Here is a 127,448-nt window from a genome sequence, read left to right as displayed (position 1 = left end):
TTCCCTTAAGTACAAAGAAAGCATATCACCCAATTCAAGGCAATGCCTAGAACCATTGGAAAAGCAAGTGAGGGGCAAACAAACATCAAATGCTGGTCAGACGCTAATACTACGTATACCGTAGCAGACCATAGAATCCAGAAGTTCGAACTTTATCAGTAACAAGTGCACAGCACAGCCATGTTTAACTGATTATAAGATATGAGTTTTCCGTTTCCATACTCAACTGCAAATCTTTTAGTTGCAGAAGTTGGAGATGAAAGGAAGCAGTAGGTACACCGATCCATCCACACAGTAACACCATGGACAAATAAAGGGAGGTGGTACCATTAGAGTAGGGACAAATTAATAGGTGGTTTAGCAAGAGGAGGACAAGCAGATGACGGGTCTTGCTTTGTCTGTCATCAAGCTACAGGAAGAATAAGTAGAACAAAGGTCACACATCATAAACAAGTAGATAAATATATATATATATATATATATATATATATATATATATATATATATAAATATGCATGCATCTAATTTCTAATCTAAGTCAATCTCGAGAAGCAACTAGTGATTAGCTCAAACCAGTGTCCGGTCGATTACAAAGCTGTTCTTGTCATACGCTGCTTGACAATCCTCTCACATATCTTGATGCTCTTCTCCTTGCTGCTGTTGCTTCCTGATGGAGTGCTTATTGTTGTGCATCCACACCTTGAGGACCTGCCTGCTGACCCCGACCTCGGCGCAGAACTCCTCCACCAATGCCTCATCCTGCTTCTGGATCCTCCATCCCACCCGCTCCGCAAAATCCAACATCCTCTCCTTCTGCTCCGCCGAGAACTTGGTCCTGAACCTCTTCCTGGACACCATATATGGCCGCTGCGGTGGCCCGGCCCCCGCATTCAGCTCCTCGCTCGAGGACTCCGTGGTCGTGCCCCCGCTGGCAGCGTTGCTGCTGCGAAAGAAGAATTGCTTCTGGTGGTGATGATAAGAAGCAGGAGGAGGAGGATGATGGGGATGGAGTGGTGGAAGCAAGAGGGGGACTCTGGTGTCGTGGACGCGATAAAGAGAGTTAGAGGTGGAACGGGAGGGAGAGGAATCGCCATCGATGCGGTGGAAGCTGCGGTGGCAGCCGCAAGCGGCGCATTTGAAGGCCTCGTCGCTGCTGCTAGGCATGAATTCACAGCAACCGTCGAGGACATGACCACCGAGGCTGGCGGCATGGTTCCGGAGGCACTCCCGGTACCGAATTGTGGTGTCAGCCTCGCTGGTGGGGGGATCAGCCCCACCACCCGTTCCTGAGGAGATCCCGACCGTGGTACGGGTGGTGGAGGAAGAAGGGTTGGGACCATTTCTTGCCCCTCCTCCTCCTCCTCCTCCTCCTCTCGGAGAAAGGAGGGAGGAGGAGGGGGAGAGCATCGGCCTGCCGAAGGCCGATTCTCTGATAGGAGGAGGAGGAGGAGGAGGAGGAGGAGGAGGAGGAGGAGGGTTGTCGCAATCCTCCTCCTCCTCCACATCCTGCCTTCTGAAATCCATGGAACCTGACTCTTTTTATCTTTTTTTGATCCTCCTGCCCTTCACTTTCTACGCGACCATCATCAAATCCAAACCCTAAACACCCATAAAATATAAAAAAAGGACAAGTAAGGCCGGAAACACCAGAGAACAGAACCTGAGCGAGTAATTCACCGACCACATGTATCTGATTTCCGAACCATTAGAGCCAAGGGTAGAGATCATTAGAGTTGGAAGTTGGACATAGCCTTAATATATAGAGCTAAGGGAGATCTGATTCCAAGAGGCCAACATGGCTTCGAAGTATGCTGAATGGAGTGAGAGAGAGAGAGAGGTGGGGAATGGCAAGACAGTGAGAGGGAGTTAATACGCAAGTTCAACACCACAAGGGCAAGAGGTAAGAGGTTTTCCTAGCGAATGGTGATCCAAAGAAGGAGAATAATGGGAGGAGGAGAAGGGAGGAGATTTCTTTTCTTTTCTTTTCTTTTTTTTGTTTTGTTGGGAGGTTCTTCTACCCCAAACCAACCGACAAGGTCATGTTTCACCCCTCCACTGCCGTGCAAGCAGGCCCACTATTACTCATCGTTGCTGCTTATTTCTCAGTTTTACTTGTTTTATTATATTATTATGTGTGGGGCTTCTCTACCCTCTCCTCGCCATTGCATCAAATTCCAAATCCTCTCCAATTAAAGGTGCTCCCATTTGTGCTCCTCCGTCGGCACAAGGCAAGGCCAGGAAAGAGTTCATTGGTTTGCGAGGGGCTGGTGTTGAAATGATGGGGCCTCCATACCACATGCACCACTCTTGTTGGTACGTCAGGCTCTCCCACTTAGAAACGAGGGTCCACCATGTTAGCGCACTCCTCGTCCCTTTCTTTGGCTTTGTTGGCTAGTTCTTCATTTTTTCTCTTTTTATCCTGTCATTCTTATTATTGAAGAAAGGTAGTATGGAAGACCAACTTGTATTATAATTTGACAAAATTTTCGTATTGAGAGATGTATTATACAACATTTGGACACAAAATCTCTTGTTGCTATGCCGAGAGACTCGCTTGTTTACAATTTCTTCTGAGTTAATTCTTCAATTTTAATAATTCTATTGTAGTAAAAAAATTTATAAACAAATCTTATAAATTTTAAGTTTGTTGGTAAAGTTTTCTTTTGGAATAATAAATTGTGCACCGATATCAATTGTGGAGAAAAATATATATTACTGATTATGGTCCTCTAGTCTAAATGCTGGATTCTAATATTGACTTTTTGGTACAATATTTAATATTAACATTAATAGTAGAAATCAACAACTATTTCATTATTTTTCTTTTCTTCATTCAACTTGTAAATAAATTCATTACCAACTTTTACCTCGCTTGTTACCAATTCCCGCTCTTTCCCTTCCATTTTCTCTTTTCTAAGCTCTCCTAGACCAAAAAATGATACATTCTTGTGGTTGGCTTTGCTCAATTGACCACTAATTTGCAATTGGATTTCCACCAACATCGAGTAAGTTACTATCAACTACTAATTGAATATAATATATATATATATATATATATATATATATATATATATATATATATATATATATATATATATATATATATGAATGTATGTGCATAGGCAAACCATGTCATTTAGAATAAAATGATTCAAACAAAAGATGCAGTGGTTTTGCTGTTTGCAATACGGAAATCACTGTTGAATTTGACCATTTCTTCATTAACTTACCGAAGCTCGCCTGGCCCAACGAGCGTGCCAGCGATCACCTGGAAGACAAAAATTTCGTTCACCCGTTTCTCCCCCATTTCAATGACCACCAAACCTTGCACCCTCTGAGGACCACATGGATGTGGGACCCCAAGGCAATGAAAGGTTGTAACGGTGGATGCCGGTGTGTGTATGAGTTTTTTTAACCATAGCAACTGTCATTTTATTGGAGCAAAGTAAGCGGTTTCCGAGTGCTACAATTCGCCTGCAATGATATCAGATGACATTAATTAATGGCAGTACCTTAATTGACGAATAATGACACTAAACTGACCATAAGATGCATCAATTATTAGATAATAAAGTTTAGTCTTGGACTTTTAACGGCAGGGCGCTACACGACATTTACTGACACGTGACGCATCATTTACCGTGCATTGATTCCGTCCCTCAAAGTACGTGCCATGAGACGTCGCTACTCGCAGCACTTCCTCTCTTGCTTCTTTTGGGGGACTCAAGATTTTAATCTGCAATTGCTCCAACGCAATTAAGAGCATTGTAAATTTAGGTCACGTCCATTATGTTTATTTACTTTTTCAGATTATTTGTAAAAGGCTACAAATACCTTGTTATCGTTATAACAGCCTTGTAGCTACTCATCAAATCCACAATATTTATAACAAATATTTTATTATATCTTTTCTCAAAAATATTATTCTTGCATACATTGTATATATAGAAACAAAAAAAAAAAGCAAAGTTTTTGTATGCTATGGAAAGCGGTTTCTTTGAATAACACTTATTTTGCTATTAGCACAGTAGCTAATAAAAGTTATCGCTCAATTGGTATTGTTTCAATAATTCCATTGAATTGAACCAATGTAATTACACAAATCATGATACACTATCAAAATGGATTATTGGGTATCGCTGATCTTAGTTCAAAAATTAGGTATCTTGGAAGGGTAAGATGATTTAAAGACGAGTGGTGGATGTTGATTGATAGAGCCATGTAGGTGGAAGGTCTGTGACGGGAACATGAATTGGCTGCTAGAATGTAGGATAATGCATAAGAATAGACGGTATGACCTCTCGAAAAATTGAGTTCAAGCAAGTAGCTATAATTAATGTAGTTTTCTCACTCAAATTATGTTAAGATAAATCTCGACGCCTCTACTCATTTTAGTATAGTGGGAGTAAGGATTTATAATTAGAGTTCTGTATGAAAGGTCTTATTGATAGTCGCCGCTATAGTCCTCCTAATTTAACTATGATTAGCGATATCTCAGACTGAGTAGAATACCGTGATAATAAGGTGTCCAAGTAGGAGTTTATTTAAGTATTCAACAGTCAAGGTTGATCAGCAATTTAAGCTTTTGGTCCTATTAGTCTAGGATTTAATGGCCGAGAGAGATCTTCGAAAGGCATGTTTGAGAGTCAGAAAAGTTTTGGTGAGACATGTTTGTGGTAGGGAGAGATACTTTTTGGTTAAAAGAAGACATCTTTAAAACTAGGAGCCAAACTTATTTTATTTTGAATAAATTTATTTTTAAATTTTATTTTTTTTTGTTCACTATTGCCATTAATTTAATTGGTGTTTATTCTAGATTCTGAACCGGCACGTTTAATCTGCATTAACGAGCATACCATGTACAGGTCATTAACCTCCTCCATCAACCAAAAGAATGTAGCATAATTTGGATAAATGGATAGCAAGGACCAGCATTCCTGCTCTTCATGCATTAGAGCTGTTGTTGCTAATTTGCTGGACTTTTCTGTCAGCCATGTCTACTATGATGCTAAGCAAGTACTGGACTGCTTGGTGAATTTGGTCTCACATCTCTTGCCCTCAGAGAAAGGGATGAACAGTTGACATGGTGCATCATGTCATCATGTTCCTAAAAAAGGTTCGGGCTCCACGCGACTAATTCATGCATGCATACATGTACTTCGCACCATCGGCTCGTTCTTTTTATTCAAACGGATATCAAGTTCTAGGATCAACATTATGAGGATTGATCGCCTCTAAAAGTGACAAGGCATCGTGCCAAATCACTTCAGTCACCTGATATAAGAACTTAACAATTTTTTAAGGTGGTTGGAATTTCATATGCCTTGGGACAGGACCTTGAATCTAATGGCTAAGGTTGAAACCGAAAGCCAACCCGCATACACCCCATACCCTTTGAATCAATAGCTGCTATTTGTATTGGCAAGATTATCCAAATCGCGATTGGAATCTCTTTTGGATCCATCAAAATCTCCTTGTGATCCATCTACATCTCATCCCCACCCTTTTTTTTTTTTTTGTGGGGTAAAAACAGCAATTTATGGAGCTCTAACGTGAGTACATCCTGCCAAATCACGAGAAAGTAAAGAACATTGAGAGAAAGGAGCGTCTACTACTGAAGTCCAAGGGACCTTTCCGGCATGCCAGGCAACAAAGGAGGCGACCCAGTCTGCAGGTCGGTTCGCCTCCCTAAACACATGTGCTGCCTGAAAATCGTCCATCTCTTGAGCCAGTCTGCGGGTCTCACGGATGAGGGGATGACTATCGCCATACCTATCCGCTCCCCGGATCCTGTCGATCACTATTGATGAATCCCCCTCTAGATGCACCCGCTCAGCACCAAGTACCTGCTTCGCATAAGATAAGCTCTCCTACGCTGCCCGGAGCTCTGCCCCAACAATGGTAAATCCTGGTGTACGGCGACCGCCAGCTGCTACCAGTGTGCCAAAGAAATCTCTGATCACAAACCCGACACCTCCAGACACACCGTCCACCAATATGCTGCCGTCAAAGTTCACTTTGAGATGACCAAGGAGTGAGGGCACCAAGAAACTAGGGCAAACCTGGGCGCTACAACATCGAAAAGAGCACCCCAGATGTCCCTGGCCATTCTGAAAGAGAACAATGCGGCAACACCGGTGACCTCCCCCACATGTAGCATAGCTCTATTCACCACCATCCTCGGAGTCGACCACCTGCCCTCATCCCCACCCTTTGCGACCTCATTAAATCCTACAATATGTGAATCGAAATTAGAGTTATTGAGGCATTTGAGAACCTAAAGTATCATATTAAAAAAAAGTATTCTGAATGGCCTTTCAGGCTAAGCATGTGTACCGAAAGGTCAACGAAGCAGCGGACTGGATGGTGGCGTATGTGGCGAGCCACTCAGAAAACACTCTGTGGGCAAAGGAGAAGGATTTGCTTAGGGCACTGTGTGACTTATTGCTTGCTGACTCTATTAGGTGTATCTGTATTCATAATATATGAAATACTCGTTTTAGTAAAAGAAGAAGAAGAAGAAGTAGAAGAGTATCATGTTAAAATAGTGAAAATTAATATATGCATTGGACTGACCTAGTAAACTAGGAGGAGGAAGTTCTCCCACTCCTCACATTGGCCGTATGCTCAACGAAGAATGCCCCACGATTAGCTTTGGCCCATGCAAGGAGGGCCTTACATGCATGCACCAAAGGTAGCTCAAGTACCACGGTCCATTCTGTTTGTATGGGCTTGCATCTAATGCTTGTCTTCCGAGTCAGGGTATCCTAGGCTACTTCTCTCTTAAAGATTGGGGGATTAAATTACGGAGATGTGACGCGTCAAAGCGTAATTTGCTAGGCTAGCATAATTTGCCGCTTGTGACTGCAGTTGTTTCAAATTTGAACTACCAACTTTGGCCAAGGGTACAATTTTACCAAAAAATCTACGCCCGGTATACATGCCACCGTACTACGTACCTAAACAAATCTCACACCAAGCAGGTTCACCAAATTTTCCAACTCATGTACCTTCATTATTGTTTTATTTCTTATATATACATTGCAGATTTGCAGTTGATTTTTAAAGCCCCATAATAAAGTCTTCTTGTCAATTTGTCTTGTAATTTGATAGAACTAACAGATTTATAAGTGAATCGGATTGCTATTGGACACGGACACTGTGGATAGAAGTACAGAATTTCTTGAGGAAACCACTTCAGTCCATATTTTAGGTCTCCGGATCAAGCCTAATTATTTGTATTGAAACTATGAGAAGAAAAAGGCAGGGCCGGAATTATTGAAAAGCAAAGCTGAGGCCCAAGCTGATGGCAAGGACGAGGATGCTGGTTCTGATGCTGCAAGTTACATTTGGTTGCAATTTTGTGGCAAAAGCAATAGAGATCTCATTTGCCCACTGGCCTCGCTCTATTGGATTCCTGAAAATATATTGAAGCATTGGACGAGGATGAAGGTTTTCAAATAGGAATGAAGCAGTTAAGTATCGTTTTAACCAACGTGCTGAGTGCTTTGTATCTTCCTGGAAATTGGATGTTGCATATATAGATGATATGAGAGGTGAAAACAGGGCTAAGTTAGTAAAATTCAGGTCCAACAAGGCCTGAGGGAAATCCGAGTCCCGAACCTCGTTCGGATTGAGTAAAGGATGTCTGTTATATAAACGATGACTTGGATTAGGAGAGAGAAAAAAAAAAGACATGTTATTTATATATTGAGAACTTACTATTTCATATTCTTTGCATTGCTCTATGTTGAATATGTTGTAATTCTGACCCCAAAGTAATAATATCCTCTGCAACTAATGTAATAACCCAGACTTTTTCTTTTTCGGCTCGTGGGCCGGCCAGAAGTGGCCAGGCCCAGCCCGACCTGCGCATGGGCATGTGAGGGGACTCGGGGAGGAAGACTATGGCTGGGAGTCTTCCTCCCCCTCCCCCCGATTCCAATTAAAATCGCCTAGAAAATAGGGAGTTTCAAGGTGATCCAAAGACCGGATCTCACCTATTTAAGACCCCTCATCCTCCTCCTTTAAGATCCATAAAAGATTAGACAAGAAATCACTCAAAATAGTTCTCCTCTCTAAGTTACATACATACACCATTGGATTTACATCGCGATACATCGCGAGATTTATATTGATAAATTTGGTTTGGTATCGTGCGGCAAAACCTATTTTTAATATGTGTTAGCTCCAAACTTGCAAGTAAAAAAAAATAAAAATAAAATATAATTACGACTGCCACCTTCTTGGTAACCATAATCATACCAATTATTTATTTGAAGGAACCCTACATCCAGACTACCAAGGAACTCAAATCTCAGCTCCTAAATGTTGCAATGCCCAAAAAATTATTAGAATTTCATACCCAACTACAAACCTGTCTTTCGTTCAACAGTACATATAATCTCTCAGTTGACCGAAAAATCGAACAAAGGAGAGATGAAGCCAACTTCACTTTCAGTCAATGGAGGAGGATTGCCTCTGAGAAACAGAATTGGGAGACTAAGAAACCGAGATTGTAAGGTTGTGGGCTTGGTGTAACCAGGCTGAAGTGTCCATATGCTGGGCTTTGTACTGGGCCACAGCCTCTGGAGCCTGAGTTCAGTCCTCTTCCTAATGGAGGCCAAGGACGAGGAGGAAGAGGAGGAGGAAAAAAAGGAACAGAAAAATGACTTTCATAAGGTGGGATGACAAAGCTGCTGCACGTGAGACAGGGCACAAATTCATTCAACAAGACAAATTCATTCAAGATTCATGGAAGTAAATTTTTTTTTTTTTGGTACAACAGTGGCTCACACTCGACGGGTATGAATACGGCCAACAAAATCAGAAAATAGAAGACTACATAAGGACACAGGCACTGACCTGTGGCTCGCCCAACTAAAATCTCTAGAGTGGTGGGCTGCATAGGAGGCAACTCAGTCTGCAGCACCGTTTTAAGGGTGATGTGTTGCATATTATATGTGTTGCTACGCTGCATTATGCAAACTGAGCCTCATATATTTAGAAATTTTAAACAAAGATTTAGTTAAATATTATCGACAAAGTTTCATTTAAAGTAATATATTTTGAAGCATGGATCCCAGCAACTGCTAAAAGATTACACACATGAAATGAGGCACCCGGAGAGATTCAATTAATACTAAATTAGATTTTATGAGACAGTCGAGCATTTAACACACACACACAATTTATCATCACCTTGTTAGGCAAGCAAAACTTAGCATGTTTCACATCGAACAGTTTGTTTAGAAGTTGTTCCTCTTCCTTTGGCCTTCTCTGGTCAAAATAATTTATTAATTTTCAAAACATAATGGTTTGCTGATATCCATCCATCTTTATCAAACCAATCTTATTAGAAGAATTGAGACGCAAGCGAGCAGGACACAAATGGTGCTAATCATAGACATCTTAACTTGCTTGCCGCGTCAGCATCACAAACCGATTCATATCCTCTTTGCAACTAGCATTGCCCATCAATTAGCTGCCTAGGCATCTGAACTCTCATCATTTTCTTCTTCCTTTTCAAAAGAAAAAAAAAATGTAACTGTTCACTTTGGGGTAGTGGTTTTTGAAACATCTTATGCCTATAATGAGTGCCTTGATGATGGTATGATGCCCTATGCAAACATCCAAATAGTATCATCTTTAACTTTTCTGTTTCATTTAATAGAAAGGGGAGTGACTTGGTGCAAAGTCGCAAGGAAATTCAAGTCTGACTAGTTTTGCAGGCAAAAACTTCCTACATGTGTTGCCAACCATACATCTCCTTATCAGCACGCAAGCTAGGCACTCTTCGGTGGAAGCAATTTAGCTAATTCGTTTGATTAGCAAGAATAATATAGATTCTCCCTAGTTGTGGATGCCATCTAACCTGCTTTAGAATGCATATAAGGTCATATTCTGAGATGCAAGGTTACCTTTGAAAAGTATTTGGCATGCATCTCGAGGCACTGCATCAAAGGGTGGCATGCAACTAGCTAATGAGAATTGACTATTCTGATTGCAACCAGAATACAGTTTAGGACCTACTCTAGAACAAGGAAAATTGTTGTTCATAAAATGTAAATGATAAGCTTTAAACCTGCAAACATCCTTGTAGATCAAGGCCCTTAGCGACCATTTATTAGATCTTGGTTATCAAATTATCTGCTCTTTGTTGCCAATGAGAAAGTAGCAATATTAATCCTGTGAGAACTCATGCATGCGTGTGTTTAGTCTCACATCGGTTATTCACTAAATTTGTTACAAATCTACTGTTGGCAGCTCTAGCATTGGAGGGAGGATATGCATTTGAGTTTGCCTTGCTTTAGCAATAAAATTCAGGGCGGCTTAGACGTGGTTTGGTTCTCTTGAGAGCATGAAGCAATATGATTCGTTTCAATACGTGCAAATTAATGTGGTTCTGCATGGTGCAAAGCATTTTGAGAAAGGTTCAGCATTGTATCAAGGCTTGAAATGGTCAGGGTTGCAGCTTATCACTCCTTCAAGTCATGCTGATAGTATTATGCGTGCAGCTAATGTGCTCTTGGAGCAGGTTCGTTGTTCCAAAATTCTTTGTTAAATGCTAATGATAAATTAATGGGGAACTTTATTGAATTCTTTTGTGAAAAAAAAAGGTTTGACAAAATGTTAGTGGCCTGCGAACGTTGCCTGAGTTTCACGTCAGCATTCAACCAAATAGTTTGGCAAACAATGATTTCAGCAGAGGCTCAGAGGATTGACAAGGATGTTAGCAACTTGAGATGTGGGGTCTTATAACTAGGTTCATCCATCAAGAAAAAAGGTTCCATTCCAACTATCAAATCCAAATGCATTTAGCCAGCTAAATTTCTCGAAATGATAAGATGCATCATGCAAAAGGTGAGGCGGACGAAGAATCGAAGAGAGACAGGAAACTCCATATCTAGATTCCGTTGGATTTGGAGGCTAACATTTTGCACTCTTGCATCCGTATCTTGACATTATCTTAACGCCATCCTGTTAAAATATTGCAAGCGTGAGAAGCAACTACCTAGCTTCTTCTGGATTCCAACATCAAACCCAGATCTCGCCGTTTGTACTCTTGCTACAGATGGATTAGGATTAAACGACAAATTTGGCTCGATGACTTACTTGGTGAATAGAAAAAAACAAAGAACGAGGTGGAACATAATAATAAAATTCTGATTATAATAACCAGATAGCTATTTTAGTTCTTTTAAAGTTCTAGTGATGCTCGTGATCATGTTGTTTCTTAACTAAGAGGAAGTTTTTGAACTGCACGTCAAGGGTTGCACCCAGCTTGTCTTGATCAGTTCATGTCGTGCAAGCCACAATGAAAGCTTACCCTTCGCTGAGGGGAAGTGAAAGCATAGACAAATATTTGCAGCAGTGAAACCTATATCTATGTTTTGGACGCAGGGCAATATAACTGTGATGCCTCGTTATTCTAGAGATTTGCTCAAAAAAAATTGCTCGAAGATATGGTAATGTCCCCCATGGTATATTTTTCACTTAATGTAGTTGTCGATGAATTAATACTTTACGCATATATTGGTGTCATATTTTTCTTTTTCAATGTTCGTGTCTACCCACTTGGATATTTTTAAACCAAGTGTACATTTTTTTGCCATAAACAGGCATATATATATATATATATATATATATATATATATATATATATATATATATATATATATATATATATATATATATATATATATATATATATATATATATATATATATATATATATATATTTATATTTATATTTATGTATGTATGTCTGTAAATCTTACCGCAAGTAATACTACATTTGTTGCGTCTTACATCCCCCTTTTGAGAAGAAATCTATTACTTCTAGATATAAGCACATGCAATATGCATGTGAGAGGATGTACGAATTACTGCAATTACAGCTGTCCATGATATGTTTCTCTTAAATAGCAAAATAATAGAAAGATGATCCTTCTCCAGAAGAATCACCAGACACCATATGGACAATTTTAGCCTTTACGAGTATCCAAGGGATCACCAAATTTGATGTGAATTATTTTGGCCACTACAATTATCCAAGAGGATCACCAAACTTGATGTGAAATACTTTGCCCATTACGAATATTCAGAAGGATCACCAGACTCGATATAGACTACTTTGGCCACTACAGATATCCAGAAGGATCACCAAACTCAATGTAAACCATTTTGGCTACTATGAGTATTCAGAAGGATCACTAGACTTGATATGAAACACTTTGGCCACTACAAGCAAGGCTGGACAGGATTTAGGAGCGAGATCTACCATATCGGGAAGTCGAGTTGCAGACCAAATTTTTGGAGGCCATAACTTAGTCATACAATACTCGATTGAGATTACCTTTTTTTTAAAAAAAATAGGTATCTTTTCGAGATCTATAGTTGGTTGAATTGGGATAAAATTCCACCGTTTATACTCCAAACTTTGATCAGGCGTAGCTCTCTATCCGATAAGAATCTGACATAGCGACAAAAGAAAGAGTTGATGTAAAAGTTGAGATCTACCTCCTCAAGATTTTTAGCTTTTTCTAGTCTACTAGTAATGTCTATTTTAGAAAAAAGAGTCCTACTAAATTTAGGAAAAGAAATTTAACCCAAATTGTAATAGGACAGACCACACATTATAAATAAGGCTATGTACCTTTTTTTTTAAAGAATTAATAAAAAAAAGGGACTTAAGCCCTACTTTTAATATTTTTCCATCTTCTTCTAGTTTTCTTTCGAGAGATTCGAGTTGAGCGGGCTGAAGAAAATCTTCCTCTCCTCGATTAGATCAAAGAAACATAGTTATACTCCAAGGAATAATTAGGACATAATTGTCAATCGCTGTATGTTACAGTACCTAATTCTTAAAGTCAAATTAGCAAAAGTATATGGGGGGGAAGAAAAACTTTATGACAATGAGGGTTGACAAAGAGAGGGGTCCTTGGTTAATGATCTCACCAAGATGAGAGATGGAGGGAATTTGGATTCCACATGCAATTTTGTGGTCCCATTTCATGTTTATGACGTGCAGTTATCATCAGAAAGCAGCAAAATTTGAAATGCCGAAAGTACATTAACTTGCTCCCTGGCCTTGATGCGGCTGTCATCTTAAACCCATTAGTCCATCAGTACAAAAGTTATCATTGACCTGGCCTTTAATCAAGATAATTTCCTATAGCATTATTCTTTGTTAGGTTCATTAATTATTGAGTGGACAAAGGGAAATGTGGAGTAGGATACATTCAAGTACAATGGTTGGGTACTACCCAAGGAGGTAAAGTAACATGCATAAAGGAATTAAGTGAGCCCCATAGATTAAATGGTATTATTTTTTTCTCAAATGTCTGTGGACTTTTTTTTTTTTTTTTGGGGATTTCGGTAACTCACGTCAACCTGATGTGAGTTCTACCATTAGAGTCAAAAGAAATAAGAGTACATAAGAGTGGGGGATCAGAGTCAGTCCTTGTTCATAAAACCTCTTACGAGTGGTGAGCAGCAAAAGAGACGACCGAGTCTGCTGCCGAGTTCGCCTTCCGATACACATGGGCCACCTGAAACGATTTACAGCCAGCCACTAAGCTCTGGATATCCTTGAGTAGGGGGTGACCATTGTCATGTTGTCTGGCATCGCGAATCCATTCAGTCACCGTAATCGATCAGTCCTCCTCCAGGATGATATAGTCTGACCCTAGGATTCTTCTTGCATAGGTGACTCCCTCCCACGTTGCTCTGATCTCTGCTCCAATAGCGGTCATGTCTTTGGTGCGCCTATCGCCTGCCACTCCCTTCCACACTGTTCTGAGCTCTGCTCCAATAGCGGTCATATCTCCAGTGCACCTACTGCCTGCCACAATCAACGATAATGGCTTGTGAAGATATATTGATGACTATTATTTCTAGATTGTTGAAAAGGTTCATTATTATTTTAGATCAACAAGGTCACGTTCTCTCTCAATTGAGAGTAGCCTTATTCATGGCTTATCTACTGTAGGTAATAAGTGCCTTTTCCAAACTTGGTTCGTTATAAGTAAAATATTTATCCTCAAATGGCAGCTCAAATGCAGCAACTTGAGCTATGCCAAAAACTATAATTAGCTTGATCTATAGCAATTAAGGGCAGTCGATGAATTTGTCAAAGTTTAACTAGAGGTTTTGGGTTCCCTTCTTGGATGATGCATCTCCAAAAATTTAAATCTGAATAATTATAGTGCAGTCTTTATAAATAATTTTCTTTTAGATGCAGTCTATAACTCCATCTCCAATGCAAGCAACTTCAATCACTCAGAATTAATTAAAACCTTCGACTCCAATAAGCTACCCTTTGTATCTTTTTACTTATGGGAGAGGTTACAAAATTGTTCATCATTTTTGTTGTCTAAACAAGCCATATCTTTCTCATGATTTTATTATACGAAACTAACAAGCATTAACCATTTCCAATCCTTGTCGAGGAATCATTCGAGTTCGGCATTTGTTTCTAGGAGAGCCTTCTTTCCCATTCCTTCACTTGCGTTCTAGTTTGAGTGAAAGCTTGGCAGGAGGATTTAGAAGTAACCCCAACTCTTTGTTTTTTTTTGTTTTTTTTGTTTTTGGTAGAAGAAGTTTTTTTGTGTTTTTGAGTCCTGTGATAGCTGATGGAGAAGAAACCAACACGACTAAAACTCTCACCCGTGACCGTTGCATGTGGCGAGAAGATCGGTTATAATCAGGGCATTGTTGGACCACCAAAGGGCCCCAAAGACTGACTCACTCGTCTTTGTTTGCCTTACAAACTTGAGAAATATATAACCTATGCTAATAAAACTTCATGGAACGCAAGAAAACCCCTAATTACGAGGAAAATATTTGACAACTTCCAAAAAAAATAGTACAATAGTATAAACAAGGAATTTTTAGGACTACTATGATTAAAGAATGGTAAGTAGATCCAATACTAGTCTTTGTTTCTTTTTGATGAAAGTGTAATTATCGTTTCTTGTGATTTCTTTTACAAGCAAGAAATAATTCTGAGAAGATACTATTGCCAACAAGTGAGTCTTATAAAATGAGATATTTAATTAGCTTACTATAAAATACTCGCACTCGTAGGTGGGACAACTAAAACAATTGTCACCAGTTGCAACAAAAGAAACGAAAGGTTTACATCCCAAGTACTTGAAAAATGGGATCACAGAAGCAAGAGGTAGGAGGGGAGCAAAAGGAAAAGTACAAAGAATTCCTTGCAATTGTTGAACTTCTGGAGTGGTTATGAGGGAGGGAGGGTGTGCAGGCTGTGGCTATTTAAACCCAGCCTCCCCTCCTTCCCTGGCAACTCCATACAATAACACAAGATACGAGTACATAAAGATGAGTGGCTTCACTTCAAAAGGCCTCATGGTCCTCTTCTTCCTTGTGTTCCTAGTTATGTGTCCCACCTTTGATATCTGTGATGCAGGAAGAGGATGGGATTGGAGGGCAGGCGATAAAGGGCAGTCCGGCGGAGGGTTGAGCCCCACAAGCCCAAGCCAATCAAGAGAACCAAAATCGAGGCTAATTCTGAGTTCAACACCTAAACCAAAACCACAACCAAGCCCGAGCCCGGGTCCACCAGCCCTGCATGGGACGACATTTGACGTGCTAGATTTTGGAGCTAAGGGTGATGGCATCACCGATGACACTAAGGTTGTCGCAAAATCATTATTTCTATTTCCACCTTTCGTTGTTTTAAGATAATTGATAGAGGATATGTAAATATAATTGAGAAGTAGTCATAAAATAATTTTTTTAAAATTAGAATTATTAAATCGATCTCCTTCTATCAGGATCTTGGTAGCTTAGCAATATGATTTTGTTTGATGCAGGCTTTTCAGGCTGCATGGGCAGCTGCTTGTAAGGTGGAGGCATCAAAGATTATTGTTCCTTCTAAATATGAGTTTCTTGTGGGGCCAATCTCGTTCGATGGCCCTAATTGTGGAGACAATATTGTGTTTGAGGTGAATATTATTTTGTTTAAAAAGTATTGTACATGGAATTTTACCTTTCAAATAAAAAAAAACTTAAGGAATCTCGTCATAAAAAGATTATCTTGAGATTAAAGGCCCTAGGATCCAATCAGCTAACATATTGGATTTTTTTTAGGATAAAAACATATGGAAAATATTTTAATTTTATCATGGAAGCGTCTCTACATTAGCAAGCCCTTGGGTCCAATTAGCTTTCTACCAAATGGGAGAATACTTTGGTATATAAGATCTCTTTAAGGAAGCCTAGCTACCTTGTTATATATTGATCAGAACGTCGTTTGAAGTTTCATGCATTTATTGATTCGAAGTCAATTCATAGATAAAATATTGGGAGAGAGAGAGGTGGGGTAGGAAGTGCCCTATTGCTTGGTCAATGCCGCCGTTGTAAGGTAAGCAATTGTAGAGGAGTATACGAATCCATATAATTTAATATATATTTAAGTTTTCTTAACTTGGTTTAACCAACTTAATGGTTGCCCTAGTGACCTACGGCCAGGTTGATAATTAGTTTAAATTTGATAACTTTATTAGGAGATAATTAGTATAGCAATTAACTACAAGTTATTTTTCTGCTAACACTTTTTATGTCACTCCATGATGGTAATCAGACTTATGAGGTGACTTCTTTAAACAAGAAAAATTACAAGAGATCAATTGCATACCTGTTCTTTGATGATTTTTTTTTTCTATAGCTCCATGGTGGTAAGTTAAAAAAATGCTTATAGGTTCCCCAATATTTCTTAATTTACTTCAAGATGGATCTTTATCGAGAAAAGTTATTTATTCATCCCTTTCAATTCTTCGTTTATCAAATCTAATAAGATAAGGAACAATTGAGAGGAATGCAAAAATAGATTTATATTAGTATCAATTTAATACAAGAATTGAAAGAGATGCATAAATAAATTTACTTGACATGGTGGAACAATAGAAAAAAAAAATCATGAAAATAGACATATTAATAATTGATCTATCCCAATTTTTTGTTTTAAGAAACTCATCATTAATTTGACAAAACTAGACAAAAATTATCAACGAAAAAGATTTGTCTTGTATTGTTGCTCCAATTGCCATACTTTTTGAAGGCGGAATGCAGACCGCCTCAACCAAGAAGTTGAATCATTGCTACATGTCAATTGAAAACAAAACCACCAATGATCGTGCTTTCGATAGATCCCGTCTCTTGGAGAGAAAGGATTTCAAATTAGATCACTAACTTCCTCTTGTGTTATAAGAAATAAAAAATGGGGGAAGAAGAAATCTTTTAAATAAAACTAAAAAAGTTAATTATAGCACAAGAAAAATATACTTTAGATTAATGAATTTTTAGTTTTTATAACTACTAAATCATGTAGATCTACATTCTATTATTTAGTCGTAGAACAAACAAAATTAAGAATCATCTATTTTCTAAAAGAAATTATGTAAGAAATATCATGACTAAAGAAAGGTATGTATAATTTACTGATACTTTTAGTTATTTTAAATAGTAAAGTTTCAAAATACAATGATAAAACGAACTGTATTTCCTTTTCTTCCATTTCCTAATAGAAGAAAAAAGGATTGTTTTTTAACTAATTAAAGAAATACCATAACTCCCTCTAAATAACTGCTTTATTAATAATAATAACTATTATATATTATTTAAGTCAATAAACTTATATGCTTCAACTGTGTTCGAGTCCTTCTGAGCTAAAACCATGGTCTGTGGCTCAAACCCTTTATGGAACCGAGACTCATCCAATCTCTTGCAGTTGGATGGCGAAATCATTGCTCCAACAGACCCCAAGCCGTGGGGCTCAGGCCTCTTGCAGTGGCTCGAGTTCAAAAAGCTGAGAGGACTCACAATCCGAGGGAAAGGCATCATTGAAGGCCACGGCAACGCCTGGTGGAGTAACAAATCTCAGTTCGACGATGACGCAGTTAAGCATCTCTCCCACCCCCTGTTTCTAAATTCCACGTAGTTTAGAACTGCATGATTTAATCTTTAATCACAACGTCTCTCCGTTATGAATACAGCAACCGAGCAACGAGCTCAGTGGAAAGATGCCGAATGTCAGACCCACGGTAATAATCTGCTGAAGCTCGTTTCCAAAGCATCAGAACTCGTTTAAACACAGCTAAAAATTGTTCTTGCGACTCATGACAGGCTTTGAGGTTCTATGGAAGCAACAATGTAACAGTCACGGGCATCACAATTCAGAACAGTCCACAGTTCCACCTCAAGTTTGATAGCTGTGAAGCAGTCGAGGTTTCTGATATCGTCGTCTCTTCCCCAGGTGACAGCCCCAACACCGATGGCATACATCTCCAAAACTCTGTGGATGTTTCCATTCATGATGTCGACCTGGGCTGCGGTAATCCTCATTCCTTCATTACATTAGTTGAATCTTTATGCTTCCAATTAGTTGAATCTAATTTTGTTCAACCTTCGTAAGTACGTACTTAGTAGAATAAACATTTGCAATGCATCTGGCGGTGAATTGGTGATGCCAAGTGGAAAGACTACTCGAGTCACATGAAGCTATTCCATTAGCATCAGAATTTGCAAAAAAGTCTGAAAAGCATTCCATTGGCATCCTTCCAAATTTTATCTCATGAACTATATTTCTTTTATCCACTGAATTCAGTAGCTTCTTTATGCTCCGAGTTTGCTCAATTTCATCTCTCTAAGGCCATTGCGTTAGCTGGATACCGGAACACTGGGTTGCCTAACATAAATCTTAAATACCTAAGAATAAGAAAAGATATTTTCAAGAACCACAAAAATGAGTACTTCTAGTTTTCCTAATAGTATACTGTAACAGACAAACAGACATGCGAAAGGTATGGCAAAAAGTAAGAAAAATATGCAATACCAATTTGTTTAATCTTCTTCTTGGATAAAACAAGCTTCTTGGGAACACCTTATGAATTCTCAAATGCCATAAATTTTGCAGGTGATGACTGCATCTCCATCCAAACAGGATGCACCAATGTCTTCCTGCACAACATAAATTGCGGTCCAGGCCATGGAATCAGCATTGGAGGGCTTGGTAAGGATGACACTGAAGCTACTGTCTCCAACATCACAGTCCAGGATGCCAATATAAAGAACACAATGACCGGTGTTAGAATCAAAACCTGGCAGGTAAAGAAATTCTCTGATATGTCCAAAATTTCTCTGAATATTCTTGAATTCTATAGAAAAAAAAACAAAGTTATCTCCTTAATTTTGTGCCAGTTTAATTGAGTAATATATGAATTTCTGGCAACTTCAATAATAACTCATGATTTTCTACAAAAAAAAAAAAAAGAAAATAAAAAGGAATCATGAATTCATATGATATCCATACTTTCTAATCCATTTCTGCATTTACTAACCACTACATCTTTCTTTGCCATTCTAATACATTGCTGCAGGGTGGTTCAGGCTATGCTAAGAACATAAGATTTGAAAACGTGATAGTCTCCGGGGTACAGACACCCATAATCATCGATCAATTCTACTGCGATCGCAGCCGATGCAAGAATCAATCATCAGCAGTGGCATTGTCAGAGATCACGTATGAGGGCATCAAAGGGACTTACACATACCAACCAGTGCACCTCGCATGCAGCGATAGCGTACCATGTTCAAACATTCACTTAAATGATATAGAACTCAAACTGCTAAACGAAGATGAGCACGCTTATGAACCCTTCTGCTGGCAAGCCTACGGGGAGCTGCAAGGCCCGACCGAACCTCCGATCAACTGCTTGCAGAGTGAAAAGACAAAGATCAACCAGATGCATTCTGATCAGGGTTCAAACTGATAGGACCTCATTCCCAGCTATATATGTATAGATGTGTGGTCCTTGTGATTCTTCCGGCCCCCTTCGCAACATTGCTTAATTTCAAGAGACATATGCAAGTCATACTGGATTACCAGGGTTAATAGTGTATGCAATGAGCTCCCCTCTTTAGGGACTACAGTGATCCTTCAGGTTGTAATGGTTCATCCTCATTGCAGTGATTTATGGAAGAATATAGTTTAGTATGTTGGATGCATGCGGCGTCTATGTGGTGTTGTAGGCATCTCTATATACGTATCGATTCAAAGACAATCGAACACATGATCATTTTATGGTTCGGTTGATTCACTATCTATAGCGCACCAAATTGGATTAGTGTTATTGTGTTCGGTACGCTAACATAAACAACAAAGTCTTTTTTTTTTTTTTTTGTGCACAAAAGGAGGGGTGAGGGGAATTAACCCCACCTGCGTAACCGCCTCCCCCCCCCCAACTAAAAAATATTCGATGCAGGTAGAAAGTTTCTCATGCCCTCCCCACCAGCACGGGCGAACCCGCATGTGAGTGCTACCACCTCGGTGGTCAAAGTCTCTTTTCAAGAATCCACACAACTAATATAGCACTGTCATTTATTATTTTGGACTTTCAACTGTACCTTGCCAAATGCCTCCTATTAATTTGACAACAACTATAGTTATACTTTTATTACAAGAGAAATTATAGGGTGTCTATTACCGATGCACATCAGCATTGTTGACACCTTTGATCACCTAGGCTAAGAGGTTTGTTATATTAGCACAAACAAAAAAGAGAAGAGGCGAATAGGACGGCTGATTGGGTTGCTTCCTTTGCTGCCCATCACTCCGGAAAGATCTCATGGATATGGTTTGAAATTATACTTTCATTTTTTTTGCTACCTATTGTATCTTGACTTAGTTAGTTACACTCACATCAGATTAACATGAGCGACTATTTTAGCAAACACACACACAGAAGTGGAGGTACCAAGGTAGTTACACTAGTGAACTTAAATGAAATATTTATCTTGATAGGAAGTTATATATATGAATATGCTAACGTTATATTTTCAACTGGTGCCGGCATTCGGGTGCAGGGACTAGTTGAAATTAAGTAATGATCTATACTTATGTGCAATATTCCTTTTGATAGGGCCTTATGTGCAAATTACTCATGTTAAAGCATCAAACTAGTCTCGGCACCATGCGTGCCGAGATTGGTGGCACTTTTACAGTGGGCCCTTAACAATTTAGTACTATTGAAAGGTTTTCATGTGCAATGCACGTGATGATTTTGCAGCCCTCCATATGTAAACTTATGTGAAATATTCCTATTCGATAGGAACTTACGTGAAAATTATTCATTCTAAGTTTCAACTAGCACAGGCCCAACGTAAGCACTTTTACATCATACCCCTTTACCAAGATAAATATTACTTCGAACATTACATGTGCAATGCACGTGATGATTATTTCTCAACGGCACGCGAAGGTGGGCTTTTCCTCGAAGTATTTAAAGAGATGGTCTTCTCTCTCTTCTTCCCCTTCGCTCTTCTCCCTTCTTCTCTCTCCGTGACTCGACCGTTCCTAAATCCTAATGCGATCGCGATGACTGGAAACGAGTTCCGATTCTTCCTATCTTGCGATATAAATCTTCCAGTTACCTTCCGGATCGAGAGATTGGAAGGGAACCTGCCGCAATCTCCAGCTTCATCCGGTAATTTGGCAACGGTTCCTCTCTCCTCTTTCCATATATAGGGTTTCCACCTTCTTTTTATCCTCCTCCTCCTCCTCCTCCTCCTCTCACCTGAAATTATGGTTATTGAAATATCTTTCTCACACTGTTTCTTGTTTTCAGCGATTAGGGTTTATTGAAATATCTTGTTCACAGTGTTTCTTGTTTTCAGCGATTAGGGTTTGGTCGTTGCTGTACCCGGGTTTTAGGTTTTGATTCTAATTCACTCGTTATAGTGATCCTCCTTGGGCGCTTTAGGCGTTTTTTGGTCTGATTAGGATGAAAGGGATTTTGTTTCACTGCCTAGTTGAAATCTTTTGTTTGATTCGCTGGAGTTCACGTGATGGGTGCTTCTTTGACGCATTGATTTGGTATTAACTCGTTATTGAAGTGTTTAATCTTCTTAGGATGAGCGGGACTTGGTTTATTGTCAAGTTGGAATCTTGAATTTCCATTATTAGCGCTATTTGTGCCTCTTTGATGTGTTTTAATTCTTACTCACTCGTTACAGTTATGCCTAGTTCAATATTTTTGAGATCTTTGATATTTCTAGTATGGATGCAATCTTGTTTGATTGCGAAATTGTAATCTTTTGTTTGATTTGCTGTTCGCTTGCATTGTAATCTTTAATCGTTTGTTATAGCGATGGATAAGAGAACCCTACTCACGTCTTTAGTCTTGTGAGGATGACGGGGATTTCATTCCACCATCAAGTCAAAATCTTCCGTTTGATTTATAACAGTAATGATGACGGGTGACTCTTTCATGCTCTTGGAGAATTTCAAGTTGAGATGAATTCCCTATTGATGAAGTATTTTGTTGGTCGACATTCTTTGACTTGAATTATTGGATAGTTTAGGAAAATAATTATATCTGGGAGCTGCAGTAGCAGTAGAGTCCATGCAAATTGCAACAGTTCTACACAGATTATATATATCATTAGGGTAACAGAATCTAATTTTCAGTTTTATTGAATCTATTCTTGAGTGTATAAGTTTTCTTGCTTTGTGATGGTCCACAGAACTTGGCATGGCCACTGGGAACAGAAATGCAGAGCTATATGTTGAATGCACCCTATACATTGATGGGGCCCTTTTTGGGTTGTCCACGAAAACAAGGTTTGCTTATTCCTGATAACATACAAGCAAGGCTTCCTTGGATATATTATTTGGTCTTTACAATCACTGGGACTTGATATAGGACTTAGCTATTTTCTGACCTTTTTGAGATCTTATAGATTCACGTGATCTAACACTTCTTGGTTGTACTCTTGCCAGGCTGGAATCTTCGGGATACCCATATTGCTGGAATGAGCTTATAACATTGAGTTCCAAGTATCGAGACTTAACTTCTCAGGCACAACTGGCATTCACTGTAAGTTATCGGGATCCTCTGTGGATGCTTCTACTGGTACTTTAGAATTGGGTAGCTTTGATATTTTAATGCTGCAGTTCGGTGTTTAGTTGTGAGAAACCTAGAATTCTTCTGAAGGATCCATATATCTATAACTGGAAGTTGGTACATCTGTAGAAAATTTTATCATATAAAACTTCTGCCCGTAAATTTTAATGCTGAAGACTGATAAGCAGTTCTCATTAGTCTGGTCCAGCAACCATTGTTGTTCTTTCTTTTTTCATCATGTGCTACATTCGCTAAAATATGTGATGTGAAAGCACGTTATCAATCCTTTGCATTTATGATATATATTCTATTGGAGACCTTGTCTGAATTAGAAAGAAAAAAAAATCACTGTTGGAAGAACGGCTGCAATAGCTATACCCTTTTTATACTTGATTAAAGCATTTCCTGTTGTGTTTACTAGAAGAAATTATCATGCAAAACCTTCTCATAAAGCTTAATGCTGTATGCTGAGAAAGCATTTTCTATTTCAGGTTATTCAATGATTAAAAGTTGATATTATTCCATTTGCTTACCTGCTTTATTGTTCAAGTTTGTCTTTGGAAAGTTAATAATCAGATCTGTGCATTTATAGTAAAGATTAATTGAAGCTTTGTGTGGAAAAACAATTATTGTCTGTGGGAAGTGGGAACAACATTTGCAATAAGAATTACCTCTTAAGCATTGTTTATTGTTTTTCAGCATAGCAGATTTAAACCATATGATGTATTTGAAACTCTTAAAATTTATGTCGTGTTGATGGCTTGATGCCATCAAGGTTCTTCATTCTCATGCTGAGGAGTGGGGCGTGTTGGGTTTGAAATATCATTTAATACTAAGGTTGAGGGGGTGGCAGCATGTAAGATACATCAAAGCATGCTTGGTTAGCATGATATTTATATGTACAAACTTCATGATCTTGTGATTGAAAATCCTTATCAACAGCTCAATGACGCTTGCTGCTAAGACATCTCTGCAATCCATTGCATTGTTCTGCATCAACCTTGACTGTAAAAATCATTACTGTTTTGTCTCTTATAAATTGCACAGACATTTGTTCAATGTAAAGAAAATAAAAGATCCTGCCTATAGACTATGAATGCATTGTTTTACTTAAACAGTCCACTTTTATGATTGGCTACCTTGTCTGAAATGTAGCTTTATTTTAAGCCTACATTTAATATTTCTCTTTGGGCATTGTAGGTGTGGGATGTCTCATGTGGTAATGGTGTTGGTTTAGTTGGTGGAGCAACTGTTTTTCTTTTTAATAGCAAAAAGCAACTAAAAGCAGGAAGGCAAAAGCTTCGACTTTGGCCTGGGAAAGAAGCAGATGGAACGATCCCAACCACTACACCTGGAAAGGTTTATGAGAGACCCTTATATGAATCCTTTGATTCATTTAGTCATGGCAGTGATGACTAATTTCTAATTGCGACCATATCTTTCCTTATGGGCCTATTTATTTTGCACAATTGCTTGCAGAATTGAATTTTTTTTTAAATGTGTTAATCGACAGGTTCCTAAGCATGAACGAGGGGAAATAGAGCGTGTAGAGAGGCTTGTAAACAAATACGAGAGGGGGCAGATACAGCGTATTGATTGGTTGGACTCTCTCACATTTAAATCTGTGGAGAAAATTAAGGAAAAAGAAAGCAGTAGAAGTGACAGTTCTTGCCTCAGCCTGGTTGTTGACTTTTGCAGTTTTGAGCACAGAGTTGTTTTCCAGGTTAAATTACCTCTATCAAGAACTCTGTTTGAGTTGTATTTGCTATATAGATTTTCGTAAAAAAATAATTCAGTTCTTATATTTTAATAGATTAGTTTTTGCTCTGCATTAAAGGTGTAATCTGGACTATTGTTTGCTTCCAAGTCTGAGAAATTGCTCTTGGTTTGGTTGGACCAAAATAAGTTACATTTTCAGCAGTTTCAGTTGTTTTGATCTAGTTTTCGATAATTTCAGTTGAAGAAAAGCTATCAAGAAATTCTAAATTGTCACGTAAAATCAAGAAAAATAAAAACAATGAAGAAAAATAAAATCAGTCAAAAAGAATTGATATCAATTCAAAGTACGTTATATTGGTTAGAATATCTAAATCTATTGTATTAATAACTTTGCTTGGAAAATCACACATGTAATGTTCAGAAACCTATATTTAAAAGTTTACTAAATATTTAGCATGAAGAACCTCTATATACATTGAATTTGGCTTCATAATTTAGTTTCAAATGAACTGACAATGTTGGATTGAGATTGGGCCTTGGTATGCCAAGACTAGTTTAAGCATTACATAAAGAAAATTTGATATCATCAAACATAAAGTCTTTCCTTATTAGTGATTGATGCCAATTCTATATGTTTCCAGAGCAACATTGTATAACTTCTGAATGAGAATATGTCACATTCAGTTTAATGTATGTTGATGGTTGGTAAGGAGATAAGCAAGAAATGGAAAATGTAGAAAGATGGGTAGATCTTTCCTCTTGATTTGTACCCATGAGTTCCAAGGAAGTTGCCATGCTTGCTGCATTGAATATTGTTTAAAAAAAATTTGAAAATCGATCAGTTCATTCCTAAATTGGTTTTTTGTTGCAGTGCGTACTTGCTTCCTGAATGAAGTTGATATATTTGATGATATTCTGCAAATTTACATGTTTTTTAATTTTAATTGCAACTTAATTTTTTCAATATTTTCATTGGATAATTGGTGTTTAAATTAGTGACTATGCGGTGAGAAAGACTTGCCTACTTTAAACAACTCTGCTATGACTACTCTCAGTTATATGTGTCATTTTTGGCTTCATAAGATTGTGGAAAGCTGCACCATCTGAACTAGCAGCACCAACTGCTTTTGAAATGACTTTGCCGTTCATTATTTATTGACATCTAATGACTAGGGAATGTTTAGAATCATTCATTCTTCTCTATTATGGTGAAGCCTTTGATTTATTTCATGCTGACTCCATCTATGAGCAAGAGATTACCATTGCCTAGTTCAAGCTGCTAGGTTGATATATGCAGAAAACTTCAGTCTTACTGCTAACATTTGGATGTAATTTAATTTTTCTGTTTGGTATGTAGGAGTCTGGAGCAAATTTTTATGCACCATCTCCTGTATCATCAACAAATGAGCTTGTTACCATATGGGATCCAGAAGTCGGAAGAAAAAATCCTTCAGAACACAAACAACTGAAGCTTGCAAGGAGCTTGACTCGTGGGATAATTGATAGGGATCTAAAACCAAGTTCTAATGAAAGGAAGTGAGTTCAAAGTGCAATCCTTCCTTCTGTTGTATCTTGCAGTGTCCATGTATCTATAGCTAAGTATTATGTAACTACTAATTAAGATGTCTTTTCTTTTCTTTTTGTTTATCTTCTGAGGGTCACCGGTGCTATTCATACTGGTATAATACCATATTGTACTGACTCAATTGTACATCTATTGGCACCAGCACAACAAAAATGGGATGCATACCATGTATCAATATGGTACTTTAATCGGGGCATAATAGTACTGTTAGATACAGTGCAACTGGTATGCATTGATAAAATCCTTGCTTCCTGTTGTTTCTAACATAAAGTTAAAGATGCAGCAAACCTGAATCCTAAAATTTAATACAGCTATTTCTTGGATGCTATAAGGGTATTTATGTTGATCAAGTTTAAAAATCCATGCCTTGGAGGGCGAAACTGTAGATTATTTCTAACAATATGATTTACCAGTAAATTAGGCTTGCAGTTTCTGAGGGGCATCTTAATTATCCCGTAGTGGTTGGGCCTTTGTTAATTTTTCCACTTTAGTTTTAAGGCAAAACTGTCTGGAGAACCATGAGTAGTGCAAACAAACAGGAGAAACTTTGAAAGTAAATAAATAATTAAGTAAATGCTTTATGGTATACGGAAGTGAGCAATTTACAAAAAAAATGTTCTTGGTTAGGGAGTATATGCAAGTTTGTGTGTGATGGCTTAATCCTTCCCCCCATTTGTATTCACCTTCTTGTTGGCAGGATTATGACTCACACTTTTTTTTTGTAAATAACTAATAGGAAAGTTATTTAAAAGTAAATAAATACTAAATATCTAAAAGTTTAGATTGTCATGATGTATGGAAGATAGCAATTTCCAAAAGTGTTTCTAGGCTAGGGATGATATGATATAATATGTATGACGATGGTTTATTGACATAAACACGAACACGTGCACATGCATTCATGTTAGTATCTCCCTTGTCTTGATGACATTAACCTTCTTCTTGATTTGATTATTGTATACCTCATGCTTTTTTTATGTTACTTGAGGAGGGCTGTTAAAATCCTTTTTAGGATTCTTTTTTTTTTTTTTTTTTTTTTTGAGAGAGGCTTAAAAGTTTGTTCGAGATGGCAAATATGTATGGTCAATGATGGGGCAAAGTGAGTTCTATGAGTTGTCATGGGAATAAATTTCATAATATTGTTGCTGCTAATACAGATAGTTTGAGATGGTGAATAGGAATGATGTTTCGGATGCCACAATCCTTTTCCTGTTGTTTTGAAGTTTAGGGAAAAAGTTGATTGCATGATATGTGCATGAACATGCATGGGTGCTTGCACAATGAGTCCTTTGGTGGAGTTATCAGTTTTGGACTGTAGTTACCTTTTAGATCTTTGCATATTCCAAGCCCTATCACTCTGAAAAGCCACTAACTTGTGGGCACCAATCTGGATGCTCATCGGTGGCTATTAAGCTATCTCCACGACAACAATTTGACAAAATTGTTTGTGCATGCTTGTTCATGCAAATTTGCATTGTGCACATCATAAATCATAGTCCACATTGTCAATTGCATTGCTATATCTTGAAACTTAGACGCTTTCTGACTGTTCTACAGAACAAAACGTTTATCCTGTTATTTAAACACCATTCATCTTGTGACCACTTGGTTCATGGATAAGAAGTTCCAAAATAATTTGATTTACTAGGCATTCTAGTTTCTACATGACTTGCATAGCAGTGAATGATTTGTCATTGATGCAAATGACCCATGCGTTTTCTTGCATTTTCCACGATGACATTACCTCAGTAAGTCAATAACTCTGCCAGAGGAAATAAGAACATTGCATCCATCCCTACGCATTTTGTATGTATGTATGTATGCATAGCCTTGTTTATATGTTTAGCTAATTTATTTTTCTCTGATTAGAAAGCTATGTAATTGTTTATTTTTAAATCTTATAATTTCAGGTCAATACAGAGAATCCTTAAGTACCCTCCAACGCGCACTCTGAGTGGTGAGGAGAGGCAATTGTTATGGAAATTCCGTTTCTCTTTGATGTCAGAGAAGAGGGCCCTGACTAAGTTTCTCCGTTGTGTTGAGTGGACTGATGTTCAGGTTAGTATCATTATATTCTACTCATAACTTGTATTGAGAAGTCTTCATTGCTTCCTTTCTTTCTTCTTCTTCTCTTTTACATCACTACTGTAGTTCCTTTTCTTTACTGTCTTGCCATTGTCTGGTTCCACTACTTGATTTTGTTATGTTTTGTCCACCACGAGGGAGGTTAGTTGATTGGGAACATTAATCGCAAATGGCACTTGCAAGAAGCCTTTGCATGTATATACACATGATCCTTTTATGTTATTCTAGTATGTTATCTTGACATTATCATCCTGTAGTCAGTCATTTAGGTTAACTGAAGATATACAGTTAGATCTCATTTTCTTCTAAGTTTTGGGAGATGGTTAGTTTGTATCTCTGTCGGTAATATTACTCTGGCATTTATCAAAACAAAAGGGAACAATTGGATAATACAATGTTAAATAAAGAGCGGGGACTGATTGTCTTGCCACTTGTGATAATTTCCTGTATCCGATTTTCTCATTCTAGTTAAAATTCTACTATGTTAAAGTTTTCCTTAAGCACTGTATATTATCAAAAGCTTTATCCTTTGGACATCCTAAAATCTCTCTCGCTCTCTCTCTTGCATGTGCGATCTCAAAAGCTTCATCCTTTGGACATCCTGTAATATATTTTAAATGCATGCTCTAATAATGATGTAAAGTAATAGTATATTATTTTGTATTATGTTTATAATTTCAAAGTAGCTTAATCTGCACAAACACTCCCAGTTGCAGTTTATTGAATGGGCCCTCAAATTTGTCTTAGTTTGATTCCTTGCTTATTTAATGTGCTTTTGAGTTAACGTCTACAACTTCTGTAAAGCCTTATAATTGGACACATCCATTTCTTCTTATTGACAAGTCTTCCCGACACTTTTTTTGGTCATTGTTTGGAATTTATGAGGCTTCCCACGTTCTGTGGGTAACAATCCTGTTTGGTATTTTAGGATAAGATTTGATAGTAATTTCTAAAGGCTGGTTTTCACATGCTTGCAGACTCAAACACCATGACTTGCTTTATATTTGTAATATATTTATTCTTGCAATATTTCTTTGCTAGTTTGATTCATGTTAAAATTTTGTATAGGAAGCAAAACAAGCGATTGATTTGATGGGGCGGTGGGAAACCATTGATGTAGCTGATGCATTGGAACTTTTGTCCCCAGTTTTCGAGAGCGAAGAAGTGAGTATAAGAACTTTTACATACTGTACGTGCTTATATGTTTTTTACATGGATGGCATATGCTACTATCAGAATGACATCATATAAACTGTAAGGAAACCTGGAGTGTTGTGGTGCCAATGGTAAAGATGATATTTAAACTTTGCTAACTTAATGTCTTCTGGGTTGTGTCAGTTTTATCAGACATGGACAGGTCTTGCTGATTCAATCAGTAAACTGACCACTTGTTGGGCTGGTTGGCAAATTGGACCACACGGGCTTAAAACCTTCTTTAAGCCAATCAAATTGGCCTATTTTTCTCTGAATTGGCATCCCAGGCAGGTTTTAGTGAACCATCATAGCAGATTCTGTAACAGAGTTGATTCTTCTTGTCTACGGTTAAAGGATAAATACTACAAATTATGACCATAAGTTTAGAATTTAATATGACCTGATCTTCTAATGATTAACTATTTTTTATGTTGAAAGTGGTTTGATCAACAGTCAAGTTTCTTTGGACTTCTTGTTGGAAGACCGGGACGTATGTTGGTTTGACCTGCTAAGTTTTAATATGGGCTTGTTCATCTTATTCATCCACCAAGTGTTTTTCTTTCCTTAAAAAAAAACCTTTGCTCAACATGGCTATGTGAAGACTTGTCTGTCATCTCTTTGGGTAAACGAGTCTGGAGATTTTTCCATGATTAGAATTATGTCGTAGATTGACCGATCGAAAAAAACCAATTCTTCTTGTTTGGAAATACCGTAATGAAAGGGTGATAAAGACATATTGACACCCTGGCAGTGCCTATTCTTGAAAGACAAGTGCAAGATAAAGTTTGGTATGATACCTTTGCAATTCATCCTGAATTGTCATGTTTCATTTGCTTATACAAAATTTGTTTTAAAAATTTATCATTCAATAATTGTCTCCTGTTGCAATTTACTCCAAACAGGTTCGTGCATATGCTGTAAGTGTTCTCGAAAGGGCTGGTGATGAAGAACTTCAGTGTTATTTACTTCAGCTGGTACAAGCTCTTCGGTTTGAGAGATCGGATAAATCTCGCTTGTCACTTTTTCTTGTTCAACGATGTATGTTGTCCTTCCTATTGAAAATAATTAAATAAATCCCACTTGATGCTAAGACTAATTTCCTGTCTGTAATTTGATATGAGCATATTTTCCTTACCGTCATTAATGCTGCGATCTTAGTATTGCTATTGAATTTTCAACCAAGATAAGTTGCTTTTCAGAGATTAGTTCCTGCAAAATGAACGGAACATTAATGGGTTTTGGTTGGACATAATCGGGTTTGGGTCATAAATGGGCCGACACAGCTAATCATTAAGTGGGTTGAGCTTTGGTTCAAAGGCTTGAGACACTTTAACCAAGTTGACCCATTTAATAATTGGGTTGGTTGACAAAATTACAACCCGAGCCTGAAAATGACCTATTGTTAATCCATTTAACTTTGTTTGCATTTGGTATGGCACGCCCGGTATACACTGGTACTGACTGTTACAGCGTACCATGCTCCACATTGCCTTGCATCTTAACCATCAAAAAACAGTTTCTTCTCACTAAATTTTCTGTTGATGGCAAACTTTAAAATTACTTTTTAACTCTGTTCCTTGTGGTTTCATTACTGCTGAACTCAGCATCCATACTTTTTTGCAATTGTAGTGTGTTCTGGGCTTTTTGTCTTGACTGACCTTACCTTAGTATACTTGCTAGAAGTTGCACAGTTTTTTACATGAAACGTGCAGAAGTTGCACAGTTTTTTGTATGAAACGTGCATTCTCCCTTTTATTTGTACTCGTCCCAAGTATTGAACTTGGGTAATCTTGGAGGCTTGTGTATCTGTATGAGGTCTAATCTTGTACTTCATAAGGTAGTTTTCTTATTTTGCCATTGGGCCTTCTACGTGTATTGGAAGGTCCCATATATTGCCCAGGGTTGCCTTTGGTATGAGGTTGGCACCTCACATCAACATGGCAGTTGCAAATATTCTTAAATTTTGATGGGTTATTCTTCAATCCAACAAAGACTGCTCCATATTGATTGGATAAGGTGTTGTTTAAATTATTTTTTGAATCACTGTATGTACATTTTGCATTCGGGCTGCTTTTTATGTTTTGTCACTGGTGAGACTTCTGACTTTCTTTTGTTTCTAGTGGTTGCACTTACGTTCATTATAGTGTGTCATCCATTTTTTGTAAGAAATGGTACCTCCTCATTTTAGGAGGGGGGGGGGGACCTTATTACCAATATGGGTTTCAATTTCCCCCTCAGAAGCTGAGTTGTTGATTTTGCTCAAATATCATCAATCTCCAATTTTCTTCTTTCATGCACTTTTTTTGTTGGCTAAAAACATTTTTGCGCTTCTACAATTTTGTTCTTCTGTCTTTGACATTTTGATATACAGATTTTGTTTTTTATTATGAATAACACTAAGGCTAAAAGGAGCTTGATGTTCATGAGTAAGTTAAGCTTCCTTCATTTTTCTCGTGAATGCAAAACTATGGATAAAGAAACTTGCATTAATTTATTTTGATCTATCATTTTTCAAATTTTGCAGCATTATCAAATATTGAGATAGCTAGCTTCCTTCGCTGGTATGTAGCTGTGGAGCTTCATGATCCTACATATGCAAAGCGTTTTTACTGCACCTATGACATGCTAGAAGATAGTATGGTAAAAGTATGTCAGTTTTTACTTACGATGTCAACTTTAAATTAAGTGCTTTTATCACTTTGTTGAACTAGATTTGATGTAACTTTGATATATATATGGGGATTGTTGTGTTCTTAACCTATATTGACTCTTTATGCTTTCTTGCATAAATTATTCAGTGTTCTGGTTAATGGTGATGCTGCAATTGCTTTGTAAAAATAACTTGAATTTCTCACACTTGCTGTCTTGAAAATTATGTAATTGCACTTTGTTCCATCAGCCACAGCATTTTGGTTGTTCTCTGAATTATGAGAATATTTATGCAGCCTTGGACTTATGATGCATTTGCAGCATATGGACTATTACCTTCCTATCATTGTAGATAAGGAAGTTCATGCATGTCCTTTTGAAAATTATCATGCATTAGGTTGATGCTACGGAGATCCCAGTCGTTAAGTGGAAGATGTAGTTTTTGATCCTTATCGGCCTCATTTTGCTAGAATTTATTTTGATTTTTGATCCTTATAGGCCTCATTTTGCTAGAATTTCTTCTGACTATTACACCTGAGATGGTGGTCATAGAGCCCAATGAAATGCTTTTGGACCTTATCTCTAAAATCAGCTGGTGGTATGTGCGAATAGACTAGAAAACTCATAGGGTTATCCATTTAGAATAAATGCAAATGCAATATTCCTTATCTCTAAATTCAGCCGGGAGTTTCTGTGGGAAGGTTAGCAAAAGGCATAGGGGAAAATCTATGCAGCAAATGCAAACACTCTATTGCTCCGAGTACTCCAAGAAATATGCTCAAAGCATGAAGCTTATTGCAACTGTGGAAGTTAGGAACTGATGGATGGGGAGCTTGATCATGCATGGTGATGGTGGTTTGATTTTGCCATCATTTCATCAGGGTTTTTTTCATAGATGTCCTACATACTTGATGGTATCTTGATTTTCCGAACATATGACATTCTGGTTACCTGATTCCATTTATGTATTCATAGATTACATCACTGTTACCTATAAACGAGCCTTGGCTTGTCTGTAGTACTTGGTGCTTGGTAGTATAAACCACTAGGAGTTAGAATATATGGAACTTTGTGCAGCTATGGATTGATTGCATCACAAGTGCATGAGTTGGAATATCATGCTGGTATGTCTACATGTCTACGATCTCTACCACAATCACTGTTTTAGAAATCGGCCGTAGCCACTGGTATAGCGGTTTTGGACCTAAACTACTATGCAATGTGTTGTAGTGGCCTCTCGTAGTGTTTGGGCCTATAGAACCACTACATTGTTATTTTTTATTTCAGCGGGTACTGTGTGCCAGAACAGGTTTATATGGGCATACATTAACTATTGGCGTTATGAGAAAGTTTACCAATAAAAGGGATTTGGTGTGACTAGGAAAGGCTTGGTTTGCTACTTTTTTGATCTTGCAAAGTATGATGAGCAAGATGAAGAAGCTAGTGATGGGGAGAATTGTAAATGGTAGAACAAAAATTAAGAAGGAAGATCCAAGACGTAGCTTTGAGCTCCAAATTTTGGAATAATATGGCATTTGCTTTGAAGTTCCAGGAGCCCTTGGCATGTGCTTAAGGCGTGGCCATGGGTTATGTATGGGGCGATTCGATGAATGCTAAAAAGGAGATGGCCTATATATGGGGTGATTCGTTGAATGCTAAGAAGATAGCCTTACATTTGAATGAAGATGAAAAGAAGTACCTTCCAATTTGAGAAATTATTGATTCAAGATGGGATGTAAAACTTAAAGGCCCATTGCATAGGGTAGACTAGTTCTTTAACCCTTACTTCTTCTATGCCAATAAATATAAAATTGAAAACGATGGGCAATTATGGATTACCTGGTTGATTGCATTTTGAAATTCCATCATAATGATCAAATTTTGCATGATGAATTTCAAGGGAGATTCCCTTATATACAAGTGCTACTAGATCATTTGGAAGGGAGATGAGCACTAGACAAGGTCTTGGCCTCAGCTTACTAATGTGTTTATTGTTAGTGATATATCTTTGGGTTCATGTGATATGAATAGCCTATTGAGAATAATGGATGTTTTAATCACCGAATGAAATATATGAATGTATAACTTGCGTAAATAACTTATGATGTTAGATGGTGATGTTTTATATGTCCTTGCTTTTTTTCTCCATTTTTTGCATGAAGTTGATGCAAAGTATTACTTTTTGATATTTAGTAAGAAAAGATATTGATATATATTTTAATGGCCCACTTTGGGTTCGTTGTGCCTGCTATCCGCTGTCTGCCATGAAACTCCCGGGCTGCTACATGCCCGCTGTTCACTTTTTTAATATGGTGATCACATTAAGCAAATATCAAATTATTGGCACGTGTGGCCTACCTTTCGGTATTCAAAATGGAGACACTGTGGTAAGAGTAACAAATGTATTGCAACTTTTGAGGTGAAATTTGATGGTTGGGAATAGGATATTCTTTTAACAATTTGTTAGCTGTCATGTTTACACGCTCTCTGAGTTGTTCTTTTGGTTTACTGTGTGGGAAAATAGTCTTGATGGTTTTACTTGCCTAAAAGAGGTTAATTTTTATAGCAGTTTAGCTGTCTAAATCTTTGTATTTGTACTTTCTTTTAGATCAATTGATCAGAACTATTTCCTCTCAAGAGTAATGCAGTTTAATAGACCACAAAAGTTTTTCTAAAAACAAGTCTGCTTCTTTGTACTTTCAATTCTTGAATCTGAATGTTTTTACAATTTTTCTTTTGAATAGATGGAGGCTGGTGAGGATGGAGATGAAGATGGGTTTAAGTTGTGGCACAGTTTAGTGCGTCAGACAGAACTGACAGCCCAATTGTGTTCTATTATGAGAGATGTAAGAAATGTGCGTGGTGGAACACAGAAGAAAATTGAAAAATTAAGGCAGCTTCTTTCTGGACTTCTTAGTGAGCTTACCTATTTTGAAGAGGTATTTGTTTTGTCTCGTATCCATCATCGCATTGTTTCCAAGTTGATGGCTATGTGGCTGGCCATTTCAATATGATTCTGTATCTCCTCTTCAGTTGTTTATGTTTTTTCCCCATTTTTTTAACCTGAATCTTCTCTGTTTATTGCTAATCTTTCTCAGCCAATTCGATTACCTCTAGCACCTGGTGTACTCATAACCGGGATTGTGCCATCAGAGTCATCAATCTTCAAAAGTGCATTACATCCTCTTCGTCTAACATTTCGAACAGCAAATGGTGGGACTTGTAAATTGATTTTTAAGAAGGGAGATGACCTCCGACAGGATCAGTTGGTAAGTGCTGAAGTATTACTGTTATGAAATGGTTAAACTGAAGTTGTTGCTCTTCGGATTTACATACATTTTGATTGTTCTAACTATCATGCTGCTCTTTTTTGGTCTATATATTGATGAGGTCTGAGGTTGGCAGATGTACTCATGTTATTCCGTACCGGCCCGAACCGAACGGAATGGAGGATACCGTACTGTACCGGTTCGGTACCGGTATCGGTACGAGTAGCGTACCTACACTTGGTATGCCAAAAAAAAATCCGTATGGTACCCTTCCGATATTGTGCTAGTATGGCACCGGTACAAGGTCCGGTGCTAAGACGGCGAATCTTGGATGTACTCCTGTAGGATGGTAGGGTTTATTTTTGTAGAACTTATACATGATATTTTAATATTTTTTTATTGTTTTAATGATATCTGGCAGTAGAGTTTCCACTCTATGCTCTAGGAATTTTTTATGCTCAAGCTGATCTGCCTGGATCTTTATTGCCAATAGCAATATTTTGATGGGCATACTAAATTGCTACGATAATGAACACCTTGCATTGTTGCATGCGCTTTGTAAGCATCATACATTCTAAATGACATGTATTCGTAAGCTGTGGTTGCAACAATGCTGCTCCTTTATTTATTTTCCTTGTGCATTAGTTAAATAATTAACACATCCATATTCATGTCATGTTGCTTCTGCTGTGGGAGAAATTATATTTATTATGCAACTCTGATTAAGCTCTGTTTCTCTAGGTGATTCAAATGGTTACTCTAATGGATCGGTTGCTTAAGCTGGAGAATCTTGACTTACATTTAACTCCATATAGAGTGCTTGCTACTGGGCAAGATGAAGGGATGGTGGAGTTCATTCCATCCAGCTCTCTAGCACAGGTACTGTGAAATCCTTGCAGGATGATAGCTGATTGCCATGGCAAATTGTCATCTATATTGTCTTGGAAAATTCCATGACTAAGAGTTGTAGATTGTGAATAACAATTATTGGAGTCTATGCTCTTTGAGTTTATGCATGGCAACTTGTCGATTGTATGGACAGAAAATTTTGTGACTTTAACAGCTGTACCTTCTGCATAATTCTTATTATGGTGCAGCACTCAGTCTAGGGCTATACTAGCTAGCAGATTTCTAGGGTAATTTTTCGTATAGATTTATGCTTAACCTTATTATTTGCCTCTTTACCAACAAAACAATTTTTTCAACCTTCAATAAGAAGATCGCTGTCCTGCATCTATGATGTTACTCCTGGCATTGACTGGTAAATTATTGTTTCAGATCCTATCAGAGCACCGTAGCATTGTGAACTATCTGCAGAAGTTCCATCCTGATGAAGATGGACCATTTGGTATTACTGCTCAATGTCTTGAAACATTTATAAAGAGCTGTGCTGGCTACTCTGTTATCACATACATATTGGGAATAGGAGACAGGTAGGTCTTCTATTTTTTCTTTGCAGTGTTCTATGTTCTAGTTAACATTCATTTTCCATTAATCGTATTGTGAGTAATTTGCCACTTATACTGAAGGACTTGCATCTTCATATGTTATTCATGATAATAAATAAAGAACATGATAGAATGTGCCACTATAGGCACTACAGTAAAACTAATTTTATTTTATTGCATTTTATGAATTTTGAATGCAAAAGATGCCTACTTATAGTAACATAGGCATTGACATCAACTACCTTGGAGTTGTCTTTGTGAATCCTTCTTTGCTAAGGACTCCTTTAAGGGGTTGCATTTGCTGTCAATTGCATATTTTCCAAATTCTTCCTCAACTACCATTTATGTTTTATTTGGCGTTCGCTATATCTTCTCGGCCTTTTTACAAAAAATACAAAACTCTCCTTATGGGACCCCTCTTAGATTTTGTGCACATTCCACACCAATCCTAGTTGGTTCATCACCACTTTATGATCAATTAGTTTGATTCTTAAGCTTTTTCTTTAGCATAAACAATCTCAATTTTACCATGTGTTTACTTTGACATTTTCATCTTTGCCATGCTCATCTTGCATGACCTTTACCTATGACAAGTTCAAAGAAACAGGCTTAGTAGTCTCCCCTGGGTGTAGGTGATTTTATATGCATTTTTTTTTTGCCATCACAACTGCTTGTAACTCTTTGCGAAATTGAACACATGGCCTTGCTGCACTATCATATGCTTCTCCATCTTAATTTTTAAAAAAAAGACTAGATTCTTCTAATCCGTGCAAATTTTCATTGTTTGACTAAGCAAGAGGGGAAATTTTATTGTCATAGTTAAATATTTTTTTGGAATCAATATACCATCTTGTCATGGCTCCATACTTGATAGTTTGGCTTTTCTTACGTATACCTGCAATCATTTGACATCTTCGTTTACTTCAAAGATCTCTTAAAGCTTGTTAATCATGTTAACCCAGTTTCTCATGATTAATGACCTTCTGGTTGACATCTTATTTCTAACTATATCCTTTTTTAGCTTGGAACCTTCGAATAAATTTATTATCCTGATGCTGCACTCTGCATCTTTCTTTGTAGATACATTACTGTAAGCAAGGCAATATTTATTGAATTTCTGGAAGATATTGAAGTAAACTATTAATCTTGGTTTACAGGCATCTGGATAACCTTCTTCTTAGAGATGATGGGCGCCTCTTCCATGTTGATTTTGGATTCATCTTGGGTCGTGATCCCAAGCCATTTCCTCCTCCTATGAAACTATGCAAAGAAATGGTTGAGGCCATGGGTGGAGCAGAAAGGTACATCATTTACTAGGTGACTTTGATGATAATTATGCATTCATATCTTCCACAATCAAGATATGCTTCTTTCAGCTGTTCCCATCCTTGTTGTCTATAGGGCAGGCTTCACCGATATCATTTGCAAGTTGGATCCATCGTGTTAATATTATAAACACTTTGACTAACACCTAAGAGTTCTGTACTATATTTAGAGATTGATCTATATATCTAGGCAACCAGTACATTTTGGCATGCCAGGAGGGCCTAACAAGACTAGTTGTAAATAAATAACTATTCTGACTAATAGGGATGATGCTATCTAGGAAATTGGCATCCACACTTTCCTTTAGTTGAATATATTATGGTGAACGATTGTTGATTGGAGGAAACATAAGAACTGCCAGACCATCAGAAATAATAGCTGGAAAGGTGGATCAAAGAGATCTTCATTGGGAGAGCGATATCTTGTTTGGAGATTCTGATGATATGGAGAGTGTAAAGGCATGAGCTCCATGATATTGGAATATAACAAGTAACAAAGAGATTCTCAAAAGATGGAGATCCACAGCTATATTGATCAAGAAGACATGAGCAGAAGACAATTAATATAATTTGCAATATTGTGGTTGAGAACAGCAGGTTTAACTTCAGAATGCTGTTGAACTAGATTTAGTTTACCTCTTTGTATATGGTGGTAAGGGAGTGGTGTAGCTATTTCTGAAACCTACAATTTCTTTTTCTTACAAATTGGCAAATTATTTTAAAAATGTTTGTGAAATTTCAGTAACAACGCTTGCGTTTATTTGCACCTTAAGTGTGTTTCTGAGTATTTTTTGCAAGATTCTTGTAACCTTTGGCAATATTTTTGGGGTTATCTATCATATAGTGTGTTATAATCATTTTGTGTATTATTATGATTTTGATTGCTAGTGTGCGTTGAAGGGCCTAGCATGCTTGCTGAAGTACATATGACCATATGATATGACTTCTACAATTTATGATATAAGTTGACTGCATCATAGCTCAGTCTGGTGTTTCCACTGCAGTCAATATTATACCCGGTTCAAATCTTATTGTTGTGAAGCATACAACATTTTGCGGAAGTCCAGCAATCTTATACTGAACCTCTTTCATTTAATGGCCGGTTCTAATATTCCTGACATCGCTTCTGACCCTGAGAAAGGCATTCTCAAGGTATTTCTTCTGTCTATGTTTCCACTTAAGATAGTAGAACAGTTAATGCTAGGGATGTATCAGGTGACAATGGAACTTGTTTGTGACTAGCTTCAAGAGAAATTCCGGTTGGATTTGGACGACGAAGATTCCATACATTTCTTCCAAGATCTCATCAATGACAGTGTTAGTGCATTGTTTCCCCAAATGGTTGAGACCATTCATCGATGGGCTCAGTACTGGCGTTGACTTCAGTTTTTTCTTTGGGTGGAGTACCAACTTTTACAGATATCCTGAAGCAAAGTAAGTTCACTTGTTTATCCAGTTCCCTTCCCCCCCCCCCCCCCCTCTTTTATGTACTGATGGAGGAACATATCAACCAGTTCATTCTACTTTAATCTGAGTATGTAATATGTCTGCTTGTTCTCCCAAACAAGTCTTTAATGTGTCATATTTTTGCCATATTTTTCTTTTAACCTGGATCGTGCTAGGTCATTTAGTAGTATGCTAATTTCTTTGTTATGTTGGATACATTTCTATTACTGTTTCCCAGGCAAAGCTTTCTCTTAACTTTGGCTTTTCCATTGCTTTATCAGATCTGGAGTCTCCTGGAGCTTTTCCGGCAACTTTTGCTCGGTTATGTATATATTGTACATGCTTCCTAGAATTGGTAGGTAGGAAGGGTCCATTGTATTAATATTATATCAATTCTTTTGTGTAGTATCTTAGTGCATTAATCTGGTTTACACATCCCATTTTATGCTAGTCCATGGCTTTTTGTGCCTTAAAAATGTTTGATTTTGTTTAGGAGCTCTGCCATTTATCTTTTCAACACATTGTTATGTTGGGGGTTTATGAAAGCCATGGGTTCTTGTTGTTCTCAAGGGTCTATTTGACCCATGTGAACTTGTGAACTGGGGGGCAACAATTTTCATGGAGATGGGGGAGCTTCCCCTATCTTCCTCATATTCTGTTAAACAGAAAATGTCCCTCTAAATCTCACTTTCTTTTTCACTTATATCCATATACAATGTACCAAGGTTTACTGGACTAGTACCTAGGCTTGTACTGTGCGCTAGCCGGAGCATACCTAATAAACAGAGAGGGGGAGGGAGAAAGGAGGGGGAGGCAAGGAGCTTCAAAAGCTCCGGATTCGGCGATGGAAATCAAGAAAGGGAGAGATTCATCAGGATCGTTGTTGTACATTGTTGTTGTCGACAGGATCAAAAGTTTTGATTTTAAATAGAGTCGTTTATTACCCATTTTGACTGGTTGAGCTGTGCCCGTAATCCCCATTTTGTTTTATTGCACGCAAACACCATGATATCGCGGTTGTAGCCTTCAATGCCAGCACGGAAAAGTAGCTGGGGCCTTTATTGCACTAAAACACTGCTTCAGCTAGGAGCACAAAGTTTCCGAATGAAACATGTTCTTTTGAACCCACGTATGGTGCGGCGAAGAAATGATGCAGTGCATTCTTTTCCACAAATATCAGGTCATGTATTTTACTATTGTATATTAATAGAGAAAACCTGCCCAAGAAGATTCCAGCTGCTGAGGAATATCATGGCTATGCACCATCTTTGAGTTGGTCTCCAAAAACCCAATCGAGTTTTACTTGGATGCTTTGCTCCAACCAGGAGGGGGAAAAAAATCTTTAATAAAATTCTGCCATGAACTACATGAATCAGCGAAGACTATGAGCAGGTAGTGATCGGGCATCCCGTAACAGCCTAAGAACACCTAACGCTTTGCTTAATAGATCGATTATCCTGCACTAACAACCCATAATTCAGATAAGTAACTCGGTAAGTATTCCATAAAAAAAATACATTGAATTAGCTAAATAGGTGTACGCTACCTCCAAAGATATGAAATTTATATCCACCACAAAATCAAGTATGGTTGATATTTAAATGCTGCTCGTACTAAGAGGAATAAACAGAGACTGAATGACGGCATATAGCGAATATTAGTTCAAAAGATTCTCATTCTGCTGAGAAGCAAAAAAAAAAAAACAGCAAAACTAAATTCTTAGAAAGCAATTAAATCTGGCTCAATTTGCTTCTGTCACAACAATCTGATGCTTTCATTGTAATGCTTCAGTGACCAACAATGCTTTCACTTAAATCCGCAGACATAGTATTGGGTATAATATCGGTACCTTATCAATTTGATATATTACAGTATACTTTTATGCCGAAATAGTTCTCTAATCATTTTTTTTCAATTTTTATCTCGGGACGCCTCAGTACAAGACAACACAAAATTTATATCGACTTGAAGATATATTTCGTACCTATTTTTTCTCGATATAATAATTTTCACTACTAGATAATACCTAGTCCTTAAAATCTAGAGGGCTAACATACGGCAAAGTCAATTCCCTGGTGCTGGAAATTAATGTCACTACTAGTTATACTCACATTAATACAAAATGACATGACAATGAGACACATAATGCATCATTAATCAACAAATTGAAAGATTAGGTGGAACACTAGAAATCCAAAACACTGACATCTTCTTCAGCACCTTCGTTCTCTTCATCTCCACAATCTTCCTCAGATTGGCACTCGGATTTAAAGAGGCAAGGTGCAGCATCCCTTTCTGCCTTTGGCTTTATATCATTCATCTCTACAATCTTAATAATCTTTCCCCGGATGCAGGCTTCAACCACCCCTTCTGAGCCCGCATCAAATGGGTGCAACCCAAGAAGAGTAGCACATTCACTTTGGAAGTCCAAATCGTTGGATGACATGATCAGTTTGGCGATTGTTCTTGAAAGCTCAGGAGCGTGTTTCCGAATCTGAGAATGCAAAAGTGATGAAACAGCCACTAACCAGTGATCACATATTCAGCAGATTAGACCAAATATATATATATATATATAAAGTAAATAAATAAGTAAGAGATAATGTTAATGAGAAGATGGATTTTATAATGGGTTATGAGGTGAAAGATTAAGTAACAATGCATGCATGTCTATATTTTTGCCCTGTAGCAAGTATTCTGAAGTATTTTGAAGTGTTTGCTGTTCCTTTTGCTCATTGCTGAATGCTCCCCCATCCCCACAAAAAAAATCATCCCCCGACTTCCACAGGCATTCCTTTACGACAATACGACCTTAACTATATGACAAATTACTTAGTTATTTGGCAAGTTCTTCCATGATATCAGAACTTGTACACCTCTGTAAATAATAAGATAGACATTTAATTTACATCATCAGTAACTTATACACCTTTGTAACTTTTGCTCATACATAATTCTTTTAAATAAACTGACTGCACTCTTTGAATAATTGCAGGCATGTATAATTTCATTTTCTTTTCTTTTTTTGGTTTAAGTTGTAAACTAACGATATGCCTGCTTATATGCATTTGCAAAGGTATGAATTTTTTACCTTTTATAACCAGTATCAACTTCTCAATCCAATTGTCAGTAAATTTGGAAACAGATAGTTAATTTTCAGTAGTTCCCTTTTCATTATGCCTAAGTTATGCTATTGTATGGTATCTTCACTTAGAAAAAGGAAAAAGAAAAAAGAAAAAAGAGGTTGCACATCTGATAATACTATCTATGATCCCTGACAGAATTAAAAATGGAGATGAAGGGAGGGCTTAATATAACCTTGAGAGCATGGGTACTTAGAAAAAGACCACTATACTTGGCCTTTAAGTCATCCAGTGCGATCTTTACAGCTTTCTTGACAAGGTTTCTGTCAGCTGCAATCCTTTGTCGTGAAGGTACTAGGGTGACAGTAGTCAAGATGTTAAGGATAAATTTGCTGACATGAAGAAGCTAACATGTTAAGTCGAACTCACACAGTTCGGAGATATTTATGACATATGATGCAAATTCTTTATGTTGTTGGATATATTTTGTGGTAAACGTGGAGCGCAATATCCATGCGAGCAAACAGATTGTCCTCCCATTCAAGCACTGCAATGTCATCTCCATCTACAAAATTGCCCCTTAACCTTAAACCGTAATTCTGCCAATCAATACTTGTCAAGGCATGGAGAGCTGGCTGTGAAATTGAGCAAGGCATGAAGTCTTGGAAATACATGACCTAAAAGAACATTTGTTGTTAGACCAAGTACATGAAATGAACTTTTCTCTGCAGTATAACAGTACTAGTGAATTGAAATATAAGCATAAGTTGCACAAACAATAAGATTATACTTTGTCAATAGTGAATATCCCCTTTTGGAAAAACCAACCAACATAAGTACATAACCATGATCGAATACCTAATTCAAGTAGCTTAAAATTAAATAAGGTCAAGATTCAATTCCTATTATAAGTAGAAAAGACAATTTGGCACATGCTCCAATATCAAGAACCAATGCCATTCTACTCTTCCTGATCAGCAACTCCAATTTACCAAGTATAATTTCTTTTGCATAATAACTGAAATTTTCAGAATTATTAAACTAGTAACCCTTAGTCAGCACAATTTTTAAGATTATATGTGAAATTATTTCTTAAAATTATTGACGTGAAGTTCTCTTTTTATTAAAACTAGAGTTTGACACATGCAATGCATGTGCAGTGGAGACAATGACCCTCCCGAGTAGAGCCTCATGCATGGCTCTCGAGTTTCCTTTTAAAGATATATGGATATTCCTACAATCAAGTGCTGAAAAGATGCAAATAGATCATAAATTATTTTAGATGTTTCTATTTTATGATTTTAACCATTACATTTTTCTCATACTAGTTATAATGCATGTGCTTAAACACGTCACAAGTAAAGAAAAAACTTTAAACAATTTTAATTGTTTTAAGAGTATTTGGAATGTAGGAAGTATTTTAAAATTACAAAAAATGGTTAGGATACTATTATCAGTGAGGAAGCAGGACACACAGATTCTAGAGTTGCTTGGTCATTGATCTTTAATTATTTACGGAAATCTATCTATAAAGTTTAATTGATTTCTACTGCATCCTAGATCCTGCAGTCATTGATAGCCAACTGATTAATATAAGAAATCTAGTGTGTTATCCAATGGATTGATGAGCTTAGAAGAGGCTCAAGTAATGGCCATCTTAAGAAGCCAAGAATCAGGGGACACCCATTCGATTGACCTCTCTGTCAGTCCTTACTCGTCTAACTCTCCGACATTATCTCATGATGGTCATGGGAGCTCCCATCCTTCGTGTGCTCCCATCAAAGGATTGAACTCATGCACATTTATTTAGCTAATACAATAGTTCCCTTTCCATATGAATTCTAAAACTTGCTGCCCTCTCATTGACCTGATCTTACCCATTGAATGTTTTAACTGATAAAATTAATAAAATATTATAGGGGTATTTTTGGAGAAAAGATATATTTTTATTATTCTAGAGGCATTCTGAGAGAGGTATTTTGAGAATGGGGAAGTTTTCAGATGGATTATTGGTTTGCTTATAGTAATTAGGATTGTTACATCAAAATTATTGAAGCTTGGGAAATATTGAAGCTTGGGAGGTTTTGATAATACGACATGCTTCATGAAAGGCTGATAACTCAATGTACTTGCTAATATCCTCGAGTAACTCAATGCTCAATAAGACAGCCAATCAACAATTATCATATGATGCTTTCCTTTTCTCACTTCTCAGGTAGGGCCGGTATCTTGCGGCCAGCCACTTTTACTTATCCGTGAATCTGGTTTAGGTGCTCTATCCCTTGACTAATATGCATATAACAAAATGTTGTGAACTAATTGAAAAAGGAGGAAAAATATACCTGCTTTATGTTGAACTTCTGCTAAACTTCCTTCATTACTGTTCGACTGCCTAATTAATCTTGATTAACAATCATGAAACCAAGCCCACAGCCTTCATGCATTTTTTTCTACCACATACACAATCCTTGTCCTTGTAAATGACCCAGCTAGTCTTCACTAACTCATATTTGAACTTTCTATGGGGTGAACAAATTTTGTTAAGTTAGGTATCGGTCCCATAGTGTCCACTATAAAGAGGAACTATCACGTAATAAAAAAGTAGTATGCTCACTGTTGCACAAAAAAACTAACAGTGTCAATCAAGTTCCGTTGTACCGGTACCGGTCGGCGTACCGGTGGCGGCCCGGATCGGTACAAATCGGTACCGGTTTCGTACTGGTTCTCCAACAATAAACTACCGGTACCGGATTCCACGCTGATCCGGTACCGGTCCCAGGCCGGACCGGTACGTACCGGCCGGTACGGACCGGTACGGCAGACCATGGTGTCAATATTACGGAGCATCAATGTGAAGGAAAAGAAGGAACATAATTCACACATACAGAATGGTGAATGATGTATAATACAAAAGTACATGAATTAGTTCATACAACAACTATCTCCTTGAACAAACCAATCAGAGTAGTCGCCTGAAAGACAGCCTCTGAAATGACTAACACGAAATTCAACTTGTTATGAGATACTAGAAAGGCATCAACTTTGAGCTCTATCTGCATATATGACATAAAAAAAGTTTAAAAGCAACTAAAGGATCTCTCCTATGAAGAAAACCTGCGACGTCAAACAGTTCATGCTCCAACAACAGGGTTGTGAAGAAACAGGTGCTATTACAATCGCTGCTTCCACCGTCTGCCCGGCACCTCTGATATTGTCAGTGTTGCTTGCAAGTCCACTTCCAATATATAAATGATCTCTGCAAAGAGAAAGGAGGACACCATATTTATCAACTACAGATAATGCAGAATACAGTTAGTGGATAATGTGAAATGATTTTTCTTTCCAGTTGGCAATCTGCATATATTATGGGATGCCATCATATAGTTGATGATCAGTATTTAACACGGGATAAAGTGTCACCAATATAAGGATTCACGATCAGAGCATCTTGCCTTTGCTGTCGCCATACAAAGAGAAACATAAAACCTAGTTGACTTTAAACTTCTTCCAGATAAAAAATTCTTACTTAGGCTTTATTAATAAAAGACTGAACATGACCCTTCTTTCCTGTTGAGAGGGAGAGAGACAAAACAGGTAAAACTGCTTTGATGAAAGATGCTTAATGATTCAATCCAACTATGGATACTCTTCCAGATGAGCCAATATTGCATCTAAAAGTTTCCAAAAGTTAAACTAAAAGGTAGATGATGTCCATTATGGGCTCTGAGAATATGAAAAATTATAGAATCGGCATTAGAAAATTGATTTAATATGAAAAAAGGAGCGGGTAATGTAAGAATGCAAAGCACCTACATTCAGACCAAAATGGAGCCATATGAAGCTCAAATCACAAAATGATCAACCAGCCATCCAGTATATACAACCGCAACACAATTTTGCAAAATTACCTATTCGTGAAGCAAGATTGACACTTCTTATGTACAACATTTCCATGCTTGAGAGCATGATCTTCAAGGCCAGAAACTAGGCACTTGATAGTTGGCATCGTCAAAGTTAGGTCAAAATCATCAATTGCTTGAAGAATACGATCACATCTTGATCCAAGGTTGTCTACATGCTCAACTAGGAGATCAATTGCTATATTCTGAGATAGCATAAGGAAATTATGTGAATCAACAGATTCAGTTTCCAATAATTGGCATAAATATACAGAAGAAAAAGAAAGTTGGGCAGAAGTTAGAATATTCCATAAAATTTAGCGGCAATCTACTAGAAACACTAACAGACAAAGGCGGAATACAACCTCAACAAACCAAAACAATGATGAGATTAATGAATTAGACAGTCTCCAGATCCTTTGACATGGTCATTAAGGCTCTACAAAGCACTGCATGCAGAGCATCCTTAGTTTCAATGATATCTTGCAAATCTCAACCAGTTAAGAAATTGGTTACTTGTTATGGGGGATGCTCTGTGCTATACATCATGAAACCTCAGGGGTTCAAGGCCTTGTGTCATAGACAAGCTTATCTGCAACCTTGGGGTGATAGGCAGTGAACCAAGCCTATCTATGTCATCAAAATAAAATAAAATAAAATAAAATAAAATAAAACATGTATAAAATCCAGAAGCCATATTTGAGAATGCTTCGCTAAAAAGAAAAAGGAAATTGCTAAGAAAAACCCATCTGTTTTCGAGAACAAATCTAATACAGTATCAAAGTCTCTTTATTTATGTATGCATGCGCAAAGTGTTCCCTCCAAAAAAATAGGTCAAGAAATCCCAGTATAGAAAGAGATATCAAGAATTTCCATTAGAATGGAAACACGCTAAGTGCTACAATATAAATATCAAAAGAGAGGGGAGAAAATAAACTCCCAAAATTTTACAAGCCGAAAACAAAAAAAGGGGAAAGAAAAGGAAACAGGATATTATTAGACGAGCAAGCATCCAGAAATGATCTCTAATTCTCTATGAACCTCCATATAGAACGGATATTCAGAAAAAACTGTTTAATTATCCAACTTTCAGTGTCTCACAAAGATGTTAGATTTGAAGTTGAAAGTATGGTTCTAAAAAAATATTATTGAACCTTTCTGTGTTTCGTAGATCCTTTTATGAGAAATTTTTAACCTATGATCCTACATGTACATAAATATTTTTAAAAAAATAAATTGAAGCAAAACACTTACGGGGAGAATGCCACATGAAATAACATGTTGCAACCACTTAGCAAGTCAGATTTACCCCGAAGTCTTTCCATAGAGTCAATACCAGATTCACCCAGCACTATAAATATCAGTATCAGAGACTGTATGGTTTATGCCATGCACATTAAAACAGGGAACAATTTCATTATCCATACCTTTGTATCTAATATTTGTCTACCTTTATTTTGAAAAAAAAGAAAAAAATTCCATGAAACAATTTCCTTTTCAATTAATTTGCATGTAATAAACTCAAGAACTAAGAAGCATGACAGAAATGGACATACCAGATAAAAATAAATGCATCTCATCTCTAGCACCAATTTCAAGCAAAAGCCTTATAAAATGTTTAGCACCAATTTCAAGCAAAAGCCTTATAGAATGTATAGCACCAATTTCCAGCAAAAGCCTTATAGAATGTACAATGTTTTCCAAGCTATGATTCTAATATCATGCAGTTTCTGTCCTGAAGGACATAAATCACAAATTAGAACAGGAAGTAGTATGTGCAGCCCAATATGCTAAGATTCACTAATCTTCTATACCATAGAATTAGAATAACCAAGTACAAGAAGTTACACTTTTTATCCATTATAAAGTTTATTGTTTTACCTTAAAATCACAAACCAATAATGTATAATATGCAGCAAAGTTAATTTACCGAAAATGGATTTATGTTCCATTTACCTATTTTGAGCAAAAACTCCACTGAATGAGATCAATTTTAACAAGGATAATGTATATCTACCAGAAAATTTGATATAAGTTACACAGCATCATTTTTTCATGACATAACATGTGGTTTGATAAAATAATGAAGCCAGAACAAGCAATATTGAATGCTATATTGGTTCGTATGGCTTACATAGTCAACTCCAGTTGATATCAGTACTCATTAGTTGATAGGCATCACAACTGCCCAAATCTTAGTACTGCTTCATCTAGTTTTTTATGAGATCACATCAAGTGCAACACTTAAGAAAGAAATAAACAGGCATAATCATATATTACAAAACTGGACTGAAAAAATTAAATTATCAAAAGGGACCACTGGAAATTGTTGATTCCAAGCGTGCAGTTTGTATCTATCCCTTGAGCTCAGCAATCATGTAATGTTATCATGAAAAAAGAACATAATATGAAAATCCAAGGAGGCCTTCATTGAAATACAACTGGAAATCACAGCAATTAACACCTAGAAAACCATAAATGGTTCTTTTATAACAAGAACAACATAACAAGTAAGGCAAATGAAACTTACAGGACTTTTCAATACAAGTATCTGCAAAAAGATAAAGGAAACAAGAATGTAAATGAGGGAACAGAAATGAAAAATATGGAGTGAATTTTAAATGCTTGAAATATTGAGTTTGCATCAAGTGTGCTCACAATTTGTCTTGCCTAAGTTGGAACATCACAGATTGCCAGCACTAAGATATCAAAGTCAAGAAGGCCCATCATATCTTTTTACAGATAACCACTAAAACAGGATAATCCCTAATTCCAATGCACGTGGACCTGATCTTTGCAACTCTCCTGAAGAGAACCATTAATATCTAATGAATCTCCCTTTTGGAGAATAATAGCAAGGACCTTTCCCAAAATAACATTGGCTCAACCTTATTTCTCATGTTAATTATACAGGAATATAATTTGTGTGTGAATATGAGTAGTTTTGAAAGTTATGAGTTCCTTTTAAGTTTTAACCTCTCTTGAAGAAGCATCTTACAGTCCTGATGCTTTCTCTTTTAAAATATAGCGCAAAGACCTTTCCCATGAGAAAATTAGCTTTGCCTTATTTTCCCTCTAACTTCACTGAGTTGTATCAAAGATTCAAAACTACTATATAAGTTATGAGACAGACCTTTTGAATGAAGTGAACCATCCATGCTATGAAGTCAATAACATTCTCTTCCTCCAAGGTGGAAAGACATATTTCAGTCCCACTAAAAATGGAATGATAATATAAAAAATTTAACTAAATCTCCTGAAGTGTCAATATCAATCTACTAAAAGTTAAAATAAAAATAGACAAAGAGAATGCAGTAGCTTGCTTGCCTGAATGGCCCCACAGTTTTATGTCTGGAAGGTAAGTTTTTCAACCTTGTTCTGGAAGAAATTGCCTCTCTAAGATTCAAACGGTAATGACGGATATCTTTATCATGGATGCCTGGGGCAAATTTGGAATAAACTATTTGCATGGATTTTTTGTGTATGTTTGCAATATATTCTTGTCAAAAGAATAGATGGCATAATGGAGCATGTTTTGCACATTAGTTGATATGTATATTGAGGAAAGTAATAAATGTCAGCAACAATGCAACATGCAACATCTATTACCATACATAACTATGAGATGGCAATAACAGCAAAGTCAATAGCATATACCTAAAAGATATGTGAGTACCATCCTAACAATTAGAGAATCATCTCATTAATGTCATGGACAACTGACAGAAGTGTAGCATTGGATCAATCTACTGCACAAGTACTTAAGGCTAATAATCATCAAAAACTCCAAAAGTTTCTACATTATGATATGAATTACAATTCAAGAGTATCTAAGTATGAGCTTTAAACAAGCAACGTTTATGCAGAAAGACCCAATTGCACTTGCCAGGATGAATGGCAAAATGCCTAACAATATAATATCTGATCAGGAAACAACAGTAAACTATGAGCGGAAAGAAAAGATGTGGCACTTGAATATGACTGAAGACAAAGCATGCACCACAAAGGTGGATGGGATATCATAAAGATGTGAAAATACTTGAGTCTATGACTTCTTTTCTATCGGCTCAGGTGGTAGGCCCGCTTGGCACTAGCATGCAGCAATTAAAACCTTATTCATCATATATGTCAAGAATTTAAGTCCCAGTACTGGGGCATGCTGGCCACTGGCAGCACAGCATGTGTGTGCTGCACCATGACTAAATAAAAAGAGGGTTAAAGAAGGACTTAATATTCTTTTTAACCAATATATTTTAAAAATAAATAGGAGTTGTGCCAACCTATGTTAGATATCTGTACTGATCTCGCACGGTAAGTGACACATGACCCAGGTTAGCACTTAGCACTTGAAGCTCTAATATGCACAGTGGAACCTAAACCACACCATGTGGCCCAATCATACGTGCAGCTATCATTTCAATAAATTCCAATTTAACAGAAACCTTATTAGACAGAAAAGATATGAAAGGATAAAATGGTTATGTTCATTGAAAATCTAAGGAGCAAAAATACAAGGTTTATTGGACATGTCTGTATATAGAAGAATTATTTTTATTACAATGGTTACAATTGTGATAAGAAAATGAAAGACTTAACATAAACAAGTTATTTCAGACTAAAATATTTGTATTGGAAGAGTTCTGGCAAAGAAACCTGGTGAAGAAACAAACTCACCGGTAGTTGTAATGGAAAGCACCCCATCTGCAGTATTAAAACAGCGAACAGGTGCATAAATGGATAGCGATAATAGCAGTATAGAAAGCAAGGATAACAAGAATAGGGGAGAGTAAAATGATGAGCACATTTCTGAATTTTGTTGTCTTGTTCTTGTTGCTACAAATATGAGTCAATCTGTTTCTATTATAAGGGTTTTTGGGTATAACTACAAATCTGCCCTTGCATGTACATATTGTTATACAACTGTTTTAACAGTAAGAAGTGAATTGTTTGGAAACCTAGTTTGCAACTTGTCAATTGGAATAGTATTTGACATCTAACAATACTTGAATATAGAGAATATAATTCAAACCCACATAAATACAAAAAAAAAAACTGAATTTTATTCTAACACACTGCAATCTGTTGATGTAATACAGTGAATTAGTTTTTCGTGATCGATAAGATACAGCCGTAACTCAGGAATTTCCATCTCTAAAAAGGACTGGCACACCAACCTTGAGACCGAGCCAGTTTTCAGGAAAAGAAATAAGTTGATAGCAGGAGGAAAAAGGATCTCTTCAGTGATGGAGTCAATCAGCCACAAAAAGAAAAAAGAGAAGTAGGAACTTTCTATGCTGTGCCCAAAAATAAGCATCACAACTTAGTTTTACAAGGTAAGGCCCATAGAATTCCAAAACCCTCAAAAGTTTGTGGATGCAATCTGCAGCCTCCGACATACAACGCTTCTCCTTTTTATCACACCGGAGTATAGATCAGCCATGTTTTGTTTGCAGCATATCATTTTTTTTTTCCATTTGCATTTTAATTGCAATTTGTATGTTTTGTGTTTGTTTTACTATAACTTAGGCTCATATGCTCATAAGTCAAAATTCAACCTTGCTCTCTCCTTCTCAATAACACCTATCCACCAGTGAATTATTTAACCCATGCTTCCAATGATGCCATGAACAAAGCATATTCTCACATGAGAAGCTAACTTAATGAAGAGATTTTATAGCATGTCTGCATGGTAAACAAAGGTCAACTTTTCAAGCAAAACATTTTCCAAAATAAGTATGTCAAGGCTCCTAGATTTAGCTAGGAGTGCTTCAATACTTATGCATCAGATTGAGGCCTTTCCAAAAAAGTTAACACCTCTTTTCCAGGTTCAATGGCATCATCATCATTCCCACAAGTCTAGCAAAATTTACAATATTTATTTGTTTCCTTCTACATCCCCAATTCATAAAAATAACATTAAACATTACCCCATTTGTCGGTAGAAAGGGAAAGCGATGGGAGGTCCAAGTCCTGGAACTCTACCAAGCTGCTCCCAACCCCAGTGTCTGAAACTGTCCAAATATAACGATACTTCAGTTACTTCACTGGAAGTTTGGACCACCATATTACTAAAATTTGACCAAATAATGCTAGCTTTAAATCAACCACCATGCCATGCTACCAAAATTAACCTGTACAGGGGTTTACCATGATTGTGTTTCCATCAGATTCCCGAAAAAGAATCTGGATTTCTTTTTTTTCTAAATCTACAGTTTATGCAAGCAAATCTCAAATGAAAAAGGGTAAAATAGTTAAGTCTTACTGATTTCATATATCAATTAGATTGGTGAAGTAAAATTTTTAATTAAACAAGAAAGAACGGATGTGAAGCCAACAACTCGTTCAAACCTAATTTAGTTCGAACATTTTCATCAGCTACTGAAAATAAGTCATAGTTGAACCTTATTTTATTAATATACTCTTTATTATAGTAGATTTATCATAAAAGTTAGAGAATATTAAGCAAGATTCAGCTTACATGGCAAACAACGTGCGAAAAAATACAAAATAAAAATCTGTTAAAGCTCCTTGGTGTTAACGATCTCAATAAAGGATCGATAGGAAGCTTAATAAGCCATTGAAAAAAAAAAAAAACCTAATTAAAAATAATAACACAATAACACAGAATCTTTCTTTATTTTTTTTCTTCTATCCATCTTACTTGAGATTTGAACGGAGGGAGGGTTGGAATTGTGAAAGCATTTGAGAGATACCGACAATCTGCAAAGGCTCCCGGAGAGGCGGCATCTCTGAATCGCCAAAGCGATCAGCTGAGAGAAGAAAAGGTGGAAATCCTTAAAAAAAATTCAAGAAAAAAAGTGAAATCACTGGTGGATGGGGTCGCAAGAAGACGAAATATAGAAAGGGAATGTAATATCATTTTACGATTTGGCATAGTTTTCGAGCAGAAGGAGAAGACATCGAGATTTGCTGTGCTTCGTCCGATTCGAATACGAGCGGAAGGAGAGGAGACCGCCATGGAGAGCTCTATTTATACTACAACTTCTGCACGTGTCAATTTTGCCTGATGCGATTAGTTCAAACTCCTTCTGACATCGTGCATTAGTGGTTACAAGTTTTAGGGTGAATAATTTTTTTTTATATATATATAAAGAAGATATCAATTGAAGAAATGAATATACATAAAGGCACCACAATAAAAAAAAGGAAATGTATCTACTGAACAGGATCACTGATTGGGTCGTCTCTTATGCAGCACACCACTTCGGTGAGGTTTTCTAGACACACGAGAGGTTCCTTCTCCACAATTATGCTAGATTATAGATTCTGCTAGTTGTACTTATAGCAGATTAGGATGAGAAGCCATTGTACCAAAAAAAATAAAGTAAAAAGGTAATATAATAATCATAGAAGTGCGGTTTATCTTATACACAATGGCATTTTGTAGCATGTACGATCCCTATAATGTATCTATTCTAAGAGATGGGCTTGTGCACATAGCATCAAGCCCCTAGTTTTGAAATGAATTTCGAGTTACATACCTCTTTTGACGAAGTAAAGCAGTGATACTATTTAATACAATACATAATAATCAGAGATCAACTAAGACTACAAAGTAAACAAAATGTCAAACACATTATTGTCAGCCATTGGAGATATGGGATTTAATTTGAATATTTAGTAGGGACTAAGATTAACCAAACTACCTCTTTCAAGGCAATGAAGGCAGTCACAATTGTCCTCAACCAAGCTAAACAGATCTCTCTCCTAAACACTATTATTCTAAGAAAATTCAATGGTCAATTAATGAACATTTGTGGCACAAATGATCGAAAGCTTGAGTTTGCATTATGATATGAGCATTGCATTATCACCAGATCCTCAACTCATTTTGACCATCTAGGTGGTTCAATCAACTCCAAGTTGAGTACATCTAACTCTATATAAATCTCAATTATTAGTCAAGAAAAAAAGGACAGCTCTAAAATTGAAGCTGCCACAAAAATGAGACAATTGCAACATAGGCATCAATCTCCAAAAAGGACCAAAAGCATCACAAATGTCCATGAAATTCCACACTTCAACTACCACTTTACAAGTGTTTGTAGAGATGATCATTAGAAAAGGAAAAAAAGCGAGCAATGATCATCACCGCATAATTGCCATTTCTAGAACTCATGTTCCAAGATGAGAAAGCACACCATTAGTAATCCTAGTCGCACTTGTCACAGTGCAAACCAAGAGGGGAAGGAAGCTGGATTTTAGCTTGAATGAGTGGATTTAGCAAGGATAAATCCACTCATTCTAGATATGGTGACAAGTGTTTGTAGAGATGATGAAAATGATGAAGGTCAAGTTAAAGTGGACATAGTGTAGTGGCAATTGGAAGCCAACTTTGATTTGAAGAGAGCGACAGTGGGTGCCAGTGATGCAAGGAAGAGGAGAAATAGAAGATTAAAGAGAAAGGGTGGAGGAGAAGGGGGAGGAATAGATGCTAATTATATATCAATTAGCGGTCTTTGTATTAAAATTTTATATAAGATTGCCAGCTATGTTGACTTCATTCTATTTGGAGATAAAAATCATAAATTATCTGCAATTCTCTTATATACCTTAAATCAATTGTAGATCCCTATGTTTGAATATTCGTATGAAGTCGGCATATCTCACTAACTTCATTGAATAGCGTGAGGCAAAAATTATCAAGACGCCCTCTCTTGCACAAATTATATGTTCCTAAAATAGAAGGTTTACACAGGGTGTGCAAAAATTATAGACTTCATTCCATGGTTAATGGCAATGCAAAAAATATGTATAGATTTTATCCTAAATTAATTAAAAGTCTCCAACTTAGTAGGTGAAAAATATTGAGGTAAAAATTATTTATAGGTCTCTTCTTGGAACCCAAATTAACTTGGGTTCTCCAAGTTTATGATTTATATAAATTTGATGCATCATCCCAACTTCATTTGAAGTACCTGATTAAATATGTAATTACTCGTGAGTATTCTATTAGAAACTCATGCAAAGTTGGTAGTTATAGCCATCATTTTAAAGTTTCCTGTAGGTTCCTGATCTTTAAGTTAGTTATTAATGTTAATGTTTAAGTTGTATCCAATGTCAACAAGAATTGTTGTAGCATTTTATATGAAAATTCATATCATGATAAAAGTTATTTATAAATCTCTAAGGCTAAGCTTATTATGAAATTGGCAAGGATTCATCTTATAAAGCTTCGAAAAAAATTACGAGCCAAAAAAACCTCCTCTGTGATTTTACATGATTATAATGTGTACTAGCTTGTCAAGCTACAAAAAACATTAGAATGTGGTATTCAACGACTTGGATTTAGATCCCGTTTACACTTGGGGGGTGGCTAAGTCTAAAGGGACCCCTTCCATTTTCTTGGAAGAAAAAAAAGAATCCAAGCTTGAAAATAGAAAAACTTAAGTCTCATACTTTTTTATTAACAGGATCATAAGCATTTGTGGCTCCTTTTGCTATGATACTTAACAAGATAAAATTACAAACTAATCATTTTTATTTTTTAAGATAAATTACCATTGATTAAAAGTGCTTGCTCAACACCTCCTCCACTAGAGAGAGAGAGAGAGAGAGAACAAAACTAAATATTTTTCCTCTCACATCTCTCAATCAAGTATATATATCATGGAGACAATAAAAATAGAAAGAGAAAAAGAAAATAGAAAAGGGCAAGTAGTCTCTTGTACACTGAATAGAAAAATATGGTGTAGAAAACCTCGGTCCAACTTTAGCACATTTGGGGGACTAGTGGTGCTATCAAATTTTTTTCTTTATTTTCGTCCTAAGCATCATGTAGAAATTGAAATAAGAAAAATGTTTGATTGGATAAGAACTAAAAAAAATGGATAATGGGAGGATGGATTTGCAAGGGAAGGAAAAGGGGAAGTAGCAAGGAAAAATTAGGTAAAGAGTGATGAAAAAAGTGAAAAAGGTGAGTATCTCGGGATAGATTTTGATGTTGTGCCAATATTTTTACCAAACATATATTTATTTCTTACTTTTATTAAGCCTATAAATCTTCACCCATATTTCAACAACTTGTTCTGTTTACACGATTAGCATGTGGCGGAGTAATAACTAAAATCCTAGTCCAACAAAATTTTATTTTATTTGCATTCATTTTTATTCAATACTTATTTAAACATTTAATATAGATAGAGAGATATTTGCCAATATATTACCATGACATATCATAGAAACACCACACATGCTCTTTATATCAAAATAATGAGATATGAAATTAAAATATATCACTCATTGTCTCATAATTTAGTTATTTATCCAAATAATTTGAAGGAAAATAATTGTGGTCTTCACATCAATCAATCATTTTATTTCTCCATATTTTTATAGTAAAAATGGCAAAAATTGTGCTGCAAAATTTTCAGTTTCAATGCCATTATTTTCTTAAACTTATATCTATTAAAAAAACCTCCAATTTGAAGATCAAATTATCTATTTTATTATTTTGCTGCATTCGATAGTCTGTAAAAAGTCACAAATTTATGAGGGGTAACATGACAAAGATAGGAGGCATAGACTTGAAGAATTATAGTAAACATAGAAAAAAATAATTTCATAATTTGAAAGCTTTTACTAATCGCATCGCGTAATTAAACACCCAATAAATCAGTACCATAATTTCACACGGAATACACAAAATCATCGTCAAAATGCAACCTGTGGGTCCCTGCAAGAAGATACGCCAAATAAAATAGGCTGCCAACGCACGGGCTTCTTTTTCTTTGCAGTAACCATACGGACGGTGGATCTGGTCCAAGGACCGTCGAACTGGTATTGATAGATATAATGGTTGACCACCAGATTGATTTGATATCGATTGATTTAAATAAGTGCCGAATCGGTATCATTGGTTTGATCTCCAAAAAGTCAATAAAATTTGGTCCAGCTGATATGGAGGTTGGTACCGGCCCGGTTCAAACCGGTTCAAATTAGTCCAAATCAGTACCATTTTTTTAATACTCGGCCGGACTAATCGGAGACCAACCGTACGGACCGGCCGGTACGGACGAGTTCTTTTTTTTTAATCTGGTCCTAAGTGACCGTACTTTCTTCTTCAACCACTTCGAGCAGGTCAACCACGTATCATTAAACGGATGGCTGCACACTGACTTACGCTGTTCCGCAGCGTGACAGAGTCCCGTTTCTCAACAATTATTTAAAGCTTCGCAGCGGTCCCATGCCGCTCCCAATCCCTCGCATTCTCCCCTCTCCTGATTTTTTTTTAATCTTTACCTTCTGGAACTCTAAAATTCTCGAAGTAAAAGGGTTTTATCTCCCAATCCCCCGTCTATACGTTGCGAAATTTCTGCTCTTTTGAGCTCTAATTCCGATCCAAGAACTGCGCACGTGGTAATTTTCCGTTCTTTTCTTGTTTCTTTCGATCACGAGCTATGTATTTATTGGGTTGTCGCCATATTCGTGCTTTCGGTCGTCTATCGGATTGAAGAATGGGTTTGATTCTTGTTCTTGATTTTTTTCTAAATATTTAAGTTTTTTGTTTATCTACTATTTGCTATTCCGGTTCCTTTGGAAGATTTAATCTTGATTAGGTGGACCCGACTTTTCACTATCTTTTTTTAAAATTGTTTTGGTGTTTTGTTTACAGTGGGTACAGAAGAAGCACGTGTTCTTGGTGCGGATCATATTATACGGAGTTATCTTCCTATATCTGTACCTTTATCAAGCAATCTTAGGATGGAATTGGTTGGATAATGGCTTTTAGGGCAAATTGAGTTTTTCTATATGATTTGTTTTCAGAAAATATAATTTAGCGTATGGCTAAACTTAGGTGGGATTAATGCATGATCATGCTTCAAGAAGTGCAAACCAAACATAAAGCGTGTGCATCTTTGTTGGACCAATCTACTTTGTGTTGTATGTTTCAAGGTTTTAATTTGTCATAAAAGACGGCTGCTGAGTCAGTTGGAGTTAGACAGGAGGTGGATTAATGGCTGGGAGCAGCATCAGCAACAACAAAAATGACAATAAAGGAGAAAACTCAGAGGAGTATAACAAGGAGAAGGAAGAGATGAAGGAGATCTCACTGGCATCATTGAATCCGATGCATCAATCAAGCTTGTGGCCGCAGCTCGATCTCACGAGGGCAGCGATAAAAGGCAACTGGGAGGAGCGGAACCCGACGATCCTGTTGCCCAACCAGTCTGATGACATCTCCCACTTAGCCGTCGATATAGGAGGTTTGCTCTTCCATTTACTCTTTACTGGTTCTGTTGCTCTAATTTTGCTAAGGAACATTACTTTTTTATCAGGATAATGTGCTCCAGGTATATTAAATTGGGTTAAAACCATTATTTTCTTTTCTTTTTCTTTAATTTTTCCTTCCCCCTTGCCTTACCTGTAGAAGAGATGGATGCTTTTGATGTATTTTTATTATATCCATGAGCACTATTACATAGATTACCTGGAATTTAGGTGGTGGATAGTGTTTCTTTAAGTGATTGGTTTCATAAAATTATTTATATTCCAATTAATCACCTTTCAGATGTGTGATATGTCTATGTCTCATGATTAATTTATGGTGCTAGGTTCTCTAATTAAGTTGGTCTACTTCTCACGACATGAGGAACATTCACCTGATGATAAGAGGAAAATATCAATAAAAAAGAGGTTTGGAATCTCTAATGGAAGCAGGAGGAGCTATCCAATTCTTGGCGGAAGGCTCCATTTTGTAAATTTTGAGACTGGGAAGTTGGACGAGTGTCTGGATTTCATTTCATCCAAGCAACTTCATCTTGGAGGTATGCACGATTACTTTTGATTTAACATAGCAGGAAAGGCCTAGAGGCTAGAGTTTTACCGAACACCAATAGGTTGCTAAAGTACTGTCAACAACATCAGAATTGAAATTAAAATGCTCTTCTTCTTTTTTTTGTCCCAAGCAACTATTCGGCACCTCGCTGATATAGGATCACCAGGATAAAGGACATCACGATTCATAACCCATTTGGCAAGCTAATCTAGTGCCATGCCATTTAATCTGAAGTGATGCTTAGAATAAGACACAAAATTCGGTAGTTTTGAAACTCTTTTAGTTTCATTTTGCCAAGAGGATTTGTTTTATTCTTCAAGCTATCAAGAGAGACCAACTGAGAACTGACAAAAAAACTATCTAATTCCATAAGGAAAAAAAGCAAAACACTATCTTTCAGTAGATGCTATGAACTGGTTTTTGGACTGTTTTACAGTATGCGACATTATCAAATTTCTGTATGGTCATCCATTCATCCGATGACTCATTGATACCTTGTTCACTTTTATATGAGCATTAGATCAGGAGAGGGTTTGCATAGGTGTTACTCCACCACTTTTTTGACAACACTTGCTGTGTTTCTAAATAATATGATTTGCATTTTCTGCTTCACTAACTTCTCATTTATGTTTCAATCTCACAAGACTTTCATGATTTTTATAAATTTGTTAATTTTTGTGCACTCCTTTTTTATTGATTAGACTTATTTTACATGACAGGACTTGATTCACCATCATGGCATTCTGGGACTAGACCTCATGATAACCCAATAATAATTAAGGTAACTAACAGAAGAAAGGACATCTAATGTGCATTGCCTGAATTTCTTATAATTAATTGAGCTTCCATTTTATTTTTATATCTTTACATGCATTCATACGTATATATACGTATATGTATGTCTTCATGTACATATCCACATATGGATGTAAGTTTGTGTATATATGCATGTACATAAGTACATACATATGCTCAAGCAGACAAATATACATGTGTATGCTTGAGTTGTTCATCTTTGGTTGGAGTTTGCTGAAAAGTTGCAACATAAATACATGTACATATGTTTGTACATATGCATGTATGTATCTACATATGCTTATGCATATATACATAAACACATGCAAGCATATACGTATATCAGATCAGCATATGTATTTTCATCTTTAATTGAAGTTCCCTAGGACCATGTAAACAAAGTTACTGCTGTCAGAAATTCATGTATTATAATGTTAAGTGATGATAAGTGCATGTTTAAAATTGATAGAGGAACTAATGGATTGATAGTCAGAAGTTGTTTCAACTCTCTGTTCATTTCTCTCATAATGATATGTTGACAAAATTAAAGACTATTGAGTGTTTGGTGGATGGTTTTCTTTTACGCAAACAGCAAATTACATTGTAAGGGAAGATGTGTATAGTAAGAAAAAAAAATTAGAATCGTAAGCAAGATATCCTTAGCTGTTTTTGTCAGCATCTTCTGCAAGTTGGTGAACCGAAAATATAGTCATACCCAAAGTCCGCTGTACCGACCATACCGACGTACCGGTGGGCACCGATACCGGTACCATACCGAACCGAACCGATACTGTACCGGTTCGGGCCAAAAGCCAAAAAAAATTTGAGGTCGGTACGGGTTCGAATAGTCGGAATTGAAAAATATAGCTGTACCGTACCGGTTTCGTCCGATACCGATACGTACCGGCCCGGATCGGTACGGCAGACCATGGTCATACCCTTGGTCCAACAGTGAAGTTATGTTTTATGTAAACAAGTTATTTTGCTTTGAGAATCTTCAGAACTCCTCTGGAGTAAGAACAGAGACACGATATGTAGTTTTAAGAGCAGAGCGATTTTCTTCTAGAATCAATGCAAAGAGAAGATTTATCACTTCCGAAATTGAGATTTATAATTTAGGAAGAAGGAACAAATTTATCATTTATTGTTTACTAAAGGTCTAAGTCATGATCCGGTCAGTCACTATTTGATGAGATAACATATTACCTTCCATGTAATTATGCTCTAACATGAAACCCATAAACAGGTGGAAGGTGCTCCAAGATGCACAAGAACTGATTTATCCATTCAAAATGCGTATCCTGGCAGATGCATAAAAATGTGTAATATTCCATGCACATCTGATGCAACATGTAGAAGAAAAAAAAGATACTCATTGTATTCCTTTTGCATATCACTTCCCGTCAAGTTTGAAATTACAATCAGAAACACTTAATTTGTTTTTTTTTGGGAAAAAAGTTTAAATGATCGACAATTTAATATTACTAGCTATAATGCACATGCAAATGCAAGTAGCTACCATAAGATTTTAGATATAGGAAAAAATTTTAAAAAAATAATATGTATTAGGTACTAATATACGTTGCTTATGAAATTGTTTAAAATTTATTTGCTTTAGTACTCCTCGATGTAGATAAAATTAAGTTTTGCTATGACCAACAAATAATTTAGAAGATATGCAACTCTTATTATATATAAAATCATGAAAATGCTAATTTAAGGAGAGCTTTTCCCCAAAATGACTCCTTCTAAGAGTCCATCAATGCCAGAATCCTTTTCTTGGAGAAGTCTAGGTGTGATTGAATTAAGGAAGAAATCTGGTAGGGTTACTACGAGAATTTAAAATTTAGGAAATTAAGGTGCTTTTATATAGTGTTAGGATGTTAAACTTCTATGGGTATTTAGATTCTCTGGCTTTTGACTTCAGTGATTAATACACAAGCTAATTTCTGAGTTTGAATTATTATTTTTTTGTCATTCTGTATGCGATGTCAGTGTAACAGTTTTTTTTGTACTTTAGTGCATATCTGATGCTCATTGATGCATGAACTGCCATTACTGGCTTGCAACTCATAATGGATGCACTGCTTATTTCAATGTATATTTGAATTATATTGGTCTTAGTAAGGGAGGCTTATTTACTAATTAGATTCCATGAGAAGGCAACAGGTGGTGGGGCATACAAATTTGCAGATGTCTTTAAAGAGAGACTTGGAGTTAGCCTTGATAAGGAAGATGAAATGGCTTGTCTTGTAGCTGGTGCTAATTTTTTGCTTAAGGTATGTTTTTGTTAAATTCTTCCCTTATCAGTTTATATCAAGGTCTCGTCATTCTTAGAAAATTTGAAAAAATGATGATATAATAGTGGGAGATTTAGGTGCTTGACTCTTCTATTTTACCAATGGTAATACTTGTACTTTTTATACTTGATCGTTCTTATGTGATTCTTAGGGTAGACAAAAGCTTGAATAATTCTCTTTTCACTGTCTCAGAATATTTAAGCCAGTGAATTGCATTTTTAAAATTGTAGTATACCATTTGTTCAATAATACCAATCCAGTGGCATGCCATATGTATATTTATCTTGGTGCTGGTGTGTTTTCATATTATACATCTTGACTGCTTATTATTGTTGGATACCATAAACATGTCTATGACATGACAATAGATGGATTCAAAAATACATAATGCTAATATAAGCCTCTTCAAGATGGTTGTAGTGAAACCTGCAATTCTTTGGAATTACGGTTGAAAGAAATTATTTATGGATGATATATTTGTGCCTGAAGCACACTGTATTTGTTTTTAAGGAGTTGAACTGAACTTTGAGAACGCACTAAAGTGAATGCAATAATTCATCATATGTGTAACTTTGCAGTATATCCACTTATGGTTGATTATACCTGTTCAATAAATTTTGCCACTAATGTTATTGTGATAAAATATATATACATTGTACGTGTTGTGCATTTATGATATCTACTCATGTTAGTTTTCCGTTTTTGGTATAGGCCTAAGTTGCTTGGTGGATAGTGAAAATTTGAAGTAATATAAGTTTTTAAGGTCCTTTCACTAATTAATGGCTTGGAGGGTAGAGAACTGAGAGAGTTTTTGACTAGTTATGAGTATGACATATAACACCATATTTCACGTGTTTTATGCACTTGTGGACACTATTTGTTATATCAACCTATACCGTTTGGTACTAGACGTTACCAGTAAAGTACTTGTATGATACTGAGGTTCAACCAATGTAGGGATTGAACCTGCATATACTGAGTGGAACTGATTGTTACTGTACTGGGCATACCATGCCATTACTAGTAAGGTATGCAATACCGGATCAACGAACCTTGCTTATGGAAGGATGGGACTGGACACTGTATTCAGCATAATTTACTGTATTTAAGAAGGTTATCAATACTAGTGAAATGCTCAAGTTGGCAAGTGGAGAATGGAGGCAAAGCATACTAGTCTTTCATGGATCATCATGCAACCAGGCATTTTAAAATGCTTACTCCTTTTCACCATGAGGGACTTTCTGTCAAAGATGCAAAACAGGTTGTAAAACTCCATAGAGATATTGAAGAATGTGGAGGAGAGTTGTGTAATGGATAAGGTAAAAAGCAATGATCAGTTAACGCCACATGCATAGACAAGAGACCACCCACAAATGACAATCCATACTACCTCCTGGGATCTTCAGTTTGCTCACTATTGGAACATGTCTGGAGCACAATCCAAATATAAAAAGTATGAAACTATGAATGTAGTCAGGAATAGTCGAACTGATAATGTTAAAAGTTTATCTTGACTGCAAAACTAGTTCCCTAAAGAGCGAAACCTTGAAATGTAGAAACAATTGAAAGGTGTTCCAAGAACCTTTTTCCCTCCAAGTTACATTGAAAGTGTTGCCATAAATGGGTAGGTAGAATATTGGGTGACAAGGGCATGTTTTTGAGCTTGTAATTGCTCCATGTGAACTAATTGTCAGTAATTATTTTAAGGAAATGCTAGAGGTATGCAAATGATCTTTGGGTTAGTACTTGGGACAACTAGGTGATGAACACTATGAGGATGTCTAAAAATTTTAGGTGACATACAAAAAGCCTTAGAGATGTCAAAATATAAAATAAGCATCCAACTATGCATAGTCTTCATGTTACTTAATGGATTATAGAGACCTCTAATGTTGTTAATTTTGTCTATATGATTATTTGTCACTTTCTATAAGTGCTCATGGTTTTCTTCATAATTTCTTTTATTTTTTGAAGCACTTCCCCCAACCCCTAGGGCAAAAAAAAAGAAAAAAGAAAAAAGAAAATCATAATCCTAGGGAATTCTGGCATGTTATAATTTGGAGGTACACTTTAACACTAATTGTGCTATGTTAGATAGGCAATCCGCCATGAAGCTTTTACACACATGGAGGGCGAGAAGGAGTTTGTGCAGATTGATCATAACGATTTGTTTCCCTATCTTCTTGTTAATATTGGCTCTGGAGTTAGTATGATTAAGGTATTGCTTGTGCCTCGCCCTTTTATTTCTTCCTCTTAATGTGGAAGTTGTTTCTTTTCTTTCTACTCTCATTTTTTGCTTCATTTAGGTGGAGGGGGATGGAAAATTTCAACGGGTTAGTGGGACTAATGTTGGTGGTGGTACTTATTGGGGATTAGGGAGGTTGTTGACAAAGTGCAAGAGGTACTTTTTTTTTCTTCTTTACATATTTCGTCTTTTTATGATGTGTGGACCTTTTATCCTTTGCTCACATTTATCCTATGCTCTAGTTTTGTTGAGTTGTTAGAGTTGAGCCAGCAAGGTGACAATAGCAATGTTGACATGCTTGTTGGAGATATATATGGTGGTATGGACTATTCCAAGGTATTTTATGCACTTTGTCATCTTATCCTTTTTTATGCTTAATTGCATTATCAAATGATTAATTTATTACCAAATTCTATTTTGTTTGTTGTTTTGATATTATTGTTAAACATGATGGTGATTATTATTTATAAATTTAATTATTATGGTTTATTATTTATAATATGAGGGCAAGACTTGGCTCGATAGTAAGATTGTTCGATTGTGACCTAAAGGTTCGAAAAATAGAATTTGCCTCTCCACGATAAGGTAAGGTTACATACATATGACCCTCCCCAAGCTCTGCAATGATGGAACCCTTGTGCACTAGGCCACTCGTTTATTTTATTATTTGTAATCTAATATATAAAATATTTAGGTATTCTTCGATTTTTCAAAATGTTGCTTATGGTGAGGGCGGGCCTTAGCACAACAGTAAGGTTAATCCATTATGTCCTGGATGTCATGGATTTGAAACATTGAAACGGCCTATCTACATGCGGAGGTAAGGCTGCATACATCTGACCCTCCCTTACAAAAGCCTCGTGCACTAGGCTGCCCTTTTTTTCGACATATGATGCATTTTTAATTATCTTTAAAAAGAGGCCATTTATCTAGATATTAGACTGAACAACTGGCATTGTAATCTTACTCGTCCATTTTTCTTTCTACTGCTCTGTTTTTTAGGCCCATAAGCAAATTGGGTTCTGATCAGATCAGGGGAGGTTTAAGCTTTATTTGTTAACTGAAAAAACCTAGACTTGATCTTATCTCAATAGTCCAAAGATAGTTGAGACCTTGACCCGAGCTTTAACCTATTCAAAATTGGATATCTGATCTATTATTTGAGTCCAGTTTTCTTGCTAGGTTAGGATTACAATCAGGGTTTTGTGATATGAGGAGGATGGAGAGTGGAACAACCTAGAAGCAACAATTGAGGGGTGGGAGTGGGGTGGTGGGGTTTAGATCTTGGAGCTTCTTATTGTTCGGTTCTCGATGCATATAGTTGCCTTATTACACATGATGGCTCTTTGTTTTCTCTTGTCAAAGTAATGTTTCCTAAATTTGCTTCAAAAGGTTACATATCACCCAAGTAATGCTCCTAAGCTCCATGAATACCTTTTCTTCTTCTTCTTTTTCTTTTGAGAGAGAGAGACAGCGAGGGAGACCCACCCGCAACATATCTACGTGGGCCCAAATGTTTGGGGATGAACCACCGATTACTTGAACTTAGAACCTCTGGTTGTTAAGCATCAGGGTATGACCATTAGGATATGTCCTAATTCACTTTTTCTGAACCTAGAACCTCGTTGTGAAGCAGAGGGGTGTGACCGTCTGGATATGTCCCAATTCAATTTTTCTTTACACTTCCTCCCCTCCCCTCAAAAGAGCTTACTAGTGATCAATATATTTTTGAAGTTGATTGTGGGCATTTATTGGTGCATTGTATTGCAAGGACTATCTTGCCTTTTATTCTCTTCATCATTAGACTCCTAATTTTGCTGTGCTGGTGCTTTTTTGTCCCTTCATCTGTATGGGATTTACAAGAGCACATGCTAAGATATTCTCATGTAATTCCAGGCTTGGACTTAATTCCATGATCATCTACGTATCCTTTTTGACAAATCATACAAGTTTTAAAACACTTTCTAAACAATTGACCAGCCACTGATTCTTCTCTCTTTTTTCACTTTTTACTTGTTTACCCAAAAGCATGAACATCTTATCTACTCCCAAGGTGATTTGTTTATTGTTGATTTAACTTCCATGGTTATATGGATCCCGCAAGTAAGTTCGTTAGCTAGGCTTATGCATCACAGTTTGTGGTGTATAACTTTTACTGTCTTTTTGCTATGCATTCATTGGGGCAGGAGATAGTCAGATTGTTAAGACAAACTACATGCAGTTGTAAAATGTTGGTAGCACAATTTCAAGTTCATCTATTCCAGGTGTTACTTTGTCTATGCTTCTGGGAGGCTGTGCTCTATTGTCAGCATGTATTTGGTTTATGTTGTGCTTCGTGCATAGTGAATTTTATGCGTTGCTTTGTTCTTCAAACTTTCTCCTACTGCAGATATATGAAACTTGCTATCTGTGAGATGCTTCTTATTTTAGGTTATAGATTTATACTTTGGATCATTTTCAAGCTCATTGCATATTATTGCACAAACAGAGGCCTCTTTTAAATTCGAATAAGTTAGTCTCTCTAATTGTTGTAAATGGTGGCAGATTGGTCTCTCAGCATCAACTATTGCCTCTAGTTTTGGAAGGACAATTGCAGAAACCAAGGAGCTATTGGACTACAGACCAGAAGATATCTCTCTCTCCCTCCTGCGAATGATTTCGTATAATATTGGGCAGGTAAAGTGCCTTGAGTTTTTGTATTATCACAGTGAACAATGTTGTGAGTTGTGACGGAACTATATATGCTATATATGAGCATAAACTTTTCCCACGCTGGATTAGAATATGCTCGAATCAAATGCATTTTTCTATTAAAGTATGTCAGCTTTATTTTGATTGCTGTCTGGACCAAGCATCAGATTTATGTCCAGTTTTGTGCATGATGTAAGAAAACTAGCTTTTACATGCTACATTAGGTCTTTTTTTTTTCTTTCCATTATAAGCCAATTATTTCACTAGTGCTAGGGGTTCTCTTGATATTTTGGGACATTAATCCATCTTATTTATGAGACTCTAAAGTGCACCAGTTGCTTCCAAATGAAGGAAAATATGCATTTTTATACTGAAATGAACCACCCCTTTTGAAGAAGAACCCTCCCAAAAAATAAAAGAAAAAAACTCTTGGAAAAGAGAAATTTCTTTAATATTTTATAATTTATTGTCTTCACAAGGTTTTTACTAAACCTGCTTGTCTTATTTCATTTTCAGTTCAAACGCATGGACTTCCAGCAGATTAGTTTCTGCTGGTCATTTTTGAGAGTTTCATCAGTTTTTGGAGCATCAGCCAAAACCATATATTTTCTCTGGAATTGCTGAAACTGCCTGAAAATACCGAAACCACGAGTTTTTGGATCCAGTTAGCTTGATTGATTACAGCTGAATCTTCAAATATTGTCTTAGACTAAAAATATAGCATTTGAGGGAAACAGTAGTATCTGATCATAACTGAAATTACATCAATCAGTTGCCTGTATAGCAAGAAAGGTACTAGGAGAGATTTTTTCTAGAAACAGATTAGTGCTGCACTTCCTTTCCTGCACAACAATTGATTAATTGGCTTTTTAAATGCATGCATTTTTTATGTGAAAGTTCAAGGTGAAAATATGAACAAAAAATTGACTCATTATATGTAAATAGCTCACATTAATCTTAATCTGGCACATTTATGTGATTTTACATGGGGGTGTAACCTGCTACAGTAGGGGTGGCAATCAGGTTGGGTTGGACCAGATATGGGTTGGATCGGATATAGGATAGGTCAAAGTCTATCAGTCTGAATCTGATCTGTTTATTAAATAGGTAAAAAATCTAGACCCAAACCTGACCATTTTATTAAACAACCTGACCTGACCTACAATGGGTTGAATCAAGTTAAACAGGTTAAGCATTGCCACTACTTCTACTTCTATGGATTTGTAATTGTGGTTTTGGTGCAGAGTGCAGACAACATATTTTGGTGGTCTTAAATTAATTATATTTGTCCTCCCCCCACCCTCCCTCCCTGAGATCTGTAATGCAAATATACTTGTTTATATTGCATAACCTTGCATAGTTCCTGTATGACAGATCTCCTACTTGAATGCGCTTCGCTATGGGCTCAAAAGAATTTTTTTTGGAGGATTTTTCATCTGCGGTCATGCTTATACGATGGACACTATTTCTTTTGCAGTGCATTTCTGGTAATTACTAGAGGGACAGTGCTGCTTGTGCTTCTTATGACTTGCTTTTCTTTGAATTTTGCAGCACGGGATGAGTGTTATCACTGTTGTTTTAGTATATTATTGTGTTTTGCCAACTTATCCTTTTGTTTGAATGATTTCAGTTTCACAATCCATTCTAAAAATTAATTAAAATCATAAAGATATAATTTGATTTTTTTCACTTCAACTGTTTCTTCTCATATTCTTCTGCTGAACATTGACCTTGTCCTAGGTCCAAGGGTCAGGCGCAAGCCATGTTTTTGCGCCATGAAGGCTTTTTAGGAGCTCTTGGTGCATTCATGAGCTATGAAAAGCACGGTCTTGATGTCTTGAGGGCACATCAACTGGTCGAACGGTTCCCTATGGGATTTCCATATGTTGGGGGAAAGATTCACGGTCCTCCTCTGGGTGATCTGAGGGAGAAGGCAAGAATATATTACTTTTCATGGAGTCAGATATCTACATATGCTCCTGCATTTTAAGTTTATTTAGTATAAAGCTTCAAGTTGTCTACTTATATATGCATTAGGATCATTTCTGCACTTGATCTGTATTCATAGTTTTTACTAAGTCTTAGATAAAAGTGGACCTCATATAGTTGTTATTTCTGCGTCAATCATAAGGGGCAAATCTTAATCCTTCCCTTTGCTGTCGGCTATACCTCTGATTATCAGCATTTGTAAAAGTCATGAATATATCATAATATGTCTGGTCTGAGTCGGTTATGTAGATTTTCGGCCAGAAAACTTTAAAGAAAAAAGTTTTTCATTTGTTTTTCAGAAAGTTGCTTTTCATGTACCTATTACAGCTGTAGCAGTGGGTGTGCGCAGCTATATCCAAGTTCACTCAAATTTCTAGACGATACATAGAGTTGTCATTGTTTGGACTTTGGACATATGTTTACTGCCGGGGGTGTGCTTATGAAAACTCTTCTATGGCTTTTCTTGTGATTTTTGACCAGTAGTAGGGGTATGATCATTGCATTCTCTTGGCAGATATCTTGGATGGAGAAGTTTGTGCAGAAGGGTACTGAGATTACAGCTCCTGTCCCAATGGCTCCACCAGGAACTACTGGTATGGGTGGTTTTGAGCGACCTTCTTCCAGGGGCATTGCCTTGAGATCGGATGCAAGTGCTGCATTAAATATTGGTGTTCTTTATGTTGTACCCACATTGGAGGAGTTTCCTTTATTGGCAGATCCTAAGACGTAAGCAGCCACTTGACTTGTGGTTCTACTTCCTAATGTTCTATAATTATCAGTGAGCATTTGATGCAAGAAATGTTGTTTATGTATGAAGTTGATATGTGTTATGTAATATTCTAAGAGGAAGCTTTCTTCCTGAAGTCATCACCACAGACAACTTCAACACCTCCTTTGACCCTGTCATCAAAAATCCACTGTGCTCATCTTTTATGTCAAATCATAATATCAAGGTTGGCAATCTCGGTATCAGACCCCATATTGGTACCATCATGGTATATTGTCTATATGCTCGGTATGGGGTCGGTTCGTTGTACTGATACTCAATATGCCCCTCATACCACAAACTGGTATGATGGACCATGCATAATATACTCTTATGCTATCCATTCCCTCCATTCATGGATTTACAGGTGATGGTAGTTGTTTTGCTTTATCTTCTAATTACAAGGGCTAGATTTTGAGTTAGCAACCTGTTGTTAATTGTTAAGCAACTTAAATTATAATGATGATCTTCATTTGCAGGTATGAACCAAACACTATTGATCTATCGGATCATAGTGAGCTTGAGTAAGTTATTTTGAAATCATGCTGTTTACTTTTAGTAAATGATGGTCAAAGTGGAACTTTTGTTGATGTTATCCATACTAACAAGCTATAGCATGCTGTAGGTATTGGTTTATGGTGCTTTCAGAGCATTTGCCTGACCTAGTGGATAAGGTATGTGCTAGAAAACCATACCTTTTGATTATTCTTGAGAGTTGAGATAATTGTCGATAATGAAATTTACATGTTTAAATGTAGTTCTCATTTTACGATGTCACTGTGAAAATTCTTGTATAAGATATATTCTTTTCACCAGCATCCTGCATATGTCAAGCTCATCATCTTCACATTGATCTGCTTAGCACTATTTTCTTTCTGGCATTTTCCAGCTGTTATTAGCATGGAGGAATTTGGTATTCCTACCATGTACCAGAAGGCTATATGTCCTTTATCTCTAGTGTTTCTTTATCTGAAGACTGAAATATATATATATATATATATATATATATATATATATATATATATATATATATATATTTGCTGCTCACCACACAAATGTTCTTCTTGGAGTAACGTCTTTTTCTTGATTTTCTACACCTTTCTTATTTCCTCCTTTAATCTTTCTCACATGATTATGCTACATGTAGTTAAATGACGCAATTGTGTATTCTTTTTAGTATTGCTACTAGTGAGAACTGTGCTATTAAAATTCTATTAGTATTTTTGCAAAATCTGTTTCTTATTATATTCTATTTTTATTTCGTACATGGGAATGAGGTCCATCAGCATTTTGAACTTAATCTTTATCTTTAGAGGGAAAGAAATGCCTAAAAAACAAGTGATATGCAATTGATAGAGAGATCAGATTTTGGACCATATTCCAATCTGCACTCTAAAAGGAACCTGAGAATTCACTAGATAGGATTGATTGGTCAGTTGGAGCAGCAAATCAATAAAATATCAGATTGTCTGTATGTTTGACTCATTACACATGTCAGAAGTTATTTAGTTGTTGAGTTGTGAATTTTTTTTTCTTGCATCATTGGGAGGCTGCACCAGCTCAATTGTGAAATATGCTTTACATTTAATTCTTTGACATTTTCAGTTTGTAATGTAGAGGAAGTAATATATAGAGTAAATACCAATGAACAAAGAAAGTGAATAAATATTAGGTGGACAGCAATTGGTGAAAACTGGGCATAGATGATCCTAAGACTACTCTGTTGAGAGATAGTCGGGAGCAAAATGGAAAATTTGCATAGTTTTGCTTGACACATTAGTTTCATTATTATTGATAGTACCTTTGGTATGGTTCACAGCATATTACTTATGGTTATTCAGTTGGTTTGAATAAAAAGCACCTGCAGATGACAAGAAAACAAATTTTGTACATCCCCTTTCTGTTTTCAAGCTAAAAATTGAAGTGCAATTAGATTACTGAATCGTCACTAGAAGGTGGATTGTGGACATCACAAGAAACTATATCCAAGTCAATATTTACATATTTTTGTTTGATGCATATAACTTTGTTGAGTAACATTTGGCTCCTATATAATTTGTGAATCTTCAAAGCATATATCTGTTTAGGATTCTAATACTTCAAATATTTTCTCAAGTTTTCATTAGAACTGTAATGCCAGTGGAGTTTTCCACTTTTCTTCCCAATAAAGATGCAGGTCATTCTTCATCTAACATTATTTAAATAATAAATTTGTTTACTAATTTACTGTTTGTCCACTGTCTTGCAGGCAGTAGCAGGTGAAGGAGGAACGGATGATGCTAAAAGAAGGGGTGATGCATTTGCACGTGCCTTCTCAGCTCACTTGGCAAGGTAAATCATGTTTATTACAATTTAATATCAACACAACTTTAATTTCAAATGCTGACCCCTCCAGTCCTTGCTGGTCAACAGCATGTATCTTGTCGAGGTAGTAATGGGCTAATCGTACCTGCATGAGTTTGCATGACACCTTTAATTTATTTTTTAAAATATTTCTTTCATGAAATAGGCATATTATGCCCACCATATAATTCACAGTCCAATGCATTATTAAACTCTTCTGTTGATAATAGTCCCTTAAATATAAAATGCTCACCAAATTAAATATTTCAGGAAGCTATCCTGTTATGAGTTTAATAGATAACTGAATTAAGCCATAGTTTTGTATCTGGAACTGCTATGGATTTACCTAGTAAGGTAAAGTTGGATAGCTCACTCAGAAAAGTCTTGAGTACACTAAATCAAGTTGCTATGTGTGTATTTTTATTGTCTTTGGCTTTTATACTTGTATAATTAACATTTAATATTGCAAAAGATTTCCGTATACTGATTTGATTTTTCTGGAGGAGAGAATGTTATGAAATGAATCCTTCTTTATAATTGTAAGTTTAATATGAAAGCAACCAGAAAACATTATTCTTCTCAATACTATCCACTAATTTTCACCAGATATGTTATCTACACCTTGTTATAGGTTGATGGAAGAGCCTGCTGCTTATGGGAAGTTAGGCTTGGCTAATCTTTTGGAGCTAAGGGAAGAATGCTTGCGAGAGTTTCAGTTTGTTGATGCCTATATTACTATAAAAAAAAGGTTAGTTAGGTGACACGATAAAGAAAAGGAGTGTTTATATTTTTTTATATATATTTTTATTGGGCTATTGCTATCTGTAGATCTGTCTGATGCTAAATGGAGTAATGTTTGTCATTTGAAGAATAAATACTTCAATAAAATATTTTCCTGTTAAATTTATACTAGAGATGGTCATGTGCAATGCATGTGAGATGACCTTAGACAGAATCAGTGATTGCTGGTTCCTCTCAATGGTATTGTGCTTGACAAGAGAAACATAATATAAACTAGCAGTTCAGAAATAACTTAAAGTGTAGTAGTACTCGAGGTGGAGTCGCGGTTTCCAAAGTCCGTATTATATATAGAGATGCATTTGAATTATGAGTCGATTCTACTGAAATAATTGTTAAATATCACAAAGAATGCATTGCCACGGCATTTTAACGGATACTTACTAATAGCAATATATCTGGAAAAAGGATCGCTTGTGTTGATTCGTCAAGATTTTAGCAAACATGGAGTTAAATCTCATGGTACACTCTTGTGGCATTCATTGGCTGATATGTACACAATATGCTGGCATAGGGTATCAGCTGGTACCAAAACAAAAAAGAAGGGTGTAAGTTCAATACCTAGCGGTACAAGGTTGATATGGCTTTTTTGGGGTGGTTTATGACAGTACGGGCCAGCTCACCCATGATTCGGTCCTGAGGAATTGCCTAGTACTGGTTCCTAGCTGCTACAGTACGATACAGGTAGTCAAGGACAGTATTTGAGTTCTTGCTAGCAAACCTTAGGATTTTAAAAATTATTATTTTTCTTTGAAACAAGATCATAAAGTCATAAGTCATGTATGAGAATTTCCGAGAACGTGTTCTCTTAGGCCTCTTGATTCTATTTAGTGAGTCCCTTCAATGATAAAGCTACAATTTCATGAATCTCGATACTTATCAGTCATTATTAAAATGAGGGGAATTTGGTCTCTTATATTACCTTTTCATTTAAATTTCATAAAAGATGCGTTGGGATTTGAAGTAGAGAAAAAGGGCTTATCCTGATTTCTTTAATGCGGCCTTTGCAAGCTTGGTTCCAAAGTCCTAAAGATAAGGTGGGAACATGTGATATAACATATGTGATCTGTATGGAAGGAGAGAATAGGAGAATTTTTTGGGTTGGTGGAAGGCAAGACCTATTCACAGGAATATGTTCCACCATCATCTTTTTGAGCTCTTTATGTTTCCTAGTCATCAGAAGCTTTCTGGTGTGAGAACTTCAGCTTGAGGTGTCTTGGAATTCACAAGAGGTGATCTCTCGGCAATTGATTAGTTGTTAATTCCCATTATCAGAATCAGCCTGTGCATATATATATATATATATATATATATATACATACACGCACGATATTGTTTCCTACCTTAATATGTTTCCTATCCTAAGGATAATATGCACATTATATAGAGCCATGGGGATGAATTAAGATAAGTTATCCGATGTTGTTCTCACATAACTGTACATATGCAATACATGCAACTGAATTGTATTCTCTTGATTTCTATGCGCTGGCATCAGATTTGGAGATTGAAGACATGCATATGATCTGATCTCCTGACCCTTTTTTCCCCCCTGGCCTAGGGAAAATGAGGCTTCTCTTGCTGTTGTTCTCACATAACTATACATGTGTAACACATGCAACTGAATTATATGTTCTTCATTTCTATGCTCTGGAATTGGAGTTGAAGTTTGAACACATGCATATGATCTGATCTCCTTACCCTCTCTTTCCATGGTCTAGGGAAAATGAGGCTTCTCTTGCTGTTTTACCAGACCTTCTTATTGAGCTCGATGGTATGAATGAGGTGTGTGCACCAAATGTAAATCCTCGTACATAAAATTTTGTTATGGTTGCTCAACATGTTTTTGCGCTAGTTAGGTTTTTTTTTTAAATGTTTGCTCTTCAATGTGAGTTGGTCTGTTGGTGGTTGGACACGATATATTGGCAAATTATACAGGGAAGAAATAATGCTCTTATTTCCTTTGGTATCAAGTTGGTAGAAAGCATTGTACTACAGCCAAACACTCACAGCCTACAATGTCACACTAAGGCTTTGTTTGGTTGCCGATAAAATGAAAGAAAGCAAATAAAGTAATGAAAGTGAAGAAAAAATTATTTTTTTCTACTATTTGGCTAAACTAAGAAAACTAGATTAAAAACTATAGAAAAAGTGATTATGATATAGGAGGGTTGTCCTTATCCCTTGCTTTTTGTTGTTTTCTTAAAATCACTATCTAAAATAAAATGTTTAGGCCCCTGACAGAACATGTTGGCCTGTTATTATTCCTTATTTTTCTCCTTAAAACTTTCTTCAAATTGCCAAACATCAGAAAAGAGGATTTCCATCCAACCTTCTCCTTCTCTAGGCATAAAACATGGCTTGATGGTTTATTAATATATGCATTTGCTAAACTAGAATGATATTCGACTTAATAGTCTGGTTGCACTGCCAAGGGTTGGAAGAATGCAAGCATACATGTGCTGAATACTTTTGGAGACTTGAGAATTGAGATACTTTGCAAGCTTTTCAATGGAAATATCCAGAAGGATGTTTAGGTGGATAGATACACCTAAAAACTTAGCAAACATGTTTGAACAGGTTATTCTTTGATTTCCAAGTCATAACCTTGATCATTTATTTTTCTGGATGAGGAAAATACTCGATCCATATGATATTGCTTGTTGTAGGTATCACCATATTAAATATGCCATTGGACTTTTTTTTAAGGATGATGTGTTTTCTCTGGAGTCATTTAATTATTAGTAGCATTGATCTCATTATAATGATATCACTCAACAATCAACATACACATGGTGATCAAAACACCAACCTGGAATGGACCTGTATTCAACAAACAAACCTGTTTCCACATAACAAATAAATTACATTTTCATTTTGTGAACCTTGTTGATTAATTAGTTTGAATCACTTTCTAGGAAGATTGGCAGTCTGATTTTATTGATCTTACAAAAGTTTCACAGAAGTCACAACAAAATCACAAACCTTAGAGGTAGTTCTAAAACCTATTGTGAAATTGTCTCTGTTATCATCTTGCATTCTATTTAGATTAGTGTGGGAAGTGTTGGCCATGGTAGGTACCTTTTCACCCTGATATTTCTGTGTTTAGCTAGCATTGTGCTTGGCAATTGGGTTATGTACACCTATATGACATGCCTCATCCGATCGATATGGGTCTGGTGTTTTCTTCCAACTCCACCAAATGTGAGAAACATGTAGGATAGGAATGCCCTAGATATGTGAGCCCTAGAGGTACCACTAATCTCCAAGGTGGGCTTATTTTCATTGTTACATTTGCGACTAAGTGCAGTATTTATGTATTTATTTGACATTTATCAGCATACTTAGTAAAAGACCTAGATATGGCTGCAGAACATTTTGAATCTAATTCATGCTTTAACTGAATAGCATGGGTACATCAAATAATTGTCATGAAAACACATTGATTGTTCTTGTTTCATCGATACATCCTTATGTGTTAAATTGTTTTACTTGAAACTTATGCATTATATTGATGACGTTTATTCACAGTTTTATTTGCATATACTGTTATTTGCCTATACTGTTAATTATGTATCCTAGACCACTAGTTGGTAAAATAGAGGCCACATGGTGATAGCTGAACATTTTCCCTAGTTGCATTCAGAAGTGACATATGTTGTACTGACTAGTCATACATTTTGCTGTTTCGTAGGAGGAAAGATTACTTGCTCTCATTGAAGGTGTTCTTGCTGCAAACATATTTGATTGGGGATCTCGTGCTTGCGTTGACCTTTACCACAAAGGAACTATAATTGAAATTTACCGAATGAGCCGCAAAAAGATGCAACGACCTTGGCGGGCAAGTTCTCTTATAGTAACAAATCTCCTGTCAAAAAATGAACTATACTATTACACTGATAGTTTATATTTTATTTCTCTGCTAGTTCCTGCAATGGCATGCGTAATTTGTTTTAATCTTTGATTAAGATGACCATGTTTTGGCCATTGCTTCAGCTAAATTGCACCTACTGTATTAGGTGGATGACTTCGATATGTTTAAAAAAAGAATGCTTGGTTGTGGAGACAAGAAACTTGCACCATATAGAAGAGCATTACTCTTTGTGGATAACTCAGGTGCTGATGTTGTTCTTGGAATGCTTCCATTAGCTCGAGAACTCCTTAAGCGTGGAACTGAGGTGAGTTAAAAGTAGTCAAGAATATTAAGAAGTAATTTCTTGATGCTTTTAGAATTCCTAAATTATTGAGGCATATTGTGCGTTATCTCTCTCATATGGCTTAATGCTGCAATTGTCGATGGAGGTAAAGTATCTAGTATGCCTAATTGATGAGAAATAGATCAATAGGAATAAAGTGGTACTCTTTCCAATCATTCTTAAAGTAACTCTAATGGGATATACAATGACTATAATCTCCTGAAATGCAAGCAACTAATATATATAACTATGAAGAATCCAATAAATGACAAATTTATCCGCCTTGCAACAATAGAATCCATTTAGATAAATGCAACCATGAAATACTTCTTCAATATTCCTCATTTGTTGGAACACAAGGCAACCCTGCTACATGCAATATGTTGCTGTTGCATATTGATTACCAAGAGTCACATTTTGCTTTAGACAAATTTTTTATGGGGTATGAACTAGTCATTGATCGAGTGACCGAATCTATTGGTTTTTCAGTACATTATCTTAACCAAATTCAATCATCTTAAGCAACTCTTAACTTCTCTGAACTGATGCTTCTCTTTGTAAGCTCCATGCTGGAACTTGGAACTGTGAACTTAGAGCAGGTGGTAAAATATTCCTATATGCAGGTTGTTCTGGTTGCAAATTCCTTGCCAGCTTTAAATGATGTCACCGCCAATGAGCTTCCTGAAATAGTAGCTGAAGCGGCTAAGGTATTCGTTGAAACTCTATAGACATGCTGCATGGCATCTATCGTCATCTTATGAAACTAAGAATCTTTACAATTATTTTGAAAATTTTCCCCATATCTTCAACATTTGACTTATACTTTTTAAATAATTAACTTTTCTCCTGAAAAACAGCATTGTGATGTCCTTCGAAAAGCTGCTGAAGCTGGAGGACTTCTAGTGGATGCAATGGTTAGTATTGACGATGGACTGGTAGGTAACTCAACTTCAATTCCTCTTATGGTTGTTGAGAATGGGTGTGGGAGCCCATGCATAGATTTCCGGCAGGTCAGCTCAGAGCTTGCTGCTGCTGCAAAAGATGCAGATTTGGTACGCAGCTCACTTTTTTCAAGTATCAGAGACTCTACTTCCATGTTTTCTTTTTGATTGCTTGTAACTTGTTTATATGTTGCTGATGTTAAAATTGTTGCCTTTTGTGATGCAGATAATTTTGGAAGGGATGGGCCGAGCTCTACATACGAACTTCAATGCCTTTTTTAAGTGTGATGTCCTGAAGGTATGACTTTGCCACAAACTATAATAAGATAGAGCCTGTTTTTATCCTGTTATCTTTCAACCCTCAGGAAAAGGCTGTGTTAGTCTAACTTGCCAAAACATCATTTATGATAGCAAACCGTGGCCCAATTAATTGTTGCATGTGGAATATTGTCCTGTCCAAGCATCTAACATTTCCCTTCACCATTGATCTTAAACTTGTTCAAAATTAACAGCAAGCCAAATAATCTTATCTGATAATGCAACTCATGCATCATGCTCATGGTGGCTTGATCCATCTGGTTCATGGCTGGCTAGCATGAATGGCAGATTTTGCTTTCATGTATTTTTTTTAATATTCATCAATACCTGCTTTCAATAATAACATAAGTGGTTTATTTTTCAGCTTGCAATGGTAAAGAATCAGAGATTGGCTGAGAAGCTTTTTAATGGAAACATATACGACTGTGTCTGTCGGTTCGAGCCTGGTGGAGAACTGCGATGATACAACTCCAGCTGATTTTGTAACCATAACTTATTATCCAGTAAGATCATTATATTGCATAAATAAAAACAAAAAAGAACAGCAGCTTTACTTATCCTTCAATTTAAAAGGAGAAATCAATAGGAGCATGCATCTTTAAGGATTTTCTCACAGCTTCCATCCAGATTTTCTGGTGATTGCTATTAGGACTTGGGCATTTGGGATTTTCAGTGCACCTGAATGTACTATCTGAAAGGACGGACTAGTAACCTTACTGTCTTGCAGATTTTCTGGTGATTGCTATTAGGACTTGGGAATTTGGGATTTTCAGTGCACCTGAATGTATTATCTGAAAGGACGGACTAGTAACCTTACTGTCTTGCCATCCTCATCGTAGCATATGTAAATTAGTTATGCTCTTAATGCCGGTATATTGCTTATATTTCCAGTTTCTGTTTCTTTTAACTTCAAATGTATCAGATTTTTGCAAATGCTCCCAAATTTATAGTCACTACATATGCCATGTGACAAAATCTGGAAAAAGCTTCATACGCATCCTAGTAACTCAGGGAACATGCACTTGTAGCTTGCGAGAATGCTCTAAAACTACTGTGGGGCAATGGCATAAATGCCATGCTTCATATAAAGCATAACCTGTCATATACATCGTCTTCATATTCTACACTACTTATGGTGCATAAACTTGTAATGATAATTTAAGACCTTTTTTTTATAGTCCATCCAACATGATCTACACTGACGATGGATTATATCAAAATAATGGCGGCAAGTGGGCCAGGTTTTAGGGATGGGTGCAACCCAAATCCAGTCCATATTTGGATCAAGTCAAAAAATTGAACTCAGAACAAATCCAATTCCCTTTGGGTCCGATTGGATCGGATTTAATATTAATTCAATTAATCCATTGAATTTTTTTTGGGTCAAATTGGATCAAAAATAATACAAACACAAACCATAACAAAAATATGCAAATTGATTATTTAATTTGTCATAAACAACTATGCAATAAAATTAGTAATTAACATGTAGACATTATCTACAGAAGATTCCACATAAGATTTGATTGATAACCGCATGTAATTATAATCAACAACTTAAATTATTAACAAACTATATTATGCTACATTGCAAAACGAAAACTAATTTTTTATATTCGAGGAGGGTTATGAAATATATTAAGGTCCGCCGAACCGGTACCGGGATCCGTACCAGTTGACATCCGGTACGGTTCAGTTTCGTGCCTAACCGATACAGGTAGGGCGTGCCGGTTTGCAGACCGACACTTTTTTTGAGTTTTCAAAAAAATTTAATTGGTAATCACTTTTTTTGAACTTTTGCTATGAATTTAAATCTAATTTGATATTTTCTTGATATTTTTTTATGTTTCTATGATCCTGATTCAACCTATATGATGCATCTTATTGTTTTAAAATGACACAAATTATAAAATGAACAACAAAAAATATTCTCAAATCAAGTAGTGACAAAAATCAAAAAATAATACAATCAATTAGATACATTTAAAGTCCAACATACATACCGATATCTAAAATCGGGTCTGAGTGGTGATGCCTCTCGTAGATATCCGAATTATCAACATAATCAGGAGGTACGTCAGCCCATCTCTTTAATCAAGCGGCGTTGTAGTTTTGTACGTTCATTCCATAAGGAACGCACGTCGAGTTATAAGTGAAAGTGAATTCTAGGTTCTTCGGTGTTAAGCATGCGGATTTTTTTTTTTTTTTTAAAACCATGGCTGAACCTGATCGGGTTGCCTACGTACCCCTTCATAAGGGGGATCAAGCCATACGTAGTTCTTTTTAAGTTTTAAAACGCAGCGGAAAAATCGAATCAAACAATTTAATTCATGCATGCTTACAAGATCAAATCTAGAAATCAGCACCTTAAGAACACATAGGATTATGCCGGAATCGTTTAAACAATTATGCTAAAACTTTCATGCATGATTAACTATCAGATCTGAAACTTAAGAACTCTATTCCGATTAATCTCCGAATATCCATTGAATGGATTCTGGAGATATCTCCGTGAGGAGCCCCAAAAGAGGGTAAAACCTCGGGGAATCAGACCTAGATCTTGACACCATAATAAAAGATTAATGTAGGATTAATACCTTTTATGATGGATGAAACTTGTGGATCTGATCCTCGACTTCGCAGCCACGCACACGAATGGCCTCTACGAGAAGTCCACGCGAAGTTCCTGAAGAGATCCAATCCTGCGGAAGTGCTAGCTTGCGCAGAATTTCTTGAGGCTGAAATTTGATCTTCCAAACACTATCAACTTTTGATCCGCCTTCTTGGAAGAACTTGGAGGAAAGGTTTAAAGGGATTGAAGAGGACTTAGATCTGATCTAAAGACTCTTATCAGGGACCCCTAACACTAATGGCGCGATGGACTTAGAGGAGGAAGAAGTCAGCTAGATTGAATGCAGAATTTTTCCATGCATGAACTAGGGTTCCTCTCTTTTCTTTTCCCTTTTTTCTTCTTCTTTTTCTCTCTTTTTTCCTTGAATTCGACCACCAGATGATGGAGGTCCTTTTAATGTTGCTCTCCTACCTAACTTCATGCCAACCATCCCATATTTGTGGAGGATTTTGTGGGGTTTTGAATTTTGAATTCAAAATTCAAGTTCATGTGCCATTACATGATGAAGCTTGATCTAATCTAAACCATTCATCATGTTGCCACTTCCCTCTTTCAATTTCGAAATTCCCATGCCCCTAATCAGATTAGAGGGTCACGTGGTGATTTTGTGGTGATTAAATTCGAAATTCAACCTTAATTAGAAGTGAGATAAAGATAAGGATGGCATATGTCATGAAGAGAGAGAATTTGATCTTATCCAATTCTTTTCATGAATTTATCTCTCCATTTCGACCCATCTAATGATGAAAGAGGTCCCTGATGTTGCCAAGTGTCCCATGGCACCATTAAATAAATTAAATTAATTTTTAATCATATTAAAAATCAATTTATGGCGCCATGCATGGATATGTGACAAGTGGATTTCAAGATCCGAATAGTTTCAGATCAAACCCATTTAATTTAATTAAATCCTAACAATTAGAATGATTCAATTACCATGGGTTGAACCTAATCCAATTAGGTCAATCCCTAATTAAGCACAAATTTAATCTAATTTAATTTGGTCAACCTAAGTCCTCTTGATTCAGACCTAATCCAATCAGGTCAAAAACCCTGATTGAGCCCAGAATTGAATCTAATTCAATTTGGCTCATCCTTAGTCTAATTACTCAATCCAATTGAGTTCATTAGCAATCTAATTACTAATTAATCCTCCGATAATTACTTTAATTATTTTATAAGATAATTTGCCAATCGAATTGACCAAATTACCCCTGAATGATTCTTAATCATTCATCAGCCTTCTTGATCAATCAGGAATCTTCTATGCGTGTGACCTCATAGGTTCGAACCTAAGCCGGTAGTATAGGAACGACTTCCTACACTAATCGATGTGACCATCTAGCAATGGTACCCGACGTCCGAATAGGCCGAATATATGCGAAGCAAATATTCTGGAACCCTGAACTATGGTTACTGTATAATTCAATCCCTTTGACTCTTAATGCCAGGATGACTTAGAGCTCACTGTCAACCCTATAATTAGTACATCCATTATGTGATTAACTTTAGATATCCCGTGACTCCTCACTGGGATTACCCTGGCCAAGGTTTTGCTAAATTAATCACAAGACATTATTCCTGTTTCCAGGAGGGGTCAATTCCATCTTGACTCACAACTGACTACGCAAGTACTTGACTGCACCCAGTGACCTTCCGTCACTGAATTAGAAATTCAGGTAGTCCGGTACCAAAGTACAGTGAGTTGCTTGCTAGTCACAGGTTGCGGTCTCAGGTCAGAGGGCCAAACTTATACCCATATCCACTCGGAATATCTCTCGACAGTAGAGCATTCCGGAATTGGTCACGTTCAGTGAAATGTACTCCTACACTTCACCTGTATGGCATACCAGTGTCTCCACACTCCTTGGTTAAGAGGACAACCAACGTATATGTCACACAACGACCTAATCTCGATAATGTTGTCGTCCTAGTAACAACATATCATTTGGTCGCGAACAAGTTTAAGGACTCAAAGATAAATCCTCCTTTATCATAACATAAGTCCTAAGGACTTCATCATATAAGAGTTCATTTGAAGATGAAATGATGAATCATGCCAAATAATACTTTATTAATTTGTCAATTTATTTACAATATTCAATCATCAATATGCTGACGATTGACATTTAGGATACAATTCCCAACAACTCCCACTTAGCCTAAAGCCAATCGGCACAGTATCTAATACTCATCTTCGACTTGTGTTCGTTGAACTCTTTGATGCCGAGGACTTTGGTAAATGGGTCAGCCAGATTTTCTTTTGTGTCAATCTTCTGAAGATCAATATCACCTCGTTCTATAATCTCTCGAACCAGGTGATAACGTCGCAGAATATGCTTGGTCTGCTGATGTGCTTTAGGTTCCTTTGCCTGAGCTATGGCTCCAGTGTTATCACAAAATATAGGAACTGGACCATCAATGGAAGGTGCCACTCCCAGCTCGGTGATGAACTTGCGCAACCATACGGCTTCCTTGGCTGCATCAGATGCTGCAATGTATTCTGCTTCACATGTAGAATCTGCCACTGTATGCTGCTTGGAACTCTTCCAGCAGATGGCCCCACCCTTAAGAGTGAAGATATATCCCGACACGCTCTTGCTATCATCTTGATCTGACTGAAAACTTGAATCGGTATATCCCTCAAGTTTTAAGTCAGAATCACCATAGACAAGCCACTGATCTTTAGTATTTCTCAAATACTTAAGGATGGTTTTGACAACCTTCCAGTGGTTGCTACCTGGATCAGACTGGTATCTACTCACTACTCCTAGTGAGTATGCCACGTCTGGTCTAGTACATGTCATGGCATACATTATAGATCCCACTGCCGAAGCATATGGAATTCTATCCATAGTCTCTCTTTCTTGAGAGGTTGTCGGACAATCCCTTTTAGAGAGGTTAATTCCATGGCCCATTGGAAGATAGCCTTTCTTGGAATTAATCATACTGAACCTTTTCAGTATAGTATCAATGTATGTGGATTGGGATAATCCAAGCAATCTTCTAGATCTATCTCTATAGATCTTCATCCCTAGGATGTAAGATGCTTCTCCCAAATCCTTCATGGCAAATTGAGATGATAGCCAAACCTTTATTCCTTGTAATGCAGGAATGTCATTCCCGATTAAAAGAATGTCATCCACATACAAAACAAGAAATATAATAACTGAACCATTTGCCCATTTATAAATGCAAGGTTTCTCTTCATTCTTAATGAAGCCATATGATTTGATCACCTTATCAAATCGTATGTTCCAACTCCGTGAAGCTTGCTTTAATCCATAAATGGATTTTTGAAGCTTGCATACCTTAGACTCATCTGCAGATATAAAACCTTCAGGTTGCATCATATACACCTCTTCTTCTAAATCTCCATTTAGAAAAGCGGTTTTAACATCCATCTGCCAGATTTCATAATCTAAGTGTGCTGCTATCGCAAGCATAATCCGAATGGATTTGAGCATTGCCACAGGAGAAAACGTCTCGTCATAGTCAATACCATAACGTTGACGATATCCCTTGGCAACCAGACGGGCTTTATAGGTCTCTACTTTTTCGTCTGCGCCCCGTTTTCTTTTGAAAATCCACTTACACCCTATGGGTTTAATCCCTTCGGGTGGGTCAACTAATGTCCATACATCATTGACCTTCATGGATTTCATTTCGGATTGCATGGCTCCAAGCCATGCATCAGAGTCATGCCTCTGCATAGCATCCATATAGGTGATCGGATCCTCATTGTTTTCATCAAGTTCGACAGGATCCCCGTCCTGGACCAAGAAACCGTAGTATCTGTCCGGCTGACGTGGTACTCTACCTGATCGCCTTAATGGTGCATCTAAGATGGGTTCTGGATCTGATCTAATCAAATCTGACTCAACTAGTTCAGTAGATGGTGTCGGATCTTCTACATGTTGAACTTCCCTAAGCTCAACATTAGAGCTTTTAGTTCCTTCACTAAGGAATTCTTTCTCTAAGAAAACAGCTCTATTGCTTACGAATAACTTTTGTTCTTCAGCAAAGTAGAAGTAATATCCTTTAGTTTCTTTAGGATAACCAACAAAGAAACATTTGTCAGACTTGGGTTCAAGTTTGTCTGTCTTCAAACTTTGACATATGCTGGACACCCCCAAACCCTAAGGTGAGACAGCATTGGCTTACGTCCAGTCCACATCTCATGTGGTGTTTTATTTACAGACTTACTTGGAACCTTATTTAGAATGTAGCAGGCTGACTCAAGTGCATATCCCCAAAAGGATATGGGCAGACTTGCAAACCCCATCATGGATCGAACCATGTCTAACAGAGTTCGATTTCTTCTTTCTGATACACCGTTATACTGTGGTGTACCAGGAGGAGTCCATTGGGAGAGAATCCCATTCTCTCCTAAATATGTCAAAAACTCATTGGAAAGGTATTCGCCTCCTCGATCTGATCGAAGAGTTTTAATACTCTTTCCAGTTTGTTTTTCTACTTCATTACGATACAATTTGAACATTTCAAATGCTTCAGATTTATGTCTCATTAAATAGACATAACCATACCTAGAAAGGTCGTCTGTAAACGTAATGAAATATGAATACCCACCTCTAGCATCTGTGCTTATTGGCCCACATACATCAGAATGTACAAGGGTCAATAAATCACTGGCTCGTTCACCTTTTCCGGTAAAAGGTGATTTGGTCATCTTACCAAGAAGACATGACTCACAGGTTGTCAATGATTCACAATCATTAACATTGAGGATTCCCTCTTTACTTAACCTGTTCATCCTGTTCTTGTTAATATGACCTAGCCTATGATGCCAAAGGTAGACATCCGTGACATTATCTATTCTAGGACGCTTACTTGACGTGTACATTACATTAACAGGTTGTGATAACAAGTAGATGCCATTGCTCAATTGTCCATTCATTACAGTAACACCATTCATAATGATATCACAAGAATATTTCTTTATTGAAATTTCATAACCGTTCATGACCAAAAGGCCTACGGAAATTACATTCAATAAGAATGCAGGACAATAGTGACAATCACTCAAGACAACTACATGAGAATTGAAAACAAGTTTGAGATTTCCTAAAGCTAGAACTGGAACAGATCTTCCATCTCCAACATTCAGGAATCTCTCGCTGTTTTCAAATCTCTCATTGACCTGAAGTCCTTGCAATGAATTGCATATATTAAACGGACTTCCAGTATCTAATACCCAGGTTGAATTATCACATATAGAGAAATTACAAGGTGTTATCATATAAATACCTTGATCAGCAACTGATTGCCCTTTTCTCTTGCTTAGCCTGTTCGGGTCAAGTGAGGTAAGGTACTGAGGACAATTCCTCTTCCAATGCCCCTGCTTCTTACAATAGAAGCATTCTGCCTGACTTTGGTCATCCTTAATCCTTTTGGTCTGACTATGCTGAGTTTTCAGCTTTCTATACCAATTATTGAAGTTGGGACTAGTCAACTTGTCATTATCCAATAATGAGCGAAGTGACAAACTTGTGGTCATTTCTACATAAAAGAAAATTTGGCTATTAGTATATGAATTGACTAAACACAGTAGACTTGGACTTTAGTCTAAAGATACTCCCACTATTTTATACAAATTGGTAGCCTCTACCTCCAATTCGAAAAATTACTCCTAATTCTTTAGTAGGCACTAGAACCCAATAGATCGCATATAGGCCCGAGTGTGGCTCGGCTAACCCATATGCACCTATTGGTAGGTTCTAAACCAGTTGCTTCACCAAGCAACTTCTAGTGATAATTTTGCCCTAGGTTCTTCGGCAGGCGTGTGGCGCCTCCACCGAATACCCTAGTCAGGTCCAACCATTAAATGATAGGGTTAAGTCTAATCAACTAATAGACGACCAAGCCCGAGTGTGTCTCGGCTCACCTGACCGCCTATTGAAGGTACACTTAACTCATCATATATTGAATGACAATTCCAATGCTTGATAAGTACCAGGCGTGTCGCGCCTCCAATAATTATCAAAACATTGGACCCATTATCACCCAACTTAATGGGAGGCTATGACCTAGTTATCCCCATAACCATTTCATTTTAAGGACCTAATAATTTTAGAGGATTTCATAATTAGGATAGATGAGAAGATCCGGTTAGTCTAATTTCTCCCACTGACTTCACCAAATCAGATTAGACTCAAACCGGTTAAGGAGACACCTAAATCAGTCAAACTGATTTTCCTTATAGGCATGGGCTAACTCGAATCATTAAGTGATCCAATCAAAATGTGATTGACCATGTCGGCCAGGTAAGTGAGATCGGTGGAAGGGATATGCCATTAACTCGGCAAAGACGAATCAGTGCGAGTAGCTCCCAATTAAAAACCACCGGTCAAAACTGCCAAACTTACCTTAGACACCGACTGGTTAATCAATTTCGATTTGATTACTCAAATGACTCGGGCTACACCTCTGAGCCTAAATCAAGTTCCATCTTGGTCTAATCAAAGACATGGACTTGATCCATCTACAACTATTGTAAATTGATCTAGAATTTTCTTGACCTAATCTAGTTACTACTTAATTAGATTTGATCAATTAATTCTATTTGTCCATGTATGATTCTAACCTTAGGTCTAACTCAATCCTAGGAACTTGATTCAAGCTAACCCATATGCCCAAAGAATTATGCAATGTCAATTAATTGAGTTACAATTCTATTTCATAACACTTAATTCTCAATTAAGTTTAGACTTATGAAAGTTTTGATCATTGCATATTTCTTTTTAATTACATATTAATTACAATCTTTCAGTTCTTAAAACATATTTTCAGATCTGAGTTTTTGTAATTAATCACATGTAATCAGATTAAATTCATGTTTAAGTCATTATATTTAATGTTCATGCATCACATATACATAACAACATGAATTAATACAAACAACATACATCTTATGTATTTGTTTTTTCACTTTTATTTTCAGATCTGATTTGTTCATTAAAATCAGAGATCATATGAATCATAAATTTTATTTAGATCTAATCTAAATAATATTATGATTTCAGATTTATTTATGTTACAAATCTTAACACAAACATGCATCATATGCATTCAAAATTTCAGATCTAGTTAATCATGCATAATCAGCAATTAAATCAATCATAAAAAATACTTTAGATCTAATCTAAGCATGCTCATGATTTCAGATTTAATTACAAGAATTAAAACATAAAAGTTTAAACATGAACCTGGCTCTGATGCCACTGAAAGGGGTAGTCTCCACTCCTACATGGGTTCGGTCCTATTAAAAATAGGGTGACACCCATGTATACCTATCAGAGCACGCATCTCTATACGCCTCCGGACGGAGAGCCACGCTTCGTCACACGATCACGCGTGAGAGTTTCCGGAGATCGGTCACAACTCTTGGACCTTTGGTCTGATACCACTGAAAGTGAATCCTAGGTTCTTCGGTGTTAAGCATGCGGATTTTTTTTTTTTTTTAAAACCATGGCTGAACCTGATCGGGTTGCCTACGTACCCCTTCATAAGGGGGATCAAGCCATACGTAGTTCTTTTTAAGTTTTAAAACGCAGCGGAAAAATCGAATCAAACAATTTAATTCATGCATGCTTACAAGATCAAATCTAGAAATCAGCACCTTAAGAACACATAGGATTATGCCGGAATCGTTTAAACAATTATGCTAAAACTTTCATGCATGATTAACTATCAGATCTGAAACTTAAGAACTCTATTCCGATTAATCTCCGAATATCCATTGAATGGATTCTGGAGATATCTCCGTGAGGAGCCCCAAAAGAGGGTAAAACCTCGGGGAATCAGACCTAGATCTTGACACCATAATAAAAGATTAATGTAGGATTAATACCTTTTATGATGGATGAAACTTGTGGATCTGATCCTCGACTTCGCAGCCACGCACACGAATGGCCTCTACGAGAAGTCCACGCGAAGTTCCTGAAGAGATCCAATCCTGCGGAAGTGCTAGCTTGCGCAGAATTTCTTGAGGCTGAAATTTGATCTTCCAAACACTATCAACTTTTGATCCGCCTTCTTGGAAGAACTTGGAGGAAAGGTTTAAAGGGATTGAAGAGGACTTAGATCTGATCTAAAGACTCTTATCAGGGACCCCTAACACTAATGGCGCGATGGACTTAGAGGAGGAAGAAGTCAGCTAGATTGAATGCAGAATTTTTCCATGCATGAACTAGGGTTCCTCTCTTTTCTTTTCCCTTTTTTCTTCTTCTTTTTCTCTCTTTTTTCCTTGAATTCGACCACCAGATGATGGAGGTCCTTTTAATGTTGCTCTCCTACCTAACTTCATGCCAACCATCCCATATTTGTGGAGGATTTTGTGGGGTTTTGAATTTTGAATTCAAAATTCAAGTTCATGTGCCATTACATGATGAAGCTTGATCTAATCTAAACCATTCATCATGTTGCCACTTCCCTCTTTCAATTTCGAAATTCCCATGCCCCTAATCAGATTAGAGGGTCACGTGGTGATTTTGTGGTGATTAAATTCGAAATTCAACCTTAATTAGAAGTGAGATAAAGATAAGGATGGCATATGTCATGAAGAGAGAGAATTTGATCTTATCCAATTCTTTTCATGAATTTATCTCTCCATTTCGACCCATCTAATGATGAAAGAGGTCCCTGATGTTGCCAAGTGTCCCATGGCACCATTAAATAAATTAAATTAATTTTTAATCATATTAAAAATCAATTTATGGCGCCATGCATGGATATGTGACAAGTGGATTTCAAGATCCGAATAGTTTCAGATCAAACCCATTTAATTTAATTAAATCCTAACAATTAGAATGATTCAATTACCATGGGTTGAACCTAATCCAATTAGGTCAATCCCTAATTAAGCACAAATTTAATCTAATTTAATTTGGTCAACCTAAGTCCTCTTGATTCAGACCTAATCCAATCAGGTCAAAAACCCTGATTGAGCCCAGAATTGAATCTAATTCAATTTGGCTCATCCTTAGTCTAATTACTCAATCCAATTGAGTTCATTAGCAATCTAATTACTAATTAATCCTCCGATAATTACTTTAATTATTTTATAAGATAATTTGCCAATCGAATTGACCAAATTACCCCTGAATGATTCTTAATCATTCATCAGCCTTCTTGATCAATCAGGAATCTTCTATGCGTGTGACCTCAAGGGTTCGAACCTAAGCCGGTAGTATAGGAACGACTTCCTACACTAATCGATGTGACCATCTAGCAATGGTACCCGACGTCCGAATAGGCCGAATATATGCGAAGCAAATATTCTGGAATCCTGAACTATGGTTACTGTATAATTCAATCCCTTTGACTCTTAATGCCAGGATGACTTAGAGCTCACTGTCAACCCTATAATTAGTACATCCATTATGTGATTAACTTTAGATATCCCGTGACTCCTCACTGGGATTACCCTGGCCAAGGTTTTGCTAAATTAATCACAAGATATTATTCCTGTTTCCAGGAGGGGTCAATTCCATCTTGACTCACAACTGACTACGCAAGTACTTGACTGCACCCAGTGACCTTCCGTCACTGAATTAGAAATTCAGGTAGTCCGGTACCAAAGTACAGTGAGTTGCTTGCTAGTCACAGGTTGCGGTCTCAGGTCAGAGGGCCAAACTTATACCCATATCCACTCGGAATATCTCTCGACAGTAGAGCATTCCGGAATTGGTCACGTTCAGTGAAATGTACTCCTACACTTCACCTGTATGGCATACCAGTGTCTCCACACTCCTTGGTTAAGAGGACAACCAACGTATATGTCACACAACGACCTAATCTCGATAATGTTGTCGTCCTAGTAACAACATATCATTTGGTCGCGAACAAGTTTAAGGACTCAAAGATAAATCCTCCTTTATCATAACATAAGTCCTAAGGACTTCATCATATAAGAGTTCATTTGAAGATGAAATGATGAATCATGCCAAATAATACTTTATTAATTTGTCAATTTATTTACAATATTCAATCATCAATATGCTGACGATTGACATTTAGGATACAATTCCCAACAATAAGCACTCTCGGATCTCTCACTGAAGCTCTTGCTCTGAAAGGTGTCCTCTAACTGATAATACGGCTATGGAAGGGCCCATCCGAATATGCCGACAGCAAAATCCGACCTGTAAGATGTTCCGAGTTGCATAGGATAGTAGCTACTGGAAGATGCCTCAGATGCACCATATCCGTATCCGTATGAATCATTGGTTGTCTGTGGTGTATCTATATGTATCATAGGTTGCCTGTGGCTGCGGATATTAAAATTCAATATACAACTTGGAACCTGATACGTCTATAGATCCTACTCCACGTGCGAGGTCATCTACAGCGGCATTGTGTCCTCCTGAATGACTTACAGGAGTTCGTCTCCTATATGCAATCGTATCCTTGCGGGCTCTACCAGATCGTGTACCGTGGTCCCTATTCTGTGTAGTATGTGTAAAGTGGAACTCACCAGTGAATCGAATATCATCCTGCGACTGTCTCATAAATAGTGGTCTCTTGTCCACTCTCTTCTTGACCGAAAGATCCATAACTATTAGAACTGTCATCGCTGCTGCTTTTGATCTTTGAATCTGAGTGTACTGACTTCTCAACACTCTCCATTCGAACTGCAAGTGCTTTTTGTTTTTCTTTTATAATGTGCTGGGTAGCTGTCTTTTTATCCTTCGTGCTCCTCTCTGTCTGGCTATGCTGGAAGGATATGTTGCCCTCCTGACCGAGTCAACCGGGTAGTATAGTGGCTTCGTCTAAGCATCTCTCGATCATATCTTTAAGATGATGTCTCAGACAAGGAGTCATGTGGTGACTGGCTCTCCTGTGACTGTGGCTGTGGCTGATCAGCTGAAAGAACGTGTGGAATATTGCGCTTAGCCCATTGTCCTTCCCAACACAAACCTGATGCTTATTGACTGTTGCAGTGTCAATCCGGTTCGATTGGCTGCTACAGTGTCAACCCGATTTAGAACTGAGTTGACTCGATGCAAACCGGCCGGTTTCGATTCACACCGAGTCTACACCGAACCGACCTGGTTCCGGTCGGTCAGTGACCGGTTCCGGCCGGTTTTGTATGGGTTTCGACCGGTATGGGGAGGCCGGAACCGATAGAAATAGGCGAACTAATACCGGCCAGAACCGAAAGTAATAGGCGAACCAACCCAATTTTACACCGTGTCGGTTCGGCACTGCCCGAACCGGGCAGTTTGGCAGTCCTTGAAATATATAGTATTCTAGTTTTGTATTGACTCAGGTTAGGTGGGGTTTGGATTAGGGATTTAGTGAAACAACTCTAATCCATATTCGAAATTGGTCATGTTTTTGAATCCAAATGATTTTTGTTCGTGTTGGGTTGATTAATTTCGAATTAATTCAAGCGGGTCCATCCATTCTCCATGCAACCTTAATTATGTAGTAGGATAATGATGGATTATATGCTAGGATGTCTTGCTTCAGATATAGCAAACTAATGGTGTGAGGACCCGTGCAGGCATGTGTTTAGTCCCACATCATTTATTCGATGGATAAATCTTAGGTACTTACAAAGGAACACCCAAATAATATCTTCTAGCTAACTATTTTAGGTGAGGTCCTGGGTTGTTACAAATGGCATCAGAGCGGACCAGGCCTATAACCTATGTGAACTAGGAGACACTGCGGCACGGATCCATTGAGGCTGACCACGAGCTGATCGTGGTGCTTGTGATTAGATTTGAATGGATTTGCACCATTAGCCCGACAAGGACATCGGGATTTAAACAGAGGGAGCATGTGAGGATCCGTGCAGGCGTATGTTTAGTCCTATATCGGTTATTCGTTGGGTAGATCTTGAGTACTTACACAGAATTAGGTCGTGGATTGTTATAGATGAAATGCACAAAAGCATGTGGCCTATGTAAATAGGCTCCAACTATAATATGGTCGAAATCTCATTACACTATATATTTTTCTGTATACACAGTTCGTCATGATGCCTCTTATTTTATTTTTTGGTCTGTCTCATATGTAGCCTCTATATGGTTTCATCTTTGTCATACAATCTCATATTAAGTTTGTCATATCCTCATCCCGGATTTTGTCTCATCATCCGGCACATTCGTGTTTCATCAGTAAGAGTGCAGGTTTTAATTTTGAAAGGCCTTTAATTCTTAGAAAAGCATTGGTTTAACTTATTCTCACACTTGTAATTGCACCTTCATACTTGTCATATACCTCCGAGCTGATAATCTCATTCTCTTTCTTAGGCATATTTTAGCTCATCATTCTTTTGCTTGCTTGAACAAATCATAAGCTGACCATGTCTTCATTTGTCAATATGATATCTCAAGTGCTTTTTTTTTTTTGGCAGCTTCCGTTAGGAATAAATAAATAATCTGCATCACAGAGGTTGCTTACGTCTCTGATTTTTGACGTTAGCAGTTCATATGAAATAAAACAGCCATCCGGTTCAGAAGTGCCAGTTGATCTTACAGATTTAGGTTGCAGGAAAACAGAGATGTAGCTTGTATTTTTCAAAAACCACAGTATTTGTAGAAATATTGGGGTCATGTATGTGATCCATGAGCATTTAGAATTCTGCTTCTATGTAAAAACTTCCAGTTATAGTAACCAAATCAGTTGCTTTTGCAGCGGTTATACGGCTTTGACTCTCTTGCCACTGGCGAGCTAAAGTTTTGAAATACAGTAATGGCTTACGAGCTGTTAATAAATGCAGCTGGGTTCAGAAACCAGTTCATTCGGGTTTAAATAAGCTGAGATCAAATAATATTTTAAGGTCTCTTTTGTCCACATATGGAGCCGTAAATGGAAAATTGCCGTTAAAAAAACCGTGTAGTCGGAGAGATTTAAGCGAATGAGTCCAGTTTAATCTTGAAGATTGCTACCTACAACTAGAGGTGTGAAAAGCCAAGTTTGAAAGAAATGTCCGAACGTTGTCATGAATTGAAGCGCAGCTGTCTGGACGAGAAACAGCTAAATGGTAACGTTAAATGCTATGTTACGAAAGCTATTAATTAATAATAGAAAAAATAGAATACCGTTATTTTAATATAAAAATGATGATTGACCGCTCATGAGACTTATCCGGTGACCAGTTTTTCAATGAAATTACCAACTAAATAAAAATCATCTCAAGGAGGTCGGTCTTGGGTGGCATCATTGGGTATATTAAACATGGCCCATGATGGAGAGAATTTTTCCCTCAGATCCAACATGAGTAACCTTAATCAAAACTTTGAAGCGTTAGAACTCAAAATCTGTTAAAGACACCGGACACAACAAACACAATTTTCTGCAATTTTGGCGTTTGTAAAAATTAATCTGTGATGTTAAAGTGAACAGTTTGCCACCACATGTCAGAGGTATTAATTATAAATTATTCCCGTCTTAAATTTGTTTATTTGAAGTTCGGGTAGCCATCCTGATCTATAATGCAAAAGATAAAATTTGCCGCCACATTTTTCTTTTTTCTAAAATATAAAATTTATCTTTGAATGTATTAAACAAACGAACGCTTGAAAAGCAAGTGTTCTGAGGTTCATTTTTTTTATTAAAAAAAAAAGAAAAGAAAAAGAAAGTTCCAATTGGAAAACTACACGCTGGATCGACCTTTACGGATGCAAATGGGCTAGACCATGATCAAACTTTTACAGTATATTGGGCCAGCCCTATGGACTACTTTGATAACTTAGCCCAGGTCCAGCTCATTCGATCTCACACACAGAGTCACAGAGGGGTACACAAGATGGTCATTGCAAGACGAATCGTGACTACGAAGGTCTGAACTCATGCCAGCCCTTTTGAGAAGCTCTCACCGCACTGCAACAAAGCCTCCCTCTACCTTCAACCACTTGGTGTTGGCTCTAATGCATTCCTATAGATGCTGCACCAATTCTTTCCGTAATTCTTTTTTATAATTGTCACCATATCGGGCGCCACCAGTCGTACCAGTAAGCAAATGCAGCGATTGACAGAGCCGCAGCGGCAGCAGCCGAGGCATGCCATGCACACGGTGTCAGCCTTTCCAGAACAAGCCCACTCTCCTGCATTGCCCGCTGGCTTACCTGGAAAGCAAATTCAAGGCCTTCTCTTTCAAGCTTAGCCATGTCCTCGACCGTCGCCTTGAGCTTAACAGCCTTTGCTATTGCCTCGTACTCCTTTCTGCTTCCACTCTCAAGGAAAGCTCCCATTATCCGGCCTTGGTCGACCCAATATGCACCAAACCTCCCACTGGAAAGATCACCAAAGTGGACGACTTCGCCAACGTTATCCCCATAGAACTGCCAAGATAGTGTGAAGACTCTGGAGTAGAAGAATGGCAGATAGTCGAGGTCGCCAGTTTTGCGAGGTGCCATGATCGCAGCCACTGCATGCCTTGCGGTCTTTCGTGCAGAGTCGACATGCTCTAGTCGCCGGACGTCGTTGCCGAAGAGTTTGATCGGGAATGCAGCAACATCACCAACAGCATACACGGAGCTGTTGCTAGTTTGCATTCGTCCATTCACCTTAATGCCACCTTTATCCATATTCAGCTGACCTTCAAATAGACCGGTGTTTGCACGGATGCCGATGCCCACCACAACCATGTCAGCAGGAAGGCGTCTGCCATCTTTAAGAACCACTGCTGTCACCTGTAGCAGGGCCAATCAGATAAAATAATTACTGCTAGTGAGAGCAGTTGAATTTTGCAGGTGCCTAAATTGTCGATCGATCCCTAGACAGTGCCCACACTGGACAAATTATTCTTCTTTTATAGTGGGAAAAAAAAAGGAAAGTTCAGTTAAAAAGAAAATTTTGAAATATAAAACCTCAAATATAAGATAATTTAAAATCAACTGGCGTAATCTAGGTCTAAAAAGCTTTAAACATAATAGCTCCAGTTTCTCATGAAAAAAAAAAAAACTAAACATCTGTTCTTCATAAAGAAAAAGATAATATTTTGCTTAATAATGTGGTAAGCAGTGCTACTATGATGCATATTACATAGAACTGAAGTCCAGGAAGTTAATAGCTAACTGTCTGCATAAGATCATATGCATGCCTATTTATAAGCAAAGAATATGCAGCTTCAGACTTCCTAGAATCAGCAATATAAACATTGTAAAGCCTATTGTGTTGAGAATATTCGCATCTCTATATATATCCAATATTTATCAAGATTTAAATGGAAATGACCTTTTTCTATTATCATTTCCCATATGCTGTAAAATCTGCATAGCATTCAACTTTGTACTAACCCCACAGTGACCTAAGTCTTGATTCTCAGGCTAACATTCGGATCCAGGTTCCGGTCAGCAAAATTGCATTTTATGATGGTTTCCATATGCTATGTTTGACCATCTCCTCAAAATCTAAGTAGCCCAAAGCAAAGTTCATCACACTACGACTTTGTGGCTTGTGTGGTGCTCGATGCCGAGCAGCATTCATCATGCTGTTTGCTACAGGATCCGGATACACCAACATTCTCAAAGTATAAAGTTTAACTAACTGCAGCCGAGATGATTAATAGAACAAGATGTCACCTTCCTCCCTGAGTCATTTTCAAATGATGTCAGCACTGTTCCTTTTATGAAATTAACTCCCATTGACTTGTAATAGTCTTCATAAAACAAAGCGATCTTTGGTGTAAATAGACGACCCACTGTAAACACGGCCAGGATTCTAGTCAGATTATGCAGTGTACTCGGAATTGCAAAGGTATACGTCTAAAAGGGCGACTGCTGAAATGCATTTATAATAAAAGTACGGCAGAACACTAAATACTTACTGCAATGCTTCCCAGGGAAGACCCAGGTTACTTTTATTTGATTTTTAACTAAAGCTGCTGTGCATTCCATGCCAATGTAGCCACCACCAACGACAACAGCATTTCCGCCAGTACAAGAGCGCATTACATCCACCAGCCTACTTGCATCAGCCAAATTGCGTAAATAACACACATTTTCAGCATCAGATCCCCTCACTTCAAATTCTTCGAGCTTTATAGCCTACAAGGTAACACTGGCATTATAGATCGGCAAGTATGGCTCCGGATATACTGCTTAAAATTTTAAATTCTTTTAAAGTCTCTCATAGAATTATAACTGATAAGAATTTAATTATACAAGAAAGAAATTAGATTCAATACCCGAGCACCTGTTGCAATGATAAGAATCTTGTAACTAATAGTCTCCCCAGTTGCCGTAAGCAATGTCTTCCGTGTCACATCAGCAGACTTTACCTTAGTTCCAAGAACAAGTTCGATGCCTAGAAAAGCAAGGCCACAACTTTGCATTTAGAAGCTCCTAGTAATGAAAAAGAGATATCGTATTATTTATAAACATTATGAGTTGGCAGGTACAATATCAGGAGAGTCATAGCAAAAAAGCAAAAGATATTGGAAATTGATGCATTGATGTGTAAGAGTCGGCAAGTGTAAGCTCAATCTGGGTCAAGGACAAAGGTATAGCGACATACTGGTGCAGAGCCAATGCTGTGAAGCATGCCAGACAGGTAAGAAAATGGTAAAATGGAACATTCGTGCCATGCTTAACAGTCTCTGCCAGTCTGCATCAGTCCATGCCATTTTGTGTTGGTCCAGCACCCACAGGCATCTATTGATCTAGGTTGGCATCAACTCATTTTGTTGGCCACAGCTTGGCATGCGAAGAGCATGACCAGGCACGAAACAGTATTATGCCGTGTCATCCCATGACTGGCATGGTAAGGCACCCGCTACTTTAATTTCTAATTGGAATAGATAAACATTGTGGGCATTTTGGTAATAACACTTTTTTTACCTTCAAATATGTATATGGAGAATAAGATTCCACAGTTGATACAAATTGTGAAACCTTAGGTTTATCGGAACCCTTCAAACTAAATTCTGCTTGATGTGTAGGATAAAGTAAATAATAATTATCTGATGCTTTGCTGACCCTACAATTACTGATTGGTGGGTCCTAACCTTTGGCCCTAAGCCCCTACCCACTACAGAACATTTTATAGCTTAAATTTGAACAAATGTAGTTTTTGACCAAAAATAGGCAATATAGGTGAACAATCAGAAATAAGAAGACAAGAAAGGCAATCTAATTCCTGCATATATTATGTGTCATATGAGGAAGACATTTATCCATGGATTTCCAAATTGAATAGAACTAAAAAGACAATGCTTGCTCTAGCCACTGCATCCCAACCAAACTGCACTGTATCCCCCACCCCCAATCCACATATATATATATAGGAAATGTACAGAATTACAAGAGCAGTAACAACTTGTCTTACTGACATCCCTTCCTCAGACCCTACATCAAAAATACACCCAAATTTACAATTCTATAATAACTCCATTAATGGTAAAGAACTGCTACTGAACCTAGAGAATAGAGAGGAGGACCGAAATGTACCTGATTCAGTTCTGCTAAAACAAAAGGTGGCGAACCATGCCGATTCAGGTTTTTAACTTTGAATTCTAAGATCATCATGCAAGAATGCCAATGCACTAAATCACGTGCCTATTACAGTAACATAAAGTACAACAAAGAGAGTCTGCTTCAGGTTCTACACACCCAAATTTTATATCTTAAACATTTGGACGTTTATATCAGTACGTGCTTACATTTATATATCATTCAAACCATAAACATGATACAGCACTATTGAGATTCCTCAAACATACTAATATATTATCAAAAATATTATTTCAGTCGCGTGTATATCCTGCAGGTTATTTTCTGTTTGCCAAGTTGATTTACATGCTAAGAAATTAAAGCACACGAAAAAAAATGCTATTGAAAACAATGCCAAATGAAAGAAACAGCAACTGGAACTGAAGATCTAGGAGAAATCAAGAAATCTTTACCATTCTCCCTATACCATTTCGGTGTCAACATCTCCTCATTGGCACCTACACAAGTATGAAATGATGGAAGGCGTGCAGGATCTGCAGGTAACGATAGTGTAATATCAAGTCCAAGTATGCAGAAAAAGAAGTACGAAGATCATATTATGTGGTATAAAGCATTAGCACTAAAAATAGAATCTACTACATAAGAAAAGTAAAAATGTGGAGTTCAATTCATGTTATCAGTGAATAGTAAAACAAGACAGGCTTTTGGATGCTAAAGAATGCTGGGTGCCATTTGAAACTTTAGTTTATGCGTTGGTAGGCAAATAGGAGAAGAATGTCGCCACCACCGCATGTCAATTTCTAGGTAAAACAAGTCTTCATTCAGAGCATCAAATTGACTTGAAGACCTAGGCAATTCTTGATATAGAATACTCTACAACTGGACAATATGCGAAAATTGAACAGAGATATTGAGGACATAGAATTACAAAATGCTGGACAACAAAGAGTCAAGACTCAGCTAGCCACTTGAGTTGATTTGTAAAATGACTGAGCTTCTGAGCTCCATAAATCAGCTGAGTCTCAAATAAATTGTCACAGATTTCAACTCAGGGGCAGACTCCAATTTGAGTCGGTGACTCACTGATTTTTAAGCTATGATCATCACTTGATGAAACTGAAAGTGTAACAAGATAAGGTGAATAGAAATTTAAAACAAAGACATTGATGATGTGCTTGTGTAGGAAAAGAAGAGAGTATGCTCAATACGGTGGATGAGAAGCATGCATATTTGATATGGGGGAAATAAAATCTGTTTTATATGTTTTATCAGCATATCAATTTCATTAATAGTGAACCAGTGCTGAATCGACACCTTCTGGAAGTAAAAATCCTTTGCTCAGTGCAGGCCGTTCATAAGGTGCAACCTGCCAGCAACACAGAATTTAATCAAGAAAATCCCATGTCAACAGCAAATGGAATGCACAGTCAAATAAGCAAAAAAGTTACACTATTTTAAAGCTTGTTTTATTCAGTTATATAGTCACCATGATTGAAGTTTAAGCGAAACACATGTATCTGGTGCTTCTTATGATTGAATTCCTAGAATATGAGTCACAAATCTAACATCATTATTTGGTGCTTCTAAGGTTCTCCTACGTTGATAACATGATAGTATCAACAAAGGCATTTAGCTCTTTCAAATACATAGCGTTTGTAACTTTTATGAGTTTATCATTTTATATATTTGTTGTTAAGCCCGACATATATTTTTGATCCTTTCCCTATCAGCTTAAGCTTTTAGGATCAATTAATTAGTTAACATTGTACTGGAGCTTAATTTTGCTGGAGTTAGGTGAGTTCGAAACCCCTCCAGTTCTGTTATTCAATCATCCAGGTTATCTGTTATCCTGACTCTGGTATGACTTGACTTAGTTATCCCTCCACGTGCATGGTCCAGGCCACACGCGCAGGGAGTGTTGCTCAATATACATTCTTGACTATTTCTTTATCAGCTTAAGCTTTATAAAGTCATTCAGTTATAGCATTTAATTATACTAATCCGATTGGAGAGAAAAAAGAATTGTCTCAACCCGTTCAACTCAAATTTCTCAAAAAAAAAATTAAAAAAAGATGAAAATTTTGAAAAAGTAGGGTATACATCCCCTTTTCTTTCATTGCTAATCAATTGATGATTTAATTGATAATCACAAAATTGAGGTACATAGCCTCTATTTATAATGGAGATGTCTGCTCTTGCACAATTCAAATCAAATTCTTCTCCTATTTGTAATAGGACTCACTTTCCTAAAATAGATATGACTAGTAGAAAAAAGCTAAAATTTTAGAGAAGATATATCTTGACTTCTACATTAATTTTGCTTTCAATTGCTCCACCTGATTCTTCTTGGATTAGGAGATGCATCCGGTCAATGTATTTTCCAAAAAGAAAATATTCGGTATGACCAGTCCAAACAACGAAATTTAGGCCTGGTCGCTAGGAATGTAATCCCTCTTAGAGAGAGGCGCCATGGGATGTGATTTCTATTAGAGAGAGGCGCCATGTTGTAGATCTCGAAAAGTTATTCGATTTCAAAAGAAAATCATCTCAATCGGACATTGTATGACCAAGTTATGATCTCCAAAAGTTTGGCACATGATTCGTCTTCCCAATGTGACAGATCTCGCTTCTAGACCCTATCCTGCCCTATCCATAATGGCCAAAGTGGTCTACATCAAGTATAGTATTAACTTCTAACTATTTAGGTTTTTCTTTCTTGACAACAATATATAACTTGCTTTAGCATGCTGATTCTCCATCATCATTTCAACAAAATGTGGTTAGTTATAAAGCAAAATTCTATGTTGAGAAGACTCCAATAAAACAAAAAAGGGTTAAGCATTGTATCTTAACATGAAACATCAAAAATAGTATAGATGTGTGCCTTAATGGTGCTTAACATCTAGACATGTTACACTTTCAAATGAATCAGTATAATTGAAACATTTGTATTATAGCTCTATAATAGTCCCCCAATCTTTAAGATTGGAATGATTTTTATTAAACAGATTCAACTCAGCTTTCTAAAGCAAGAATGGGAACCCTCATCTCTTTCTTAGCACACTATGATGCCTAGAATGCTCAGAGTAGGCCACCACTACTCATCAAAACGTTCTAAACCAAATGAATCTCTCAGCAATACAAACATGTAATATCATGTGATGTCTGCCAAAATGTGATAGAGAACCAACAGTTCTTCAAATATCAGCTCAAACAACATTAAAGCATCCTCTCACTTCACATGTTGATTCTCTTCACTGTTAGTTTTTTTTTTTTTTAACCAAATCAACAATCTCGCAAGAAGACCCTTAAATCAACAATCTCGCAAGAAGACCCTTAAAATGTCGAATTACCAAAAGAACCCACATTCACCAAATCCAAGAGAAGCAGACAGAAATATAAGCTATTAGGTGTTCGAGAAACTGTCAAATAGATCGCATTCTAACCAAACGCAGCAAAGAAAAGTCCTCGTCCTCCATAAATCCAAAATCCCACACCAAAACCTTTCGATCATCGAATTTTCAAGCAATTCAGTTTGCCGAATTCCAAACAACAGACGAAAACTCCAATCCAATTGGTAGAATCACCGTTCAATAGATTAAAATCAAACAGGAACCCAAGGTTCGAACAGCTGAGGCAATAAGAAAAGGACCCGAATTGGGAAGAGAAGGAATGAGAGCAGACTGACGGATTCCTCGGAGATGATGCAGAGCTCGCCGTGGGAGATTCCTCGCCGTACGAACTCGAGCGCCGCGTAGCCGGCGGCGACTCCTCCGCCGAGTATCACGTAGACGAAGGCTCTCCCCATCTCGGCGGGCTTTCTCTTGCTTTCGCCCTCGCTCGCTCGCTTCCTTCGGCTGATAAGCGAATGGATATGGAGTACTTATTTTGACCCCGGAGGCTGCTGTGGCTCGGATCTTGCTGCACTCCAAGCATAGCTTCCATTGCTTCGGCAAACTCATTCTTTGCTTTACTGGGAAGGCATGAATGGAAGCAAATTTGCTTCAGTAGCCTTTTGCAAGGTTTTATTTTTGGAATTTTTGTTTCCATTTATTTACAATTTTCTATTAAAAAAATCGTTATTAATTTTATTGACTACAGTGTGGTGCTAGATAGAGAACAATATTTCTTTGTATGGAGAAATAGCAAGCTAAATATATTTGAAAATATTAGAGTTATACCAATGGCTTGATTTTTTTTATTTTAACTTTTGATTAATGAGATGAGTTCCTGCATAATATATAATAGCATCATAAGACATCAGTAAAGGCTAAAAAAGATGGTCTCAAGTGCAGTGGTCTCATTGGGCATGGACTACTATATGAGTGCCCAAAGTAAGGAATTTTATATATGTTAAGAAAAAGAAAAGAATACCTACCGATCGGTGGTGGAAGGATTCTTAAAGCTAAAAATCAAGAAAAAGAAAAGATTTATAAAACCGAGCATCCATGCGTTTTTGTGTGACATGGAAATAAAATTCTGGGCAGTCATTTATTTTTAACCATCATATTAAAGATTATACTAAAAGATTTTAGTGGTAAGATACTCAAGACATGCATTTCACATTTATATATATAATGTCATGACAAAAAAAAAAAAAAAATCCAGACTCCACTTTTTTTTTTGTTCACTATGCAGTTCTATTATTGATTCTCTTTGATATGCATGACAAATCTAGTATTGCCAATATTAAATATGTTTAAAGATGGCATGAGTGTTTTCCTCAAATTGATGCAAATTATAATTAATTGTCTCTATCTGGTATCTCAATTCACATCTAGCCTACCTAGAAAATGGATGGAAAATCAAGTCTATATCCTGCACCTTATAGTACTTGCACGGATGATCGTATATATTAATCAGAGTAATTTGACAACTTTTGTAAATTCCATTGATAACATATTCCTGATAATTTTTTAATGCAAGGATATTATTTTCATTTAAATGAAATACAAAGCAAATATTGACCCTTTTTTTTTTTTTTTTTACATCGGCGGCTTACACTTGATGAGTGTGAAAACAGCCAACAAAATCAAAAAACAAAATACTGCGCAAAGGCATAGGCACAGCCTATAGTCTAACCAAAAAAAATCTTTCGAGTGATGAGCCGTGAAGGAAGTAATCCAGTCTGCAACACTGTTCATCTTTCGATATACATGCATGGCCCGGTAGGAATCAGCCTTCCCTAGTGTTCTGTGAATATCGTGGAGCAAAGGTTGGTTCTCGACTGATCATCTTCATCTTCGAATCCACTCAATCACTATGGTCGAATTTCCTTCGAGGAGGATGCGACCCGCATGTAGTACGGGTGCCAAGCGCTATGAGATCTCCTCTAAGCGTGTGAATTGTTTTGGCAAGCGATTCTTATCTTGGAGCAACATTGGCCGTTTTTGTTTTCTTAACGTGGGTCGGAGAAGAGACTGGCGAGCGGCTTGTGTTGGCTGTTTGGGTGCCCATCCAAAAGATCGAGCCTCTCTTTTGTCGCTTCCCTTGCAAACTGATTCGAACAGCAGCTTTTCCACCGTAAAGAATTTATCCAAATTGGGCGTGTTGTGCAAAGTAGAACATCGTTTGGAGAACCTTGGAAATGCGTAATTGGATAAAAAGTTGTGACAGTTCTGTATCAGTCGGGACAATAAGATATTAGATTAATATAAACACTGTTAATAAAAATTCGATTTTGGGATATGGCATTATTTGGGTTTGGTCGTACATAAAAAAAACCCAAACTTGCATCTCAGATTTTGGGTCCAAAAATCCCAAACTACATCGATCCAACGGAATGAAGTTTACAAAACAGTATTTGTTGGATCGAAATCATGTCATCGTGCATCTAATCAGATTAATCTGGTATTTCTATGCTCATCTGGGGTCGATAATGACATGCCGGATCGACTGTAACATCTGGGAGTGACACGTCACTGTATATACATTTGCTTAAAAGTTGTTTTCCCAATTTGTACTCATTACGTAGAAATTATTCTAAGTAGATCGATGCTAACGTCGTCTAATACTAGCATTGGCGGTTTAGAAGGGACTACGTATTCAGGTCCTCACTCAACCATATATTCTTATATACAACAAATTTGTTATGAAGGGACTACGTATAAATTCATGCATAAACTTCCCTTTTCTGTTTGTTTGGACAAATACACTCTTTTTGTGTTTACTAGTTGCGTATTTGCCTGGGTTGCAGGTCAACTCTCCTACTGTTGTTGTGGTCCCTCTCATGGGACCCGTATCATTTAATTTTTTTTATAAAAAAATAATGTGGCGGTATTTTTGTTTTCCAAAATAGCTTCTTCCGGTAATATGATAACCATGAAAAACCGAGTAACATGGGCTGCCGGAAACAGAAAAGAAAATAAGAAGAAAACGGAGAAGAAGAACTGAAAAAAAAGAGTGTTACTTTGTTGAATGATCAAATAGTTGATTTTATTCAGATTTAGCAAAAATTTCGATATATTATTTTCGGCATTGAAAACTACAGATTGAATAATTTGGATCTTTAAAAAGTCATCTCCATTGATTATTTAAAGCGCTAACACTATATAAAATCTATCCTCTATTAATTTATTGTTTGTTATTGAAATTCTATTGGCGATAAATGTTCTTCTTGTACAAGCTAAAATTCAATCTTGATAATGTTTGTACACTAGTTGAAGTAGAGAAGACCAACTATAATTTCATTATTTTAAATAGTAAAAGATTTTGGCTGGACTAGATTTTGTGGTTTCTTCCTTCACATTAAATGATTTTTTAGGTTAAAAAAATTACGTTGCCTCCTATTTGTGGATTGCTTGATTCTTGACAATTGCTTGTGTATAGATTATTATTTTTAATAAGTAATATCTTATTTAATTACATAAAAAAAAAAATATGGTATTATTATTTTTTAATTATGCAGTATTCCAAGGTGAAGTGTGCCTCCCTTGCCGTGCGCTCCTTTATTGAATGCAGGATTCGTAGCCGTATTAATGGAAGCGAGTTAGTTTTCACCAGCTAAACATGTAACTGGATCCCTACCAAAAAAAATATAATTGGACAATAAGAGCATGATGGAATTTGGTATGTGTTTGTAGTGGAAGAGAGATATATTAGTGGTCAAGCTAATATTCTTCCAGTTACATTGAAGCTGAGAGAATTGATGACCCGAATCCAGCTTCTTTAATTACGCGTAATTTGTATTTCTAATCATCAATGACAAGTTCGAAAATCATAGCTACAGCTAAACCGCCACTGAAGCACGCGTACGTTCATTCGTACAGAAAAAAAAAAAAAACCGTGTCAAACTCTCATCCAAACGTAGTGCTAGCTTGGCTTGTCTTGGTTAACAATTCGTTGCGACATCGCATAAATTCTCCGGTGCCTTGAGAGAAGTCACCCAAATCCCTTGTTCTACGTGGCATGGTATGATTTGATGGCCTCCTCCGGGAGCACGTCGATCCCCTCGTGCCATGTGGGCACGAGAAAGCGACAGGTTAACTCAGCAGAGCCAGAGCCTAATAAACTGCAAGGCTGCATCCATAATTGTAGTTACACGCGGCTTATTTAGTGGGATTATTCAAACTCACTATTATTATTTCCGTACCAACAAGGATAGATCAGCTGTCAGACACCGAACAGCAATGCAGTGCAAATGCCGAGGATATTTCAGGGGCAGCCATCATCTTGGAACCTGGTAGAAGATGACTAAGCTGAATACCGTTCGACCCCATATTTCTAAACCCAAGTTAATTCTTCGGTGCCAACGTGGAGGCCACGGCTTAATGGCCCGCTGTCCGACGCACACGCAGTCCGACCCCCGCCCTCCGGGGTTCGGGTTGTGTCTTTCGCGCGAAGGAACGATCGATCTTCTTTCGATACATCGACCGTTGGATCTAACCGTGCACAGATCACAATGCACTTGATCTCTTCACTCATGCGTCTGCGCGGATCTGGAAGCGGATATTGCGCGATCCAACGGTGAAGGCGCGCGAAGGAAGGTGAATCCTTCTTTGGCGCGAAAGATACAGCCCCTCTCCTGCCCTCGCTCCTCTGATTTTATCCCCTTCCTTTCCTTTCTCGCTTCTCTCACTCGGTCGCTCGGTCGGTCCGCTGCTTCTAAGAAATATTCCAAATATAAGCCGTCGTCTTCAGGTACTCTTTTCCCTTCGCCCTCTGCTCCCCTTCTCCGTTTTACATTTTCCTGTCGTCACCGATTCTTCTTTCACGCTAAGTCCTCCTCCACAGAGCTCTATCTCTTCTCTCCGGTACAGTGCTTCTTCTTTCTCTTCTTTAATTTTTTCTTGTTTTGCCCTTTTGTTTGTTCGGTCCTTGTCCGTCATAAAAAAACAAAAGGAAATCCCAAAATGGAAACCCTGGAAACCACTGAAACCCTACGCGACGACTCCTCCAAGAAGCCCTCCGAAACCCAAACCCTAGAAGCCCTCGCGGGACTTAGGGTTTCGGAACCAGGGTTTCCGCCGGAGGGAGAACCCCTAGCTCCGGCCCCGGGGGAGGAAGCTAAAACCCTAGGGTCGGGGTTGCCGCCGGAGGCCGGCGAGAGGGAGGAGCGGCACTCCTTCGCCGTCGGTGATTTCGTGTGGGGGAAGATCAAGAGCCATCCATGGTGGCCGGGCCAGGTGTACGACCCCTCTCGAGCATCGGATCACGCCAAGAGGGTCCACCGGAGGGACCGGTCGGTGCTCGTGGCCTACTTCGGGGACGACTCCTTTGCCTGGTGCCACCCGGCGCAACTGCGGCCGTTCGTGCTGGATTTCCACCAGATGGTGAAGCAGAGCAGCTCGAGGAGCTTTGTCAGCGCCGTGGAGGACGTCCTGGGGGAGATCGGGCGGTGCCTCGAGCTCGAGCTCACTTGCCACTGCGTGCCTCGGGAGGCCCGGCCAGCGAGTGCCAGAGGCCAGGTCGGGAAGGCTCCGGTAGTAAATTTCGCGCCTTTGGAGTTCCATGAGCATCTCTGTGACGCGGCATGTGATGTTTCGGTGGTTGATATGCTGGAAAGCGCGATGCTAAGGAGTTGGGTCTTGGCCTTTGGTAAGGGGTGGAGCAATGGTTCGGCTGGGTACCACCGTCGCCGGGGGATAATGGACCTGGTGGACAAGATCGATCTTGATGTCCCACCAGGGGACTTGGCTGACAGCAAGGAGGAGGAGGAGTATTGGATCACTGGGAACAGTGTTGTGAAGGGGCCAAAGATATCAGCGGAGAAGTTGTTCAGGAACAGGAAGAAGAGAAGCATGGCAAAGCTCATCGCCGAGATGGATTTGGATGCTGTTGAGGTTAGTGATGGTGAGGACGACAAGGTGGAGGAGAAGGTGAAGGAGAAAGTGGAGTCTGGGAAGCGCAAGAAGAAGACTGAGAATGAGAAGACTGGGTCAGATATGGAAAATATTGGTGTCAAGGCTGAAGAAGAGGGTGGCTCCGGTAGACGGGAACGGAAGAAGAGCAAGTATTTGTCGCCTCCCTACACTTATTTGAGTGGGTATACAAAGTTTATGGCCTTACCGAGGAGTGCAGAATTGAAGACACCGAGGAAAAGTATCGATTCCTCTGGGCCTTTGTCACCCAAGTCCCCGACAATTTTGAAGTGCAACTGTGACACAGTTCAGAAGGAAGAGGATAGGATGACTTCTTCATTCCAGGTTGATAACACTTCGGTGCATGAGGTTCTTGCGGAGTTCCTCTGCACGGCAGTTGATCCGCTTCACCTGAAATGGAATCGCTTGGCGAAGACAATCAGGGGCTTCTTTGCAATATATAGAAGCTCTATGTACTCTAGTGGCTCTGACTGTGTATCTTACCAAAAGCATTTGACTGAATCTTGTGGCATGAATGGAAAAACTCCTAGTAAATATATAGTGGATAGGCCTGAAGTTGGGAAATCTGAGGGGAAGAGGAAGCAGAAGAAAGATGGGACTAGTGGAGAAACTCCGATAGTTTTGGGTCCTGATTCCGCAAATCACTCTAAACAAGGTAAGGTGGGAAGGAAGAGAAAGGCGAGGAAGGATGACACGACTGTTGAAGCTCTGGTTAATTTGGAACCCCGGATTGTTGATGTTCCAGTGGAAGGTAAACTGGCAAGGAGATGCGCGAAAGGCAAGGATGGTGCTAATGGTGAAAGCACGGCGAATTTGTCTCAGGATTCAGAAGCAGCTAAATTGGGGCAGAAGATGGTCAGGAGCAAGGGAGTTGCTAATGGAAAATCTCCAGCGGAATTGGGTCATGAGCTTAGCGGTCGCTCTCATGAAGGTAAGTCTGGGCAGAGAAGGAGAAAAGGCAAAAATGCACCTGGTACTTTGCATGTTCTTGATTTGGATCGTGACATTGCTAATGGTCCGAATGAAGGTAAATCCAGGCAGAAGAGGAGGAAGAAGGATGGAAATAACTACGGGAATCCGGCAGCTCTTCATATGAATTTTGCTCCGGGCGTCACACTGCCATCCAGGGATGACCTTATCTCCACTTTTAGCAAGTACGGGGTCTTGATCGAGACCGAGACAGAGTTGCTACAAGAGACTGGCAGTGCTCGGGTTGTGTTTGTGAAAAGCACCGATGCAGAAAAGGCCTTTAGCAGTTTAGACAAGACTGGAGTTTTTGGGGCTCCATATGCTACTTACTGCCTCCGCTATCTACCTGCGGTAAGCTCTCCGCCATCATCACCAGTTCCTGTTCCAAAACCTCCACTTCCTTACATAAGGAAGAGCCTGGAGAGGATGATTACTTCTTTGACCGGTTCTTCTACCTCAGTGAAAGAAACAGGATGCTCTGATGGGTTGAAGCCAGAGGCAAGAGATAACTTAGTTGGTGAGATGCAGGGCCTCCTCAAGAAGGTTAACAAGATGCTGAACGGACCTGCTGCTGGTACCCCTTTTTAGCTCCACCATTTTATAGATATATGGATCTAACCTACTTAGCTTTAGAGTCTTTGTTATCCTTTATGTTGGTTATGTCAATTGGTCAAAGACTACTGCTCTCTTTAGGATGCCTGCACATTGGTGCTGTTAACCCGAATGGGTTGTTGTATTTTCGTACACTGTTGCATGGTGGACTACGGAGACTTCATCTTGCCTTTCTTTGAACTTGTTAGCGGTATGGGGTTAGAAATAGCTTATTATGCATGTTTAGAAGGAATGACTTGTTATGGTGGTCCTGTGATGCAATCGACAGCTATTATACTCTACTATCATTGCCACTGTATGTGCAAATGCTATCAGATTATGTAGCCAAGCGTTACCGTCATCTTCTGAGCTTTTCTTTAGTAATTTTGCTGAAATATATCTACACGCGGAGGAGGACTTGGTGATGGGAAGCACGAAGATGGAAAACCAGAGTAGCTAGAACGGAGGAAAGGGCATGGTGTTTTATTTCTCTGTTTAAAATAATAAGGAAATGGAGAATTCACTGTTAGAAGAATTTCTTAAAAGTTTCCTTCAACAGCCAATTTTGTATGTGAATGAAATGCTATGCTTGTGGGCGCTGATTCACTGTGCTCCTTCCCTTCTTATTAAATTGCATGGAGAATATACCTGTACTATCTCATTGATCTGAAACGTGGAGTGTGATTTTTAATTGAGTTCTGGGGTCCAGATTCCTCCTAACCACTGCCAGGCAATTTGAGGGCCCTGGAGACGGAAAGGTCATGATTTAGGACTAAGTCCGGCGGGCATGCCGTTGTTTTAAACCACTATTTATTGGAAGGGTGCTGATTGGAACCATGTTATCGAATGATGTGCAATGCTCTTGCAGCAAGACCTTGGCTATTGACCACCATGGTTTTGGTTTGATAATTTTACGGGTTGGCAAGGTTCTTATGCACGATGCAGTCGGCTATTTGGCTGCAAATCTTGCGTTCTTATTGATGGTTTTCTCTAATGTGTTGTTTCATTTTCGCTCATTTTTTGATGGCTTGCTTGAAGATTTCCCTCTGGTGCGAGATTATCAACTATTGCCATTTGTACCAGTGCGTTGGGATAAGCCACCAAGAATGCAATACATTTCGTCTGCACCTTGGACTTTTTGGTAGGATCTGTACCAATCCTTTGTCACTGATTGGGTCTTAATCGGAGTTGATTCGAAGCGTTCCTAACTGTATCGGCCTGACCGGAGATTGCTGTTAATTAATTAGCTTGTCCGGGAAGTGCTATTGCTTTACCAAAAGAGACCCAGCAGAGTCATTATTCAGAGGATGCAACTCCATGCTCAAAAGCCACTCTCCAGTAGTCCACATAGGATTAACAATTAATACGTATATTACCATTTCAAATGCTTGTCAGATTCTCAGCCTGAGCTGCGATTTCAAACAACTGCTATGGTTGTATGATCTTTCTGTTAGGTGCTACTCCCCGATCATCCTTCAATCATAACAAAACATCCAAGCAACCAAAGATGTAGATTCTTGTCCGAGATCATCATTTTAATGAATTCCAATGGATTTGCCATCTGTCTTAATATTTTTTTTTGGTTGGCTGTCTTGATTTTTTTTTCTAGAAAAAGACAGTAGATTGATTGCTGACCATAAAATCCATGATCTTCTAGCCTCTACTGAAACTGATGTTAAAAGACATCAGAATGGATGTCAATATTTTGAGACTGGATTTTTTTTTTTTTGGTAAATTGGATAATTAAACCACAAATAGCAGTGCATGCTTGGATCGCTGCTACATGGCCTACCTCAGAGGCGAGATGGGCAAGTGGCAGTGATCCAAGCATGCACCAGTCTCTGCGGTGCAAAAGGTGCATTGTAGAGAATTCAATTCAGGCGATATTTTTTACCTAACCGAAGAAGTGAATTCAATTCTTGGTAAAAATTTCAAACGAACCAGCTACGATGGAAGAGTCAGCAACTTCTGTAAAAGAGCTTTCTTGAGAAAGTCTGAAGATGGAAATATGTTGAGTAGCAATTGCTGACTTTTGTCATGGTCCCTATCATTCATCATAGGTATTTGTAATGGTTTGTCTATTTGATGGTTCCGAAGGCTAGAAGATCCGAGTCTTTAGCAACTAGTCCAGATGTGAGTCATTTCTTTCACCTCTCCTGTGATAGAGGGACTGTGTAATCTCATTGGCCCCTTATCAGTAGGCATTACTGGTTATTGGTTCTATCTGTAATAACGTAATGTACAATAAATTTTCCAATTGCTTCTCACTCAAGGACAATGACTCCATGTTTGATCAACTTTGAGCTTCAATTTGAGATCAAATGCCAGCTAGGGCATCTTGTTTGGGACTTCTGAGACGGAATCATGGCTAAGAGAGGGTTGTTGCCAGGATTTTCATCTCTATTACGGTAGCTCCGACAGTGGTCTACCTGATGGTTGTCTAAGTATACATATGTCTTCAGCGATCGTAGCGCAGATGGAAATTAATAATCTCTGTTTTGCTATTTAGTGAAAGCTTTGCATATGACCCATTCCACATTCCGTCATTAGTGTATTGATTGTTACTTCCCCACTTCACCTAACATGGACCGCATCAAGTTAGTGTCTGTCTGTACGCCACTGTGGTATGAGTTTTGGGAGAGTGGACATCAAGTTGATGTCTTTGTCGTGTGACAGCGGCTACTCATGTTTTCTCCTGGAGTTCCTTTTCTAATTCCTTTTTCCAGCACATAAAATAATAGCACAAAATCGTTTGAGGATTGAAAAGTCAAACTTTTTTTTGTTTCTTCTCAGGAAAAAAAATGCCGGACGGTTTGAGTTTTTTTTAAAAATAATCAGATTTGTTAAACCAATCTAGAATAAATACATCTACCAGAATTAAAAAATACAATAACTGATAGCTCAAAAGGAATATGAGTTTTGCTTTCAAGGACCGAGCTGGGGGTTTATCTGTGGCCTGAAAGTAAGATTCACCATTGGATCACCCACCCACTGCATAGATCTCAAAATGCTCTAAACTCCACCGTTTATCTATCTGCATAGATCTCAAAGCGATTAATGGATGATCCAATAGCAGATTCACACAAAGAAAGGTGACAATCTTCCTCCTCGCTCGAAACATACACCCCCAGCCCTCAAAGGCCTTATTATTTATCCCCGTAGGTTCAGACAATACTTGGTGTTATCTTCCTTACCATAGATGAGGAACTTTGGTGCTAATTTTCAGAAGCACTACGATGCAGTTGATTAAACCCCAGTTCAGTTGGCGCCATATAAGTGGGCTTTGGCAATCATGTAGTTCATCAATAAGAGCACCACCCAGCGCAGCCATGTATGTAGCAACTACTGATTATAATGTTTTTAGGCTTCAAAGAGCAAGCCAGAACACGTCTGTGACAAGTAAGGAAGATTCATTCAAGCAATCACAACTCTAGCCAGAAAAATAAAAGAAAAAAATGGACTTCTACCACTAGGAAGGGCATCAAATATAAACGTTCCCCTTATATTGGATCATGTTCCTCCAGAAAAGGTCAAAAACCTGTTGAGCATCTCAGTTAGAACTCAGCAGAAGAAAACAATTTTGTTGTATGTTACATTTGATGCTGATTGAGAGAGGAAGCTTGGGAGTTCACTATAACTTTCTTTCCTTGCATGCCTCAGTTCAAGCCGCAAACTTTCAGACACCAATAGATCATTATGAGCAGTTGCATGGCCACCTTGTTGACGGTAACTCATTCGGCCGTCATGTTGGCCTCAAAGCACAAAGATTAGGAGGGAATCTGTTCCTCTATCTTAACCTGTAAGAGGTTCTAAACCAGATTGATGATGGCCAGTTGATGAATATGGGAAAGGAAATAAACTTGATGCATTCAAATACCAAGTTCAACCAATTCTCATAGATTCAAGATGAACGAGACATTATGTGACTCTCATCGATATTGGAGGCATTTTCAGAGTCAATTGTAATCACCATGTGAAATACTTCCACCTGCAAAGCCCTTTTATTTCTCATGTTGGCACCCGGGAGCACTGCTCGATGTTCATCTATCATCAGGGCACCTGTGATTTTGGTATCTGCTGGCTGGATTCTTTGACTAGGTGTCATAAGAGACATTGCATGAGCTCATTGGTTCATACAAATTATTTTTTGATTCACAAGTTTGATCATGAGTGCAAAGTTGCATTCCAATGCGGAGGAGCAAACATTTTGTAAAGAATATTATCACTCACAAATTTTGAGTGTCTCGACAAAATTATGATGAACAATATGTAGTTCAAGTGGTTGATCTGGTGCTATTTGGAACAAAGCTTCTTCATTCACCTCTCTTATGGATACCTCGATCAACAGATCACTATCTTCATTAGTTTAGTAGATAGCTATGATGATAACTGAAGGATATGTCTCCTCTTTATCATGGTATTAAATAAATTTTAGAAATAATATTCTAATAGAAATAAAATTTCAAATACATGTTATTGCTTTTCCCCATCACTTGCCTTGAACAATTTTATTCGCATATAGCAGTTGGGAAATGAAAATTTGTGTCGTTCTACTCTAATACATCGTTATTCTGAGATACTTAACTGCTCCATTTAACTTGGTAGATACTTAACTGCTCCATTTAACTTGGTACTCATTAATCACTTCTATTGCTTAAAGGTTTTAGAGACTTTATTACTCAAGCAACCTTCCGTCTAAAACCAACCATTTAGATAGGGAAAATTGAATTGAGAGATGTTAGATTAATCAGAGGTTTCTAATCGGCCCTTTTGCCTCTGAATATGAAAGTTGGATACTGAAATTTGAAAATCTTCTAACCCACGAAGATAAGTACTGCTGTAACAAAGGATTGAGGGAATCTGCTGATAATATTTTATCGCAGAACAGTGTTACACTCCAATAGGACATCTCAGTTATAAGTACAAGGAATCTATGCCATCTCCTTCCAGATGGCAAAGATAGCCCATGCTCAGAAAAGGCAGCGAATGTGCACCCCTTGAAGCTAATTTTTATCATAGATTAACACAAGCTGCGTTTAGTCATTGCCATGAATGCTAGTGTGACAGTCGCACGCATGAAGGCAAGGGCCAAGAGATGGTTGCAGGGCTCAAACAGAACTAGATATTGTCTTCCCAACTGAAGATCTTCATACACTTGATTGACAGTTTAGAGATCATATGAATATAAAAACCTGATCAATATAATATGCAACAGAGATCTATGATCTATGATAAACAAGGATAGCTTCATATTATATAAATAAAAAATAAATTGTCTTTGCTGCTATGTTGTAATATATCACTAGCAACGGTTAAAAGACTTCAGTTGACTGTTATATTATCTTACTTTATTTCCTTCTACAACCAGATCACTAATCTTACTGTTGGATTTCTTAACATATCCAAAATAAACATTTCGTGTTTGCAAAGGTTTTCACAGGTTGACACATAACCTCCTGGACCGCAAGTAGCCATCTTTACGAAATCCAGGTACAGAATAACCTATATTTCATGACATTTATGAGTTGTATATTCTTCTAGAGACTATGAATACTGTTGGCTATAACAAATAACTTCTTTTTCTTTAGAGACAGAGTGTGTAACAAATGTATCCAAATTACTACTGGTAGCTATGAACATTGAAATATTTCTTCATACAATTTAAACTCTACTCAGCAATTCTGCTGTATGTCTACAAATATACTCTGCTTTTATTTTTCTCATTCCGCTTCCCCTTGGTCTTGTTCCTTATGTTTCCTCTCCTGTTCCTATTTCTCTTCTTGTTTCTCCAGCTTTCTTCCTCTACATAACTTGTAAAGTGGAAGGTATTGATAGACAACAAGATTAACCATTACAATCTTCCATTGTTTTAACTCTCTCTATATCTTAAGCTTCAACTCCTTCATCCTTGTTTACTTGGAATTTTTTCAAATATCAATTTGTCTAGAGTAGCTATTGACTAGCATCATGCCCCACCTACAGGCATCAGACAGCATCCTAGATATTTGTGGTTGCCTAGGAAAATCTTCAACCAGCCCTAGTAGCTACTTTTCTATGCTTTCTGAAGTTCTGAATAAGATTTTCATCACATGTTCTGTTAGTTGTATTTCAATGTGTTATATTTTTTAACTGAATGATAGTTATGCTTTTTATATGCTTGCTAGTAACAATCTAGGATATTCGTAGGTAAGGTTTTTCTTGTAGAAGTGGTTTGACAAGCTCCTTTAAGTTTCATGGGCAAGTATAATGCCATTTTTTTATTTTAGATAAAAAGTTTGTGTTTTAACTTTTAAGTTCTCTTTTCACAAATTACATCATGTAAAGTGTCAATATATGTGTGCAATTATATCACTTAATAAATTATGTAGGATGCACGTTACCTGTTTTATCTACAGTTAATGATATTCTTGGAACTTTTCTTCAATACTTAGGTGGGTCAAGCAGGCCAACACCTACACCATTTAGACTGTTCGGTAGCCTTGGTTTTATGCTTTTCTTCAATGAATACCAGCTAACAATGCTATTGAACTTATGAAAAAGTAGGCTTCTTTGAGTATAACAGCCACTACAAGGGGTTTAACAATCCTTAAGATGAAGCTCTCTCATGATGATCCAAAAAAAATCGTGAAAGTTAATATGAAGAGCAAGTGTGAAAGAGAATTAATTAGGTCTCAATATTTACTTTTCATAGGAGAAGTACTTTATATCTATAGATAACTTTTGTTTTGGGCCCCTACTTGTAGGGACTTTTCCATGGTTCTCTTTCTTCATGTCCCCTCTCTCATCTCATCAATGACGAAGATTTGGAAAAAAATAGCAAACCAAAGATTTCAATCATTCCTTAATTTGCACTTTTGTGCCAACTACATCCAATATTTGAATTTAGGACCTACAGGCAGGTGATAATCAGACAACAAATCTTCAACTTTGAGATTTGTCGGCCATTGCCTCTGCGAGAGGTGCTCTCTCGTTTGGCCAGATATAAGATTTGACGATGTATCTTTTCATGAGGTAGAAATTTTTAAACATATGGTTCATAGATAATGACATGCGGTTTCCACAAGAAATAAAGCATCAAGATATGGTTGAGATATGGTTAGAATATATTTATTGCAACAAGAAGAGGATTCGGATTATATTTGAATTTGGTATATAGTTAAACATTGGCTAACGTTTAAGCAATACATTATATATTCTGATTCTTCTACCATTTTGTCTATGCGATGCCTCCATTCTTAAAAAGATAAAAATCAACAAAGCAAATGTATTAAGAAATATTTTTTGAGTTGTTTATTGGGATCTCACCAGATTTACCAGGATGTCTTTATGTAAATCCAAGTGCCTATCCTGAGTATGCGAAAGCTTTTGGATTCACAAACTATATTCTTTGAAGGCATTTGTTTTGAGAGGAAATTAATCGAAAACAAAATTCCAAAGAAAATGAAAAACAAATATTAAACAAATAATGATTGAATAATAAATTATTAATGACAAAAAAATGGATGAATAGATTATCATCCCTATGAGGATGAACGAATTACCAATCTATGTCTGAAATTGCCAATAAGTACTGTTAGCTTAGTCGCTCACCCCTAAGGTCTTGCCCTATGAGGAGGTCCATGGTTTAAATCCTGAGTACCACTAAAAAACAGAAAAAAGAAAAAAAAAAATCTATGGCTGAAATTAAAATTACTCTGATGATGTGAAATTAACCAGTCCCAACAAGATCATTGGCACATCTGAGCCTTGTACATGGCTTGATTCCAGTTCATAATAAGTTTGTCTAGATCCTCTTAATATGTACTATCAGTTCCTGCTATTATACCCTGTTGTCACTTGCCTCTTACAGGTCTATATAGGCAAAGGCATATTGGCCTAATGCAATACTTCAACTGTACTGGAGTGAATTGAAACGATGACTAGGATATGTGGGATCTTGGTTTTAATTATCCCATGGTGGCCTAATTAATCATTATTGCTCAATTTCTTGATATAAACAACAATTTGGGGTTTAGTTCTATTGGTTGTTCCTTACTTCCAATTCCCATCCAAATTCCAGTCCCAAGAAAATGTTCTTCAGACACCTTGTACTCCTCCCACTATTTCAACTGTTAACTGCTAAAAGAAACACATACAAGGATAGACACGCAGTTCACAGAAACAGATGAGAGTTTTTCTTTATTATCTGTCTTCTCCTAGGTGCCATCTCCCTGCATTGTTCTTAAACCATAGATGATAACGTGCCTAGTACTGTGGAAGTGCCCTTATAATTTGATGGCACAGGATGAAACCCAGTCTCATGAAAAGTTAACAGCTTGCAGTCGACTTTATAGTCAGTCACCGACGCTATAGCACAGAAAATAGTAATCATAAAATTACTTAATACCTTTTTTCTGAGATAGACTAATTCTGTTAAATTGAAAAGGTTACATAGTACATTACGAGTACAGAGCAGAGGTATCTATGGGTTTTGAATTACTGGTAACTACTGATAACTTTTGTCATTTGCATTGCCAAAGTTGTAATGTCATAAATGGGTGTTTTATGTTTTTGAAAGATTATATAAAATAATAAAGCAAATCCTATTGGGAGCAGTATTTTGGGGTTTGTTTCAGATTTCTTCCCATGTTACATTATTCTTTAGACACTAATGTAACAGAAGAACTCCTTTAAAAACTCAGTTTAACTTATCAAAAAAAAAAAAAAACTCAGTTTAGACTGTCAGGTGAAGGAAGTACAATGGATCATGAACTTTGGAAGAAAAAACCTTTACAAGCAACCATACGAATCTTAATATTGAGGAATTAAAAGCACATCACTTGATAACAAAGTAGGGCATGGCATTGCCAAAAGCACAATTTGGAACAGCATCGTCACCATGAATGGCCATTCTTATGTTTCCATCTAACAAATTGACAGTGCTTTCGCCATTGAGAAGCTTCAATGAAGTTTATGCTTTATATTAGTCTTAGATAAGCAGCCCTACTATGTTATGCAACAAAGACGAGTCATTCTTCTCCAAAGTGAACACAGATGTTAATAGAGCAACAAAAGCTAATGGATACTTCTGAGTCCAAACATCTTACCTCCCAAAGAAAGAAAGATCAAAAGATTTTCCATGGCCCCCAATGGCCCTCATAGAAATGGGAAATCTTTTTTTGGGTAAAGAAATGGGAAATCACTTGGAGGGAAAAGCACAAGCATTCAAAATAAACAAAAGGAAAAAGCTTTCCATAATAGGTTATATTAGTATTCTGAGAGTAGGAACTGGGATCGCTAGCTCTACTTCAGATGGTTGTTGAGGGTCCATGGCAATTGATCATCCCAGCCCACAATCCGGAGTACCCAATTGATTCGCGCCCCCCCTCAGCGCAATACTGATCTTGCCACTCCAGTGATAGAATCCTATTGTCTGGTTTCACCTCCACTGCATTGGGGTCCACATGCGCTTCAAATGGGAGGGCCAGCCTCTGGCAAGCTTCCACAAGTGATCCATGGTTCCCGTCAACAGAGCACCCAAGCTCGTTAACGCCAGGGAAGCCACCAAGTGTGAATCCATGACTTGTCTCTCCGAGTCCCACTTCACTGAAGCTATGGCCCCTGGAGCTCCCCATCATGGCTCCAAACTTGGTGTCCATAAGATCAAGACCACCCGCAGAGCTCTCGAGCAATGGATTGTACTTGCACTCTATGAAGTTAAGGTTGCGAGGTGTGTCAGCCAATGACCCGAGGTGCGGGAATTGCACCCCGGAGAAGGAGAGGTGGAGGTCGGTCCCATCCTGAAAGGATGAGACATGCTGAGGTGGTTGTTCAGATGGCTTCTTAGCCCCCGACCGCTTGTTCTTCCGGCAGCCACCGCCGACAGGTACATTCCGAAGGGACCCCCCCTTGGTCCAATACCTCCTGCAGGTCTTGCAGAAGTACCTTGGCTGGGAGAGGCTGTAGTTGTTGTAGTAGCAGAACTTGGTGTGGGTTGAGTCGCACCTGGGGCACTTGAGAGCCTGATCATGCTGGGGCCTCAGCCTTCGCTCCATCATCGGTGGCCTGGAGCACGAGATCAGTTCCCCAGATGGAGAGGAGGAAACCATTCCACTTTCCTCATGAACGATGCTCTGTGTCCAAGGAGAAGAAAAAAAATAAAAAGAAAGAAAGGAAGAAAGAGATCATAATCATTTATCCAATCATCATCGTCGTCGTCGTCATTGGAATGCGTGAATTGTGGTCCCAGGAATGTCCCAAGAAAATGCATTTCAGTGCAAAAAAATAGACAAATGAATAAAGCTGGAGCTCATGATGGAGCACATAAAGCTGGAAAATGCGATCAAGCTGATGATCGTTGGTAATTGAGCTTCTGGAGTTTCCAATTAAACAAAGGACTCAAGTACAAAAGAAACTAATATTTTTAACTGCGTACTTTCTTCCCGTGGCATCACATTAAACTTATTGGTTTCTACGTGCAAAAGTCGAGAGATCTAAGGAGTTCCCTCTAATGAAATTGTTTCCAAGAACTCTTTTTCGAAATTATTCGTTTCTTAGGCAACCGCAGCCAAACATGTACCTCTGTTATATTTCTTTTAGTCGCTTTAGTTAATTTAATGCATTCACAGTTGCAAGAGTAAAAGGAAGGAGACCCTCTCCTTGGCCTCTTCTTCTCCCCTCTTTAATTGTGACCGAGCAATCTCGTTCCTCGCACGGCCAAAGCCAAAATTGCACCCTTTGCAAGAAAATCTTATCGATCCATGTTTAAACAATTGCAATTCTCTTATAAGTTTGATGATTACTGCATATGAAACAGTCAAGTTTTTTCTTTTTTTCATGAAACTTTTCAGATTGAAAAACTTTAAAAGAAGGTTGAAAGATTTTAAAAAGAATGAAAATGCGTACCTAAAATTCATATAAAATAAACAAGGAGTTGAGGAATAGGCTTAAGCTGTTGATGTAACCACCATGGAGATGAAAACCATAGAGGGAGTGGAGATTGGTTGCAGTGAGTTACCTTGAGCCAGTCAGAAGAATCCATGCAGATCTGCATTGAAGCAGGAACCATTCACGGAAAATACATATATATATATATATATATATCTCTATAATTATAGAAGAGAAGGACTAGGATATCACACTTCCAAAGGCATCCCACCAACTTACTTCAGAATCAATCTCGGAAGGAATTTGATAAACTTGTGATGCTCTAGAGGAGGGAGAGCTGTTCGGTTGGGAAGACAGGCATTTATAGAGAGGGGCCAAATTAAGGACTTCAGGGAAGAAGAAAGAGTAGGGGAGGGAGAGGATTCAAAGTCTTCGAGAGCGTGATGTGGGATGTGGATGGGTTCGTGAGGCTGCGAGGATGGGAATATCAAGGAGAAAAAGGTGGCGGAGAAGCAACAGCGTTCCCCTTCACTGACCCCTCCGTGGGACCCATCGTGTTGGTGGTGGAAGACCGAAGACCCTTACCCCGCGCCGTTCTTGTTGGCTGAGCGGCTAGAGAGGCTCGGCTAAATTCCAGACATCGAGACTTCCATGGATACGGTTCACTGTATGTACTTTATTCTCTGGGGCCATTTGGTTTGTTGAAACCAAATGGCTAAGCATGCAAATGGTTGAACTCTGTTGCTTCTGGATCTGGGATTTAGTAGGCACTTTGAGCTAGCACTGAAGTACATTTGTGAAGCCCGTAACGCAAACATGAAAGCATGAAATCCAGCAAGCTCTGCAGTGGAAGTTATTTGCTCGGATAAGTTTAATAGCCAGCAGATCTGCAGGGCACCAATGCTCAAGGAGGTTAATCTGGAATTGAAGATATCCTCTAGTTAGCAAGAAGCAAATGCTTTCAGGGTTTGGCTTGCTTGGTTCAGAAGAAGGGAGAGAAATCTTAATTAAAGTCTTCCAAGTATTACATATTATTCATGGTGGAATTATAGTTTCCATTGCATACTGGATTTTCTATTCTAACACTTGTCGTTAGTGTTAAAGGCTCTAGGTAGTTTAGTTGGATGCTGTAACTGAAAATGCTTGAAGTATTAATATTTAGAATAATAATGCTGACTAAAGCATTCTTAATTTTTGAGGTGGATTCTCTCGATTTCTCTTTTGAATATTTTTCATCAAAGATGTTTGAAAATGAGCATGCGTAAGTAATAAAAAAAAGTACACGTCTTCGTCTGAGTAGAAGCAAACAAAATAGCTCAATATCAAAATGATATGCATCTATGTTCAACTTTTCATTCATGCGTGGATATGCTTGAAGAGAATAAAACTCTCTCTCATTTTATCCACCAAACATTGTTGTCATTATCTATCTATGGAACAATTTCAACAATCCTTTCTGACTTCTTTCCTCTTCTTAGTTCCAATCATCCATGTGCTTAATATGCTAATCAAGAGAAGAATCTTCCATTAATGAAATATTTGTTGTTGTCGGTGAGGTGAAATGTTTAATGCTTGTTGGAGGGACACCATGCTGCTCCTATTATGTCGGATGCTTTCTCTTCTCTCTTGACTTTCTTCAACGATGTTTACAAAAAAAATGTTTAGATAAGCATGCATAACTAATAGAAAATTCAGATATTTGACTTCTTTTAGTTAAAGCAAGCAAATAAAACACAACTAAAGAGACAAATATCCGCGCCCAATCATCTACTCATGAGTAGTCATGGTTATATAAGAACAAAAGTCTCTTCCCATGCACTAATTCTTGTTGTAGTAGCCTACATTTTAAATCACTCAATGATCCATTTTGCTGATTACCTACTTCTCTTGGTCTCAATTTCCCCGCATTTGATCTACACATTTATAAAAAGCAGATACTTCCAAGCTTGCTATTCTCGCCGAAAGGCTTGGTGTATATTAGCTGAATGCCATAATTGGAAGCCGACTGAAGTACTCTTGTATTGTGGGATACACCCCACTTATTTATCTTTTCGTAATTTCTAAATAATTAGACGATTCTACATTACTAATAAAACAGATAAATATATGCCTTTTTATGAGCAAAAGTAAGCAAAATGAATCATTGTCAAGAAATATCATTATGAGCATAAGCACATAATGTTAACGAGACCTTGTTACCCCCTAATCTAATTGCAAGTCGAAGTATAGATCTGTTTCAACAAAATCTGTTTTGATTCTTCTCTTTCTCTCTCTGGCAATTTTCTGCACTCCATTTGCATGTTATGGTCATGGAAAGATCTTTCCATCGTAGTACTTCTTGTTGGTGGTGAATAGCTTCAAGGGTTTTGTTTGTGCTGCGGTATGCAGCTTGAAAATGCTTGAAATTTTATTATTTAAATTTAAAATAGTCGTAATAATAAAGATGACAGGCAAGTCCATCTTATGGGATATTTCTATCTTGTCTCTTCCATATTCCCCATAAAAAATGTTCTACATGAACATGTGCAACCAATAAAAAATACATTATTATGAGTAAACTAAAATTTAACCATGCATCATCCATCTGTAAGCCAGCAATCAGAGGGCACTGATTTTGGGATGTGCAATATTCTGGGAGGATCCGTAGATCAAGGTGTAGCTCTCTCAGCTCTTGCTTGGAAGTGGAGAAATTGTACCCTACACCAGATGTACCACGTCAGCGGTGGTGGCCCATACCAATTCGATTTCAACACATGGCCCGGCGTGCTGCACGTTAACGTAAGTTAAGGAAGAAGAGAGTCAAGCACTCTGCCTGCTCCCCTTTCTTCTCCCGATGAAAGAACCCTAGCTACTCTCTCTCACCTTATGGCTGAGCACTCTGCCATTGTCTCCTACCTTCAACAGAGTCCCCCCCTTCCCCCTCCGAGCAAGGAAGAATAAAACAGAGCAAACAAACCATGCAAACAGTGAGCTCAACTCCTTCCAAAGCTTATGCGAGAAGAACCAGTCCATGCTGAGATCGACGGCGGTCTGTGAGCGCCACGAACGCTGCCTTGTCCTCTACACACCCAATGTGCTGGACCCCGACCTCCACCAACGAGCACTGTGCTATACACTTCCTCTTCCCCTCCACCGTCAATAACATCACGCATTGCCGGTACCCCGGAAAGGGCCATGGCCCGGCCCCAAAGTCGATGCTCCCCCTCGAGTTCCCCACCAATGACCCTCCGGCGCCGATAAGGTCGATGGTGAACTTCCCTCCCTTGCTGGTGCTGACGGTGGGCGTCGATGCTCACAGCGGTATCCAGGATGAGTTGAAAGTGTTACCTAAGGCTGTCGCTTGTGCTGCTGCTGCACTCCCGCAAGCCTTGAGGTGGCCCTAGGGCTTCTAGGTGTCGTTGCCCAGCCGGAGTAGGAGTTATGCCGTCGAAGTTCGAGCACCGCCGCCTCGCTCTTGCATCACTACAAAAAAAGTTACTTTTTCCGACGCTTTTTAGAGCCAATACCGGCGAATATAAGCGTCGGTAAGTAGGAGGGGGGTGAAAATTTTTTTTCCGATGTTTTTAAATGTCGGGCTCTATCTAATATTCTTTCAAATATTGGGGGTTTGTTGTTGATGAAGCACCATATCTAATATTCTTTCAAATATTATTGTCGATGAAGCAGCATGACCGTACTCAAAAAATTCAAGCCTGGAAACATGTTTCTCTTACAAACTCCATCAACAAAAGAACAATTATCTCATCTGGGTGCTAATGATTTTTTTTTTGACAAATAACAATAATCTCATCAATAATATTTCTTTTACCAATTACAATAAACTACCAACCCCACCTCGTTCCATTTACAAATTATCAACAAAAAAATCCCCTCCCCTCCCCTCCCCAAAGATGCAATCCGAACAGAACTCATCCAACAAAAAAAAGGACAATACCAACAAAAAGAACCCATTCAACAAAAAGATTCCCTAAATTTACCTTCCATTGTGCTCTGCCCCATCTCCAACCCTATCTCGAGCTATTGATGCCGGAACCAGTTGATGAAGTCGTCGGTGCAGACGTCCTCCTCCTTTGCCTTCGCCTCCCGCCGCTGGTCCTCGGCCTCATCATTGCCGGTTGAGGAACCACCTCTACCTCCTCGGCCTCGATGTGCGCGAACATCGACTTGTCGCTTGCCAACTTCTTTATCTTCGTGGCCAGCTTCACCGGCACCTCTGCCACTATCGGGCACACGTCCGACTGGATCTGGATGACTTAATCATGCTCCTCTCCGGCAGGATTGGCTTTTGGAGCGTGAATCGCCTCCATAGCCTCGGAGATAGCAGGATCCTCTCTCTCTCTCTCTCTCTCTCTCTCTCTGAGCGGCTAGATTTCCATGGGATTGGGTTTTTTTTTTTATAATGGGCTATTGAGCATCGTGGGGAGTCCGACGACGCTTTTAAGCATTGTCCCCTCACCCACTCCCGGCTTCCGACGGCAAGCATTGTCTACACTTTTTTTTTATCTCCGAAACTTTAAGCATCATCGTACAATATATTTTCCAATTTTGCATCGTTTTCTGCTGACGTAATTTAGAAGTGTTGGCAAATTTTGGCATTAAAGTCAAAATTGCCGACGCTTCTATTTAATATCGGTATTTATTGGCCTTGCTCTTTTTTCTGCAGTGTCGTTAGGCTTCGAGGCCAGGAGGAAGAGGCAGCACGTCAGATCTGCTGATATGATGCATTTGGCCGCAGGCCGAAATTGGATTGGTACGGTGCACCGTTGACATAGCGCACCCGATGTAGGGTAAGATTTCTCTTCGAATAGGGGAATACTTCTCTCTCTTTTTTTGGTACAATAGGCGAGTACTTCTCTGTGAGGAAGGGGTAAGACGGGCAAACAAACAAACAAACAAAAAGAGGGCAAGTGCGGTGGCCTCGGATGTATTGCGAGCCGCCGGCTCGAGCAGCCGAGCTGCGCCCGCCGGGTGGCATGATCTAGACACGTGTCAAGAGAAACCATGCCATGATGAGATGGTATGGGGAATATTTCGGGCCCGAGGAAAGACGCAGCAAACCGAAAGCTCACTCCACGCGGGCCCAGTTCTCCTCTCCGCCTCCCATTCTTCTTCTTCCAAAGCCCTGACCAAAATCCGAACAGGAAGGCGGATCTGGGGCTCTCCTTTAGTTGTTTTTTTGGCACCTTTCTCGTTCGCCTCCCACAAGCAAAGGATCGATTCCCACCTACCCCACCCCATCACGTGATCTTGGTGTGCTTGAGCACATGCCTCTCACCTGACAAACTTTGGTGATCTGCCATTGAAACAGAAAAATTAATACATTTTCTAACAAAAGAAAAAAAAGACATCTCTCCTTTCTTCTTCTGTGTGTATGTATTACGACCTCTATGCTCACCGCCTATAAGCCCTGTTAACACAATCAGTTTTGAATCTCTAAAGAAATCACCACAAGACTTCACTGGCACGCTCATTAATGCCTTCAAATTAAACGGTATATTGTTCCCATCTTTCTGTTGAATTTCTTTTTTTCTCTCTCTTTCATCTTGTATGCCACTCTTTCCCTATTTCAATGAATCGTGATGCAGTTGGCCGCCATTTGCTCAGGAAACCACCTTGAAATTAACACCGTGATTCACTCAATCCAGTCTTCGGCAGCAATTTATTAATGGAATAAAATAATATCACTTGACCATGGTGTGGCGTTATAAGTATTTTATTCTTTTTATAGCACCTTGTTATTTTATCTACGGATGCATGACTAGTACTTAAATAATAGCTTAATTAGATGTTCTACTGAAACAACTGTCGCGTATTTAATTAATGAATCCTTTTTAATTCTCCTCATTATTATAAACACACGTTTCATTGTTTGCATACTAATAACTTTTAAAGATGCACATAGGTAGCAATATAAAAAAATAAAAAAAAACAATAGTATGATCTAGAAGCAGCCACCCTGACCGAAAACAAAGCCACCGTAAATTAAGAAGATCATTATAGAAAATAATGGTGATTTTTTTTCTAAACGTTTCACTTTCGTGTATTAACTATTAACATCTCTATATATATTGTGATGGAAAAGACTAATTAATCTGTATGTTGGCCGTCATTTATGAAAACCAAGCAGCTGTCATGCACGCGCCGTGTCAGACCATCTTGTTTGAGCCTGCCACGTCAGCCCATGGTTCGGGTTGCTGCCTGCTGGCCGAGGGCGACCGTCGAACCACGCCTCTTTGTTTTCTCGTCCGTGGCTGTCGGCAGTAGGTGGAGGTGGAGCCGTCGCCGAGCACGACTCGTCCCACCGTCCCCGTGGAAAATATATAGACGTGCTAATCACCGATGCGGCGCAGTTCTTGCACCCATCTCGCAAGATTATGGGCCACTTGATCTCCAGTCCCGTGCAACTATCTTGATTTGATGAGGTCATTAAGCAACCACGTATGCCCACACGAGGAATAACAAATCAACATGATTAGTGGCTTATCGTCTTTGTTTTGTGCTCGAGCATTTTTGACGTGGCATGTATCAGGCCGACTTTGTATATTCTTTAATTATTTTTTTTTGAAAAATGAAAGGAGATTCCTCCACACCATAATCATGCAGGTCAGTATCATTGAGATTGCATTGCAGGGAGTTGAACATAAGATTTTAGCTGCCGAGAAGAAAGGTATGACCACGAGGCAAATCCCGCTTCATGGATTTATCTTTGAAATTTCTTCTCCATTATTCTCATTGGTACAGGGGTAAGAGTCCTTTCATTTTGGACGTGACGCCTGTTAAAACAGAGGAAGGGTAGATAAAGACGGAGGAGGAGGAGGATAGAGAATGCT

General features: G+C 37.7%; 8 protein-coding genes across 22 annotated transcripts; 4 read left to right on the top strand and 4 right to left on the bottom strand.

The window, feature by feature from the left end:
• Window positions 1–305: 305 nt before the first annotated feature.
• On the bottom strand, window positions 306–2,084 carry LOC103702004 (zinc-finger homeodomain protein 5-like). The gene is made up of 2 exons (XM_088701896.2): window positions 574–2,084; window positions 306–409 (listed from the first exon to the last, which is right to left on the bottom strand). The coding sequence occupies exon 1, from the start codon at window positions 1,522–1,524 to the stop codon at window positions 628–630; it is 897 nt and encodes a 298-aa protein (XP_088558022.2). The 5' UTR covers window positions 1,525–2,084; the 3' UTR covers window positions 306–409; window positions 574–627.
• Window positions 2,085–15,217: 13,133 nt separating this feature from the next.
• Window positions 15,218–19,918, top strand: LOC103702002 (polygalacturonase At1g48100). Its single transcript, XM_008784265.4, has 7 exons — window positions 15,218–15,663; window positions 15,843–15,974; window positions 17,759–17,926; window positions 18,024–18,071; window positions 18,154–18,361; window positions 18,944–19,134; window positions 19,407–19,918. The coding sequence occupies exons 1-7, from the start codon at window positions 15,250–15,252 to the stop codon at window positions 19,797–19,799; spliced, it is 1,554 nt and encodes a 517-aa protein (XP_008782487.3). The 5' UTR covers window positions 15,218–15,249; the 3' UTR covers window positions 19,800–19,918.
• Window positions 19,919–21,321: 1,403 nt separating this feature from the next.
• On the top strand, window positions 21,322–40,169 carry LOC103702001 (phosphatidylinositol 3-kinase, root isoform). Of its 2 annotated transcripts, none has more exons than XM_008784264.6 (18): window positions 21,322–21,512; window positions 22,552–22,648; window positions 22,808–22,904; window positions 24,132–24,290; window positions 24,445–24,654; window positions 26,008–26,186; window positions 28,146–28,293; window positions 29,389–29,484; window positions 30,417–30,552; window positions 32,039–32,160; window positions 34,908–35,102; window positions 35,262–35,432; window positions 36,174–36,311; window positions 36,711–36,865; window positions 38,038–38,181; window positions 39,094–39,357; window positions 39,448–39,639; window positions 39,933–40,169. In XM_008784264.6, the coding sequence occupies exons 1-16, from the start codon at window positions 21,404–21,406 to the stop codon at window positions 39,101–39,103; spliced, it is 2,166 nt and encodes a 721-aa protein (XP_008782486.3). In that variant the 5' UTR covers window positions 21,322–21,403; the 3' UTR covers window positions 39,104–39,357; window positions 39,448–39,639; window positions 39,933–40,169. The 2 variants fall into 2 exon arrangements, with proteins under 2 accessions (XP_008782486.3, XP_008782484.3); XM_008784262.6 differs by having other exon boundaries at window positions 39,210–39,357; window positions 39,933–40,127.
• Window positions 40,170–41,724: 1,555 nt separating this feature from the next.
• LOC103702062 (type 2 DNA topoisomerase 6 subunit B-like) lies at window positions 41,725–53,612 on the bottom strand. Of its 3 annotated transcripts, XM_088701895.2 has the most exons (12): window positions 53,519–53,612; window positions 53,295–53,403; window positions 52,561–52,644; window positions 51,308–51,334; window positions 49,961–50,072; window positions 49,767–49,848; window positions 49,164–49,184; window positions 46,643–46,839; window positions 45,849–45,990; window positions 43,218–43,411; window positions 42,970–43,099; window positions 41,725–42,145 (listed from the first exon to the last, which is right to left on the bottom strand). In XM_088701895.2, exons 1-12 carry the CDS (start codon window positions 53,552–53,554, stop codon window positions 41,837–41,839), a joined length of 1,443 nt encoding a protein of 480 aa, XP_088558021.2. In that variant the 5' UTR covers window positions 53,555–53,612; the 3' UTR covers window positions 41,725–41,836. The 3 variants fall into 3 exon arrangements, with proteins under 3 accessions (XP_088558021.2, XP_089780683.1, XP_089780684.1); XM_089924557.1 differs by lacking the exon at window positions 49,164–49,184; XM_089924558.1 differs by lacking the exon at window positions 52,561–52,644.
• Window positions 53,613–57,750: 4,138 nt separating this feature from the next.
• Window positions 57,751–94,124, top strand: LOC103702000 (pantothenate kinase 2-like). Of its 7 annotated transcripts, none has more exons than XM_088701890.2 (24): window positions 57,780–58,012; window positions 58,550–58,860; window positions 59,209–59,421; window positions 60,152–60,213; window positions 62,390–62,506; window positions 64,626–64,745; window positions 64,834–64,928; window positions 65,015–65,108; window positions 67,317–67,448; window positions 68,838–68,950; window positions 69,204–69,396; window positions 69,967–70,178; window positions 70,698–70,742; window positions 70,844–70,892; window positions 72,467–72,549; window positions 73,193–73,309; window positions 75,081–75,144; window positions 77,054–77,200; window positions 77,379–77,537; window positions 78,179–78,262; window positions 78,413–78,607; window positions 78,723–78,794; window positions 79,179–79,317; window positions 93,832–94,124. In XM_088701890.2, exons 2-23 carry the CDS (start codon window positions 58,611–58,613, stop codon window positions 79,275–79,277), a joined length of 2,715 nt encoding a protein of 904 aa, XP_088558016.2. In that variant the 5' UTR covers window positions 57,780–58,012; window positions 58,550–58,610; the 3' UTR covers window positions 79,278–79,317; window positions 93,832–94,124. The 7 variants fall into 7 exon arrangements, with proteins under 7 accessions (XP_088558015.2, XP_088558013.2, XP_088558016.2 ...); XM_089924556.1 differs by lacking the exon at window positions 93,832–94,124 and adding an exon at window positions 58,269–58,295 and having other exon boundaries at window positions 57,851–58,012; window positions 79,179–79,704; XM_088701889.2 differs by lacking the exon at window positions 93,832–94,124 and having other exon boundaries at window positions 57,751–58,012; window positions 58,600–58,860; window positions 79,179–79,704.
• An 872-nt stretch (window positions 94,125–94,996) lies between these two features.
• On the bottom strand, window positions 94,997–102,891 carry LOC103701999 (monodehydroascorbate reductase 2, peroxisomal-like). Of its 4 annotated transcripts, none has more exons than XM_008784257.6 (7): window positions 102,561–102,891; window positions 100,187–100,238; window positions 99,325–99,405; window positions 97,609–97,727; window positions 97,249–97,468; window positions 97,004–97,122; window positions 94,997–96,112 (listed from the first exon to the last, which is right to left on the bottom strand). In XM_008784257.6, the coding sequence occupies exons 1-7, from the start codon at window positions 102,678–102,680 to the stop codon at window positions 95,402–95,404; spliced, it is 1,422 nt and encodes a 473-aa protein (XP_008782479.3). In that variant the 5' UTR covers window positions 102,681–102,891; the 3' UTR covers window positions 94,997–95,401. The 4 variants fall into 4 exon arrangements, with proteins under 4 accessions (XP_008782479.3, XP_088558018.2, XP_088558019.2 ...); XM_039127056.3 differs by having other exon boundaries at window positions 95,219–96,112; window positions 97,609–97,765; window positions 102,561–102,727; XM_088701892.2 differs by lacking the exon at window positions 100,187–100,238 and having other exon boundaries at window positions 102,561–102,878.
• A 4,011-nt stretch (window positions 102,892–106,902) lies between these two features.
• LOC103702061 (uncharacterized) lies at window positions 106,903–110,054 on the top strand. Of its 2 annotated transcripts, none has more exons than XM_026802590.4 (2): window positions 106,903–107,011; window positions 107,213–110,054. In XM_026802590.4, the coding sequence occupies exon 2, from the start codon at window positions 107,224–107,226 to the stop codon at window positions 109,747–109,749; it is 2,526 nt and encodes an 841-aa protein (XP_026658391.4). In that variant the 5' UTR covers window positions 106,903–107,011; window positions 107,213–107,223; the 3' UTR covers window positions 109,750–110,054. The 2 variants fall into 2 exon arrangements, with proteins under 2 accessions (XP_026658391.4, XP_088558009.2); XM_088701883.2 differs by having other exon boundaries at window positions 106,943–109,512; window positions 109,622–110,054.
• An 8,628-nt stretch (window positions 110,055–118,682) lies between these two features.
• On the bottom strand, window positions 118,683–121,091 carry LOC103701998 (dof zinc finger protein DOF5.6-like). Of its 2 annotated transcripts, XM_088701885.1 has the most exons (3): window positions 120,898–121,040; window positions 120,749–120,778; window positions 118,683–119,864 (listed from the first exon to the last, which is right to left on the bottom strand). In XM_088701885.1, the coding sequence occupies exons 2-3, from the start codon at window positions 120,770–120,772 to the stop codon at window positions 119,040–119,042; spliced, it is 849 nt and encodes a 282-aa protein (XP_088558011.1). In that variant the 5' UTR covers window positions 120,773–120,778; window positions 120,898–121,040; the 3' UTR covers window positions 118,683–119,039. The 2 variants fall into 2 exon arrangements, with proteins under 2 accessions (XP_088558011.1, XP_088558010.1); XM_088701884.1 differs by having other exon boundaries at window positions 120,749–121,091.
• Between the last annotated feature and the right edge of the window lie 6,357 nt (window positions 121,092–127,448).

The sequence above is a fragment of the Phoenix dactylifera genome, chromosome 7 (assembly GCF_051530095.1).
Source record: "Phoenix dactylifera cultivar Ajwa chromosome 7, Ajwa_hap1_PhDact_Kaust_v1.1, whole genome shotgun sequence".
In the NCBI taxonomy this organism is placed as follows: Eukaryota; Viridiplantae; Streptophyta; class Magnoliopsida; order Arecales; family Arecaceae; genus Phoenix; species Phoenix dactylifera.
This window is presented reverse-complemented; position numbering and strand designations above follow the sequence as displayed.

Coding starts and splice junctions, on each gene's coding strand:
- LOC103702004 (XM_088701896.2), bottom strand. CDS start 1,524: ATGGATTTCAGAAGGCAGGATGTGGAGGAGGAGGAGGATTGCGACAAC.
- LOC103702062 (XM_088701895.2), bottom strand. CDS start 53,554: ATGTCTTCTCCTTCTGCTCGAAAACTATGCCAAATC. Junction 49,849..49,960: donor AAAACTGTGGGGCCATTCAG/GCAAGCAAGCTA, acceptor TTCCATTTTTAG/TGGGACTGAAATATGTCTTT. Junction 43,100..43,217: donor CTCCACGTTTACCACAAAAT/ATATCCAACAAC, acceptor CATCTTGACTAC/TGTCACCCTAGTACCTTCAC.
- LOC103702061 (XM_026802590.4), top strand. CDS start 107,224: ATGGAAACCCTGGAAACCACTGAAACCCTACGCGACGACTCCTCCAAG.
- LOC103701999 (XM_088701892.2), bottom strand. CDS start 102,834: ATGAGTTTGCCGAAGCAATGGAAGCTATGCTTGGAGTGCAGCAAGATC. Junction 97,469..97,608: donor TCATTGCAACAGGTGCTCGG/GTATTGAATCTA, acceptor GTTACCTTGTAG/GCTATAAAGCTCGAAGAATT. Junction 97,123..97,248: donor CTTCCCTGGGAAGCATTGCA/GTAAGTATTTAG, acceptor CCGTGTTTACAG/TGGGTCGTCTATTTACACCA.
- LOC103701998 (XM_088701884.1), bottom strand. CDS start 120,799: ATGGTTCCTGCTTCAATGCAGATCTGCATGGATTCTTCTGACTGGCTC. Junction 119,865..120,748: donor ATTCTTCTGACTGGCTCAAG/GTAACTCACTGC, acceptor CCTTGGACACAG/AGCATCGTTCATGAGGAAAG.
- LOC103702002 (XM_008784265.4), top strand. CDS start 15,250: ATGAGGGAGGGAGGGTGTGCAGGCTGTGGCTATTTAAACCCAGCCTCC. Junction 18,072..18,153: donor TGCCGAATGTCAGACCCACG/GTAATAATCTGC, acceptor GACTCATGACAG/GCTTTGAGGTTCTATGGAAG. Junction 18,362..18,943: donor TGATGTCGACCTGGGCTGCG/GTAATCCTCATT, acceptor TAAATTTTGCAG/GTGATGACTGCATCTCCATC.
- LOC103702001 (XM_008784262.6), top strand. CDS start 21,404: ATGACTGGAAACGAGTTCCGATTCTTCCTATCTTGCGATATAAATCTT. Junction 35,103..35,261: donor AGCTTACCTATTTTGAAGAG/GTATTTGTTTTG, acceptor AATCTTTCTCAG/CCAATTCGATTACCTCTAGC. Junction 36,312..36,710: donor CATCCAGCTCTCTAGCACAG/GTACTGTGAAAT, acceptor TTATTGTTTCAG/ATCCTATCAGAGCACCGTAG.
- LOC103702000 (XM_088701890.2), top strand. CDS start 58,611: ATGGCTGGGAGCAGCATCAGCAACAACAAAAATGACAATAAAGGAGAA. Junction 60,214..62,389: donor ATAACCCAATAATAATTAAG/GTAACTAACAGA, acceptor TTCCATGAGAAG/GCAACAGGTGGTGGGGCATA. Junction 78,608..78,722: donor CTGCAAAAGATGCAGATTTG/GTACGCAGCTCA, acceptor TTTGTGATGCAG/ATAATTTTGGAAGGGATGGG.